At 42.5% G+C, this 127,341-nt stretch overlaps 1 protein-coding gene and 1 long non-coding RNA gene across 4 annotated transcripts in view; one reads left to right on the forward strand and one right to left on the reverse strand.

Annotated features, from left to right (window-relative positions):
* Positions 1-1,310: 1,310 nt before the first annotated feature.
* CPVL (carboxypeptidase vitellogenic like) lies at positions 1,311-100,281 on the reverse strand. The gene is made up of 13 exons (XM_030549382.1): positions 100,204-100,281; positions 96,825-96,909; positions 95,373-95,491; positions 89,873-89,987; positions 85,563-85,621; positions 84,514-84,590; positions 82,147-82,213; positions 70,694-70,816; positions 70,262-70,393; positions 66,189-66,284; positions 60,763-60,936; positions 18,181-18,363; positions 1,311-1,561 (listed from the first exon to the last, which is right to left on the reverse strand). The coding sequence occupies exons 1-13, from the start codon at positions 100,279-100,281 to the stop codon at positions 1,451-1,453; spliced, it is 1,419 nt and encodes a 472-aa protein (XP_030405242.1). The 3' UTR covers positions 1,311-1,450.
* Positions 100,282-114,041: 13,760 nt separating this feature from the next.
* LOC115645774 overlaps positions 114,042-127,341 on the forward strand; it is a 17,484-nt gene continuing 4,184 nt past the window's right edge. The window contains exons 1-5 of one of the 3 annotated variants that reach the window (XR_003998818.1): positions 114,042-114,129; positions 119,045-119,124; positions 120,172-120,284; positions 120,366-120,434; positions 122,621-122,839. This is a non-coding gene — a long non-coding RNA (uncharacterized LOC115645774). Of the gene's footprint in view, positions 114,130-118,410; positions 118,451-119,044; positions 119,125-120,171; positions 120,285-120,365; positions 120,435-122,620; positions 122,840-127,341 lie in introns of those variants that run through there. The other 2 variants (XR_003998819.1, XR_003998820.1) reach the window with 2 other exon arrangements.

Here is a 127,341-nt window from a genome sequence, read left to right on the forward strand (position 1 = left end):
CTACCAGGTTGGAGAGGTAGAAAATACACACAGGAGGAGAGAAACAAACTGCAAAATGACCAGCAGAGATTGCCTGCATCCTATATCCAGCAAGTAGTAGTAAACCGATACAAAAGAGACAGAGAGAAACATAACCAGCCATATCCTTTATATAAAAGCTAGGATATTTTCACCTTGTCTGCTTCTTACTTGTCCTGATATTGCTTTTCATGTAACTTGTACATGATTTGCTGCAGGAAAGGTTTTGGACTGGGAGGAGATGTCTTAGATTGGCCATAATCTTAAAAAAATATTGAGACCACGGCTCTGTGAGCCTGCCTTGTTAATGCTGTTCAATCAAATGAATTTTTGTTAGAAAAGGAAAACTTATTTACTTTGGCCCTGGGGCCTCTGGATCATATGAGCGGAGATAACCAAGAGCCAGGGAATTTAAACTGGACAAAGAACATCTGCAAATGATGTTTTGTTAAAAGATGTTATCCCAAGAAGCTTCAGTGATGGTCTAAACTTCAGTCTGCTGCATCCTCGGGGCTCATTCAGAAATCCACTGTTTTTGTTTTCACAAGCAGCAAGGTATGGAGTTTGCTTCTTCTTGTTCTGAGGTGAGGACTTAAGCTGTTCAGCAGTACATATCAGAGTGGTTGTATGAAAACCTTTACTGTATTAATTTCAAATGGCTGATTTAGAAGCTTAGCCAGGTCTTATCTGGCTACATGTTGTCTCAATTTCTGTATGTTCATGGGAGGTTCATGACTTCTGCACTTGGTGAGACTGGGCGTAAGCGCTGGAAGCTCCCTAGAAGTGTAGGGGGGCACCGGCACCGGGACCGTGGCCCTACCCTCATTTCTGTGTCAAGGTCTTCCCCCGCTCAGCCTCCTCCCCTTGAGGTCTCGCCCATGCTCCACCCCCACTCTGTCCCAGGCCCTGCTACTGCTCAGCCCCCTCTCCCACCTGCACCTCTCTGCCACTTCCCCCAAGGCCTGCCCCATCCGCGCCTTTTCCCCTCTTCCCCGTGGCCTCCTCCACCTGCTGCTCATGCCTCTTTGCCCCCTCTCCAAGCCCCTCCCTCATGCCTCTTCTCTCCATCCCCCGAGGCCCTCCACCTCTAATAGAATACATTAAAAATCTGGTAATTTCACTAGTCGAGGGATTAAGTTACTAACATTTCCCCAAATTCTAAGGATTTTCTGGGTGAGGAGGAAGGGGAAAGGGATAGGGAAGCTTAAGTGACTTCAGAAAGTTAGATCCATGTTGTTCTCTCAGAGTATTTTACCAATGGAAAATTTTCAACACAGCAGACCAAGAACAAGGAACATTTATATCCATTTTATTACTCTTATCCTCAATTTCATGATTTTTCCATAAGGCAATATTTTCAATACAGTACCTTCAAATTATTTCTGAAGCATTTGGCAAGGTAGTACATATACACTGCATTTTAAGTTTTATTTTAGAATCCATTTGTCTTCCATCCTTCTCCAGAGATAAATCTGTCCATCATGTCCAATGATCTTTCAGGTTGGTCATAAGGTAAAATATGTCCTCCACCTCGAACAATTACCTTCAGGGTGCAAAGAAAGAATAGATTAATAGTATATCCTGAGCAACAAAAGTCAATTTTGCCAGCAATAATTAATTAAAACTGGGTTCTCTCATATATGGAGATCTTAGTGTGCATGTTGAGTCAGAAGGATGACTCTTTCACTCTAGTCAGTAAAATATAAACACACATATCCAAAGTCAAAGTCATGTCATCTTAGACCAGTTAATAATAGGATCAAATAACTAAGTCTAATTGGTAATCTTTGATATTTAGACAGGCCTATCATGAATACCATTATATCATGCTTTGATTTGGATGCTTTGAGTCTCCACAGGCAAACTAGCAGCAGCATCACCACCACATTGTCTGTGATTTAAATTGACTAGTCAAATATTCATTTGACCAGCAAATGTTTAAAATAACAGCACAAATCTACATTGTATGATCTAATTTTGGAATCTGAATTTATTAGGAAACTTCGGATCTTGAAATAATAGGTGCAATATTAGAATAATTCATTTCAACCAAACAGATGATGATAGATTATTTTCACGTTAGTTTATAGTCCTCTACTTTTTGACTTCTCATTAGACATCTTTCCCCTCTTGTGTATTCCAGTTTTTGCTGAAATTCAGAAGGGAACGCATGTGTTACTTTACTCTGAATTGAATTATTCTCATATAATTGAAGTGTGAAACTGTTTATATGATTCTGTTTTTCAAAAGCATCTTATGTTATAATGCATTCCCAATTTTCCTGTGTTCAAATTTTAAGACATTCCTTTTTCAGTGTATGAAGCTTGTTCTAGTTCATGGAGTATTTCTTCTCTCCCTCAGCCCCTCCCTTACGAAATGCTAAAAGTAAACAACCCTTTGATAACATCTTGAAGTTATTCCAAAGAAGATCTTTTACTGGTGCCCACAATCCCAGTCTATAGTAGTCAAACAGAAAGTAGTAATCAGGGTTAAGTCTTGGCCATTATCTGACAAAATGACTTCTGTGCAGACATATAGCTGGACCAAGGACACCTAAACGAGTTATTTGCATGAGAAAATACAGCTGCTGAATTTAAAACGTTTGGCAACCAGCAGCTGTTATCTAGACTACATCTCAACAGAATATTTAACAGCTAAAAATCACAGTCTCATATACGTTCCATTGTGCCCTCAACACCTCCACTGCACCACTAGTCTGTCTAGAGTTAAAAGATCTGTCAGTATATCTATTAAGCCCTTCCCTTTCAAGATCATCATCCATTTAGGTATAGAAATTTGCAGTATGGCTTCATAGAACCAGGACATATGGTTTGAATAAATATGCATATTAAATGTTCATTAACAATTACATTCATATTCCCTTTATCCCCAAAGGACCCTAGTGCACTTTAGAAGCCAGTTTGCTACCCTAAAGATCAACTCAACAAGAAGTGAAGAATAACACCCTCCCCATTTGACAAAAATCCCTTTGTAGTTTCAGACATAGGCAGAAGGTAATGATCCAAATACAATTTTGGCCCATACAGTCCCCCCCCTCCACCCTTTCAGGATAAGAAGCATGTGTCCCTGCTTCATTTGAAAGCTCTTACTGGAGTAAAGCACAAGGTGGCTTGGCCTGAAGCTTCTGAATTTCAGTGATTTGCCCATAGTGGTTTTTGAAGCAGCCACTGTGGGTAAGATATTCAAAAAACTGTCTAGTGACTTAGGCTGCTAAGTATCTAAATTACTTTTGAAAACCAGAGTAAGGGGCTTTTGAAAGTTTTACATTTACCTCAAACATGTACCAACCATTCATTTTTTTTCAATTTTTACAAATTAAACCATGACAGCCCCACTACAATTTCGTAATATACATTAAACACAACAGCTAGTAAAGGCACAGCAACAATTATGAAGCATTAAGTAAGATTAGCTCAGTGCAAGACTGCACACAGTTGCAACATAATTAAATGCATCACTAAATACCAAATGTGGACTGAAAGATTCTGCAGTTTTCTACAAAGCAGTGAGAAAAGTTGTCTTTATGATCAGTCACTTTTATTGTTGCACTCTACAAGGAAAGCAGAACCCACTAAGTTAAAAACATATCAAATGTCTCACTTTTAAAGTCTGGAATGATAGCTCATCTTTAAACCACCCTATTGTGCTGCAGTCTCAGAACTCTGACACTTCATTCGATACCATATGTGCTGCAATTCTTCAGTGCACAAGGGGAAGTAAAGCCTCTATCAACCTAGAGTTTCAGCTTTAACTCTTAATAGTTCAGCTTTTTAAAAAACAAAAAGGGGATGTTAATCTGTTTGGCCTATGCAGTTAAACTAGTACAATTATTTCCTTGTATCTGATTTTTTTAGGCAAGGATTCTACTTTATATAGGAACAGATTTAGTTTTGCATTTATTTATTTTTATGAGAAGATGTGATATAAGTACTGGAAAACTTCCAGTTTCTAGGAATTCTGAATTCACACCGGACAGGAAGAAAAGGCAGAAATACACATTTAAGCATATTATTCTGTCACTGCTCCTCAACCCTGACCAGGAAAGACCAGACTTCCACAGGGTCATGAGAGAGAGTTCAGTCTTCATGCTAAACCAGTCCTGGGTCTTACCCAAGTAGGGACCACCAGCTATGCCAAATTCTTTAGGATATACATTATAAGACAATGTTAACGGAACTAAACCACAGCCAGTCAACCACCACATTCATTATACTTTGGCTTTGGGATAGTTTAAATCCCAAGAGCTGCCAATGCTGTATTCCAGATAGCCCTCCATTCCCTAATCCAATCACGACCATGACCAGAAGCTGCTAGCAGTGTCATGGAGGCCTGCAATGTTGTTCCAGATTTCTGTCTTAAACGAAGAACTGCAAAATCTTAAATCTCAAAACAAGAGCTGGTTCAGTAAAAAGAGTAAACAGCTGCATCTCCCCTCCCCCCTACTCTGCTTCTAAGAGATAAACACTGTTGGGGAAAGTAAACCAGCAGAGTTCACAGGCTTCAACTCTGACACTCTTGCAAGGAACAAAAGTAACAGTAGGATGCAGGATCTCTGCTTACATTTACTGTGACCCAAACTTCCTTTTTGACCTCGGTGTTATTAGAAAGGAGGACAGTGGCTGCAGGATGTCACTACACTGTCTGTATGCGGACGTTCAGGAATTCCAGTGAGGCTGACCTCTCAAGCATGAAGGAAGTTACTCTTCAAGTGAGGCTAGACTCAAGTTTGTTTAACCATATTACTAGTACACATGCAATTTGTTCTGTTTACGTTTGTTAGAAGTAGTGATTTAAAAAAAAATCCTCATTCAGTTGTAGTTTTATTCCTCTACTGTACATGGGTGACTCAATTAACAGATAACCTGAATCATGACATTTTACATCTATACTGCTATCATAGAGTATAACTACAGCTTGAGTAGACATACCCGAGCTAGCTTGAATCAATCTAGCTTGGATATTGGAGCAGCAAAGCTGGAGCTAGCCCATGCTGAATTACCCCGGGCTCTGGGTGGGTTTGTATAGTCCATGTTGATGTGTGCACTGCTTTGGCTTCATTACTCACTGCTAGATTAAAACTAGCCTCAGGTACATCTAGTCGAGCTGCAATCACACTATGAGATTGTGTATAGCAGGGGTCGGCAACCTTTCAGAAGTGATGTGCCAAATCTTCATTTATTCACTCCGATTTAAGATTTTGCGTGCCATTAATACATTTGAACGTTTTAAGAAGGTCTCTATCTATGTCTATAATATATAACTAAACTATTGTTGTATATAAAGTAAATAAGGTTTTTTAAATGGTTAAGAAGCTTCATTTAAAATTAAATTAAAATGCAGAAGCCCCTGGACCTGAGTGCCACTGAAAATCAGCTCGCGTGCCGCCTTCGGCATGCGTGCCATAGCTTGCCTACCCCTGGTGTATAGGGATATCTTAAGATACTTGAGTGGAGAGGCAATATAGACGCAAACAGTTGTACCTGCAGTACACATACACCCAGCTTAGCACATATAAGTACAAGCATTGGTCATCAAATTGTTCAGATTCTCTTTAAATCCAGCTACAACATTTGACCTGCCACAGTGAATTCCAAAGGCTGACTTTCTGCTGAGTGAACTGGTGTTCCTTCTTCCTTTATATTTACTTTCCATTAAAAGTGACTCTTTGTTTTTTTATAAATGGGACAATATAAAATGAGAGACTGATCTTCTTCCTATCTACTCTTGTCTCCAATACTTTGGTGAAGTCCCCTCTGATGAAGATTTCAGTCGCTCCATATCAGCACCCCACCAGATCTAACAATCTTAGTTACCCTTCTCTGGCTGGACCTTTTCAGTACCTACAGCAAAACCTTGTTCTAGTAAAGGTTGGTGCATTTGATTTGTTGGGAGTTACAGAGCAGACCTCATAGGAGGGACATGAGGGTGGGGATTGGGGGTACAAGGAAGGAGCCAACTAGTGTACTTTGCTCAGCTAAGGAATGGGTACCGCATCACAGTCCCTTGGGTTAGTGGCTTCCAGAAGTCAAGGAATCACTGGCTGAACCTTGTAACTTTTTTGGGGACAGGGGAGAGAGACATTTCCACAGTCGTCCTTAGTCACCACTGGAAGTAATTTCAGGGCTCAGGGAGAGTGAAGAAGGCAGAATTGTTTTGAAAGAAGTTAAAAGGAAATGAGTTACCCTTTGATTTGTTTCCCAGAGTTTACCAACATCTGTAGTGACAAAATTAGTATCCTGGTTATCGCCGTGATACAGAAATAAAAACTCTGTCCTCCAGAGACTCCTGTGTTAAAATGCCCCAATTGTTTTTGCTCCATTTTATTCCTTGCTACTTTCTTTGTTGGCTAGTAGCTAGTTAAATTTAGACAAGTGGTTCTTTGTGGCTTAGTCTAGGATATCAATAAGCATGTACAATTAAGCCAGTGAGGGAAGTACTACAAAACAGATGTGAACAGCCCTAGACATAATTGGGTGGGTAATCTGCAGGAAGCACCAAGCACAGAAAGCCAAATCTTTTCTTGCTTTTAGATCTCTAGCAAGTCAGCACAATTGGCTAATAGTTGGTTTTTCAAGAAGCCCTGTGGCTTTTTGGTAATGCTCTGCAGTGTCACACAGGAGACCAGCTGGATTCCTTATATGGATTTATTTTTCCCTGGCTGGATTGTACCACAGAAGCAGCATGTGTTATCAGTATCTAAGACAGAACCTATATTGCAGGTGTGGCCAAACTGCAGCTCTTTTATAGTTTAAAAGTCACAGAGCCACCCCCCTCCCATGCCTTCCCATTCTCTGACTACCAGATGGGGGTGAGGCATGGGGGTAGAGCTTGGGGCTCCTGCCCTACAGTGGGGTGATGGGTCTAGGGGCTTCTCCCCTGCAGGAAAGGAATCTTGGGGCTTTAGACCCAGTGCTCCCTTCCCACAGGGCAGAAGCCCCGAGACCCTCTCCCCATACGGCAGAAGCTCCTAGCCCCACCACTCCACTGCAGGGCAGAAGCTGCAAGCTTCTCCTACACCCGCCGGTCTGGTAGGCAGAGAATGGGGAAGGATTTGGGGAGCTCCAGAAAATATTTCAAGAGAATTTAAGCCCTGGTGAACCTGACAGTGTGAGAATAAGACTAATAAAAAGAAGCTTGCACATGCACATTATATCAGGAAATTGCATCATTCTATATTCAGCCATTGTGCTGTGCAGACCTCATGAGTTTGCGATCTCCCTGCATTCCGCAGAATACAGGCTGTGATTACTGTTCGCAAATCACATTCGAATAGTTTTAGATTTAAGTGGTGACCCTACGTTAATTTTGTGGATGACAATAACATCTTCAAATGCAAGAAACACAAAGTACGAAGAAGAAAATCAAAGTTTTAAGCCAGAACAGGAGGAAGATTTTGCATTCACGGCTAAAGGTGGCAAACCCCTGTGCCTTATCCGCAATGCACTGCTCACTCACTACAAAACGAGCAACTCGAAATGTCAATACGAAATGAATCACAATAACTTTTTGTGTAATTACTCTCCTGAATCTGAATTAAGGAAAAACAAGTTAACTATATTAAAATTACACCTAAACAGTAAATAGACACTATTTTCGGCATTCAGTAGGAAGCTGACACAACAACTGAAGCTAGTTATGTTGTGTCATGGAATATTGCTTGTGCTAAACATTCATACCATGATGGAGAATTTGTTAAAAAGAATATTGCAGGAGTGGTTGCAATTTTAGAGCCAAGTAACACAAAACTTCAATGACTATTAAAGAAAATTTGCTATTCACGCCACACTACCCAGAGGTTCATCTCCCATATCAGAGCTGATGTTGCAAGCAAGATGCAAAATGATCTAAATAATTCTCTAGCATTTAGCCTAGCTGTCAACAAATCCACAGATATACAAGATAAAACACAGCTAGCAATATTTGTTTGCTGTGTTTCCGCAAGTGTAATTGTGAAAGAAGAAATGCTCTCTCTGTTAGTAACTTGCTCACGCTCTCTCTCTCTCTCTCTCTCTCTCAAAAAAAGAGCAGATTTACATCAACTAAGTAAAGGCAATAAGGGCTGACAGATAACCAAAGTCACCATACCTCAAGATCAATGGTATCAAAAGCAGTGTCTATTCTATGGCAGCACTAATGGACAGTAGCTATTGATATAAATACCATTTATATTTGAATCTTGCTGCTATCTTCAACTGTGAAAAAAGCACACACACACACACACGCACGCACACACACACACACACACACACACAGAGTCTTCTTAGCTAGTTTGATCCTTCCTCCCAGCGGGGGTCACTGCAGCAGTTCTACTCTACAAGTGCTAAGCACAGCGCATACTATACATGTTATTACAAAAGCTATTTGTTGTAGCTACACTTGTATTTTATAGATTGGACATCAGCTGCATTGCTTGCTTTTCCGTAAAACCAACGTTCCAGGAGCAGAAGATTTCCTAATTATTGAGCTTATGATCATGGGAATCTGGAGTTTCTAAGGCTATGTCTACACTAGCACTTTTGTCAGTAAAATATGTCACTCACACACCCTGACAGACGGAGAGAAGTGCTGGTGTGGACAGTGCTGTGTCAGTGGGAGATGCTCTCCCACCAACATAGCTACTGCCACTCGTTGGGAGTAGTTTAATTATGCCAAGGGAAGAGCGTTCTTCCATTGCCGTAAAGGAGCTATACTGGAGACCTTACAGCGGAGCAGCTGCAGCAGTACAACTGTGCTGCTGTAAGTCTATAGTGTAGACATGGACTAAATAAATTGAGGGTTACCAAGAACTGTATTTGTGATTTAAATCCATTAATATTAAATGGCTAACAAAAATCCTGCGCAGGCTTAATCTATTGATAGGACAGTCTATCAATGAATTATAGTTGGGTAAATAATATGTTTTACACAAATACTGGTTGATTTCTAAAATTAATTCATTTCACCCACAATCATACCCACTTTATCATCAAAAATATTTTTGAGACAACTGTGCCCAGCAGCTCCAATCAAGATTCAGGCCTCATTGTGCTAGGAGCTCTACAAACATAAAATGACGTTCTTCTTGCTTGCAGTCTAAGGTAGACAGTAGGTTGAGAGGGGGATACTTTGAAATATATGTAAAAATTTGCACACTTTTTTGCATTAAATCCATGAACATTCCAGTGATCCTGCCAACCAGCACAGTTATTTGTGAATGCAAACTTTGAAGTTAATTTTAGTTGCTTGCTTCCATGCTCACCAACACAGAAACTGCAAAATCCTGTGACCCAACTGACCAACTGCAGCTAGGAAACAGCTAAAATAGAATATTCAGAATCAGTGAAAACTGAAATGAAGGAAAAATTTGGAAAATAAAAGAGAAAAAGACATTGCGACTTGCTTATAGATTCCACAAATAGAAAAAGACTAAATTAATTAGTAAAACACGTTCACTGCAAGTTATTCACTCAGCACTAATAGTGTTGCACTTCACAGGGTGTTAAGAACAATGCACAATGTTGTGACACTCAATTTTAGGATAGACCAAGAAGCCTCGACTATTATTGTCTTTAGTGACAGCACAATACACAACAAAAAGGCAATTTTCTATCCAGCAATATCTGGGGTTGCAGGTGGATAAGCAGAATCTGACCCAATGGAAGTGTACTGGATGTTTGATTGGATTTATTTGCATTTGTCATAAACAGATAGCTAAGGGTTAATGTTCTTTTATCTGTAAAGGGTTAACATAGGGAACCAAACACCTGACCAGAGGACCAATCAGGAAACTAGACTTTTTCAAATCTGGGTGGAGGGAAGTTTTGGGTGTGAGTTCTTTGTTCTTTGTCTTGGGTCTGACCCTCTCGGCTCTGAGAGTGATTTTTCTATCTCCTGCCTTTCTAATCTTCTGTTTCCAAGTTGTAAGTACAAGGATAGTAAGACAATAGGTTTATATTGTTTTCTTTTGTATTTACATGTGTGTAGTTGCTGGAATGTTTTAAATTGTATTCTTTTTGGATAAGGCTGTTTATTCATTTTTTTCCTTTAAGCAATTGATCCTGTATATTGTCACCTTAATACAGAGATCCTGTTATGTCCTTTTTTCATTCTTTTTATATAAAGCTTTCTTTTTAAGACCTGTTGGAGTTTTTCTTTAGTGGGGACTCCAGGGAATTGAGTCTGCAGCTCACCAGGGAATTGGTGGGAGGAAGAAGTCAGGGGGGAAATCTCTGGGTAAGGGGGAAGAGAGATTAGCTCTCTCGGTACTTGTGTTTCCAGGACTTCAAACAGGGAGGGTAGAATCCCTTTGTTTAGATTCACGGAGCTTGCTTCTGTATATCTCTCCAGGAACCCAGGGAGGGAACACCTGGAGGGGAGGAGGGGGAAGGGAAATGGTTTATTCCCCTTTGTTGTGAGACTCAAGGAATCTGAGTCTTGGGGTCCCCCAGGGAAGGTTTTGGGGAGACCACAGTGAGCTAGGCACTGTATAATTCCTGGCTGGTGGCAGCAAGTACCAGGTCCAAGCTGGTAACTAAGCTTGGAGGTTTTCATGCTAACACCCATATTTTGGATGCTAAGGTCCAGATCTGGGAAAAAATGTTATGACAGCATTGATTAGATGTTTTCCTAAAAATATGGTCTAGTTCAAACAGAAATTAATTCAGGGAAGGTCTATGGTAGAAAGTCAAACTAGAAGATCACAGTACTCTATTCTAGTCTTAAAATCTGTGAATCTACAGATAGAGCTACAAATCATTCATCACATTTGATTTTTACATTAAGAGGACAAAATACTATTGTTTTGATCATATGGGAGTCACTTCTGCTGTGAAATAGATTTCACAGACTGGAACAGGCCACTAGTGATATTTTAAAATTTGGTTAAAAGGAGGAGATGGGTAGGATTAAGGTGCTCCATTTTTTATTATATCTCACTGGTTTCTTAATTTAGGAATGATTTTTCTAGGACTGCTGATTCAATGTATATCGTATTACCTGAACAAAGAATTACATTGCTCAGTTAGAGCCAGTCTAATCTCACTCTGTAATATAGATAACAGAGTTTCTCAGTAGTGGATACGTAAAATAAATGTATGCTATACATTCGAGTTGAAAGAAAAAGTTACTGAAAACTAGAGTCTAATCAGTACCAAACATGTATACATCAATGTATCACATATGTGCATGGGCACAGATTTAAGAAGAATCAACATCAAATGTTCAAAGGGATTGCACAACACAGATATTAAATCCAGCCTCTCTGCAGTTTTTTTCCCCATGACGAGTTGTCCCTGTGTCTGACAGCAGGAACACAGATATGCTAGTAACAGATTTTTTTGGTTAACTGGCAATTAAAAAAAATCAAAAAAAAAAATCAATACATCCATTTTGGGTTGAACAAAATAGTTTGTTTCAATTTCAAGCTTAACATTTTTTAACATTTAAAAAATAAAACTGAAGGAAATTTCTAAATGAAAAGTCATTTAGAACAGTATATTGATATATTTCATTAAAAAAAGTTGTAAGAAAAAACATTTTGACTTTTTAGAATTTTGCTTTCTTCCACTGCTCCCAACATGAACAATTAGGCAAAGCAGACATGAATTTGCAACACCTTTCAGTATTGCTGAACCTACATTTTTTTCCTCAAAAAGAGTTTTGTCCCCCAAAATTTGACCTAGCTCTAATCAGGAACCTAGTTCAGTTGCTCTTCATGGCAGGAATCAAGTGTTGTTTGCAGTTTAACAATTACCATAACAAAACCAAATTTTTCTTCCTGAGAACTAGCTGTTCTTGGGAATAATTATCCCAAATCTATTTAGCAGTTTCTTTCTTCCATCAAAAACAACCTCTCTTTCTTTGCATGTTTACTGATATTACTTAACCACAATACAGCTACAGCAATCTATCAAATCCTCACAAGGACCCTGGATTCAGTAACATGCTTAAGCAAGAGTTGATCGAGTACAATGGGTTGTAAGACTTAAGTACTTTGCTGAATTGAGGCCAAATACTTTAAAGTCATATCAAACAGTCTGTAGAACTCTTACATTTTTAATTATTCTGCTTAAATAATTTTTCCTGCAGGACTTGGATAAAATCAAGGGTACTGGCTTGGATTTTATCCAAGTTCTGGCCAATAGACATTTTAACCTGTGAGTAAAAATGACTGGCAAATACACTAAGGATTTGTGAAGTTTTGCCTGGACAATGGAGATACAGGGCAAGAAGCTGGGATGTAAAATTGTCCATCTGGATAATGATGTTCCCTCTGAAGTTGTTACAAATGGTTACACTAGGGCTCTTTTTAATTTTTTTTAAAATGAAGGGACAGATCCTCTGAAATCACGAGGACATGATTGCCCATGCGGAACTCATTTTTAGTTTTTGCTCTTCAGTTTAGTAGATTTAAATCTGTTCTTGCTAAGAACAGCTAAATTTAGTGAACTAGAATTTGGAAGGAAATTAGGATTACATTTTCCAGGTATAGTTGTATAATTCCCATAGACTGAAAAAGGGCCTTACCATGGATGTTGCTTCTGTGTTAAGCTATTAAAATTTAGATTTTAAAAGCATTGTAACCATTTTATTTTTACATTTATCTATATCTAGAACCACATCAGCATATGATAAAATTGTAACTATTCCCCATCTCTGCTATGTCCTTGATTGGGATTTCCATGAGATTCCTATAGTCAGTCTTTAAAATACTATAAAAAAGTAGACACTTAAGAGGTGTGCAGACTCATCAAAAGTGATCAGATCCATATTCTTACACATATCAGTGGGTTCCAGCACCCAATATGAATGTTAAGGGAAGTTATTTGTTCTGCTCCAAACACCACACCACAATGTGCTGATCTCACATCTTCATTGATTTAAAGCTTTGGTGTTTGGTGAAACCTACATAAGTTTTCTTTGAGATAACTACAAGAGTGAAGCTAATTTATAAAGTCTATTGTCTTTAGATCTTCATCCCCTCCTTTTCTTGTCCAGGACCATACTAAAAAAAAATGCACCAGTTTAACTAGATCTATTTTAAAATCTAGTTAAAATGGTGCAAACACCTAGACTTATACATATTTAAGCTAAATTAGTAAATCTTAAAAGTGGTCTCTTTAAATTAGGGGATTACATTAGTTTAAATTAGATATATTTTAATTAGTTAAACTGGTGTGTTTTCCTCCCTTCTAATTACAGAAAGACTCCAGTGTGAATCCTAACATAATGTCATGCGTCTGACGAAGTGGCGAAGTGACGAAGCTTATGCACCAATATGTCTGTTATTCTATAAAGTGCCACAGGACTCTTTGTTGCTTTTAACATGCTATAGTTTAAGTTAAGAATCAGAGAGCTTGGCAGAAAATAAGGTTTCATTTTTGGCAGAGACACAGCTTCTGTTTTATGCGACTAATACCAAAGAGAAAGTCCATCATGATTATAGTCCATTTTTTCCATTAACACACACTTGTTATATGTAAGGAGTCTACAGCTCCAAGTTCCACAGAGAATGCTTTTGTTACTGCAGAACAATTCTATTTTATAGCTGATCAGTAACAGGAGACATCTCTGCCAAAGTTTTAAAATCACCTATATAAAATGCAAAGACCTGGATGTAGAGTTAAACACCTCTTACTTATCACAAACACATGTGATTCTCATTTCTTTCACTGCATAGTATGCAATGTTAGAATATCTTTTAATCCTAGATTTATTTGATATTCATGGGAAGAGCAAATCATGTGCTGAAGTTTGCCGAAGGCTTTTGATTTTGGCATAAGCTACCTTTAACTGCCCTTTTCTCCTTTAATTATGGTCTAAATTAGGTGAGACTTTCAATACATTGGACTTTCTGAAAAAATACTTTATATCATGGAGCCTGGCAACACACAGAGGACAGAGTCAGACACATATACAAAAAAGAATACAGAAAGGAGAACAGAAGGCATTCTAAGGCCTAATCTACAGAAGTGTACTGTGCCAAATACCATTTGTTCTAGCTAAAATGCATCCACACACAAAAGCAATTCAAATAGTTTTAAAATGTGTTAGATGCCATTTGGGATAGATTAAACTTCAGCAGGGCTAAAAACTGTTTCACTTTGAAGTATTTTAGTGCTAGTGTACATACACACTGGCTGAGCAGTTCATCTAGTCCACCTACTGCTGTCCCACAGTGCATCTGTGGCCTTCAAAATCTCCCAGAATGCCACTAGTGTTACTTGTGGAACAGTGATAGCATGAATACAGGGCAAACCTGCAAGTCTCCTTAACACAATTCAACATGCATAAGAGTGTGCCTCGCTGGAGTGCCCCCTGCTGGCTATAGGTAGCTCTGCAGTGTCCTGCTTTAGCTTCCTCTTCTGCTTAGGGTCTATTAAAAAGCCCACACCATCTAGATATTCAAAAGAAACCCCATTTCTGGCAATCAATTTATTAAATCCTGCACAAAGTCTTTCAAAACCTCCAGTCTTCCCACAGTTTCAAACTGGGCCCTATCTTCCTACTCTCCAGTGTTTCTTGCTTGGAGTTTGACATTCTCTGCATTCTCCCCAGATCTCCTTCTTGCTAGTGTCTTTACCTCTATGACTCAGGGCCCTGGAGGAGCCCTCTTACTCCCTGCAATGTCTGTATGCATCTGCCGTCCCACCTGCAGCATCTTTTCTCTTCAGGCATGTCTACACTTCAATAAAACACCCACAGTTGGCTTATACCCACAGACTTGGTCTCACAAGGTCATAAAATTACAGGATAGACATCCAGGCTCAGGCTGAAGCCCAGGCATAGGATCCTCACCCCTAACGGGGTCCCAGAGCCTGAGCCTGGACATCTACACTGTAATTTTATAGTCCCACTATCTGAGCCCTGCAAGCCAGTCAGCTGACGCAGCCAGCCACAGGTGTTTTTTTACAGTGTAGACATACCCTTCCTTATCTACCACAGGCCCGAAGGGTCACCTGACCCAATAACTAATGAGGAGGTGTCAATATCAAGAGAGGGAAAATTGCTTTTGTAGTGAGCCAGCCACTCCTAGTCCCAATTCAAGCCCAAATTAATGGTGTTAAGTTTGCAAATGAATTGTAGCTCTGCAGTTTCTCTTTGAAGTCTGTTTTTGAAGTTTTTTTTATTGAAGGATGGCTACTTTTAAATCTGTTAGTGAATGTCCAGGGAGATTGAAGTGTTCTCCTACGGGCTTTTGTATGTTACCGTTCCTGATGTCTGATTTGTGTCCATTTATTCTTTTATATAGAGACTGTCTGGTTTGGCCAATGTACATGGCAGAGGGATATTGCTGGCATGAGATGCCACATTTTTTCCACCCTTTTGTAAAGGAGGCCATGGCTGACCAAGACATCGCAAGTCTTCTTCCAATTTCTTTGCAGCAGCCTCTGGTCTGATGTGTATGATCCCAGATAACTAAATTCATCTACTGCTGCTACAGCTTAACTGTTAATCGTGATGTCTGCTTGCATTCTGTTGTTACTGATTGTGTCAATGTATATGCATGTCATTTTTGCCATTCAGGAATAGTCCACATTCCTCAGTAACAGTTTTTACAGACTCCAGCATTTGTTGTATTGCATCGACGGTTGCAATAAAGAGTGTCATATCATCAGCATATGTGAGGTTGGTTAAGAAGTGTCCACTAATGGAAATCCAGGGCTTGTATCTTAATACATTTTCCATAAATGTTGAAAAGACTTGGGGACAGAATGCACACTTGTCTCAAACCTAGCGAAAAACCACTCACCATCACTCACTTCTGTTTCCACTATGGTCTGTTGTTGACAGTAGAGATTGAACTCATAAGATGCTCTGCATGTCTGACAGTATCCTCCACAGATGGTCATGTCAAACACTTGGAAGTAGTCAGTGAAACACAATCAGTGGGTGATTATACTCACTGAATTTTTCAACTATATGACAGATATTTACGATTTGATCACATGTGCCTTGTCCGTCTCCGACACCAGCTTGTGGTGGTGGTAGTTCTGCTTCATTCAATCCTGGATTATGTAGAGTGGCATTTTATTTGCATTCGAGATCAGGGAGCTGGTATGATAATTGTTGCACTCTGTTATACACACTTGTTTGGCAAGGGCAAAAACATTTCCTTTGTCCAGTGGTCTGGCCAATTTCTAGTCATCCACGTGTCACTGGAAATTTTCCAGGAGATCAATACCATGGTCACCAATCACTTTTAGCAATCCTCCTGGTACTTTATGTACCCCTAGTGCTTTCCCAGGCTTCATTTTCACAGCAGCATACCCCATTTCCTCTTACAGTATAGATGGCTCTGTACTCTCTTCTGTAATCCTGTACCATAAATGGCTCTGATGAGGCATGCAGATTATTGTGCCAATCTCTATCTGCATTTGATATCACCTTCAGTAAGAACTCTGTCTTCACGATCTTTTATTATGCTTGGTTTCAGGGGAAACTTTTTTAGTAAGAAGTCTGACCACTGTGAATGTATCTTCTGTATTATTATTCTCTCTATAATTTCAAGTTCCTTGAATTTTGCCCTGATGCATTCATTCATCTTGTCTAGTCTGCTTTTGAATCTGTTTGCTCAATGTCTTGTATTCTCTTCAACATTCTTTAGTCTCCAAGCTACTCTCTTTCACTCTGCATTGTTTTTTTGACAGCTCAAAACACCTTCCCTGTTAACCCTGGTGCAGTCCAACCCTTACTTTTCAAAATGTGTGCTTTGGTAGCTTTGAGCATTGTAGTTTTCATTTTATTCCAAAATTCATTCACATTGTTCTCCTCTTTCACTTATGAAAATGACTCAGTCTTAATCTGTACAGAAGTCATGTAGTTTTTGCTGATTTTGGACAGGTCCAGATATTGTGGACCTGCTAAACATCTTATCTTTTTAAGTTATAATTTTAGGTTTCAGGGCTTCAGGATAATAGCTGATAACCTAACCTTCAGTCTGCACTTGAGAAAGTGTTTATTCATTGAATACAATCTCCAGTATCCCTGTATCATTACACAGTCCATTTGGTTATTGGACATGCTGTCAGATGACCTCCATGTAAATATACATCTAAGATGTTGGGTAAGATTGTGTTTGTAATGACCAGATGATTAGAGCAGCAAAATTCAACTAAACACTTTTTTCTCTCATTTTGTAAATCCAGACCATTGTTTCCCATTACTAGTTTATGAGTGCTTGCAGCTCCAACTTTCAGGTTCAGGTCTCCAATTACAAGGATGATGTCTGTGTGTGGCATTTTAATGAGTCTTTCTTCAAACTGTTCATAGAACTCAACTGTGGTGGCTTGAGCTGCTTTCACTGGGGCATAAACCTGTATGATCTACTTATTAATTAGGTTTACTTGAAGTAAATCGTAATGATTCTATCTCTGATTGGATTACATCCAAGTACACACTTTGATTTCTCCTTGGATAAGATACACACAATCCTGAGCAGTACACCACATACTTGAGTAGTACACCACATATCCACCCATTTCCATGAAACGAACCCTACCATTCCATCACAGCTTTGAGATTCCATGTACATCGATCTTACTTATTTCCAATTCGTTGGTCATAAGGACAACCTTCCCTTCACACATACTCCTCACATTCCATGTTCTTACTGTGATGATTCATTTATGAAGGTTCAGATCATTCTTTTCCTTGGTGCAATTATCAGGCACTGTACTTCTCAAAGGATTTGGTGCAGCACCATTATAACCGCAACCACTACTCTTACTGGCTGGAACTTCCTCCCCCATATAATTTGTTGCACCTTCAGGTCTATAGGGCGGGGTGGTATCACCATCCGGCGCCACATGTGGATCATGTTAACTTTGTTCTTCCATGGGGAAGTTCCCACTGTAAAAAGTACAGAGGGTGGTTTCCCACTGCTTTCCCACCAGTTGTGGTTGCCATTGGTTAAATTGTGGTTTAACCCTTCTACCTTTCAGTGACATTTCCTCCACCTGGAATGCCACTACCGTCCTAAAATGCTCATTCATCCAAAGCCGTTGGTACTTCCTGAGGCTGTCAGTCACAGGTGGTATCCATTATAGTAGCAGGCTACTCTACAACCTGACCTGAAGGAACCTAAATATATAAGGTAATATCCTCAGCATAGACAACAACTGCTTATATAGAGTCCATGTCTCAAGAGCTTCCTTTCCTTACCTGATAGAATTCACCAACTTGGCGCACATAACCAGCCACCTCCTTGTCAAGGGGATGGATCCTCCATATGAGTCTTTCAGCACTTTTGTATTCTTCCACCTTGCTCCATGGCACAGTAGGCAGAAAGCGTTCCGTCAGTGGAGCTGCTACTATGATATCAAGCTGCCCATTGTATGACAGAACCTGGAAGAAGACAAAGCAGTCAATATTAAAGAAACTGTAAAGCTCATTTAAACAAAATTTAGCTCTGCAGTACTTTAGATTCAGCACATTAAACCCTGGGTGGCCACATGAACCTCTGGTGTAGAGTAGTCTAAAATTTCAAAGACACAAACATGACTTATAGCCATCTTTGCCTCTCACAACTGGCCCCTGCCTGTGCTTTCTGGGCTGTGCAGAATTTCAGCCCTGTTCTCTCTCTTTTTCCAGGAGGAGATCAACCACCACCATCAACATTGCAGTACTCATACTATGCCAAAACTGGTATCAAAAAGACCTGAGAAATCCAGATATTGCAAGATTTGTTTCAGCACAACTGTCTCAAAAGTCTTCCAAGAGTCAATCAAAACTGAAGGCTCAGCTCCTTAAGAAGGCATATTGATAGCATGTTATTTGACTATGAATATTTATATCTGCTATTTGTGAATTTTGTATTTTAAATTACTGAAAGACAATGCAAAAGCTCAATCTATGACAGAAGTTTAGAAAAGTAGACAGTCTGAGACAGCCAGGAATTAAGATCTCATTTCACATTCTCAAAACTGTAGTTGAATCAGGACTTTAATAAAAATCCTACCAGCCATTATAACTCACTTCTGTGGAAGCAACAGAGCAGTAACAGTGTAGGAATTACCACATCAGATATTTCTATGATGCACTTAACACCTCTGTTCAGGCAAAAATGTATCATTTTTCACAAGAATAGCAAAAAAAAAAATGATTTGACTTCATATAATACAAAGTAAGGTACATAAATATAGTAGTATATAAATAAAATCAGGATGAGAACTTAGTTAAAATATATGTTTAGTCTAAGATTTAGTGTTTCCTTAAAAATACTGCTTACATAAAAAGTTTGACACATTAATAAATGCCATTAACCCTTTGACACTGGGCCTGAGCATATGCTGGGAGCACTACTAAGCACAAAGCAACAGACTACACATAGGTAGGTGTTTCAAGCCAGTGGATGTCTTCTGAGACTCTCTGCTGGGGCAAAGTTATTTTGGTGTGGAGGCTGACACATGTGACAATATCCCAGGCAAACCTTATGGAATTAAATTAAACCTTATTTAATTACATTTAATACCTCTGTGGTCCATTGTATTGAAATGTAAATATTTTTGTACCATTGTGGGACTTCTTTGGGAGGAGGAAGGATTAATGCAATCTCTGGAAGATAATGTGAACTTCAAAAGACTACGCTGAACAATGGTTGATCTTTTGGGAAAATACGTAAAGTTGAATTCCTAGGAAGTACTGGGGAGAACTGGATTGCAAACCTCCAAATACAAACAACTTTCGAAGCTTTGCTCTGAGGTGGGGGACCATTTCTCTGCTGATCACGGGTTATCAGAGCACAGTTCAATGACCTAATCTGGATTCTCCGGGGACCAACAGACAAGAAAGGACTTTTGAATAAATACCCTGAGTTTAAGCTGACTCAGGGCCTTCTTCCTGACTCAGCAAATGGACAGGACCTGTGGTCCATGGAGGGAAAGGTTGGAAGGACTTGGCCTACTGACACCCCATAGGACTGTGTGCTAGTTCTATGCTGAGGCTGTTATGAATTTATGACCATAGAAGAGACCTCCTTTGTGGGGTTTGAAGGACTAACCACCTTCCAGAGCCCATGTCGGAATTGAGGTGACCTCTAGTAAGCTTTTGAGAATGCACGTAGGCTCTTTTATTGTCTAATGTTTTATCTACAGCACTTTTACCCTAAGAATAAATAAGCTTGCACAGAAAGAGCTGTGTGGTAGCTTATAACTGTTGCAATTCTTCTGTTATTACTCTCTGAAGAGAAGGCAAGAGAAGCCTGCTTAGACACCCTGTCTTTTGTTGGCAATAGTACAGTAAAGGCAGGGAACTGGTCAGCCTGGAGATACCCGGGTCAGAAGGGAAAGAGATGCGTGTCTCCATCAAAGAAAGGTGGTGGCCAAGGAAGCTGGAAGCCTGGAAATAGGTACCCTTGCTGTACCATACAGGGGAATTAAGGTACAGTGGTTCTGAACTGTCACAGAGAGGTTCCAGGCTTTTTACTTTCCCACTTGCCAGAGTAAAGAAAATTGGCTGAATCCTCAAAGTAAACGTGCACATTACTTTAGGAAAGGTGTATTATCTGCATTTAAAAAAGTTTCCTCACTCCACAGTAGGGTTTCTTTATAAATCCCATATTTAAGCAGTATTTACATTTTGTATCAAGCAGTATCTAAGAGCAGTCTGGTAGTGCTCAAACTAACAAAAACCTTTGTACGTCGAGAATATGAACACATTTCCTGTGTGCTATTTATTCCTTGTTTCCAAAAATTTTGGTGAAGTTAAAAGCTTTTTTTTTTTAATAAGGCTCATCCAAACTAGTTCAATAAAATAATTGCATTATTTATATAAAGGAGCTTTGCCTCAAAGACCTCATGGCCACTGCAAAATCTTCTGCAGCTGTTATATTCAACAGTATGGGAACAATTATATCTGTGTTGTGCTCCCAAGTATAGGCTAGAACACAGAACAGTATTATACAGCCAAGATTATGCTTTAAACATCTCTGGTAAATCTTCTATAGAAATTCCACAAAGAGTATTTTAACACAGAAGTTACACACAGTCTAAACTAGCATTAACTTGTCCCATTGCTTGTTACTGACAAATCTACTTCTAGGAGAGAAATAAAATTTATATAGCTTTATCTACATACAAAACCCAGCAAAATGAACTTTTCTAGTACAAATACCTAGTCTTTAGACTGATTACAAATCATTACTTAAAATGACTAGAAGAATCATTGAGAAATGCCAAGTTACTCTATATAAAGAAATAATCTGCGAGAAAGGGAAGACTAATTGCTACTTTTATATGTAGCCCCTAATATAGTAAGATTGCTTATGATTTTTTTCCCCAAGAGAAACACAGTCTCTTTCTAATGTTACGGTGGAAACCAGATTAAAGAGCAATCAGTACAAGTGATGCTGAGGCAAAACCACAGAGGAGAAAAACTTTTCTCTATAACTAATGACACTTAATTCATAGGAGATTATAGCTTGCTTTTTAAATGCTTGCTTTTTACCACAATTTCACTCCTCTAAAACGTTATTATAATTTCTCCTTTTGCTCTTTCCTTATGTTTCTCGGAATTGGTTACCATGATTATTAGTCCCAGTAAATTGGGCCCGATTACACAAACAAGTACTAGGCTACATAGTTAGGTGTTGAGCCACAGAAACTCCATCAGCTTCCCAAATGAGAAATTCAGAAGACATTTTAATGGTGGTAGAGATATGCCAGATCCAACACTATGGCCTTTCCTCATCTCAGCCTTACTATTTTTCCTGCATCACTAGCAGCTTAGAGCATATAGCATCTAGTGAGTTTGACTCTGTAGAGACTGTTGAGAGTCCATTAAATTCCTCCATGTGAAAGTCAGCTGTGAGGCAGTCAAGATAGTCTTCCACAGTTTACAGAAATAAAGTCTGATTGAAGACATGTTCAGATTGCACTCTGACTGATGCCAGGTACTTAATGTTAAATACATCTAGGAGTTTGGCTAGCTGAAGCAAGTGAGATTTATTCCAGACTTTTGCAGTAGAAACTTACTCTGTGGCCACAGAATCAAGGAAGAAATGTCTAATCAAAGGCCTGTGATCCTCTTTTTAGAGGAATAGAAAACTGTTTGGATCCCCTCACAAAGTTTTCCCCAAAGTTGTTCCATTGGTGGGTGCAGTAGAGAGGAAATGCAGCATTCGTCCTCACCCAAGCAGAAAAGTGAATGGTTTGGCTCCCAAACTACTGGAGGATCCAGTGTCACAATATTCAGATTTTTTTCTTAAAGCACCAGCTCCTGGAATCATGAGAATCACAGCATCCATTTTAAAAAGTTCCTAGCCTCATGTTTGCAAAGAAAAGCTTGAAAATGAATTTTAAAGGCTCAGACACAAGAGGCAAATAAAAAGAGAGATGAATTTATTTTGTTTTAGAAAGTCTCATGATTTTTAAACCAATCATGATATTTTGAATGCTTGATGTTGTACACCTTGGGGATCCACAGGAGCATGGGTGGCAGGTATAATAGGAGCCACTGCCACGGGCCAGCTAGTGCCGGGGCTGCTCAGAGCTGGTGCTCGGGCCAGGGCTCAGTCGGCCAGCCAGATGGGGCTGGCTCAGGACTGAGGCCAGCCCAGGGCTCCTCTGGCAGTGCGGGGGGGGGGGACGTGGAGAGGGGAAAGGCGTCTCAGGGTTCCAGCTGGCCGGGCTTCTCCAGCTGCAGTGGCCTCAGGGCTCTGGCTGCAGGGGATGGGGCCTTGTGCAGAAGGGCGGGGCCAGGTGCTAGCCTCCCCGAAGGGGAGGTCCACTCGCCGTTCATACACAGGAGGCTGGGATTATCAATTAAGGCTATATTAACTTTGTACAGTGCTCTCCATAAAGTGTAGGACAGAGATTAGAGGAGGGGAGAGGGCCCTTGTCAGTATACACTTTTCACTTACTTAAAAAATGAAGGTGATAGAAAAACATCACAGTGATTTTACCTTGAATAAAATGAGAGACTAAATTTTAGACTGTAAAATTGCAGAAAATGTAATCTGTACCTTCCAACAATATACAGCTTTCTCTTCTTTAAACATATGCAATGAAATTTTAAAACTTCTTAACCACTGGAATAAATAGTAGTTTAGTCATCAAAACTGAAAGGCATGATTTCGTCTCAATTCGGCAATAGAAAAACATTATATTCCCTTCTGATTTTTAGCCTTGGGGATAGGGCTGCCAACCCTCCAGGATTGTCCTGGTGTCTCCAGGAATTAAAGATTATAGTGATGAAATCTCCAGGAATTTGTCCAACCAAAGTTGGCAACCCTACTTGAGGCAGAGGCAGGTAATTGGCCAAACCATGAATACAAGTCACATCTTCCTGAATACTCTCAATTACAAAGTTATCAAAACAGCTGGAAGTTGTTTCAGGCTCACTGTTGAATGCAGAGAAAGTTGTGCTTTGCAAGTCAGTCTTATTTTCTTTATTTTTTTAAACTAGTTCCATTGCCATAGCTTGTCCTATTTACAAGACATCATAATACTTTGCAGACAAACTTGTGCTCCTTTCCCAATGATCTAGTGACCTTACTCTCTAATATTTTGTGGTTTCCTGTTTAGGGAAATGATTCAACAGCAGCCTAAGCTGTTTCAGGCTGTGGAATGATCCCAGTTGGCTGCTATCTATCTCCATTTTGAACATATTCATATTCACCAACCAAAATGGTGAAGAGATGTCAATAGATGTCAAGTTAGTGAAACATCTGCAAGGAAGTGCTGCATACTTATTCATTCGACTACTGGAGAGTCCTAACTCACAGCTATGTAACATGTAGTAGTTTCTGCTTTGTGCAATTTGGTGCATTATGGTTGTTTGCCTTCATACAATGTTGAATTTTGTCAAATTGTATAAGGAAATGTTCCAAAAATCCTTCCTTACAGAATTAAGTTAAAGCTGAAGAAGACAGCAAGGACACAAGTTACTTCTTGAAAGCTAATTTAGAGTAACAGCAAACTGCATTTAGATAAATGAGTTTTTATAGCTCAGATTTTGACTTATCATGAACAAACAAATGCTAAGACAAAGCGAGTCCCATTGATTTAGGGTGATCAGATGTCCCGATTTTATAGGGACAGTCCCGATTTTGGAGTCTTTTTCTTATATAGGCTCCTATTACACCCACAAATACCCCGTCCTGATTTTTCACATTTGCTGTCTGGTCACCCTACATTGATTGGACTTTTCATTCACCTTATACTTTTGGTAGTTGCACTGCAGAAGAAGCAGATTCTCAATATACTGGGTTGTAAAATCCAGGAACATGAGTCATCGTAGCCTACTTTTAACAAGTTGCGATGGAAAACTACTATACATAGTGAATACACTTAGTCACTTGCAATACTTTGTGGTTACTTTTAGACTACTGCTTCCTTCTGTAGAAGTAGTAGTTGGTAGGAGTTTTTTGACATTTTTTTGTTGAAACTTTTAACGAGAAAGGGTTGGTTTTGATGAATTTCTCAACTCAAAAATGCTGACAACATTTAGAAGTTTTTGAAACATCTCATTTCACATTTTTTAAATGAAAAAATTCATTTTTCTAGTTCAAAACAACTTCAAATTTTTAACTAATACTATTACAATTTAAAAAAAATTAAATGGTCAAAATCTAAATAAAATATTTTTTAATTATTGAAATGAAACCTTTTGACTGGCAAAATCAAAATTGTTGTTTTAGATTTTCATGAACTGAAAATCTGAGATTTCAACTTTTCATCCCAATTCAGGATGGGAAAATTTTTCAAGGTCTAAAATTTTTGTGGGATGGGAAAACCATTTTGCACCTTCTTCTAGTGAGATGAGCATGATGGATAAAAAGTAGCTCTGAATAATGCTTCCCCCTTCAATCAAGCCTCCAGGTGGTTTGCTTTTTTTTTTTACAACAGTGTAACACTGTTGACTCATATTTAGCTTGTGATCCACTATGACACCCAGATCCCTTTCTGCAGTATTCCTTCCTGGGCAGTCATTTCCCATTTTGTATGTGTGCAACTGATTGTTCCTTCTTAAGTGGGGTACTTTGCATTTGCCATTATTGAATTTCATCCTATTTACTTTAGACGATTTCTCCAGTTTGTCCAGATCATTTTGAATTTTAATCCTATCCTCCAAAGCACTTGCAATCTCTCCCAGCTTGGTATCATCTGCAAACAATGTAAGTGTACTCTTATGCCATTATCTAAATCATTGATGAAGATATTGAACAGAACCGGATCCAAGACCGCTCCCTGCAGGACCCCCACTTGTTATGCCCTTCCAGCATGACTGTGAATCACTGATTATTACTCTCTGGGAACGATTTTCCAACCAGTTATGCACCCACCCTATAGTAGCTCCATCTAAAGAAGACTGGATGCAGTGTCTCCTGAGAGAAGCCATGGGCTACAAGCTCTGCTTATGCTTCCTCTAGAATAGAGGTGGGAAAACTTTTTGGCCCGAGGGCCACATCTGGGTATGGAAACTGTATGGCGGGCTATGACTGCTCAAGAAATTGGGGGGTTGGGTGCGGGCTTTGGCTGGGGGTGTGGGCTCTGGGTGGGGCCAGAAATGAGGAGTTCGGGGTGCGGAAGGGGGCTCAAGGCTGGGACCGAGGGATTCAGAGGGCAGGAGGGGAATCAGGACTGGGGCAGGGGGTTGGGGCGTGGGAGAGGGTCAAGGGTGCAGGCTCTGGGCGGTGCTCACCTCAAGCAGCTCCCAGAAGCAGCAACACATTCCCCCTTCCGGCTTCTTTGTGGAGGCGCAGCCAGGCGGCTCTGCATGCTGCCCTGTCCACAGGTGCTTGGGACGGGGGCAGTGTGTGAAGCCCCCTGGCTGACCCTACATGTAGGAGCCAGAGGGTGGACATGCTGCTGCTTCCGGGAGCCACACAGAGTGGGGCAAGCCCCTGACCCTGCTCCCTGGCTGGAGCGCCAGAGCAGGGCACTCCCCGGACCCCACTCCCCAGCAGGAGCTCAAGGGTCAGATTAAATCATCTGGAGGGCCGATGTGGCCCCAAGCTGTAGTTTACCCACTCCTGCTCTAGGAAAACAAAGGTCACTTTCCCAATACTCCTGCTTTTCTCCACTGATTTGAAAGAGAGCCAAGATCAGTCTACTCTAGAGAATTTGGTATAATCATGCCCATGCTTCTTAAGCCCTAAATCCAACTGTCTCCACATTATCTGCTGCCAATGCCCCTTCATGTGAGTAACTAGGCAGAGTATACTCCTATTTCTTCTCTGGACAAGAAGAAATTCAGCTGCCTGTGAATGTAAATACTGATACAGATACACACCACACATTACCAGTTCCTCAGAGGCATTTGAAGACTAACGGAAAACAAAAATCTGTGAAGAGAGTAAAAGTCCTCTATTGTCTGAATGAACAGGCTGAGGAATCACAGGAATGGAGGGACATTTGTTATTTGTATCACGGTAGTGCTAGTAAATGTCATTCCCTGCCACAAAGAACTTACAATCTGAATAGACGAGACAGCCAAAGGGTGGGAGGGAAAACAGAGGCACAGGGAAGGGTAGGAGGGAAAACCAACACAGACCAGCTGAGCAATCTTGGGCAAGAGAGAGGAACAGAATGCAAGTGTCTTGGCACCCAGTCCAGGGCTCTATACAACAAGCCACAGGGCATCTCATGCTCCTTATGTTAACAAATAAGCTAGTTCAAGAAAAACAGAAAGAAGCAAAACAAATAATTCCCCCAACCCTTTTTCTCCTTTGAGGAAAAGAGATATTTCTACAGTTTTGACTGGACTTTCTTTGCCCTGCTGGTTGGCTTTTTGCTCCTATCCTCACAACCCACAATTCTCTCTTCATAGTCCCTCAACTGCAGCTTCATTCCATACCTACTCCTCTTCTCCCCTGCTCTGTCTCCCAGACCCCCCCTTCACTGTTCCCTCTCCCTTCCCTTTTCTTTCCATTTAACTTAGCCCCTTCTAAGTAAATGCATCAATAAAAATAAAATCATGGCATTAACATGCCATTTGCCACCATCACGTAGTTCATTCTGCTTGTGTTTTATACCTAGTTCCCCACCCTGCGGCTGTCTTGTCCATTTAGATTATCAGCTGTTTGGGGCAGGGACTACTCTGTGTTTGCGCAGTGCCTAGCACAATGGGCCCTGTTCTTGGTTGGCCCTTAGGCACTACTGTAATAAACATGATCAATCAAGCAGTGAAAATAGTCCAATCAAAGCTCACTTTCTGCTTATATTTGGATGCACAAACGGATATAGAGGCAGTGTCCTAACTATTAAAAGTAATATTGAGTAATACGTCTCATGAAAGCTATGCAAGAGTGCTGCAGTGTGATTGTTTTCTCTAATGTACATTACAAAAAAACCCATCTTTTATTTTAAACACAAGTTGATTTAAGTATTTACAGCTCCATTCACAATATCCTCTCTTGACCTGGAATAATATTTTCAAAGAGGAAGAAAGAGGTTTTCATACAAGACTCTCTTAAATGGAGGGAACTCCCACACAAAACAGAACTTCACAGTTAAGAGTTTTTAATAAAAAAATAGGCTGTGTTCTCACAGAATTTAAAACAAAACAAAAAACAAAACAAAAAAACCCACAATATTTGTATATACTTTGGAGCAGTTAAATTTGTGCCTATCCTTTTCTAAGTACGGTTTTAAGGTTTTAGCTAATGTATTGCTAGTTAAAATAAGATGCACAAGTGCACCAAATGTGTGGAGTGGAATGTCATAACGGCTTAACTAACTGGAAGAAAGAACCTGTCTCCAAATTGTTGCCCAATGACAGGAATACAAAACAGAATTCAAGAACAGAGTGACAAGTTTAAAGGGAAATGTACAGTCCCAGGAAACGTACAGGCCCAGTCTGTTGCACATCAGGGGGTTATTGTCTCTTTAAAAGTAATGAGCAAGGTTGCTGTAAAACATCTTTAACATTTTGAAGTTTATACAGAAAGAATGGCAATAAAAGAAGGAAAAAGCTTCAGTTAGTGGCTGTAAAAGTGGTTTAACTGATCTGGCATTGGGCACATCAGCTGAATTTTCCCTCAGCTTGTAAGCTGCTGTGGGACTTTGACTCTGCAGTCTAACAGAAAAGTCCACCCCATCCAAATGAAACACACACAGTACTTCTGTTATCTGGGGTTTTCAGAACCCACAGAAGGGGTAACTTAACTATTTCACTCCAGGCGGTGTCAGGAATAAATCAATAGGAACACAGCAAGTCCATCTGATAAGATTAATGCAAATAAGCGTGCTCTTATCTAACATTGCAGTTTATTAGATTTAAGCACACACAGATATAAGCAACAAGTTTAGAACATCCCAGATATTTACCTAACATCTGGAACGGTATTGAGTAATTAACAGTGGCCAGTTGCTCACTCATCGGTGAGAAAATGTGTCAGGAAAAACCTCTCTCAAGTTGGCTTCAGAGGACTGCTCCAAAGTATACCCTATTAACTAATCTTTTATAATTAACTTCTACAAAACACATAGGCCATAATGACCTCCTACTGGATCATCACTTTTCTAACTTTCAATAAACTTTTAATATCAGAGCTGTCTAGATTGAAGGTTTTCCAACCACTAAGGTTTTCAGTCTCAGTTGTTTACTTGTCTGTCCCCTCCTCCCATTCTGATAGCTGAAACAGCCAGCCAGATATGATCTTGCTTCTAAAAGCCTGTCTCCAAATTAACCCTTAACTATGTGGTGTTCTATTTCATTAATTCATGTTGGCTAAATGCACATAATATGGTTGCAATTGGCTTGATCACATTCTGGGGTACATGCATCTCTCAAATCCAGGGTAACACTTCCAGCCAGCTTCTTTTGCTGGGTCTCAGACCACTCCTGGAGGTCTGTCTTCCCCATTCTCCAGGGAGAAAAAAACCTTCCCTTTCCCGTGAGGCTCAAAATAGTTTATTAGTTACTGCACTGATGCAGGGTGCCTGTAGTACCTTTCTCTCCATAACTATCAATAGCCATGCCTGGCTTCAATTGTTCCTTGGCAGTGCCCAATGTCCCATCAGTTCCTTTGTCCTGATGATGCAGGCCACAAAGCTCGCTCTGTCCCTCCTGGCTGTTTCTCCAGCTCCCTTAATGGAGCTCCAACCCAGGCTTCCTGCTTGGCCTCTTTGCAATGTTGCCAACTCTCATGATTTCTTCAGGAATCATGGGATTTTGGCCAGCGATGGGGCCAGATGCAAGAAGCATCCGCTCTCTCACAAATTTCAGCTTTACCTCTGGGAAAGCCTCCTCTGACTGGCTGCCTTCCCCACTACCCTGCCTGCTGGGGAAGAGCAGCTAATCAAGGCTGCTGAAAGAAGCAGGCAAATCTCACTCCTTTTTTCGCAGGAGCAGACATCATTGTCACATGAGGGGAGGGGAAACAGGGAGCGGAACCTTTAAAGCAGCCCCAGGCAGTTGCTCTACTCCCTTCATTTCTCTCCCTCTCCTCCTTCATCCCTGCAACACCTGGCCAGGGAAGGCGCAAGGGGGAGGGAGAAGATGCCCTGCAGCTGCTGAAGGAATAGAGGTGAGGCTGGGTGGTCAGAACTGATGGGGGACTGGGCAGAATTAACTGCATTGATACATGTGTGAGCGTTGACAACACTAATTGTCACACACACACGGTAAGGGGAGTTCAAAAATAAAAAAGACAGGTGAAAACCACAATATAATCTTTTTTTAAAAAATAGTCATGATTTTATGGGGTCTGACTCATCATTTTTGAACCTTTGGAATTGGCAATAGTACCTGGAGCTCCTCCCAAATAAATGCTTGTCAGCTCTCCTAGACTCTCACTCTAGCCAACTGCAGAGATATGCCCAGCACTTCCTGCTCCACGCTGGCTATATTACTAACTACTGCCACAGGCTTGTCTTCTACACTGGGTCCTGTCACACAGGATTATCGCCTACCTCTCTCCCCTCTGATTTCCTACCTGGTGTTACTTCCGACTTGGTTACATGATCCTTTCAGAGATGCACAAGTCCCAGAATGTCTGTTCCTGAGGGGAGAGAACCTTGGAATAGGCCTGGCTGGACCCAGACCACAACTAACCTTGGGAGACAGAATGCCCTATTAGTGTCCAAAACTAATCAAATAGTAGAAGCAGTGTAAACAGTCTTGAGCTAGTTCTTCATTCCCACTACTGACAGGGGCAAGAGCACCTCCTTTCACTCAACCTTTCCTGCCCCTCTATAGCCAACATATTAAGAATGACCAGCTTTGGAAGGAGTGTAATAATAGATGGGGGAAGGTAGGGCATAGGAGGGAGTGAAGAAGGCAATCTTGAAAGTACGTTCTTTCTCCCTGACAGTACATAAGAAAAATTAAATGTGGGTTATCTCTGGTGAGACACCAGTCTATCGTGAGTGGACCCAGCTGTGAGATCCCACATACTTCTAAACCCCACTACGTTCAGATAGTGACTGGTCATTGTTCCTAGGTCTATATCTCTCAGGCACACACCCAGGTGCAGACTTCATGTTTGACAGGACCCTGAAGTCCAGCCACTTTAGACCTTGGAACCAGCATCTCAGCCCTCTTGAGCCCCCAGTTGCTTGGACTCTGGAGAAATGTGCCTATGTGGCCATCAAAGCTCTAGTTTATAGGTCAACACTTCAGGAACAATGTGGCAGGAAAACAAGGAACATAGGCTTAGATAGGACAGACACCATAATCATTCTTATGGCTCTTCTCTGAATCCTCTCCTATTTATCAAGATCCTTTTGGAATTAAGAATAAGAGGATTAGAAAATATGTCTTATAGAGATGGACTCAAGGAGCTCAATCTATTTAGCTTATAAAAGAGAAGATTAAGGGGTGACCAAAGTGCAGGGCCGGTGCAAGGATATTTTGCGCCCTAGGCGAAACTTCCATCTTGCGCCCCCCCACCCAAAAAAATCACATACATTATACACAATACAGGGTCACAGAGTAACATGTTATAATTTAGAATTTATGTTTCCGCGCTTTAAGTTTAGCAAATTTAGAAACAAGTTCCTCCAAGTCAATGCTGTGAGCAATGTCATGTTCTATTGACAAGGTAGATAGCCCAACAAGTCTTTGTTGCAACACTGATGTTCGCATATATGTTTTTATCAACTTGAGCTTCAAGAAGCTTCGCTCACCACTGGCCACAGAAACTGGGAGAGTCAAGAGGATGCGAAGAGCAATAACTGTGTTAGGGACACTATCTGTCAGCTTATTTTCCCATATGAAGTTCAATACATCTTGCGGTGATGAACTCCTTTGGACTCGTCTTGCAATAGCTTGCAATTCACTGCACAAGTCAAAGGCATCAATATCTTTGGATTCACCATGTTGCAAATGTAACCCTTCTGCCCCTCTGAGTTGGCAGCAACAAGGGCCGGGTTCAGTATCCAGGGGTTCCGTTTCAATAACCCAATTCCAAACCAGCTCGAGCCCCCACCCAGTGACCTGGGAAAATCTTACACACACCCCTAGGCGCCTCAAAGAGGCAATGCTTCCCCTCTCGCAAGCACAGAGTCTTGGTGTAGCAGGAAAGATTTAATACATGAGATAAACAACAAACACTAAATTGGGAAAAACACCTCTACTAGAGTTCATAGACCAAACCGTGAGCCAAGACCCACCCCAGGATTTTGAGCTGTGTCCTCTTTCCTGGGCTTGAGTCCAGCAACCCCCAAATCACCCACAGTCCCAAAAGTCTCTGTCCTGGGTCAGTGCAGCCCCAAAGTTCGAGAGCCTATCTGCAGAGGTCTCCCCCGCCCCAGCCTGGTAGACAGGGGCACCTTACGTGGTCCAGGGCCGACTGCCCTGCCTCTCCGTGGGTTCTGCTCCCGCCTTCTCCACGAACTGCTGCGCTTTACCAGCCGCTCCACTCTGCTCCTCCAGCCGTCCTCAGAAACTGCTCCGCTCCGCCAGCTGCTCTGCTCCACCAGCTACCTTGTGAGCTGCTCCAGTTGTCCCTGCAGACTGCTCAGCTCTGCTCGCTCTGTGGGCGCTCCACCCATCTCACAGCTACTCCGCTCCGCCAGCCGCTCCGCTGCCACCAGCCGTCCCCACAAACTGCTCCACAGTATAGCTTTGGGCTCCCCACTAGTTAGCACTGTACTCAGTGCTCTCAGCTCAGTGATTTTAGCTCAGTGATTTTCAGCTCTTAGTGATTTTCAGTTCTTAGTGATTCCAGCTCATAGTAGGGGAGCCCCAGTGCTAGTGCACCATTAGCCAAAAGTGATTTCAGCTCAGTAACCTGTATCTGGATTCTTAAGGAAATAAAAAATCAACTCTGACATTCCACAGTGGAGAGAGGAGGGGGTGCAACTGGTGCTTCTAGCTCCACAAGGAGACTGCACCACCAGGCACAAATACCTGTTCCCAGCCTCTCTCAATTCTCTGGGTTTTGGAACCCATGTCCCATGTCTAGCCAGTATCACCCAACTGAGGGTGACTGCTCAGCTCTGCTCGCTCTGTGGGCGCTCCACCCATCTCACAGCTACTCCGCTCCGCCAGCCGCTCCGCTGCCACCAGCCGTCCCCACAAACTGCTCCACAGTATAGCTTTGGGCTCCCCACTAGTTAGCACTGTACTCAGTGCTCTCAGCTCAGTGATTTTAGCTCAGTGATTTTCAGCTCTTAGTGATTTTCAGTTCTTAGTGATTCCAGCTCATAGTAGGGGAGCCCCAGTGCTAGTGCACCATTAGCCAAAAGTGATTTCAGCTCAGTAACCTGTATCTGGATTCTTAAGGAAATAAAAAATCAACTCTGACATTCCACAGTGGAGAGAGGAGGGGGTGCAACTGGTGCTTCTAGCTCCACAAGGAGACTGCACCACCAGGCACAAATACCTGTTCCCAGCCTCTCTCAATTCTCTGGGTTTTGGAACCCATGTCCCATGTCTAGCCAGTATCACCCAACTGAGGGTGAGCAATTTGTCACCAAGCAATCCCACAGCTTGGGAGTCTGGGATAGGGTGGGCGTGCCTATGCAAATACACTCTCTGACATTCTTTCCACCAGATGTCAGGGTAGAGCTTATCCTGACTCTGCTTACATCCTCCCCCCAGCCAAGAATTTGTCGTCCCGACAAATCACATTCCCTACTATACCAACTTATTGGTCCCCTCCAAAAGGCATTAGATAGCCCACTTTAGCTTTCACAAACCTGTGTGCTAAATGTATAGGCTCCTCACTAATCACCCCAGGTGCGTCGTAAGTTAACCGTTTCACTGGTCTTATTACTCTGTCTCGCCTATTGAGAATCTCTGTTGCTATGGTAGAGGGGACATCCTCTTGAGTGACGGATGGGGAGGTTTCTTGTGAGTTCCCCTCGGGTACTGGCATAGGCCCCTGCATTTCTAGTTCTAACAGTGGAGGGTCGCAGGTGCTCTGGACATCCTCCATCTGTATGTCACCACTGTCCAATAGTCCGTGTAAGTCATTACATGGGGGTCCCACCAGTGGCTTAGGGATGTCAGGAATGGGCCTAAATACTTCTGCCATAGGGTTTAGGGCGGAAGAGGATGTGCTCTCTTCTGATTCAGCGGATCGAGACTGGAATCTTGTCTTCATCCCAGGATACACCATGGTTGTGTCTTCCTCCTCGGACTCACTGTCAGATGTGCTGAGTAGGGGTAGGTTAGCTGCAGGAGGCCGGCTGCCCACGTTGGAAGGCGGCTTTGGTACAGCACCTTCGTTCTGCCCAGTTGCCCTGTTGTGGCCCATCTCATAAGGGCTGCCTACCAATTCTCCCACAGGAAGCAAAAGGTTTCTATGCACGGTTTTGGTCTGCCCTGGACCCTCTTCAGGTTTGATCTTGTAGACCGGCAGGTCTCCTAGCTTTTCCATCACTAAGTAAGGTATTGCCTTCCATCTGTCAGCTATCTTGTGCTTGCCAGCAATACCCAAATTTCGCAGCAGGACTCTGTCCCCTGGCTGGAGTTCTTGCAGACGCACCCTAGCATCATATCGCTGTTTGTTGCGGTCTGCGTTCTTCCGAGCTGCAGACGTAGCTAAGTGATAAGCATCCCGTAGCTTTTCTCGTAGTCGGGATACATATTGCTGATGGGTTTCATAGCTATCGCCATCCTCTGATACACCAAAGCACAAATCTATGGGTAGTCTTGGTTCTCGCCCAAACATCAAGAGATATGGGGTGACTCCTGTAGCATCGTTCTTTGTGGCGTTGTAGGCATGCACTAGAAATGCGACATGTTGGCTCCAGTTTGCCTTCTGCTCTGGCTGCAAAGTCCCTAACATATCTAACAGGGTTCGGTTGAACCTCTCTGGCTGCGGATCACCCTGTGGGTGATAAGGCGTTGTCCTTGACTTTTTAATTCCTGCTATCCTCAGCACCTCCTTCAGAAGGTGACTCTCAAAGTCTCGTCCCTGATCCGAGTGTATCCGGGCTGGGAATCCATAAACTGAGAAATATTTTTCCCACAGTACTCGAGCGACGGTAGTGGCCTTCTGATCACGTGTGGGGTATGCCTGCGCATATCGCGTATAATGGTCCGTCACTACTAGAATGTTCCCAATATTCCTCTTGTCTACTTCTAAGGACAAGAAATCAATGCAAACCAGCTCCAGAGGTTTGTTGCTGGTGATGTTCTTCAGATATGCGGCCCTTGTGGGTAGAGTTTTCCTTTGAACACATCGAGCACAGGTATCACATTTTCTGCGAACATCTTCGGCCATCCGAGGCCAATAGAACCTACTACGGATAAGTTCCAGGGTCCTCTCCATCCCTAAATGTCCAAAATCATCATGCAGGGCCCTCATGGCCAGGGCTCTGTACTCTTTTGGCAGCACTAGTTGATTCCGTTGCTTTTGTAGAGGGTCTGTGGTCACGCGGTGTAGCACTCCCTGAATCAGTTTCAGTTTGGTCCATTCTCTCAATAGTAGTTTACCCTCTGGGGTAGGTGGGACAACCTCAGCTGGGCCTCGCCCCTCTCTTTTGGCAAGTAGTGTATCACAAATGTCAATATCTTGCAGCTGGGCTTCCTGCCAGTCAGCTGTATTGAGCATGGGCAAGGGAGATTGGTCCAAAGCAATATAGTTCACTGAAGCAGAAGGCACGCATTCAGGGGGCAGGCCCAAAGCTTCAGCAACACATCCATGAAGGCTCTCAGGGGCCTCTGGCTCTCGGCGACTCACACTGCAGATAGCTCTCACGCCATCCGTGGGTATCACAGCAACGTCAGGTGCCTGTGGACGTCTGGACAAGGCATCTGCATCTACATTGCTCCTCCCTGATCGGTATTGAATGCTGAACTCATAGCTAGCCAAGGCAGCCACCCATCTCTGGCCTGTAGCATCCAATTTAGCACTTGTTAACACATAGGTCAGTGGGTTGTTGTCTGTCCACACCTGGAACTGAGCACCGTACAAGTAGTCTCGAAATTTCTCAGTGATGGCCCATTTCAAGGCCAAGAACTCCAGCTTGTGGATGGGGTAGCGAGTTTCACTGTCAGACAGTCCTCGGCTGGCAAAGGCTACCGGTTTGCGTTTGCCTTCCACTTCCTGATACAGTACTGCTCCCAGACCCTCCAAACTGGCATCAGTATGCAGGATAAACGGTTTGCTTGGGTCAGCAAAGACTAGGATGGGAGCATGAGTTAAGCGAGTAATGATTTCCCGAAAAGCTCTCTCACATCTTTCATCCCACCGCTGCCCAAATGGTTCGAAGGGGCCATAGTGTCTCTGCAAAGGAGTCTTTGGAGGCCTTCGCTTATTCTGGGTCTTAGATTTGTTCTTGTTGGACTGGTATCCCCTGGTAAGATCATTCAGAGGTTTTACAATCGTAGCATAGTTCTTCACAAATCTGCGGTAGTAGCCACTAAATCCAAGAAACGTCTTGAGTTCTCTGTAGTTAGTGGGTCGTGGCCAGGTAGTGAGTGCTTCTATTTTATCGGGGTCAGTACTCACACCCTCTTGGGACACGATGTGACCTACATACTTCACTGAGGTTTGGCAGAACTGGCATTTATCGATTGAAAGCTTCAAACCGTATGCCTCCAACCTATCGAGCACTTTAAGAAGTCTTTCTTCATGTTCCTCCAGGGTTCTTCCAAACACAATCAGGTCATCCAAGTAAACTAACACCTGCAGTAAATTCATGTCTCCCACGACTTTTTCCATAAGTCGTTGAAATGTGGCAGGGGCCCCAGAAATCCCTTGTGGCATGCGCTCGAACTGGTAGAACCCTAACGGGCAGATGAAGGCTGTCTTCTCCTTATCCTCTTCTCCCAGAGGGATCTGGTAGTATCCACTCCGAAGATCCAACACAGAGAACCACTGACTACCCAGCAAACAGTCCAAGGCATCTTGTACTCGAGGCATGGTGTATTGATCAACTGTAGTGCGCCTGTTTAGGGTGCGGTAATCAATACACATCCGGATTTTTCCACTCTTCTTACGAACGACCACAATGGGTGAGGCATAGGGGCTTCGTGACTCTGTGATGATACCATTTGCAATCAGCTCTTGAAGATGATGGCGCACGTCTTCCATCTCAGAGAGGGCAATCCTTCTAGACCTCTCCCTGAAGGGTCGGGGATCTTGTAGCCTGATATGGTGTTCCACTCCCTTTGCACATCCCACGTCCCACTCATGTAGTGAGAACACCTTGGATCTCTCGCAAAGCTTCTTCCTCAGGCGATCCTTCCACTCTTCAGACAGCGGTGAGTCCCCGAAGTCAAACTTCGCAGGATCTATCATTGGAACTTCAGCTTCACACTGGGGTCTCACAACGCTTTCAGGCTCAAAGATGTCTGCAATCTTCTGCCCTGGTTTTACAAACACATCACGGCGTGTTTCATTAGCAACCAGTATCGTCACCTCCTCCTGGGCTTCAGCAGGTAGGGTTATGACTCCACTGAGAACCAGCACTCCTTCTGGGAGCCCTCCCTGGGTTGGCTGCTCTACCACAGCTAATGTTCCCTTACTGCCTTTTAGGCAGGTACTCCTGACAATCACCTCCTTTTCTGACATGGCAGGCACCACTAAAGGGACCGGGCCTGCATACCTCAGTGCCCCTACTGGCAAATCAGGCATCACTTTTCTTGTGTCCTCAATTTTTCTGTAAGCTGCGGCACAGTGTGTGTGTATCACCAAGGTGTTCAGATATTGGTCTCCTGCTTGCTGTCTGCAGTAATCGGCCAGTATCCTAAAGAGGCTGGAGTTGGTCCCTATTAGCACAGACACATCAGAGGCTCCTTTGGGGTCTGGGCATATTAAAGCAGCAGTGTCCACCTCCTGTCTTACCCCAGCAATCTCTTCTGGGAATTCCAGGTGTACTACGACATAGCCCTGATAAGGGTATTCATCCATGCTGAGGCCACATAGGCCAAGCCCTGTCAGGGGCCGTATAGGCAGATGCCCAAGCATCTGCTGGTAGAAAGACTGGAATATGATAGTCACCTGGGATCCAGTGTCAAGCACTGCTCTACATTCTGTCCCTTCAACCTTTACAGTGACTTCCGCTCGGGGTCCTATCAATCCTGGGGGGATTCGGGCCGCATGGTTCCTTCTAGGGGAGCCTCCGCATCCTGCAGGCCTAGGCGGCTCCCTTCCCAGGCCCTGGGGCCGTTTCCCGGCTTTCCCCAGGTGGTCCTCAGCTTTTGATATACCAGCATGGGATTCTCTGCATTCTGACACCTTGCAGCAATGTGCCCACTCTGGCCACACCGATAGCAGAAGAAGGATTGTCCTTTCCCTTGCTGTCGAGGGGGTGCAGATGTTCTAAACGTAGTCCTCTGGACCATCGTAGCAGAGGGTTCCTTGCACCTGGAAGTCTTTGCTGAATCGAGGGTACTCTCTAGTTCAGTCACTTTCTGTGTTAAGGCCTGCACTCGCTGAGTAAGTTCCTCTTGAGGATTCACCATTAGTGCCTTGGGTGTCCGTGTGGATGTTGTGCCAGATGCTTGGTGTTGCTGCACCTCCCAAACCTCGCCAGCTGCCTGCCTCTCTTCTTCTTCTCGGACCTCTTTTATCAGGCGAGAGTAACTTGGTGGATTATCTTGCCGTTCCCTTAATCGAAGGTGGAGAAGGATTGGGTTCTGATATTGAATTCCTCTCACAAGCTGAGCCAATCTAGTCCGGTCCATTTGCTCAACGGCTACTGCTCCCCTCATGATGGCTCTCTGTAATAATTTCTCCAATCTTTGGACATAGGCAGAAACCTTCTCTCCCTTTTGTTGCCTGGCATTGAGGAATTTGCAATAAACATCCTCTGAACCCTCAGTTCTCCCAAAGGCATGGTCCAGGGCCTCTAGGCAGTCCCTCACCTTGACCCCAGGGTTACCGAGTTTCAGGGTGCGAATCACATCTAGAGCTGGCCCCCTGAGACACTCTACCAGTCGCCTTCTCTTTTCAGCCTCAGGCACCGCCCACTCCTGCAGCATCTCTGTGGTGTGCTCCAGCCAGGGTTCAAATGCTTCCTCCCCAGGTATTGGGGTGGGACCCCCAGAAAACAACCTCAGTTTACGATAGGGGCTTGACTCGGGGTGGGGTGGCATGACCTTCCCTAATGCTTGCCCCAAAGCCTTCACCCACTCATCAGGTGAAGGAGCAGTCTCCTGTTGTGGGGCTCTCGGCTTAAGGCCCAACAGACCCGGCATATCAGCCAAAGTTTTTCCCTCTTTCCCCAAAAAGTTTGACATTTTCTTTAAAAACTCTACATCAGCAGTAGGGGCTGGTGAGGGCTGGCTCCCAGTGGTTATTACCTTCCACTCACCATCATCCACTGCTATCGTGCCTGGAACCTGTAGAGGGTCCACAGCCGAGGGCAGCTCACACAATACAGCAAAAGCGCCCTCTTCCCTCACAAAAATGCGCCCACGCATTGTGCACTTACATAAGTACTCAGTGGATGACCTTAAGATAGGTTCTATTGAGCCCTCATCGACTGCCTCCAGCACCCCCGTTACCAGAAGACAGTTCCTGGGGTCAATATTCATCCCCTTGCACCAATCCTCTAACAAGTGTATAGCCATTATACAAACTCTAAGCTTTTCCCAATACAACAGATCAAAAACAACAAGGTAATTAGGGGTTTTCCCAATTCAATGGATCACTCAAAATGTGCTTGCGAGGGGTACTGACCTAGGACATCCCGGACGAGCCCCCAAAATGTAACCCTTCTGCCCCTCTGAGTTGGCAGCAACAAGGGCCGGGTTCAGTATCCAGGGGTTCCGTTTCAATAACCCAATTCCAAACCAGCTCGAGCCCCCACCCAGTGACCTGGGAAAATCTTACACACACCCCTAGGCGCCTCAAAGAGGCAATGCTTCCCCTCTCGCAAGCACAGAGTCTTGGTGTAGCAGGAAAGATTTAATACATGAGATAAACAACAAACACTAAATTGGGAAAAACACCTCTACTAGAGTTCATAGACCAAACCGTGAGCCAAGACCCACCCCAGGATTTTGAGCTGTGTCCTCTTTCCTGGGCTTGAGTCCAGCAACCCCCAAATCACCCACAGTCCCAAAAGTCTCTGTCCTGGGTCAGTGCAGCCCCAAAGTTCGAGAGCCTATCTGCAGAGGTCTCCCCCGCCCCAGCCTGGTAGACAGGGGCACCTTACGTGGTCCAGGGCCGACTGCCCTGCCTCTCCGTGGGTTCTGCTCCCGCCTTCTCCACGAACTGCTGCGCTTTACCAGCCGCTCCACTCTGCTCCTCCAGCCGTCCTCAGAAACTGCTCCGCTCCGCCAGCTGCTCTGCTCCACCAGCTACCTTGTGAGCTGCTCCAGTTGTCCCTGCAGACTGCTCAGCTCTGCTCGCTCTGTGGGCGCTCCACCCATCTCACAGCTACTCCGCTCCGCCAGCCGCTCCGCTGCCACCAGCCGTCCCCACAAACTGCTCCACAGTATAGCTTTGGGCTCCCCACTAGTTAGCACTGTACTCAGTGCTCTCAGCTCAGTGATTTTAGCTCAGTGATTTTCAGCTCTTAGTGATTTTCAGTTCTTAGTGATTCCAGCTCATAGTAGGGGAGCCCCAGTGCTAGTGCACCATTAGCCAAAAGTGATTTCAGCTCAGTAACCTGTATCTGGATTCTTAAGGAAATAAAAAATCAACTCTGACATTCCACAGTGGAGAGAGGAGGGGGTGCAACTGGTGCTTCTAGCTCCACAAGGAGACTGCACCACCAGGCACAAATACCTGTTCCCAGCCTCTCTCAATTCTCTGGGTTTTGGAACCCATGTCCCATGTCTAGCCAGTATCACCCAACTGAGGGTGAGCAATTTGTCACCAAGCAATCCCACAGCTTGGGAGTCTGGGATAGGGTGGGCGTGCCTATGCAAATACACTCTCTGACATTCTTTCCACCAGATGTCAGGGTAGAGCTTATCCTGACTCTGCTTACACAAAGCTTTCTCCAGATTCAAGCAATGTTCCATAATTTGCTTTGGTGTTTTATTTTGCAAACTGTAAACATCATATATGAAGCCAAATACTGAACTAATTTGCTGCATCATTGTGAATCTTTCTTCAACCGAATGTATTGCTGTGTCAATGACTGCAAAGTAAAAGTTCACTTTGAATTTTTCCTTTGGATCATAAATAGGTTCATCATCTGCTTCATATGTGAACTGCTTCCACTTCTTTCTAATATGGATTGGATCTGGTTCAAAAAGTGCCGGTACATCCAACTCCTCCGCAAGTTCACCTGCATCTACCAATGTTTTCTCAAAGGCTGCGTCACTTCTGCGGCCCACAAGAAACTTCTTAGTTTCTCTAAGTTGATTAATGGCATCACATATATCAAATTCTTTTGCCTGAAGTTGTTTGCTAGTTATGTTGATCTCAAACAATATGTCATACCACAAAACCAGAGAAACAAGAAACTTGAAACTAGAAATGGCTTTTGTAAGAGCCTTTGCATCAACTTGTGATGTATTGCCAGATGATCCTGTCAGAGTATTGTCTTCATAGATGTCTACCAGAGCATCACAGATGTCACCAATGAAAGCAGGATGGAAAAGCTCCCCCCCAAGAAGACCTAAGACAAGATGGCTGGATACATAAACAGACACCTGTCCCTCACAGGCACTACCTCATAACATGCCAATTTTGCTCAGGACAGAACATCATAGAGGAATACTATGCATTCAGTGGTCTCTACACTGGCCAAGCAACAGCATGACAACTAACCTAACCAGTCCATCCAACTTTTTTGACTGCTTCTTAGGCACTGGTGAGGGGTAGCGGTGCCAGACTGAGCCCGGTGATGGGTGCACTACAAATCTACAAACTGAGGCAAGGTGCTGGGACTAGAGTCCTGCTGAGACTGCTGTCCTGCACCAAGTGGAGCACAGCCTCCATGAGGAGAGAACTCAAACAAATATCACGCTCCTTCCGCATGATTCCCCCAAGCACTTCTTCAGGCAGCTGCTATGGGGGTCACTCACAGGCTTAGGCCTGCCTGTTGCAGGCAAAACACAGCAGCAGGGCTTAAAACTCAGACAGGGCTGCCCAGAGGACTCAGGGAGCCTTGGGCAAAGCAAAATCGGGGGTCCCTTCCATAAAACATTTGCAATACTATAGTAACATGTCTTAGGAAATGTAAAAAATAGTTAGTGAAATACACTCAAAAATTAATTTGTAATAATTTGAAAATAAACTAAATACATTATTTAAAAACATTAAAAGCTGCAATGGTATGTATACATTTGCAATTACATAATGGGCAGTTGCTGGGTGATTGTGATAGTTGGTACCAATGGGATGTCGTTGCCTGGGGGTGGCGCTGTTGTTGCCCATGGCTGGGTGGAGAGCTGGGCTCTGGATTCAGGGGTGCCCAGCTCACAGGGGCTGGGCTCAGGGATGTGGGGAGATAGGGTCAGGGGGGTGTCCAGCTCAGAGTGGCTGGGCTCATAGCTGGGGGTCAGGGCTGTTGGGGGGATGGGGTCAGGGGGTTTCCAGCTCAAAGGGACTGGGCTCGGAGCTGGGGGTGAGGGCTGTGGGGAGGATGGGGTCGAGGGGGTTTTCAGCTCAGAAGGATTAGGCTCGGAGCTGGGGGTCAGGGCTGTGGGGGGGATGGGGTCGGGGGGGGTGGGGGCACTGGGGCAGCTCAGCTCTGCAGGCTGCTGTTCTCTCCAGCCATCCAGGCACAAGGGGAGCAGGAACAGGGACCAGCTAAGGACCAAGGGGGCAGCAGCACAGGCACCTGAGGCCGACCTGTGGGGAGGCACTTGCTTACCTTGCCCAATGCATGAGCGTTGGGGTCCTCTTTCTTCCTCCGCTCCACCAGACCACTGCTGAGGCTCTTTTCTTCTCCGTGCCCCTCGCTGGGGCTGACGTGGAGGCTGAGCCAGAGGGCAGCCGTGGCTTTCCTCCAGAAACGAAGCCCTGGTGTTGTGCCCCTGTCGCAGGGCCCCTGCCACGTACCCTAAGCAGAGCTGCACAGCTCTGCCCAGCCGCTGGCGCCCCCACCGGCAACGAGAAAAATTGCAGAGGCTGGAGCCCCTGCTCTGGGAGGGAGAGGGATTCTGAGCCTCTGCCTGCAGCTCAGAGATTCCCCTGGGTCAGCGCAGCTGCCATCAGCCCGAACCTCTGGGCTGCCGCGGCGGTGTGCTGACCCCGGGGATGCCCTGGGCTGCCGCGGCGGCTCCCTGACCCAGGGGGTGCCCTGGGCTTCCGCGGCGGCTCCCTGACCCGAGGGGCGCCCCGGGCAGCCGGGCTGCCGCAGTGGTGCCCTGACCCCGGGGGCGCCTCGGGCTGCTGGGCTGCCACGGCGGCTCCCTGACCCGGGGGCGCCCCGGGCTGCTGGGCTGCTGCAGCGGCGGCGGCACGCTGACCCCGGGGGTGCCCCGGGCTGCCGTGTGGCAGCGCGCTGACCCCAAGGGCGCCCTGGGCTGCCGGGCTACCGCAGTGGTGGTGCGCTGACCCCGGGGGTGCCCCGGGCTGCTGGGCAGCTGCGCCGGCGCGCTGACACCGGGGGCGCCCTGGGCTGCCGGCGGCAGGCAGCTCAGATTACCTCTCCAGCAGCAGCGGCTGCAACCATTTAAATAAATTCTTGGGGGTGCCGCTTTTTGGCGCCCTCAAATCTTGGTGCCCTAGGCAACCGCCTAGTTCGCCTAAATGGTTGCACCGGCCCTGCCAAAGTGACTACTTGGGAACAGAAATATGGTAATAGAGCAGGGGTGGGCAAACTTTTTGGGCTGAGGGCCACATCTGGGTGAGGATATTGTATGGGGCGGGGAGTTGGGGTGTGGGAGGAGGTGCAGTGTGTGGGAAGGGGCTCAGGGCAAGGGATTGGGGCAGAGGAGGGTGCAGGGTGTATAAGGGGGCTCAGGGCAGGGGGCTGGGGTGCAGGAAGGGTGCGGGGTGCAGCAGGGAACTCAGGGCAGGGGGTTAGGGTGCACAGAGATACAGGGTGCAGGCAGGGGCTTAGGGCAGGGAGGGGGGCAAGGTGCAGGAGGGGTTCGGGCTCTGGCCCAGAGCCGCTTACCTAAAGCACCTGCCCTGTTCCCAGCCCCACGCCTCTCCAGGAAGCACTGCGGCCCCTGGGGGAGAGGGAGGGGCAGAGGGCTTCACGTGCACTGCCCTTGACTCCCCCAAAGCCCTCTGCCCCCCTGCCTGAGGGCCACAGGGACGTGGTGCTGGCTGCTTCTGAGAGCAGCACGGAGAGCAATCCCGTGGGCCAGATCCAAAGGGGCCAGATCCAGCCCGCGGGCCGTAGTTTGCCCACCCCTGTAATAGAGGGCTCTGCAATCTAGCAGGCAAAGGTATAACAAGATCCAATGGCTGGAAGTTGAAGCTAGACAAATTCAGACTCAAAATAAGGCACAAGAGTTTAACAATGAGGGTAATTTATCACTGGAATAACCTACCAAGGATTGTGGTGGATTTTGCAACCCTGGAAATTTAAAAAAAAAAATGTTTTTTAAAAAATAAAATACCCTCTAGATCAAATAGGCACTTGTTCAGGGAAGTCCTATGGCCAGACCAGATGACCCTAATGGTCCCTTATGGTCCTATAATTTATTCATCTTTAAGTACACTACAGAGTTACAAATCTTGGTAAAACAAAATCCCAAATGCAGCCTTTGCTCCACCTCCATGTTCCATCTGATCTCAACCCTACTGTTAGTCCTGGGTTTGGTCAGTGTCTTTAGGCCAGGCAGCCCTTCCTGCATTCCTTAGTTCTAGCTTCTTGCATGTGGTGGTGGTTAGCCCCCTTGCTTAGAGAACCAAACACCTTTTAAAACAGTCTCTTTCACCATTTTGCTCATGTGCTTCAGATGAGGGAGCTATGGGCTCCAGCCACACGCTCCCCCCTTCAGTTTCTGTGTAGAATCATTCAAAGCCAATGGCCCTACCATTACAAAATGCATTATTCCAATTGAGGAGAGTCATTAACATCTATATGGTGGCTCTGTCATCGGTTCTCAGACAGTCTTTCCACTTAGGTATTAAGCTGTTACAAAATGGGTGCTCTAATCCATAAAGGAGGTTACAGTACAAAGCAGAACCCCTGGGGGGGGGAGGGTTCTTCCAAACAATATGGAGTTCATAGTTTGACCCAGACATATCCCCATAGTGTCACAGGAGTTAACTGTTTTTTTGGTAAAATAATTAATGCAAGGAAGAGGCAGCATCTTCAGATTTTCTATTCACAAAGCAAGGCCTAACAATAATCAGCTGCAGAATGCTCAATAAGTAAACATGGAACCATGATGGGACCCGACCCATTACAAAATGGGTCCAAAAAGATCATTTTAGTTTTATTAAAAAATGGGTCTCCGAAAGACTATCATTCTTTTCCCTCATTATGTTAAATGGTCCCCTCTCCACTCCACGCCTCCTTTTGTTGTATAACAAGCAATGAAATAAATAGGTCTGAAAGATGATTTTTGACTTCTAGTACCTGATAAATTAATGCAAATTAAACAACTAATCTGTGATTAACTGCAAAAACAGAGCAGAACATTTGTATTCCTGTGCAAAGCTACACAGGAATACAATTCTTCACCATCAATCAACAGAGGAAGGGGAAAGGGCTTCAACAGAGCTACAGTACAAAACAGCCAAATGAGACTATCTTAGCTTTTCCTTAGGATTTTGGAACACAGCCTGATTAATTCCAGATGTAATACAGAAGTCTTATTTGTTTTGCTGATGGCTAGATAATAATGATATTTCATGTGTGTCTCAAATACTAAGTGACTAGATGTTAAATATAGAACTGTCATGCAAGTACTATTCACAATACTAAGCAGGAGATCTAGGATCAGACTTCACAAAACTGTATCTTGTTCTACATCAGAACAAGAATGCTAAGGCAGTGGTCTGATTTTGACCAGGCAGGTCTTATGTAGATCAGGAAAACATTCAGAGTTCTCCTGGGACTCTCTGTGTAACATTGCCCAAGATCATTTAACTTCTTTGAACCTTCGTTTTCCCATGCAAATGCAGATAATACCTATCTCTCTAGGGTATTATCAGTCTAATTCATTAACATTTGAGATAGAAGAATTAACAAACAGACGAATATAATACAACCACACTTTATGGCCAGTCAACAGAAGCCGAATTCATTCTTTTGAGTAATAAGATAGTCACGTGAACAAGATTTTACAAGGGAAAAAATATGGCCTTAAAAAGATGCAAGTTTGACTCAACTTACCCTCAGCCAGGACTCAGAAATATCTCCAGCTTCTGAGGCGATATACCACAGGGAACAATAATTAGACATTTTAATTTTTGAAACATTTTGTAAATTTACAAAAGTTTGCCAGATAAAACAATCCACTGAAATAAATCCCACGTGGAAAAAAAAACAAAACACCCCACTCCCGGTACACCTACAATACAAAACAGGATAACAAAACACAGGAATAATTTTAAAATGTCTTCATTTCTGCCTTGCAAGAAGCCAGTGATGCACTACAACAGATCCCATGGGAAGAATGTTCCAGGGGTCCAAGACCTCAGCAGGAAGAACTGTACCAAGATCATCTTGGGACAATCAGTAATTCCTATCCAGCCATCAACAACTGGCATCACCAACTTGCATGTGCAAATTGCCATACTCTATTAGAGATTCAATCTGTGGGTAGTTTAAGGGAAAGCTAAAATAAAAGTACTAGCCTAGTGGTCAGCCTCTCACATCTAATAGATTTTTTATAATATACCCAAACTCTACTGAGTTTTCTGTCTTCCAAATTAGCTTACTTCTTGCTCCCATAGGCTCCATCTTTTTCATTATCCAGAATATAGCCATGAAAGACTGAGTTTCGAAAACATCCCACCAGCTTAAATCTTAAGGGAATGGATGTAAACTGCTGTGGACAGATATCTCTCTCCAGTGAACTCCTCATCCTGCTTGAAATTAGATTCTCAATTTTTGTATGCTTTATCTGAACCCAACGACCATCTGAAATTATATGGCTCAACCAGAGTTCAAACTGCATCAGATTATTTGACTTCACAGGAATTATTCTAAATTACTCTAAATTCATACCAAATAAGTTCTTCGTCAGAGACTTAATTTAACAAGTCTGAATTACCTTATGCATGCTCTCTAACTGCAATTTTTAAAAATCTGTCTATTACTTATTTGGTTTGAGTTGTAATTTTATGTTAAGGTTTTTTCCCCTAGCACTGATCTAGAATACTTTATCTGAGCACAAAGAGTGGTTTAAAAGATAGCTATTTGGTAGGCAGGATATTCTGAACACAATTTATCTAATGTAACCAGTAGCAACATTTAGTAAAAAAACATGAAATAAAACACACTGAAAATGTGCACTTATTCTTTCAAAGAAAATTGCAAGATTACATTGAAAACTAGCAGATGAAGTTCAGCTAAGAAATGTACCAAATGGAAATTCATTTAAAAAGAAGTTTTGAGTCTGTAGATCAAATTTGAATAATGGTTATTGAAAAGCAGAAAGTTCTGTAACCCTTAGGGCCAAAAGACAGCAGTTCTGCAATTTAAGTGCAAATTGTAATTCCAAGTGTCCAGACTAAATTAATTCCTAAGAAAATTTGTACAGCAGATCTGTGTCTGTTTTTTCAAATCTAATGCTTTTTATATTTTAAAAAATACTGTCAATTTAAAAGGATGTCTGAGGGAGAGTAAGAAGGATACTTTTATCTGCTTCATTCTCATTCAGACATGACTAACAGATATCCATTTCCTTAAAAGGAAAGCAGATGGTAAGACTTCAAGCTAGGACAAAAGTAAGTGTGGCGTAATTCACATCTTAAAAAGCTCTCACTACAATAAATAAATAAAATAAAATGCTGGCACGTTCTGGTTCATATACTGTTGCTGTAGCAAATAAACATGTAATTATGATCAACTCAATGATTCTTTGCTTTTACTCTGCAATACTTGTGCGTAATAAAATAGTTCTAATGAAAATCCAAGTTAGATGCTATTCTTTTAAACTGAACACATTATGTGTTACACTGTGCTTTTGAGTTCAGGAGTTGGCAAAAGACCATTCTGGATTTGGAAGATTACTTTGGGGATTCTAATGAACTATATGGATGTGATGCTCAAAGTGAATTCCCATTTAGATAATTACTCATATGGTTTTACTGTAGACATCTGAAATGTCTCTTCCATTGTCACAAGAGAAACATAGCTTGACTGTTTCCAGTATATTTATATGGTGCCAAAACAATGACAGGTGATTTAGAAATAATGTTCCTGCACCAAAGAACTTACCGTCTAAGTAGACAATGTATGGACGAGAGAGTGAGAACTGCAACAAGTAGCAAAAAGGATAAAGACGCAAATGTTTAGCAAACTGAAGTAGTGCATAGTGGCCTCAAAAATTCCAATTTCAAATAAGATTCAGATTAATAATTAAGTGATAAGCACTTATCTTGTGAACTTTCAGACTACTGAACTGAATAAGATGAGGGCAGTTTTCCTTTAATCAGAACAAGTTTGACATCCAAATTTTATGGTTTAGTGTAGAATAAGCAAGTACAATAAACACAATGGTATGGATTTTAAGCTTTCAGTGTGCTAATTAGGCAGAGAAACATTAAGACTTGAATACTGGAGAAGAGTGAAGATGCAATTAGCTGTGGTTTAATGAGCTGTGTAACATAAGTGACAGGCTATGTAACTTTACAGCCACAATTTCCTGACTAGATGAACTCTTAAACACTGCAATACTAAGCCCTAACCCCAAGGCAAGTTAACCTCTCTAACGTAACTCTTCAGAGGTGATCAACAACATTCCAACGCTGGCCTACAAAGTTTTCAGGGATCAACACAATATCTTGGCAACAGGAAATGCCTATGGTTTCATAGTGATCTTAGCTCCGATTAGAGCAAGCACCATTTTCCACTCAAGCCTCAACATTTTTCAGTTCATGATAATCTAGTTTATTAGCTAGATGAGTTCATCGGCTGAAAAGAGAATCTTCTAAGTAACCACCATAAGTGGATTTCAATGTCTAGGGCATCCAACAGCCAGCAGTCACAGCAAATAAAGTTTAGGTGACAAGAAGGGTGCATCTACAAAGAACACCTATTTAAAAACATCTCATACAAACTGAAAGCATGAACCTTGAAAAAAAGCAAATCTCAGCACTGGAAAAATGATATTTGTAGCATTCACAAACATCAAGAAAAAGGTATTCTGGTTAGGGTATAAGCCTGGGAAGCAAGAGATTGGGATGGGGAGGGGAAGAGAGAGAGAGAGAGAATCTTTCAGCTGTCTTGCCACCGTCTTCCATGTCACAATCTCCCTGCCTCTCACACCCAATCTGAAAGTGGGGAAAAACCACCACTGAAATAAGGAGTAGTTAACACTTACGAGGGGCTATGAGATTCTTGGATGAGGGGCACTACTGGATTACTACGGCTCTCAGAAATAAGCTAAATTAATGTTGCCCACAGAATCTTAATTCTGCCTCCTTGGATATATGAATTACGATAGCCTATACTTGTATGGTTACATACAGTTTCCTTCTGCAGACCCCCGGCCTCATTCAGTGCACAGACTGGACAATGCACAGCAGGATAGGAGTCATGCAGGCCTGTGCTTTATTTTTGGCCATATTCTATTTGTAGTTACCACAGGATAAATATGAATTTATGCTGCTGTTCAACAGACCACATCTAAGCCCTCTGTAGAGCAGAATGTGTAATGAATGATATTGTGCAATTAAAGAACATAGTCATGCACATGAGGTAGAACTAAGACCATGTATGCAGCCTTAGTTTTGGCATTTCCTAGGCTTTCAGTGTTCCTTTCAATATAATTTTTCATATGAACACAAAGTAATGGAAGCAGCACGGTCCAGTGGATGAGACACCAAACTGGAATTCAGTAAAGCTATATTCTATTTATTACTCTACCGCTGAGTAGCCACAGGACCTTGGCCATGTCACAACATCTCTGCTTTAGTTTCCTCAACTGCAAAATGAGGGTGTCATAAACAGATAGCTAAGGGTTAATGTCTCTTTCACCTGAAACACCTGACCAGAGGACCAATCAGGAAACCGGATTTTTTCAACTTTGGGGGGAGGGAAGTTTGTGTCTGAGGTCTTTGTTTTCTGGCTGCCTGCTTTCTCTGAGCTTTGGAGAAGTAGTTCTGCTTTCTAATCTTTTGTTTCTAAGTGTAAGGACAAAGAGATCAGATAGTAAGTTATATGGTTTCTTTTCTTTGGTATTTGCATGAATATAAGTGCTGGAGTGCTTTGATTTGTATTCTTTTTGAATAAGGCTGTTATTCAAATTCTTTTAAGCAATTGACCCTGTATTCGTCATCTTAATACAGAGAGACCATTTGTAATTTTTCTTTCTTTTTTATATAAAGCTTTCTTTTAAGACCTATTGGAGTTTTTCTTTACTTCAGGGAAATTGAGTCTGTACTCACCAGGGAATTGGTGGGAGGAAGAAATCAGGGGAGATCTGTGTGTGTTGAATTGGCTAGCCTGATTTTGCATTCCCTCTGGGTGAAGAGGAAAGTACTTTTTGTTCCAGGACTGGGAACAGAGAGGGGGAGTCACTCTGTTTGGATTCACAGAGCTTGTGTCTGTGTATCTCTCCAGGAGCACCTGGAGGGGGGAAGGGAAAAAGGATTATTTCCCTTTGTTGTGAGACTCAAGGAATTTGGGTCTTGGGGTCCCCAGGGAAGGTTTTTCAGGGGGACCAGAGTGCCCCAAAACACTCTAATTTTTTGGGTGGTGGCAGCAATTACCAGGTCCAAGCTGGTAACTAAGCTTGGAGGTTTTCATGCTAACCCCCATATTTTGGACGCTAAGGTCCAGATCTGGGACTAAGGTTATAACATGGTGGCAGTGGGTGGGATCTAGACAGAATCCAGAAGCCAGTAGGAATATTATATTTTTCTTTTCTCTGCTAAGGGCTTTTTAGCACAGAGAAACAGTTTGGTTTTAAAAGGGAACCAGAGAGAATTTTTTTTTCTGCTCTCTCTGGCAGTTTGTGGCTTGCATGTTAAGCAAGAAGTCGTTAAGGTGCTCTCACAAGTCTTTTGTCACACAATAGCACTCCCATTGAGAGTCATACCAGCACTATATAAATGCAAATAAAGTGGTTTTCAGGTTTACTTAACATTGAAGATTAGCTAAAGGCACTGTTGCTAGGCAGACTTCAGGAGGCAACAGAGAGCCTGCAGTTCAGAAGATAAACACCGGAGGGCACCCCAACACAAGAAAACAGGAACCATGTCTACCAAGGCAAAAATTGAGGCCGAAGACCAATTCAAAGAAGCTGAACACCGGCGACAACTGGAGCGAAAAGAAAAGGAAGAAAGCATCAAACTGGCAGCCTACCAAAGAGAACAGGCAGCCTTAGAGGCAGCACACAAAAGAAAACTAGAAGAAGAAGAGGTGGCCTACCGAAGGAACAAGCAGAAGAAGAGTTGCCCACCGCCGAGACATGGAAAAACACCAGAAAGAAATGGAAAAACACAAAAAGAAATGGAAAAAACAACAAAAAAGAAAATGAAGAGAAGGAAAAACAGAGAAAACATGAACTGGACTTGGCAAAAGCTGGGCTGCATGTGCCAGCCAACCCTAACAACCCGGCGCCAATTATTGCTCCACAGCATAGGAAATTTCCCACCTACAAGGCAGGTGATGACACCGAGGCCTTCTTGGAAAATTTCGAAAGAGCCTGTCTTGGGTACAGCATCCCCGAAGACCAATACATGGTAGAATTAAGGCCACAACTCAGTGGACCTTTAGCAGAGGTGGCAGCTGAAATGCCTAAGCAGCAAATGAATGACTATAAACTTTTTCAAACCAAGGCCAGATACAGGATGGGGATAACCCCAGATCATGCCCGTCGGCGCTTCAGAACCCAAAAGTGGAAACCAGAGGTGTCATTTCCCAAACACGCCTACTACATTGCAAAAAACTATGAGGCCTGGATAACAGGAAACAACATTCAAACCTTGGAAGAACTGAACCTCCTCATACAAATGGAGCAGTTCTTGGATGGTGTTCCTGAAGACATCACACGGTACATACAAGATGGAAAACCCAAAGATCTCGCTGAGGCGGGGGAGATTGGAGCCAAATGGATGGAACTGGCAGAAAGCAAGAAAGCTACTGTCAAGGGGAACGATTACCCCAGGGGGCACACAGACCATAAACCCTACAACCGAGGACAGCCAAAGACCCCACATACCACCCAAGTAAAGCCACAGACACCCTACCCTTCCACCTCATCAGTCTCCAGTAACTCACCTCGGCCTAGTGACCCATCAGATGGAAGATGCTTTAAGTGTAATGAACTGGGACATATCAAGGCCAACTGTCCCAAGAACACCAGGCGAGTGAAATTCATTTCACCACCATCACACCAAAGATCCCCAGGCCCGGATGCCTCTCAAATACCCTTGGAGCGAAGGGAAAATTTGAGAGTGGGCGGAAAGAAGGTTACTGCGTGGAGAGACACGGGGGCACAAGTGTCAGCTATCCACCAATCCTTCGTTGACCCCAAATTCATCAACCCAAAGGCCAAAGTTACAATTTACCCCTTCATGTCACAAGCTGTAGACTTGCCTACAGCTCGACTGCCTGTCCAGTACAAAGGCTGGTCAGGAATGTGGACTTTTGCAGTCTATGACAATTATCCTATCCCCATGCTACTGGGGGAAGACTTGGCCAACCAGGTGAAGCGGGCCAAGAGAGTGGGAATGGTTACCCGTAGCCAAACCAGGCAAGCTTCCAGACCCATTCCTGTTCCTGAGCCGTCCACAGAGGGCCCGTCTGTGTTACCAGAGACCCAGACAGAGGTAGTGGACCCGGATTCCATGCCAACCACTGAAACAGCCACAACACCTCCAGTCCCAGGCCCGGAACTGGAACAGCAACCAGCACCAGCAAGTGCAACCCCAGCTTCAATCTCAACACCAGAGGGCGCCAGCGAGCCCAAACTGGCAGAAGCAACAGACAGCCATACCCAAAAGGCTCAGCCAGAGCCTGAAATACCCTCAGGTGCACCAGCGGAGAGCGGTTCACCAGCAACGGAAACAACCCCATCACCTACATCGCTTCCAGAGGGACCAAGCCCAAGTCCACAGTCTGAGGAAGAACTGGTGACCCCAGCCTCAAGGGAACAGTTCCAGACTGAGCAGGAAGCAGATGACAGCCTTCAGAAAGCTTGGGCGGCGGCACGGAGCACCCCACCGCCTCTCAGCTCTTCTAATCGATCCCGGTTTGTTATAGACCAAGGACTTTTATACAAGGAAATTCTTTCTGGTGGACACCGGGAAGAATGGCAGCCGCAAAAACAGTTGGTGGTTCCAACTAAGTACCGGGGGAAGCTCTTAAGCTTAGCCCATGATCATCCCAGTGGCCATGCTGGGGTGAACAGAACCAAGGACCGGTTGGGGAAGTCCTTCCACTGGGAGGGGATGGGCAAGGATGTTGCCAAGTATGTCCGGTCTTGTGAGGTATGCCAAAGAGTGGTAAGCCTCAAGACCAGGTCAAGGCCCCTCTCCAGCCACTCCCCATAATTGAGGTCCCATTTCAGCGAGTAGCTGTGGATATTCTGGGCCCTTTCCTAAAAAAGACGCCCAGAGGAAAGCAGTACGTACTGACTTTAGTGGTCTTTGCTACCCGATGGCTGGAAGCAGTAGCTCTAGGCAACACCAGGGCTAACACTGTGTGCCTGGCCCTAACAGACATCTTTGCCAGGGTAGGTTGGCCCTCTGACATCCTTACAGATTCAGGGTCTAATTTCCTGGCAGGGACCATGGAAAAACTGTGGGAAACTCATGGGGTGAATCACTTGGTTGCCACCCCATACCACCATCAAACCAATGGCCTGGTGGAAAGGTTCAATGGAACTTTGGGGGCCATGATACGAAAATTCATCAACGAATTCTCCAATAATTGGGACCTAGTGTTGCAGCAGTTGCTGTTTGCCTACAGGGCTGTACCACATCCCAGTTTAGGGTTTTCACCATTTGAACTTGTGTATGGTCACGAGGTTAAGGGGCCATTACAGTTGGTGAAGCAGCAATGGGAGGGGTTTACGCCTTCTCCAGGAACTAACATTCTGGACTTTGTAAGCAACCTACAAAGCACCCTCCAACACTCTTTAGCCCTTGCTAGAGAGAACCTAAAGGATGCTCAGAAAGAGCAAAAGGCCTGGTATGACAGACATGCCAGAGAACGTTCTTTCAGGGTAGGAGACCAGGTTATGGTCTTGAAGGCGCAACAGGCCCATAAGATGGAAGCATCATGGGAAGGGCCATTCACGGTCCAAGAGCGCCTGGGAACTGTAAACTACCTCATAGCATTTCCCAATTCCTCACTAAAGCCTAAAGTGTACCATGTTGATTCTCTCAAGCCTTTCTATTCCAGAGATTTACAGGTTTGTCAGTTTACAGTCCAGGGAGATGATGCTGAGTGGCCTGACGGTGTCTACTACGACGGGAAAAAAGACGGTGGCGTGGAAGAGGTGAACCTCTCAACCACCCTGGAACGTCTGCAGCGGCAACAAATCAAGGAACTGTGCACTAGCTTCGCCCCATTGTTCTCAGCCACCCCAGGACGGACTGAACGGGCATACCACTCCATTGATACAGGTAACGCTCACCCAATCAGAACCCCACCCTACCGAGTGTCTCCTCATGCCCAAGCTGCTATAGAACGGGAGATCCAGAACATGCTACAGATGGGTATAATCCGCTCATCTACCAGTGCATGGGCATCTCCAGTGGTTCTGGTACCCAAACCAGATGGGGAAATACGCTTTTGCGTGGACTACCGTAAGCTAAATGCTGTAACTCGTCCGGACAACTATCCAATGCCACGCACCGATGAGCTATTGGATAGTTGGGACGTGCCCAGTTCATCTCTACAATAGACTTAACCAAGGGGTACTGGCAAGTACCGCTAGATGAACCTGCCAAGGAGAGGTCAGCATTCGTCACCCATGCGGGGGTGTATGAATTCAATGTCCTTCCTTTCGGCCTTCGAAATGCACCCGCCACCTTCCAGAGGCTGGTAGATGGTCTACTAGCTGGACTGGGAGAATTTGCAGTTGCCTACCTCGATGATGTGGCCATTTTTTCAGACTCCTGGCCCGAACACCTACTACACCTGGAAAAGGTCTTTGAGCGCATCAGGCAGGCAGGACTAACTGTTAAGGCCAAAAAGTGTCAAATAGGCCAAAACAGAGTGACTTACCTGGGGCACCAGGTGGGTTGAGGAACCATAAACCCCCTACAGGCCAAGGTGGATGCTATCCAAAAGTGGCCTGTCCCAAGGTCAAAGAAACAGGTCCAATCCTTCTTAGGCTTGGCCGGATACTACAGGCGATTTGTACCACACTACAGCCAAATCGCTGCCCCACTGACCGACCTGACCAAAAAGACCCAGCCAAATGCCGTTAAGTGGACTGATGAGTGTCAAAAGGCCTTTACCCAGCTTAAGGCGATGCTCATGTCTGACCCTGTGCTCAAGGCCCCGGACTTTGACAAGCCATTCCTAGTAACCACGGATGCATCTGAGCGTGGTATAGGAGCAGTGCTCATGCAGGAAGCAACAGATCACAACTTCCATCCTGTCGTGTTTCTCAGCAAGAAACTGTCTGAGAGGGAAAGTCACTGGTCAGTCAGTGAAAAGGAATGCTATGCCATTGTGTACGCCCTGGAAAAGCTACGCCCATATGTTTGGGGACGGCGGTTCAAACTACAAACTGACCATGCTGCACTAAAGTGGCTTCATACTGCCAAGGGGAACAACAAGAAACTTCTTCGTTGGAGTTTAGCTCTCCAAGATTTTGATTTTGAAATTCAGCACATCACAGGAGCTTCTAACAAAGTTGCTCATGCACTCTCCCGTGAGAGTTTCCCAGAATCCAGTAGTTAAAAAGTGTTCTTAAAATGTAAAAGTCTGTTAGTTATATACTTAGTAGTATATGTAAAGGTGCATGTGTTGTATTAACCTGTTTATTTTCAAGTTCTAGAAGGAAATCGCCGCCATTGAGCTTCCCCACTGTCTGCAATTTGGGGGGCGTGTCATAAACAGATAGCTAAGGGTTAATGTCTCTTTCACCTGAAACACCTGACCAGAGGACCAATCAGGAAACCGGATTTTTTCAACTTTGGGGGGAGGGAAGTTTGTGTCTGAGGTCTTTGTTTTCTGGCTGCCTGCTTTCTCTGAGCTTTGGAGAAGTAGTTCTGCTTTCTAATCTTTTGTTTCTAAGCGTAAGGACAAAGAGATCAGATAGTAAGTTATATGGTTTCTTTTCTTTGGTATTTACATGAATATAAGTGCTGGAGTGCTTTGATTTGTATTCTTTTTGAATAAGGCTGTTTATTCAAAATTCTTTTAAGCAATTGACCCTGTATTCGTCATCTTAATACAGAGAGACCATTTGTAATTTTTCTTTCTTTTTTATATAAAGCTTTCTTTTAAGACCTGTTGGAGTTTTTCTTTACTTCAGGGAAATTGAGTCTGTACTCACCAGGGAATTGGTGGGAGGAAGAAATCAGGGGAGATCTGTGTGTGTTGAATTGGCTAGCCTGATTTTGCATTCCCTCTGGGTGAAGAGGAAAGTACTTTTTGTTCCAGGACTGGGAACAGAGAGGGGGAGTCACTCTGTTTGGATTCACAGAGCTTGTGTCTGTGTATCTCTCCAGGAGCACCTGGAGGGGGGAAGGGAAAAAGGATTATTTCCCTTTGTTGTGAGACTCAAGGAATTTGGGTCTTGGGGTCCCCAGGGAAGGTTTTTCAGGGGGACCAGAGTGCCCCAAAACACTCTAATTTTTTGGGTGGTGGCAGCAAGTACCAGGTCCAAGCTGGTAACTAAGCTTGGAGGTTTTCATGCTAACCCCCATATTTTGGACGCTAAGGTCCAGATCTGGGACTAAGGTTATAACAGAGGGCAATCATGCTTGCCCACCTTTGCAAGTGCTTTCAGACCAATGGATGAAACTGATACTATGTAGATGCAGTAGTCCTTTCCTGGAGAGGGGACAGAGACCTTTTACAGGGAAAGTAGCTTTTTGCAGTGCAATTCGTTATGCAAGGGGATAGGGGCATATGTAGATTCTGACATTTAAAATTACTACTACTAAACTTTGACCTTTTTCATTCATATTTTCCTCCTTGTAGTACCACAGCTTCCCAGAGCTACATATTCACCAAAATGAAAGTTAATTATTTACTTTATTCCAATTTATTTGCATATCTGTACTCAAGTGCACTTATAAGCACTGCATCCTCTGCAAAATGGCTCTATTAAAAGAATGGTGGACAACATCAAAATATGACAAATGATTTCAACAGCCACCTGATGTCCCAACTGCATAAATCAAGATGGGAAGCAAAGACCAGAGAATGAAGTGTCAGTAACCACAATATCTAATCCTTCCCAAATAACTGCTGCAACAGGCAAAAAGACAGTTTGCCAAGAGACCAGAGAGTCAAAAGTAGTCCACCATAATTCTTTGACACACAAACACCAGGTTCAGATGATTCAGAGCCACTGAGACACCATGAGACAAGCATGATTTGCCTCTTATGCCACATAGCAACTGTGCTACACTGTATCTTGATTATCCTATCCTTCTGCCAATATCAACAAGTGATATCAGTGTAATCTTCAAAATCTTGCTTAACAGGACAATTTGCTAAATGAATGTCACTCTAAGAAGCCTCCATCTCATCCAGTGATAGGGTTTTGAAAAATAGAATGTACAGTACATCTCTTATTTTAATTAAGAAAACAGCAGCCAATATCTTGAAGACCAAATATGCATGTGTTAGTTCCTGAGGTTTTTCCCTGGTTTCATACAGAACAATAGAGCCAATGTTATAGGAAAGTACTGAAAGAAGGCCAAGTTGCACATATGCCATGTTTTACTTGCTGTCTGAACCTGTTGGTATAATATTTCCTTAAAAGTGACAAGATAAAACATCTTCTGGCAAAAGCTTGATAGAAGTTTGTAAACATTTCAGCAAAGTTCTTAGGCAGCTGCAAGAGGGGGAGAAAGGTTACCCAAATTAAAGCAAGCCAGCTTGATAAAATCCCACTATTTGGAAGCAGTGTGGGGAATTAGAGCCAAAAATCCAAATGCATAGACAAGCATGTGTGCACACACACAAATCAAACGCTTGTCCAGTTTGCAAGTAGTGAAAATATTTTAGATAAGATTTTGCAGCCTTTGTCTTCGGTAAAAAATAGGAAACAGCAGTCAAAACCCTTTTTTCAGTCATCTGGAACATACTAAATATCTGAGAAGAATCTGAAAAGAGGAAACAGCAAGAGATTTATGAGGTTCTGCTTCCCATGAGGACCCATTCTACTTTACCAGTCTGAGCTGTAAGCTGTTCTAGCCAAGAGCCTTCCCAATGCATTTGAACTACCCCTCTTGTAATAGCAATCCATCAAAATAAACATGTTGACAGAAATTACTCATCTGGTGTTCCGGCAGGAATATAGTATGCAGAGAAAGCGTCCATTTAGAATCACTCACTTTGCTTTCTCTCCACTTTTTACCAGTAATTCCAGTAGTCCTTCTGAAGCAAGAATTATATCGAAGAAGGGATTTTTTCCCAGAAAACCTTTTGTACATTATTGTAATCATGTTGCATTCCTATGTAATAAAGAAATATGTACATTGCTAATACTCCAGACTTCTACAGAGATCCTCTGGCATCTCATTTTCTAAAAGAATATCACACTTCAACAACCTTAACTCTGCCCTGTTTTGATGCCATACAGTAAGCATACAATTAGTATTATCTTTTAGTGTTCTTATTCTCAGATTAAACTGATTTTTTAAAAAGAAAGATTTTTTTTTCAGTTTCTATTGGCTATTTCCCTCCCAGTGTCCCTATAGGGCAGAGTTAAGGTTGTTTGAGTACTTTTATGTTAAAAAATATGTATTTTCATATCTTAAGTTGAACTTGAACTCTGAATTTCATGTAATACTTGTTTCTTGTATAATTATATCACTATAAAATTTTAATTGAAATTACTGATATATTCACAACCTTAACTCCAATTTAATGTAATTTTTGTGGGAATTCTTTGTTTTTAGAATTACATATTTCACACTTGAAGAATCCTAAAGAAAATGCTACAATATGCTATTTAATTATTTAAAGGTATGTAGCATGAACATTATAACCTTTTTCTCCTTGAATTGTAACTTTCATGGTCTGATTCACCAGTAAGCTCTAGGTGCTGCACCCTAGTCTAGAGAAGCACAAAGCAGCCAGAACATACTGGCTAGTTTCCCTAGCTCCTGACCTCCACATTCCCCACCCACTAAAACTGCACTTTTCCCACCAGTTTTGCCTGTCCTGCTCTTCCTGTTGAGTAGCTCTTATGCAACAGATCATTTTGTTTTGCTTAAGAAATGTAAGATCAGTTATGTAACCACAAGTGCTGCTTCTGCGAAAGAGTTATAGGAGGTAGGCATACAACTAAACGAAAAAGGAAGCAAACAACTCGAGGTTTGGTTTAATGGCAAACCGTCTGAAGGGTAGTTGAGACACACAGATATCCTTCAGAATATAGAAATTCAGGCCAAGTGAAAGGAACAAGACATGGTAGGAAAAACAGAAGATGGGAATTAAGAGAGAAGGAAGGAATTTGAAGAACAAATGGCTAAGGAGCTAATGAATGTACTGTATAAAAAACTGACCGAGAGGTAGAAAACAAGAAGTAAGAATGAACAGTCTGTTTTCAGTATGAAAAAAAATCATAGTGGAGCACCCCAGAGACAGATAAAGGAAACAGTGCTGAATCCACACATTAGTGATCCAGAAGAAGGATGAAGAGTGAGGTGGAAAAATTTCCCCAAGGATACAAAATTATTACTTAGTTGAGACTGAAGAAAACTGAGGAACTTCAAAGAGAACATACACAACTAGGCAACCAGGCAGCATTAACAGGTGAAATTCAGTTTTGACAAATGGAAAATAAAGAATATTGTGCTAGGTTCTAAATTAGTTGTAACCACTAACACCTGTTGGGTATCACTGTGGACAACTCAATGAAAATATCTGCTAAATGGACAGCAACTGTCAAACAGGTAAATAAAGTATATATTATATAAAGAAGAAGATTGGAAGTATTGAAATCATTATATAATCAATTGCATACCTTGAATACTATGTTAAGTTCCCAAGAGATATATAGCAAAACACAGAGCCACAGATGAGCTAAATGAATAAGACATGACAAACTTTCAGAGGAGATATTTAAAAACTGAGATAAACTCACAAGTTTTGTAACAAGTGCTTCTTACCTCAGACGACTGAGTTGAGTAAAATGACTACTGTAATTTCATAACAAGAAATCTGCACTTTTTTCTGAGCTCACATCCCTTGGCATCACAGCTACATTTATGAATCCTGGCCCAGATCCTGGGATGCCATGAAGCTGTTTTGCTCCCAACATCGCAAATGCGGCCAGAGCTCACCTATACAACAATGATCCCTGGCTGCCATATTGCAACTTCAGAGCAGCCTTCAAATCTGATATATTAGGCCAGAGGACTGAACCCAGTACATGACTCGGCCAGGACTGAGGAACATAAAGGCCACCTTTTCACTCTGACCTCTCCCAAACTGCACTGGGCCATCTCCCTCAGCCATAATGGATGATCTAGGCTCTCAACTTTTCAATAGGCTAGAGAGAGCATTAAAAGCTTGATTTTAATGTTTTTTTTAAATCAGATTATTAGTTATTAGTGCCACATTGTCAAAAGAAAAATGATAATGGTTTAACTAAGAATAGAGTGGGTGCGACAAATAATGGTACAAAATTCTTGATACAATTCCAAGAGTCCAGTGGGAAAACACCAGGTATGTAGCTCTTAATCTTTACGTTATTATGCTCTTTTAAAGAGCAGCTGGCCCCATTCCCATCACTACAAGTACCACATGGCATTCTTTTTTCTTCACATATCCCCCACAACAAATTATGATGTGTTAACCTCCAACTGTATTTCTAAGTGCATCATTGCTCACTTTATGACAATTCAGCCATGTCAGAGCTCAGATAGTTGAACAACTACCAAGACACAATCTTGTTTACCAAAAATTGACTGCTACAACTTTCATCTATTCATTCCTGATACCAAGCTATTTTTGATTCTTCCAACAGGCTACCAGCACTAGATAGTCTACACCCTGCCTGCAAAGTGGGTGGGTTACAGTCTGAAGTGATAATAGCACCTGAGCTTTAGCTCAGACCCCAGGATGGACCAGTTAGCTTGGGCTGAAAGCACCAAACTCAGGTCTGAGGTTTGTGTGTACATACCAGAGCAGGTTGGGGTAAGAGCCTGGGTTAATTCTGTAGTGAAGATATACCTCCAGAGTAGGAAGTTAGAAGCTATTACCTTCTTACCCTATAGTTATCCATAATTACAGCCAACCATGGCTTTACTGTCTTCATTACATCTTCAAGCAAATGCTTCTCAACTGTAGACCCATCATGAAAGGTAAGATTTCCCACATGGATAGCTTTCCTCACTTCTGAGAGTGATAAAAATGCTCCAAAATATTCCTGGTCAGCAGGCTCCTGTTACAAGGAAAAATTTGGGTGGGGAAAGCTGCATTAAACAAACAAAACTGTATGCATACATCTCTCAGTTTACACCTCTGCGGCTCTGCATCCGAGCATGCAAAGTGCCACATAAAGGAAGACAGTGTTTACTGACACCACAATTTCAATTTTAACTTTGAACTACTGAAATAATTTGACATGGTTGATTGTATTTGTTTCAGACGAGCGAACACCTTACTTCCCTCTCTCTTGCAAAAGGCCTAGGAAAATTTCAATTTCTTACAGAACACAGAAGAGAAGCAAGAGATTTTTCAAGGCTATGAAATTGTTATGGCTGAAATAGCAGAGCCACAGTCATATCTCACTGCTTACGTACAGCAAAGAGGCCTGTCAAGTATCAGAAGGGTAGCCGTGTTAGTCTGGATCTGTAAAAGCAGCAAAAAGTCCTGTGGCACCTTATAGACTAACAGACGTTTTGGAGCATGAGTTTTCGTGGGTGAATACCCACTGAGTCAGATGCATGTAGTGGAAATTTCCAGGGGCAGGTATATATATGCAGGCAAGCTAGAAATAATGAGGTCGTTCAATCAGGGAGGATGAGGCCCTGTTCTAGCAGTTGAGGTGTGAAAACCAAGGGAGGAGAAACTGGTTCTGTAATTGGCAAGCCATTCACAGTCTTTGTTTAATCCTGAGCTGATGGTGCCAAATTTGCAGATGAACTGAAGCTCAGCAGTTTCTCTTTGAAGTCTGGTCCTGAAGTTTTTTTGCTGCAGGATGGCCACCTTAAGGTCTGCTATAGTGTGGCCAGGGAGGTTGAAGTGTTCTCCTACAGGTTTTTGTATATTGCCATTCCTAATATCTGATTTGTGTCCGTTTATCCTTTTCTGTAGCGACTGTCCAGTTTGGCCGACGTACATAGCAGAGGGGCATTGCTGGCATATGATGGCGTATATTACATTGGTGGACGTGCAGGTGAATGAACCGGTGATGGTGTGGCTGATCTGGTTAGGTCCTGTGATGGTGTCGCTGGTGTAGATATGTGGGCAGAGTTGGCATCGAGGTTTGTTGCATGGATTGGTTCCTGAGCTAGAGTTACTATGGTGCGGTGTGCAGTTACTGGTGAGAATATGTTTCAGGTTGGCAGGTTGCCTGTGGGTGAGAACTGGCCTGCCACCCAAGGCCTTTGAAAGTGTGGGATCATTGTCCAGGATGGGTTGTAGGTCCCTGATGATGCGTTGGAGAGGTTTTAGCTGGGGACTGTATGTGATGGCCAGTGGAGTCCTGTTGGTTTCTTTCTTGGGTTTGTCTTGCAGTAGGAGGCTTCTGGATACACATCTGGCTCTGTTGATCTGTTTCCTTATTTCCTCATGCTGGTATTGTAGTTTTGAGAACGCTTGATGGAGATTTTGTAGGTGTTGGTCTCTGTCTGAGGGGTTAGAACAGATGCAGTTGTACCGCAGTGCTTGGCTGTAGACAATGGATCGTGTGATGTGCCCGGGATGGAAGCTGGAGGCATGAAGGTAGGCATAGCGGTCGGTAGGTTTTCGGTATAGGGTGGTGGTAATGTGACCATCACTTATTTGAACCGTGGTGTTTAGGAAATGGTCCTCCCATGTAGATTGGTCCAGGCTGAGGTTGATGGTGGGGTGGAAGCTGTTGAAATCGTGGTGGAATTTTTCCAGAGACTCCTTCCCATGGGTCCAGATGATGAAGATGTCATCAATGTAGCGTAGGTAGAGAAGGGGCGTGAGTGGACGAGAGCTGAGGAAGCGTTGTTCCAGGTCAGCTATAAAAGTATTGGCATATTGTGGGGCCATGCGTGTGCCCATAGCTGTGCCACTGATCTGGAGATATATATTGTCATTAAATTTGAAATAGTTTTGTGTGAGGATAAAGGCACAGAGCTCAGCAGCCAATTGTGCTGTAGCATCATCAGGGATACTGTTCCTGACAGCTTGTATTCCATCTGTGTGTGGGATGTTCGTGTAGAGAGCCTTTACATCCATGGTGGCTAGGATGGTGTTTTCTGGAGGGTCACCAATACATTGTAGTTTCCTCAGGAAATCAGTAGTGTCACGAAGATAGCTGGGAGTGCTGGTGGCATAGGGTCTGAGTAGAGAGTCCACATATCCAGACAGTCCTTCAGTGAGAGTGCCAATGCCTGAGATGATGGGGCGTCCAGGATTTCCGGGTTTGTGGATCTTGGGTAGTAAATAAAATAACCCTGGTCGGGGCTCTAAGGGTATGTTGATTTGTTTCGGTGCTAGTGTAGGGAGTGTCCTGAGTAGGTGCTGCAGTTTCTTAGTGTATTCCTCAGTGGGACCTGAGGGAAGTGGCCTGTAAAATTTGGTGTTGGAGAGTTGTCTGGCAGCCTCCTTTTGGTAGTCAGACCTGCTCATGATGACAACAGCACCTCCTTTATCAGCCTCTTTGATGATAATGTCTGGGTGGTTTCTGAGGCTGTGGATGGCATTTCATTCTGCACGACTTAGGTTATGAGACAAGCGATGTTGTTTTTCCACAATTTCTGCCTGTGCATGTCGGCGGAAGCATTCAATGTAGAGGTCCAGACTGTCATTTCGACCCTCAGGAGGAGTCCATGTGGAGTTCTTCTTCTTGTGCTGTTGGTGGGAGGGTACCTGTGTATCAGTGCGCTGTTCAGTGTTGTCCTGAAAGTATTCTTTGAGTCGGAGACGACGGAAGTAGGCTTCCAGATCGCCGCAGAACTGTATCATGTTGGTGGGGGTGGCAGGGCAGAAAGAGAGTCCCAGAGATAGCCCAGAAGAAAAGTCTGTCCTGAGTGTGAAGTTGGATAGATTGATGATATTGCTGGGTGGGTGTAGTTGGATAGATTGACGATATTGCTGGGACCATGGTGCAAATAAGTGATGGTCACATTACCACCACCCTATACCGAAAACCTACTGACCACTTATGCCTACCTTCATGCCTCCAGCTTCCATCCCGGGCACATCACACGATCCATTGTCTACAGCCAAGCACTGAGGTACAACAGCATCTGCTCTAACCCCTCAGACAGAGACCAACACCTACAAAATCTCCACCAAGCATTCTCAAAACTACAATACCCGTATGCGGAAATAAGGAAACAGAACAGAGCCAGACGTGTACGCAGAAGCCTCCTACTGCAAGACAAACCCAAGAAAGAAACCAACAGGACTCCACTGGCCATCACATACAGTCCCCAGCTAAAACCTCTCCAATGCATCATCAGGGACCTACAACCCATCCTGGACAGTGATCCCACACTTTCAAAGGCCTTGGGTTGCAGGCCAGTTCTCGCTCACAGGCAACCTGCCAACCTGAAACATATTCTCACCAGTAACTGCACACCGCAGCTAATAACTCTAGCTCAGGAACCAATCCATGCAACAAACCTCGATGCCAACTCTGCCCACATATCTACACCAGCGACACCATCACAGGACCTAACCAGATCAGCCACACCATCACCGGTTCATTCACCTGCACGTCCACCAATGTAATATATGCCATCATATGCCAGCAATGCCCCTCTGCTATGTACGTCGGCCAAACTGGACAGTCGCTACGGAAAAGGATAAACGGACACAAATCAGATATTAGGAATGGCAATATACAAAAACCTGTAGGAGAACACTTCAACCTCCCTGGCCACACTATAGCAGACCTTAAGGTGGCCATCCTGCAGCAAAAAAACTTCAGGACCAGACTTCAAAGAGAAACTGCTGAGCTTCAGTTCATCTGCAAATTTGACACCATCAGCTCAGGATTAAACAAAGACTATGAATGGCTTGCCAATTACAGAACCAGTTTCTCCTCCCTTGGTTTTCACACCTCAACTGCTAGAACAGGGCCTCATCCTCCCTGATTGAACGACCTCATTATCTCTAGCTTGCCTGCATATATATATACCTGCCCCTGGAAATTTCCACTACATGCATCTGACGCAGTGGGTATTCACCCACGAAAGCTCATGCTCCAAAACGTCTGTTAGTCTATAAGGTGCCACAGGACTCTTTGCTGCTTTTAAAGAGGCCTGTGGCACCTTATAGACTAACAGACTTATTGGAGCATAAGCTTTCGTGGGTGAATACCAACTTCATCAGACACATGTAGTGGAAATTTCCAGAGGCAGGTATAAATATGCAAGCAAGAATCAGGCTAGAGATAATGAGGTTAGTTCAATCAGGGAGGATGAGGCCCTCTTCTAGCAGTTGAGGTGTGAACACCCAGGAAGGAGAAGCTGCTTTTGTAGTTGGCTAGCCAATCACAGTCTTTGTTTAATCCTGAGCTGATCCCCTCTGATACTTGCTTTACTACAGTAAGATACATGGAATGTTCAGAAATCACATGTCTTCAAAAAAAAAGTAGTTACCAGGCTTTTGGGGGACTGAATGGATTATGCCCTGAATTGGCCATTTCCATAAAATATTTTTGTATGCAAGCATCTCACATTGTACCAAAACCAGCATGCACAAGAGAGAATGATAGTTTTCTCCTTTCTTGGATAGTTCCACTCAGAGTATCAGCTTCTTCCCACAATCTTGAAACTAATCATCTTCATAGGTATATCAGTTCAAGTACAGTATCAAGTCTGAATATCCGAAATGCCGAGAAACCGACTAGCAATTTTCAGCAGTGTGACCACATACATCAAGATCAAAACCCATGACCCCTGCCAACTCTTGTTTATTCAAGACATTAGCCAGGTAGTTCACTGCTACTGTAAAATAAGCTACAATAAAGGGGAAGTTCCCTGCCCCCCCCCTTCTTGAGCATAAGGAGAAAACGGAGGGGGAGGTCTAAACTGACTTATTACCAGATATTTTAGATGCCACATTGTTCTATTTCTGCTGTATATGGAAAGGAATTCAACTCCCATCAGAGATCATGTTCTATTACCAAACATGATCAGGCTTGAAATGGTGAAATACATGGCAGCTCTCTAATATTGCAAAGTGCATTCTACAAAAGATGACTTACAGACCAAGTGTTTAGCTGATCAAGGCCTTACTCAGTTAAAGTATTAAGGGCTTAACTTTAAGCATGTGAATATTTTCTTTGAAGTCAGTGGGACAACTCATACTTTGAGCTAAGCATGTGCTTAGGTATGTAGGTAGTCTGGCACTAAATTACATTTAAACACACCTTTACTACATTCAGGCAATTTCCTAAAACTGACATACGGAATAAGACATTTGCTTATGTTAGACAGTAAATTTCTTTTGTTTTGGGGCTTCTGGTTATTGCAATAGTAATTTTACCTGGCACTGCAAAAAGTTAATGTAGTTGCTACATCCTGTAACATTCTGAGTGTAGGAAGAACTTGTTTCATCACCATTCAATAGAGTATCAAATATCTGGAGGGAGACACCAAGATAAACATATGTATTTAAAGTACAAAACACAAAATCAAAACTGCTTCTCAATTAAATTTACTCTTTATGTCATGTTCTTAATGAAGTTTAAATATGAATTTAATTCCATGTATTAATATTAGAAAGCGATTTAAGTTTCCAATGCTAAAGCCACAATTATAAGAGAACAGAATATTTTTCAGTCAATTTCAGAAATATACTTTCATGGTTCATAAATCTAAATTTGTCCCTAAATAATCTAAATATCTTTACAGTCTACACTTTTGTCTATGTATATTGCAAAGAGACGTCCAAAGGTTTTTTATCATCAAATGGATAAGAATATACTGCTATCGTGGGGAAGGGGTAGCTCCTCCTAAACCCAGGGTTATAATCCTTGAAGAGGCCATTTAGTGATCTGTCTGAGTTGGTCCTGCTTTGAGCAGGGACTGGACTAGATGACCGCCAGAGGTCCCTTCCAACCCTGATATTCTATGTTATGCAGTGTATCTGTCTCTATTTACGATTACCTGTACATTTATTTATGGCTTCTAAATATCAATTTTACTTTGATATCTGATTATTTCACATTGGAATATGGCTTACATCTGAAAACCACTCAAATCTCATGCTGGGACAGATGCATTCTACCTTCTCACTTAGTGTGTCATACATTTATCCTCCACAGACTGCACTGGCTTCCAGTTGGTTTCTGGGTACAATTCAAGGTGTTTCTTTGAAACATTAAGCTCTTTATGGCTTCATCACTTTAGGCGGCTGGAATCTTCAGACCAGCCCAATCTTCAGACTGCCCCTGATTTATGTGCCCACGATCAGAGCATTCTCAGAGAGGCCTTCTGATTTGGAATTTGCCCCTTACCTTGATTCAACAATTTGAGTCTGTTGTCCATCTAGTCACTCAATGGTGGGTGGGATGGTGGGTTGATTGGAAAGGGTCTTTAGGTTTTTAAGCTTAATGAGCTTTATTATTAACTCTGTGATATTATCAACAATTAAAAAGATATGACAAGAACTTTGAATAAAATAAGATCTTTTCCCTAAAAAACATTTTAGTCCCATTAGCTATAAAAAAGAAATTAGAACCCTGGAAATTTTGCAATCCATATCCTTATCAGATTATTCTTGAGGCTTGTTCTAACTCCCATTAAAGATCCATAGAAAGACTTTAATACTTAGCTTGAACCTTTTAATGAAAAGGTTTAGCCACTTCAACATCCATTCTTAGGCAAAGTAAAGCTATTTTCTGTCTTAGAAGAATATACTGAAGAGTTAAATAGCTCAACATGTAATAAAGGTAACTACATATGCTTGAGAGAGAGAGAATTATTGAAGCTAGATGACAGTTCTGCCCAACCCTCAGCCACCACCACTGACTCCCTGAAGTGGAAACATTAATGTACACAAATGTAAAGAAACTAAGCAAGATTCACATGTGCAGAATAAGAACTCCTGCTGCACTCCAACAGAAAAGAATTTGAACTATTATTTTATAAATCATGTTGGAATCCCTCTGCTGTGTTATAAAAATAATTGTCATGTCATACTGACTGTCATAAGATTTGAATTAAAATTAATTTTAATATTTTATCAAACAAGAGTTAACCATAAGTGCTGAATTACTGTTTGCATGAAGGATACACTACAGAAGCAAAATTATTCTTGACTTTGGAAGGTTTTTTAAAAAAAAATCAGGTTTGAAATCTGTACCAGCTGAAAGTTATCCTTAAGAAATGCATTTCTTTGAAATGTGCCACTGAGTCATTTAACTTCTGTATTTTTCCTTCTCAGAAATTCAAGCTGGGTGGAAGTGTAATTTATTCTAGTAATATACTGTAAATACATTTATCATTACATCTATTACAAAATGTTCAGTCCTTCACTTTTGCTCCCACATCCAGTCCTTCATGCTAACTCATTTTTAAAAGATCAAAGTTAAAGCTTGTTTCATCAATCAAAGACAGGCTCAAAACTAGTTTACAACATCTCGCATTTCTCCCAAATTACTAGTGTCACAAATAAGGTCACTTTAGATGGCAGCCAACAGCAACAGGCTCAAATATATATTCATGAGATGTGTTTATAACAAACATTTGCCCTGAACAAACAGGTACTGGTACTCTTAAAGCGATTGTAGTAAGGTTTTAGTAACTTGTATTCCTTGTATAGAAACAATATGAAAGTGGAATATGCAGAAATGTTTCAAACATAGTGAAGTGGATTGGTTAAATCTCTTCTTTCACTTTGGGAGTTGACATGTTTCTTCATTTTCACTAAGACGAAAATTAATGGACCAGATACTCAGCTGGTGTAAATCAGCTTCATGGCCTAATAACTTTGTACTGCAAGGTTACAAAAGCGACCTTCAAAGTTTATTTTCCCTATGACAAATACACATGCTTATGTGACACCCTGTTATTCAACATATTTAGTTCATCTGTATTATGGCATGAATACAAAATACACATGCCCCTTTATCCCACAATGGAAATGGATGTTATGGAGAACCTTATAGGACCAGGTCTTATCCTGGCCCTACTGACATCAGCCCTAGAAATCCAGAATTCAGTGGGGCCAGGGCTTCAGATTAGAACTGTTTGGGTAGCTTACTTGTTGGGTTGAAGAGTAAATACTTGGCCTCTGATGTGTTGAAGAAACCTTATCCTCTAGACTAAGATAAAGGACCTTATAAATATTATAATTCAACCATTTTATTTTTGCAAGGTTGAGAAAAAGGTTCACATTTTTATATTTGGTACATTTTCTGGCATGATGGACACTGTTAGTAGACACTGTGCCAGTTTCCCCACACTGGAGTTCTTCATTCATGGGCCAGGTATACCGAGCAAAGCTAGCTGATTCTGAATGGTGATATGGCAAATTTCCACTAGTCACAAGTTTGAAATTGGAAACTCAAATAACTACGCAGTGCAAGACTATCACAGCTGGGTACCTACTCTAGGCTCCTAAATCCATATTTAGCCACCAAAATAGAAGGGTTGTTTACTTTCAGAAGTGCTTAACAATCCCTCCTACTGAAATCAAGGGAGATGCGGATGTTCATCTTCAAGTGTCAGGCCACTTCTATTTACATGCCTAAATATTGATCATAGTGCTTAATTATCAATCTTAGGTACTTATATGGCCCTTAGTATTGTAGTGTCTGAGTATCCCAGGAATAATGGACTGCCAACCTACTTACCCAACCTCTGGAGAGATCTTTTCCCTAAAAATGTAACAATTTTCTTACTTTAATTTTGCAAACATTGTGAGACGTGTTATCTGTATATTAAAAGTGTCTAACCAGAAAATATCTACATCACAAATATGATGCATATTCTCCCACTATAATGATTAAATTATAAAAAAAGAAAAGTTACTTATTTAAAAAACACAACAGATTATAAACTCAGACGAGTTACTATAATGCACTTCCAATGAGTTACTTCGCGTAGAGAAAATGTCTGTGTGCCGTAATCTTGGATACCACCACATTTTGCAACATGGGACTCCATGAGCCACTAAGCAACATTCCTTGCAGATACCAGTTAACTGCATCTATGAAATGCAGCCACTATTCTTGAATATAAAAGATTGAACAGCATGTTCAAATATATGCAGCAGCTCTCTAGACAGCATTTCTTCTAAGTTCCATGGATAAGTTAAACCTTCAGGGCATACAAGCATTTAGTTAAAGAAACAAAAACAAACAGTTAATGAAAGACAGGACTGTATAAACATATTCTAAAGCCCCTCTGTTTTAAATGAGGCCAAAACAAATTCTATGGACAGCCCTTTTCTCTCCTTTAATTCCCTCCTCCCTCTCCCGCATTCTGCCATGTTATAATGGGCACCTTCTCCAGCATCAAACTTCTGATCTTCATTATGCTTCTTTCTGACCCCTTACTCAGTTCAGATGGTTTTAATTGCTAAAGGCTAACATGGGGGCCTCTGATACGTACTTCAAAGGCTTTCATCCACTTCTTCTGCTGGATATAAATTACTCCCAGGTCAGTCTGCTGCTGGACATACTCCCTCTGCTTCTCATCCACCAAGCCAATTTGGTACAAGAATTGTGCATAGCCACCCAGCATCTACCAGACAGGCACACACGAAAGGAAGCTGATAGGTTAGGAAAGCATGTTTACTTTTCCAAGATTGCCTTTTTAAAATTCTAAATCAGTCACTGAATTCAACTGAGTAAAATTTTAATTTTTTTTTAAAAGTGATCTAGTAACTTGATGTTTGGAAACATTTGGCAAATATTAAAGGTTTAAAGCCATTAGGAAGTCACTTGAGAAACAACTACCTTTTATCTAGACAGGACTGTAATATGAGAAAACTACTCCATTTAATTAAGTACAAAAAGAATAGAAAAAATATGTAAAGTTTACCATTTCAGGGTCACAGAAACCATCACCAATAGCAACTCCTTTGAAGTTGATCTTAACTTTGGCTTTGGAACTATGGGTATGGATGTAGTAGCCAATAGCAGGCACATTCTTTCCTGCATAAGACTGGAGAGAATGGAATGGTAGGTGATTCAGTTTGAAATAATATTGCTTTATTGTGTATTGCAACTTGAGTATATCTACATTAGACAGACAAATAGTATTTTATTTTGCTTTCACAAAGTTACTGCAGGTTTCCATTTTTTATTTTCTACCCCTCACTGATATGCAGCTAATTTATTCCTGATGAACGCACAGTTTAAATAAATTCATTATCAAGAGTGATTGAAGACATTAAGGTTGAAACAGTCAGACACCTAAGGCGTTGGAATCACCTGTTTCCATTATTTATAATGGAAAATGAACATCCAAATCCCATAGAAATCCCACCCTAAAATAGTTTGCCTAATGATCTCATACTTGCCACGGATCAGGTTTATCCTTGGGTTGGACTGGGCTGGTAGAGGGTGGTAGGTAGCATGCTAACATAGACGTTAACTCAGAGGGCCATTTAAAATTGTTAATACTGTTGTTTAAAGTTTTAAGGCCTGATATACACTTAAATTTTATAGGCATAGCTATATCAATCAGGGGTGTGATTGTTTTTTAAAACCAACATAGCTCTGCCAGTAAAAGCTTTAGGGTAGAGGTAGTTATAGTGGTGTATCACAGTACATATGCCAGTTCAATGAAATGGCATAACCTATACTGGTGTAAGCATTTTCATATCAATATAATTACAACCACACCTCAGGATTTTCCTGGTATAATTTTACCAGTGTAGTGTAGTCAAGGTCACAGATTTACACTATTTACTGAGAGTGACATCTCATTTGGTGCCACAAGCAGGCGGTGTTTGGGAGACCTACTTTCTCTTTCAAGAAGAAACCAAGGACAAGTATTCCAGCAGAACCATTGGTCATACTCAAGCCCCATCAAGGGAGAGTCGAGCTGCTAGCCCAGTAGAGTTCATAGCATGCACAATCATACTTTGAAACTCTGCACAATCTACTGTGAGGGACATCTCATTTTGGAGAGTCACAAATGGCTTGTCTTGTAGGTGGAGCATGGAAAAATTCCACAGTTCTTTTCCTCCCAGTCTGACCCCTGGATTCATCTGACAGGGAAGCACTGCCAATAGGCTCAATCATAATTAGATTAAAATAGACACCAATCATAGAGCAATTACGAAATCTGTCTCGATCATAAACTCTGATTCCAAGTAGGGACTCAGTGACAATACCTTTAGGAAAGGTATACATGTTTAATAATAATTCTTGGTACTCTAACCACTCTTTCCCCTGCCCTCTCCCAGACCTTCCATCAAAAGCATCTAGATGTCCAGAATAGTATGAGGACTCTAAATCATGTTAGACTCATCTCTAGGTTTAAACAATAATTAGCATCATCAGCTGCCAAAAAAAAACCAAAACCTTTTGCTTTCAGCTTGCTAATAACCTCTTCCCTTCCTCTCAGACAAGAACCTGATCACAAATTGGGACTGACACTGGAAGCAATGCAAAAGCAGTAGCCTTCCCCTTCAGGCAAACATATCCCCCATTGGCTTCAATCTATTCTGTCTCTCAAAGCCTGATCACCAAAGCCCATCACCAAGTATTGCACATCAGCTATTTTATCTTCAACCATGACCTGGCAAGGCTCCTCCATGATAACACAACAGACAAAGCAATGGACTAAGAAGATACTTTCTCTGTTGAAGGAGTTTGGTTGTGGAACAAGCATTTAGAGGCAAGGCTAAACTGGAATCTGGCCACCGTTAAGGCATGCTTTATGGCCTTCTTTTGAAGAAGCTTTTCAACTATAGCAAGATTGTATGGGTATATTTAATGTCATAATGCCAGGGAAGAAGAACAGAAGAGCCCATGAAGTACAAGCAAAAATTTAAATTCTGTCCTACCTTCAGAGGAAGGAAGAGACAGAATGTCTCTCAAATCTAGGAATGCATTAGTCGGAAGTTTACTTATTCATATAAACCTAACTCTACAAGTTCCTATAGCGCAGTTTCAGGTAGATTATAAAATATGGACTATTTTGTACCACTATAAGTTACAGCGGTAACCTATTTTTATAGTGCCAGAAGGGTGTACAATGGTCTGCAGGCAAATGAGACAAGGTCCCTGATCCAGCAAGTCTGAAATCTAATTTATGCTAACCCAATTTAACTGACAGCACACAGTAAGTAATGAGGTAGGCAAGCGGACTGACAGTATCTTCGTTTTTCCACAGAAAGCAGACTGCATGTTTTACTTCATGAAAAACACTTAAGTGCCCTCGGTGTCTTAGGCTGTATTTATTTACCTATTCTCATGAAAACTGGAAAACAGACCATCCTGAAGCGCAAAGGATAATAAAACTAGCCTTCCTGAGGATAGTGTCAGGCACAGTCTCACCCACACTATCCTGTAATTTTTTTTTAACATAAACTTCTGCACATTTATTATGCCCCTGCCAATTGTTATTAGCAAAGAAATGGCTTTTCCAGCTAAGAAGTCAAGCTGGAATCTGCCCCTTCAGAGACAAAGTATTTGCAGAGAACAAAACTATAATGAAAACTATGTCCTCTGAGCAGAATTACACATGAATTAGCAGTTACTATTGCTAGAGGATTTACTCTGCCACGGTTCTTAGATATAGTTAGTTACCATGCTGTCTATTTATATTTTACTAGACAAAAGAGCAGTCTCTAAATATTACCTACCTACATAATGGAATTCTTAAAAAAAAAAAAAAAGACAGCCCGTGGGTCATAACTTGAATTCCACCAATGCAAATCCTTGCATGGACACAAATCTGCTTAAATCTGGTTACATCACTTTAATTTGTCCCCATAACAATGGCAAGCTTAACTAAATTGGCTTAAATATTATACTTGTAGTAAAAGAGATTCAACTTTATGTGTAGGCCAAGGGTGAAATCTGGCTCTATTCAACTAAATGGTAGTTTTGCCATTGACTTCAGACAAGCCAGGATTTCACCTCAGACCTTTAAGACCAAACAGACAGTGAGGAAAATGCAGGGGTGGGGGGAACGCAGGGAGAGAGAGATGTAATTAAAAATAGAGATACGTTAGACAGAGAAATGTATAACTTTACAACTTTATAATCTGAAAAGCCACATTGTCAACAAAGTTTGGGCCCAGACTATTTGGCATGAAATGTCATTCAAATTCTTCAATTAAAAGTTAAATGAAGCAGACATAATAGCTACCACATTGCTTCTTCCAGAAGGACCATTCAAACACATTGTGCTTGTTTATTGAAAAGCCAGATGGACTGTGCTCCTCCTGCTGGCTAAATAGTGAATGGTTCCCAGAGCTATATACAGGGCAGTTCCAGGCATCAGCCCAGCAAGCAGCTGCTTGGGGCAGCCAACGGTGAGGGTTGGCACGTCCAGGTCTTCGGCAGCAGGTCCCTCACTCCTTCTTGGAGCGAAGGACCTGCTGCCGAATTGCCACCGAATACTGAAGAGGTGGTAGTAGAGCTGCAGATCATGATTGCGGCTTTTTTTCCACCCCCCACCCCTGCTTGGGGAGGCAAAAACCCTAGAGCCAGCCCTGTCTATATACCATGGGTTCTCAACTTTTTTCTTTCTGATATCCCTTCCCTCCCCCAACATGCTACAACAACTGTTTTTCTATATATAAAACCCAGGGCTGGTGTTAGAGGGTAGCAAGCTGGGCAATTGCCTGGAGCCCCATTGTCAGGCTTCAGCTGCAGCTTCAGGGGTTTCAACCCCACACGTTGGGGCTTTGGCTTTCTGCTCTGGGCCCCAGCGAGTCTAACACTGGCCCTGCTTGGGGCTCTCCCTGAAACCTGCTCATGGCCCCCCAGGGAGCCCCGGACCGCTGGTTGATAACCACTGCTATAGACCATATATCCTGCCAACACACTTGTATGTGTAAACAGATTTGCGCCCCTAAAAAGAACCTTGAGAAAAAAATACAGTTCAGAGAAGAGTAAACAACAAAAACAAGTCAATGTACTGTCTGGTTTAGGCCCCCACATATTATTTACTACTGTAGTACAGGAGCATTTACAGGGCACAACTGAGATCAAGACCACTACCCTATTTACATACAGTCCCTCCCCTGAAGAGCATGCGATCTAAACAAACAAGAAAATATTGTTTAAGTGTTTTCCCCATAGAGAATCTCTCTAAACTTATGTTGCCAACAGATTTGTTTGAAATATCCCCTTTTCAATGTGGCGTGTGTGTGAATGACTGCATGATCACAAGCACATGGCTTGCAAAAGCCCTAAAAGCACTCTCTGCTCTGTGCATGCCTAAACAGACAAGAAAACGAACCAGCAGAGAGCTCCTCACCCATCTGATTGTGGTTCATTTGAAGGTTGATTTGTTATAGCACAATGTTTCTCAAACTGGGGTTGCTGCTTGTGCAGGGAAAGCCCCTGGCAGGCTGGGCCGGTTTGTTTACCTGCCCCATCAGCAGGTCCGGCCGACTGTGGCTCCCACTGGCCGTGGTTTGCCGCTGCAGGCCAATGGGAGCTGATAGAAGCGGCAGCCAGTATGTGCGTAGGCCCGCGCTGCTTCCAGCAGCCTCCATTGGCCCAGAGCAATGAACCACGGCCAGTGGGAGCCGTTATCGGCCGGACCTGCGGACAAGGCAGGTAAACAAACCGGCTCAGCCCACCAGGGGCTTTCCCTACACAAGCAGCGACCCCAGTTTGAGAAACATTGTTATAGCACAAGACTAAGTTTAGTTTTCTGTATTCCTTTTCCCCCACTAATGAAAACAGCTTCCCATGACCCTTTTTAACTTTTATCCCATTATTCCTATACCTCTTAAGCCCATGCCTTTCTTTTACATTTTTTTTTAAGCAAGACTAATTGAAGCGTGATGTTTATTTTCTCTTATGAAGTTTCTGTAAAAAGGGCAACGCCAGCACTTTCAGTGAAAATAAACTGTAAAGGTTCTGCGCCCTGCAATGCACAGGAGATTAAACTATATGATCACGATGGTCCCTTCTGACCTTAAAGTCTATGAGAATATGGGAATTTTAGAAGGTATTGGCAATTTTTACAAGTAGATTCATGTATTATATTTTAAAAATAAAACTGCAAGTTTCCCTTAAATGCCAAAAAATATTACAGTAACCAGCAACTAACTTATCCTAAGGCATGACTGTTCCAAGCAAAATTGGTCTCCAGAGATCAGCACTTAGCTTTTTTCTATAATGCCAATGACTATAAAGTAGTCCAGTAACTCCACTATTCATTTAGTACCATTTTCAAAAGGGCTATAACTTCAAAATTATATGAGCAAAAACTGAAGTATTCATGTAAGTTGCACTTCCGTGAAGTTTTCGGCATCCAGATACTCAATTTGCATGTGCAAAAATGTAAGTATGAAAAACTGCTCATAGAAGAATTTGATACCTCAGACTATCTCATTTTGAAAATCTGACCCAGAGATGACACTTCTTTTTATGTCCCACCACACACTTTGCCCTTTGTTTTACCTATTTCATATCTAATGCACAGAGACAATAATCAACAAGAAAAACAGAATTTTGTCCTTTTGAATTTAAAGTGGACTTCAGTACAGAATTTTAAAATCAGATCCTAGCAATAGTTAACAAAACTTGGCAAGCACAACCAAATTTAAGACAACACAGCAATCTCATAGGCTCATGTGTACAGACAGCTTTCTGATTCTATTTAATTTAAAAGTCAAGTCCTTAAGTGGCTGAATAAAGACTTACACAGCTTTCAGAAATTATTCAGCGTCTGTAAGTAGTTTGAAACACTATTCTCCTTACACGATGCCTCAAGCTTTATGATTAAAGAAAATCAAAGCCAAGGCCAGTCAGAAGGAACTGAGGAACAGTACAGTATTAAAGTTCACTGAGTGCTTGTTGATAAAGGTGCCAGAGTAACAGCACTGAAGACAGTCTACATATATAATACAGGCAGCGGTGGTACTGAATCTCTCATTCCTCACCTTGGAACCTCAAAAGGTAATAGACGATTGCTTGTATTAGATGTACACTCAGCTTTTGGAATATGGATCAAGGCGGTCAACAAGAATGCAAAATACGGTAGTTCATTTTGCAATGTCAGACTAATAGGAACTGGAATTCAGCCACTTACTCATTTCACAAAAGCCAGTCAAGAGCCATTAAGTGTGTAACCAGATTTCTTGCTGAAAGAAATAGCCACTGTTAGGGACCAGGGTCAAAATTTTTATCTTTAGCCACCCAAGTTCAGATACCTAGAGCCATATTTGAACACAATGTAAAACTACAATCAAACATAGCCCACACAGAGCCTCCTTAGTCAGGGAAGGGAGAGGAGCAGAAGACCCTACAGAATTTCCCCATGCAGACCTAATTTACCAGGGAAGTGCTGAAATGGCATGGAGTGTTGGTTCTGTCCAAGCAAAGAAAATGAAAATACCTAGCAGATGGTCTCAAACCATGATACCACAACACTATCTTGGTACATCATCATTAGTACTAGTGATTTTATTTAAACATGCAATGCCCAACAGTGTCTGTACCAGAAGAAAGAGCAATAGAAAAATAATAGGCATTACAAACTCAGAAAAGGTCACCAGATATAGGGATATCTGATCTCCCTTCCCAGCCAGAGTGCCAGTTAGTTCACGGATGATTACCTGCAAGAGGGGGGGGATCTACGCTCCACTTCTTTCTGTATTTTGGAAAATGTCTTGTGCCAATAGGCCTCTGAGGTTTAATTGTGATCGCCAGAAGCATAAGCAGCTTGGACAGAAGATGATGAGGCTGCACTTGGAATCTCAATCATCTGTAAGACTACATATGGTCCTTGCACAAAATATCTACAACCAAGCCAAGAGATTTTACCTGCCTTCAGTCACAGACATTATGAAGAACCATGCACATGAATTCTTTAGGATATAAGACATTCAAGACCATCTCTTTGCTCCTGTAATGAGACAGCGTGGCTCCCAGCCGCCCCAGAGAGGGATGAGCCCCTCTGGATGCCAAAGTGGGAGGAGCCACTGGAGCCTGCGCCCGCCCTGCAGAGGTCAAAGCGCAGGACAGGAAGTATAAAAGTCCAACCTCAGGGCTCAGAAGCTGCCTGGCTGCCGGAGAAGCCAGACACTGGTGGCCTAGCTCCTTCCGGGGAGACTCCTGCAGCCTGTGACCGACCCGAGGACTGGCCATACCAGTAAAGGCCTGATGCTGACCAGACCCCGGAGAAGCTGGTAAGCCTGCCTGTGAGAAGCGACCAAGAGAAGCTGCCAAGCTTACCGCTCGCTAAGTACCCTGAGGAGCCCATGGTGCTGGATCCCATGGAGGACACCGACCAGATGCAGGTACTGCTAGAGGGGGAGGTAGGAAGTAGCCCACAGGCAGCCGACTCTAGTCTGGCTGTGGCACGCTCAGAGCCAATGTCAGTATGTTGCAGCCAGGATCCTCACTGGCACAGCAGCAGGCCGCTTGCCAGTGCTAGGGCCCTGGGCTGGGATGCAGTGGAGTGGGCGGGCCTGCGACACCCCTGCCACCCCACTCATGGGTGGCAGTCTTCTCCTTGCCCCCGACACTCAGAATCAGGAGCCTGGGTTTTGTTCTTGCACTATTTGCTCAGCCCCTGCCTGAGGACCTGAGCCCTTGATGGTTTCCTGCCCCACCAGGCTAACTCTCCGACTCCCCGGACCTCAGAAGCAAGATGGCCTGGGTCGCAGTCGCCCCACAGAGGGGCGACCCCCAACCGAAACCGTCTACAGCTCCTCATCCCGATTAGTATCTACATTCATATACCGTCCTTCTGTCACACCAGATCTCTCTGCCTGAGAACCTAATAGTGGAGGACTATAGGAATTCCAGCCTGGGAGAGTCCCACTTTACTAGTAGTCTATACTCTTCCTACTTTTAAGTGACAACTCAATGTTTCCTAAGGTATTTATTAACTTGACCTCACATGGCCCATCATGGGGGTGTCTAACTCCCATCCAGAGAAAAGACCAGGTGCTTGCTATGAGCGTAGGGATTTGCAGAGTAAGGAGGCTAAGCCAGTTTGTGTTCCTATCAACATACCACACAAAGAAGTGCTAAAAAGAGTTGGGCCTAGATTCTGGCAGCAAGAATTGAGAAGGCTCTGTTGGGAAACAGCTGGAGCTAAACTCACTAAAGTAAGGAGGAAAGGGTGATAGTTGGTTCTCTTCCATTCTGCAACTGAGATAAGATGAGCTAGGCTTCTGCCTTTCTTATGCTTTTCTCTCTATTTTGGCTAAGAGACTCCTGCTTTATTTGTGTTTGAGCCTTGGGGCAGGACATACGCAATCTTTTCGTTTTTACAAGTAAAAATATATAAAGAGTTTAGACCCTTTCCAGCTACATGTCACAGCCCCAAGCACTCCTGCCCTTTTTCTTAGCGCAAACCACTCCCCTCCAATTTCAGTCATGTTGAATCGTATGCAGGTGATTTTTTGATATGCAGCAGGCTTTCATGTATTTCACATTTTCAACTACACTGTACAGTGCTTCTGAGAATCTTCACCATGGAGAGGAAGTGATTCACATGCACATTTAAAAATAATGATTCCTGCAGATTAATTAAATGCAGATTGAACTCTTTTTAAGTAGGTTTTGTTTCTGAGCCCTGTGTTATCAGACACTTCTCTCTTCACTGACATTAAAGCCAGCTGATGCTCTCGAAAAGTCAGCGTGGAGGAAAAGACTAGGAAGACAGACACATTTATTCATTCCTAGTCATACAACTTAGAGACATGCACCAAATAAAGTTGTGGTACATGTATCTTCATGGGTCATATCAAACGTACAAAGGTTTTTGAAAAAAAAGCCTACAAACTTTTTAGTTTAATAGATAAAAACAGTTAACCGCAAAGAAAAAAAAATGTTCTACACACACACACTCTTTCTTAGAAGCTGAACTAGCCATAGACATATTTTATTTTCTTGACCTATTTCTTAAGTTTTAGGCTGTTATAAAAATTAGTAATAATAGATGAGCTATGTTAAACAAACCTTAAGGGCAAATAAACTTTGACACAGCGAGTGCTGCATTGGCAACTCATCAGGTGTCATGCCTGATCTGTAGAGTTCATGCCATCAAATAAAACACAATATTGGTTTGTACTTACATCTTTGTTAACAGACTGATAGAAATGCTTATTTGAGTTCCACTATCATAACCTTAGTCCCAGATCTGGACCTTAGCGTCCAAAATATGGGGGTTAGCATGAAAACCTCCAAGCTTAGTCACCAGCTTGGACCTGGTGCCTGCTGCCACCACCCAAAAAATTAGAGTGTTTTGGGGCACTCTGGTCCCACTGAAAAACCTTCCCTGGGGACCCCAAGACCCAAATCCCTTGAGTCTCACAACAAAGGGAAATAATCCTTTTTCCCTCCCCCCCCCAGGTGCTCCTGGAGAGATACACAGACACAAGCTCTGTGAATCCAAACAGAGTGACTCCCCCTCTCCGTTCCCGGTCCTGGAACAAAAAGGACTTTCCTATTCCCCCAGAGGGAATGCAAAATCAGGCTAGCCAATTCAACACACACCGATCTCCCCTGATTTCTTCCTCCCACCAATTCCCTGGTGAGTACAGACTCAATTTCCCTGAAGTAAAGAAAAACTCCAACAGGTCTTAAAAGAAAGCTTTATATAAAAAAGAAAGAAAAAATACAAATGGTCTCTCTGTATTAAGATGATACAATACAGGGTCAATTGCTTAAAAGAATATTGAATAAACAGCCTTATTCAAAAAGAATACAAATCAAAGCACTCCAGCACTTATATTCATGCAAATACCAAAGAAAAGAAACCATATAACTTACTATCTGATCTCTTTGTCCTTACACTTAGAAACAGAAGATTAGAAAACAGAACTACTTCTCCAAAGCTCAGAGAAAGCAGGCAGCCAGAAAACAAAGACCCCAGACACACAATTCCCTCCACCCAAAGTTGAAAAAATCCGGTTTCCTGATTGGTCCTCTGGTCAGGTGCTCCAGGTGAAAGAGACATTAACCCTTAGCTATCTGTTTATGACACACTGCAACAAAACCTGCAGTTGATCAGTTCTACCTGATTTTGAAGTTACAGGACAAAGAAAGCCAGAGGCCATATTTGGTCTTCTGACTGCACTTTGGACAACTCAGCTGGCACATAATGGTGCCAGATTGAAGTGCATAGGGACACACGGTAGGACTGCATTCTACAACCTCTCTGATTAAGTAAGTTTTTACTATTTACTTCTATTGGGCACTGCAGAGCCCAGACATGGAGGGGAGAGTGAGCTCATGCTCAAGCTTCCTGGCTAATACATCTGAATTGTTAGATACATACCAATTACTCTTTCTGTTGGTTATGCACAAACCAAAGAAAGCAAGCAGGGCTTTTAGCTCCCCTGTGGAGTATGCAGGGCTGAAAGTTATGGAAGCCATATTTTTATTTACGGACTGAGTAAGTCTATTACGAAGTCCTTTAGGGAAATTAAACATGGACCCCTCCCATGTCATTTTCAAAGTTGTTTTTTCCTGCATTTTAAAATTGTACATTAGATTGTTAAAAAGCATCATCTGAAAATAAAGTTCACCAGATGCTCCCATTCAAGACTGAAACTTGTCTCAATGGAGCAATTAAAAGTTCCTGCTGCAAAAATGGGAAACTACTGTAACGAAACTGAAGGTGTTGCAAAAGTTTGCCATTAATTTTTCACTGAGTTAACGCAAAAGTATGTCCTAGGAAAGCGCTGCTGTCAGAAAGATCAGATCCTTGCAGGACCCTAATCTTACTAGCATATATCCAGTGTGTATGGAAATAATAAACCAAAGCTTTTCCATCCAAAAGTCATCTGCAGTATGTTTTGGGAAATTGCCTGATGACCTGTTTCAATTTACTTCCAAGAAAAAGATCACATTAACAGACTGCTTTTCGGAACAGTGTCTGGAAAGGGATATATAAAATTAAGAAAAGGATATACGTGACTACTATTTCCTGGATATACGTAAAGGAGAGCTATACATCTTTTTAAAGTTACTAGTTGATCATCCTGAATCAGTAAGGACAGAAAGTGAAGAGTGTACATTTAAGAGTGAAATATGCCAGTATAAAAGTTAAGAAACAGATACTGGTATACCTAAAGAATTACAGTATATTTCAAATAGCTTATAGTCTGCTAAGAAAGACTACAAGTTTTACATGAGAAAGAGTGATTGCTCCACTTCACTCCTCTCCTGAGAACAGTCAACGTTTTTGTTTTTCTTCCCCCTGCAACATTCTGCTCACTGGCTTCTTAGTACTCTGCTGTCAGAGTAAGGGCAATGAAGATTTATTCTTTATGCTCACGATTAATTATAAAGACAGACAGTTTTCTTGAAAGTAAAATAAAAGTTATCCGAACTCACTTCTCCTGTAATATAGAAGTCATTTTTCTGATAGTCTGGAAATAGCTGGAAAAACTGGATGAGTGCACTGAAATAGAAATATAAGTATAAATCAGGATTACATGGAAATTAATCTCACCCCAATTAGTAACATATTTTAAAGTAAATTTACTCCAAATACACAGCAGAATCCCATATGGAGTTTTATAGGACATGTCTGTTAGGATTAATACTCTCTCCATTAGAAAACTCGTATCGCTGGGGTCTATGGTTTTTTTTTTGTTTTTAAACCTACTCTTCCTTTAATGAGCATGTCAAATATATAGTTCTGGACTCAGTAATCTTCTGCCCCAGTGTTCACAGATTTTCTGGAAAATGTAGCAGATTTAGAGATCACAAGTCATAGCATTTTTAAATTGACCCTTAGAGAGTAAAAGTCTTTGAAACACCATGATATTTAGAAATTCCTGAATCATTTGAGAGAAGTATGCATAATGTCCACCCATGCATTAAAATTTAACTAACTTTTGTTTTCTTACTTCAATCTCAGTGGAATTGCATTTTGACCAGTATAAACCATACTGTCAAAGGAAACAAAACTGTCCTTTCAAAGAAGGCAGAAAGAGGAAACTGCAACTGCCTTTGACTTATGCCCAAGTTAAGAAGGGTGCTGCTTCTCTCTGAAGCAGTGCCACAGAATAACGTACAGACACCACTGTGATCATAACTGGGCACTCAATACTTTGAAGATATAAGAGTGCATTACTAAGAGTGAGTCAAGTTGCTAACATAGTAGGCAACCACCAGCAAACAACAAATAAATAAAAAAAAATGAGAGGGTTGAGGTTTCACAGGCCACTAAAAAACTGACCACTACTGCTCAATCTCCTGTAACTAGACCCACATTTCTGATGAAGATTTTAGACTTTTCTTCCTTTCCCTTGCCTCTGAATTGCAGGAAAGGGGGTGGGATGCATGAAAAATGTGAAACCTATAAAAGGACAGCTGAAATCAGTTTTCTGCACTACCCTTTGATTAGCTGTTCTTCAGCTTGGAAAGCCTGAAGCTAAAAGAACTAAAAAATAGCTATAAACAATGGACGCTTTGAATTAGCTTCTCTTTATACATGTCATGCAAAAGGAGATGGGTCTCATGCCTGCAGTAAATAGCCACATAGAAGGTCAGCTGGAATTTGTAACAAAGTCCTAGAGAAAAAGCTAACAATAAAAAGCAGTTCTAAAACTTATGAAATTACTTCTTGAATTCCATATTAAGGCCAAGATGCCTGCCAGTTAAACTAGTAAAATATTTACTATGGGAGTAACACAAACAAAAAGGTAAGTCTGTTTGAAGATTTAGTGCTTCAGAGGAAAAGATCAGCGGCTCCATCATGCCAGCTGCTAAGCACTCTGGCCCAACTCAGCAGAACACTTCAGCCTGGAACAGCAAAGCATGTGCTTAAGTGCTTAGCATCCAATAGGATCACATTCTAACGCTTAGGAATACCGACAGACATGCATCCCACAACAGATTTTGTGGTAAAGCAAATATTCCTAATACAAGGTATTCAGTGTAGCCTTCTGCCCTTCTAAAGATTCTGTTCTGCAAAAGGACCACTGGAAGGGGAGCATTAAATTTTTAGTCTACAAAAACAAACAACAAACTTCTCAGCAATAGGTCCTTCTCAAACAGGGGCAGGACACCTATTTTCAAAAAATTATTAAGATTGTCAAGCCCTGTTCCAGCACTGACATTTGGAAACCAGCAATTTGAAGGGAGGCCACTTTAAAGAGCGTGAGCAGAAATCAAGGAAACATTTAACCAAAAGTGGCTACAGAAAGTATAGGGAGCAAAGGAATGGAGCAAGACATGAAGAACTAATAAAGCTCAAGAAACTTTGTTATGGCCCCTATTTCCTACATCCAGGCATTACAAGGATCAGGACAACATACAGAAGCATACTCAGGCTGGCAATTTTTCATCTTCTTTTTGAGTCCCCATCCGTTCTCCACTGCTAATTTCTCCTTAACTGCTTGTTTTTCATTTTATTTTGTTAAATATACTGGTTACTGAAACAAATAAATGAGTGAACTTAAAGTTCATTCCTGCCCTAGAGAGGTTACTGAATGCAGCAATATTCCCAGTATGTGCTCAAACTGGGAATCTCTTTAGAACTAGAATGAACTGTAAGTGTATCCATTACATATGAGCCTAATATCATGCAAAAATTCCTTGAAATAAAAAGGAAGAGAACAATTCTTTCCTGTAAATGCTAATCAAAATAGTTTTAGAAGCTGTCCAGAAGGGTCAGCAGTGCTAGCTTTGGGGAAATAAAGATGAACAGAAATGAACACAAAGAAACAAATGGAGTAAGGTGGCATAATTTACCTGTATAAATCTCTTCCTACATCATCTTGGTTTACTGCATATCCCGTATCATCGGTAAAACTAAAGCCAGTCCCAACCTGATAATGAAATGAAAAATCATGGGATTTGAGAACAAAATTGCTTCTAGCTCCTTAACACTTTTTTTTGCCATGTGGCAAAATAAGGTTCTGTCAAGTATATGGTTTCTCTCAATTAAAAAACTGTAAATTAGGTTAAAACTTATTAGGGCATTTAAAAGGTAAGAAACTTTATTTTTGCACTCAAGATAGACTACATTCTATGCTCTGTTTTCTGAGGTGATGATCTCACCAAAGGGTGCAAAATAAAACCAAACTTTCATCTTGGCAAGTAAGAGAAGAGTGGAATATATCCTTGATACTTTTATAAAAAACAAAATTGCTTTTAAGTACCCATTGTTACTAATTTGTAAATCACAGTCTATACTACACCCCGTCACACCGTAGAACAGTGGTCCCCAACCTTTTCTGGCTGGCGGGCGCCAGCCGAAGGACCACTGCAGCGGTGGAGCACCTGCCGAAATGCCGCCGAATTTCGGCGGTGACGCCTCTCGATAACGTCGCTTGCCGTTGACAAGCAACGTCATCGAGAGGCATCGCTGCTGAAATTCGGAAGCGACGCCTCTCAATGACATCACTTGTCAGCGACAAGCGTCGTCATCAAGAGGCATCCCCGCCAAAATGCCGCTGCAGCATTTTGGCGGGTGCTCTCCCGGGGGCCAGGACGCAGGTGCATTAAGATGCCCCTGTGGGCACCATGGCACCCGCGGGCACCATGTTGGCGACCCCTGCTGTAGAATGAAGGAGTCTTCCAGTCGCACACAAAGTGATGTGATTAGCATTTGTCATATGGAGTTCTGTCTCTCTTCTTCTACATGTCTAAATAATTGATTACCACAAAAAAGGTTTAAGAATGGACCTTGAAAGCAGAATTATCAAGGCAATGTTTTAGAACTACTGTATACATAGATAAATTTACAATATAAACTAGCCAATACACCTACCACGCACACTTTCATATTTTGTACTTACTGGGTTGTCAATGTAAAGCATGGAAAATTTAGATGTCCAAGAAAACTTCCGTTTATATACTATTAATAGAAAAGGAATCGCTGTCAGTCATAAAAACTTAAATTATATAATCAAGGAATTATGCTATGAAAAAGACTAGTAAATATCAATACAAAGTTCTCACCATTCATCTCCATCCCAGATAAAGATAAACATGTTCCTATAACTCATTTAAATGGCACAGGTTGGAAACAGCCATAATACTTGATATTAATATGTCTGTGAAAAAACTAAACAAGTTACTGTATTTTGCCAGTATATTCTATATTATAGATGGGGCTGGTAGCACCACCTATTATTAAGGTTGCCTGACATGTCCTGATTATAAGTCCATGTTTTCTGTTGCTTATAACTTTGCCAGAATAACCATTCTGGCTGAAATTTTCATGCTCTGTGTCTGCCTGGGGCCGATGACAGAAAAAAATCGATTAAAAAAAACAACAACTTGGTCTAAAGTTTCAGATAAAACTGATTCAGTTGTTTCTGATAATGAGGGTAGGAAAAATATATAGTTTTGTTAATACATGTTAAAAAGAATAAGTTGTCCGAATTTTGTGACTAGCTCCAGCACCCGTGTGCTTTGGAATGGGAACTTGAAATATGGCAGGAAGTGGCGAGTGTGTCAGGGATGTGCCTTTTGTCATCTCTGTGAAAATTTGCCTTTTAAAAAAAAAAAAAAAAAAAGAACACACACACCACAGCTCACACATGCTCAGTAGATTTTAGCAGACATGCTCAAAGCTCTCACAGCTCCTAGAGCTGACCAGATTGCACATGTACCATCCCCACAGAGCAACTGAGCATGCTTCAGCACAGGAATACAGGGGTGAAGCTGGACTTTCACTTTAGCGGCTGCTCTGGACCAGGTACTGGAACTGAGAGCATGGAGCCTGTCTCTCCTGTGTTCTTGGTGACCTCCCAGCTGGTACCCCAGCAGCGAGGAGGAGGCTCATGTGGAGGGGGCAAAAAAACAAAACAAAACAGGAGAAGGGAAAGACAGAGACTGGGAAAAGGAGTCTGGTAAAACTGGGACTGGAGTGGGAGAGAGAAACTGAGGGCCAAGTAGTCTGGGACTGGAAGATGCAGGGGGCAAAGGAGGAGGAAGCTGGGAGCCAGTTGGCTTAAGGGGAAGAGACAGATCTTACAAGGAGCTGGAGCATGGCAGAGAGAACTAGGATGGGCTTGGTAAAGAGACTGAGAAGAAGAAACTAGGAAGAGGGACAGGGGGAAGACCTGGCCAAGGAGCTGGAAAAGGGGAGATGGACACTGGATCAGGATCCCGGGGAAGGAGACTACGGTCATGTCTACGGTTCTAGGGTACGTCAGATTACAGTCAATGCAGTAACTACTGTAGCAGCTGATCTACACACTACCCTCCTTCTGTTGATGGTGTGAGTCCACACCAGGAGCACTTCCACCAACTGAAGAAGGGCAGTGTGGGGGGCTGAGAGCAAGGGCTTCTCAGCTCTGCACTGCTCCCTGCCAGGAGCCCAGATGCCCCCCTGCGCTCCCCGCTCCCAGCCGGCAGCCACCTGGGCTTCTAAGCTCCCTGAGCAGGGAGCATATAGGCAGCAGCCTGGCTGGGAGTGGGGAACCAAGGGGCAGCTGGGCTCCAGCTGCCCAGCCTTCTTGTCAATTGGAGCCATGAAACTAACAAGATAGCCAACAGCTGATGTAAGTAACGCAGTGTCTACACAGACAAGCTCTGGCCCTAATAACACTGACATAAGCGCTATACCTCTCATGGAGGTGGAGTTATTATGTCAGTGTAGTATGGCGGGACAAGGCTGTAATGTGTACACTGACATAATTAGGCTGATGTAAGTTGTCTTACATTGACCTAACCATGTAGCATAGACCAGGCCTACAATGCGGATAATATCACCCCCTCACATAGGTGCTGGAACTACAGCACCATCTGGCTCAAAGTGGTTTCCATCATACATAGTGTTTACAGTTTGGTTCAATGGCTCTCAGTAGCACCACTGTACAAATTGTTCCAGCACCCCTGCCCCCTCATTTCACAGGAGTGTTGCAAAGATAGATTAATCTATGTCTGGAAAGCACTTAGTTACTATACTGATAAGCATTATAGAAAAGCCCATGAAGAAATTAATAATTCTGTTTTCAGAGCAAGGTTTAATAGGGTGCTATATATCTGGCACAGGGCCACACATGGACCGATGAGAATAAAACAAAAATTTTAATAACTGCTCATTAAGTGAACACTCTTCATCATGTGCACTGAATAAAGCAGGGGTCCTGGGGCGAGGAACACATGATCATGTAATTAAAGACAGCACCACAGTGCATAAGCACAAAGGAACCTAAATAAGGTTGCAGAGGCCTCCTTAGTTCTAGCATTTCCTAACTTCTGAGTGTTTGACTTTTCAACCTTAATAATGTTATTTTAATGTACTTTTTGTAGATAATTTCACATTGAGTATAAGTATTCTGTGGGTTTCAGGATAATGTAGGAACAAGAAGCTGTAGAACTTTCATAAGGTGGTTGTTCATTATGAGCTACACTGATTCACAGAACAGATTGTGGGACTGCTGACTTGAGAAGCACTCAAGCCATACGACTGATGTGAGCCTTTGCATAAATACACTAGTTTAACCTAGCCAAATTTGGCTAGCCTTTTTCACCTATAAACTATTATTGTTTAATGCCAACTGGAAATCCAGCTTTATAGCACAGCAGTAGCCAAATATGACCAGTAATTCCCATTGGGGGTCAGCTACAAGGAAGTCTACCTACTAAGTGGGTTAAATTTGGATTAAAGTGACAAATACCATGAATCCTTTTACAGGTTTTAAAACACCAAAGTTCATACTATATACATTAACTTTACATAAATGTGAAAATAAGTATTTTTCTTAAAACAAATTTTTTTTTGCTCAGAATACAAGTTACTTTTCCAATTTCATATTCCTAATACGAAGTTCTTACACATTCCATACACGATATAGCATTAAAATTGACTGGGGAACAATAAGTAGTATTAATGTTCCATTAATGATGGGGGTGAAAGAGAGTTATTCAAACATCAGAAAAGGCCAAATATTAACGTTGTGGGGTAAAAACCCATCACTGCCATGCTGCAAATCTCCTGTATTTCAAAGCCTATAATAGTAGGACATTCCAATTTTTAAGTAATTAAAGTAACCCACTTTTTTTTTTTTAAACAGTTTCATATGCTTCTGCCCATCTGGGAGAATCAAGGAAGTACTGCAAGAAAGGATGTTCTTAATCCAATCAAATCCTGTTACAAGTCTGAATCTCACTAGATCAATCAGATTTCCAAAGCATACAGGTCTTCTGCATTTTCTGTCCCTGATCCAGCAAAATACACACTTAGCTCCGTTGGTTTCAACAGGACCATGCAAGTGTGTTGCTTGATAAGGGCCTATGTGAACCAGCATTTTTGAAATGTAACCATTTTCTACCCTCATCCTTCCAAAGAAAGACAATTGCATATATTCCCATTACTTTTATATGTTCAGGAGTTAAGCTCAATGCAACTCTTCGCGTATCATGCTGAAATCTATGCCATTTCCTTTAAAAAAAAAAAAAGAGTTCAGTTCTACTTCCCTCTCTTTTCACAAAATTATGGTTATTTTCATGCTGAATGAAAAGAGAAGGCTTATTTTGGTAACAAGATGACCAGAAAGTCACACATTTAAAAATATATATATTCTTAATGTTTCTTAAATCTTTAGTTAGCTTCCTGTGTTGAAATAAAATACATTCCAAAATAGGTACAAAACAAATAGTATCGGAAGATAAACCAAACAGTTTTCAAATTGCTTCAAAAGGACAAATTAAAAATTGCTCCAGGTCAAACATGCACAGCAATCAGAATACAGAAAAAATAAAATAATTCCATGCCTATAAATATGTTAAAACTCTTCACTGCAAGGCATAAAGCGAAGGCTATGTCTACACTATAGAGCCTATGCTGGCGTAGGTATGCTGGCAAAGCCCCCTAGCGTAGACACAGTATACACCAACAGAAGTAATTTGTTCTACCAGTTTTGGAACACCACCACCCCAAATGATGTTAATTACGCTGACAGAAGCATTCTTCTGTTAGCACAGCTGCATCTACACTGTGGGTTTTGTTAGCATATCTTTGTCAGTCAGGGTTGTAGTTTTTTCACACCCTTGACCAGATAGCCATACCGATTTAAGTTTTAAGCATAGATCAAGCCTAAGTAATAGAAAGAAAAGACTCTTCAAGAATTCACAGAACACAAACAATGCTTACATCTGAGATTCCTGTCGACAACATATGGGCCATGTTCAACAAAAAGCCCAAACATTGATGATCCTCCTGGTCCACCTTGGAGCCAAAGAAGGACCGGGGCATCCTCTGGCTGCACCTGTTTAAAGAAGAGACAAACGAAATAGACGCCATTATACTATGGGCTGATCTACACTACCGCTTAAGTCAATGTAACTTAGTGCTCTCCCATCAGCATAATTCATCTTCACCAGACACACCACATTGGTACAGCTGCATCTATGCAGTGCAGTAATATAGACTTGTCCTATGTGAAATGAAATACACATTATTTGTTACCTTCATTGACAAGAATCATATTTAGCCTTTTAGAATCTTTAAGGGTCTGTCTACGCTGCAGCTGGGAAGATTTGATTCCCCATGCATGTATACAGACTCACACTAGCTCAGCTCATGCTAGCAAAGGGAGAATAGAGTAGTGTGGATGTAACAGCACTGGTGGCATCTTGGGCTAGCCACCCAAGCTCAAATCCAAGGTGTTGGGCAAGCATGACTCAGGTGGCTAGTGCAAGCCACCATCAATGTCACAGTGTTCACACTGCTATTTTTAGCAGGCTAGCTACAGCTAAGCTAGCACGAGTCTGTCTACCCGGGCTGGGAATCACACCTCTCAGGTGCAATATTGACATGCCCTGAGGGTCTTACAAATCTCTCTGACGTTTCATTATTGTATGTACGATTTGTCTATGGGGGATGCTTGCTCCAAAAATAGCTACTGCTACAGAAAGCCAGACAGGGCAAGCTTCAGAAATAGAGAAGAGGTAGAAGCAAGTTTCAAAGTCTCCCATTCCAGAAGTAAAGAATGATTGGGACTTATGTTGGGAGCAGATGGAAGAAACATAGACTTGATAAGTAGCCAGGATATAGTGGGTTGCAGAAAAACATGGAGTTGTGGGAGAGAGAATTGAGAGTCGTTACGATTATTTACGATTTGCACTGCAATCCTACCTACGGCTCTATTCATGGATCACGGCCCCAGTGTACAAACACAACAAAAAGTCAGTCCCTGCCTCAAAGGGCTTAAAATTCAAGTATAAGACAACAGATCAAGACAAAGAGAGTACAAGATAACAATAAGAAAACAGTAGTCAGTGGTATGCACAGAGCAGCAGGTGATGGGAACTGAAAAATGCTCATTGTTAATTTCACTTAACTGTTCCTAGCTGATTTCGTTTTATTCACAATAGCAGAATATTTGGGCTCAGAGTACTGCAAGAAAATGTTTAAGCTTTTTTCACTGGGGTTTTAATTTTTTTTTCCTTTTATGCAAAATCTTTCAAAACAGAAGGCATCATAAGGTCCCACTCCCCCTTCTGTGTTTTTGAATGGTTTACAGTAGCCCATCTCAATTTAATAGGAATAGGATTTCTGAAAAAGTTTTCTTGATTTCACTAGAACTCCAGAATTAAGAACAAATTTTTCAAAAGTGCCTAAATCCCATTTTCAAAAGTGACTTAAACCTAGGAGCCTAAGTCCTGCTGACTTCAAAAGTGCCTCTTTGGAAAATGGGACCTAGGGCAAAAAATATTCAAAGGTGCGTAAGTCTACCATTTCTTTATCAAGAAGGACAGTAGAACCTAGAAACACACTGTGAAATGCCAAATACATTAATAAAGTGTCTTTTACCAACAGAAAAAACATAAATTTAAGGACAGCTACTGATAATATTAATAAGTGTATATTCAATTGGACTTCTGTGGTAGCTGTTCACTGAATTCTTCTGGTGCCCCCTACAGGCTATTTTTTAAATTTGCTGAAATCAAAAAAAAAAAAAAAAAAAATTTAACTATAGACAGTTTTAAAAAAACTACTGAGTACATTCTTTTTTCACCCTGCAGCACTAATTTGCTTCTTTTGTGTAACAGATACAAAGAACTGTTAACTGGTTTCTCCAGTCTTAAGTAGCAACCCTCTGTTACAGAGTCCTTCTTGAGTCAGTTCTGTATAAATAATGCTATCCAAGTAGGAAGATCAGGAATATGGCAGGTTATTTAACAAGAGTATTGAATACAGAACAGTGGGGCTGTCACAACTGCACCCAGGATTAGTAGATTTAAAGCCATTTTACAAGTTAATATTGTTAGAGCCCATTCTTCTTAGAAGTTGTCTATTGTTATTCACAGAGCAAAGTTCTTTTTCCCTAAAATATTCCGAAGTTAACGCATACCAATAAAGGCTTAAAAAACATGATGCAATGGGACTTGTTGGCCTGATGGCCTCAACTTTATCTCCATTTAAGTTCACTGATCTGAGATTTCATTATTTGTACTATTTTCTGAAATTCCTCCTCACAGGGGCTTAGACTCATAGACTCATAGACTCTAGGACTGGAAGGGACCTCGAGAGGTCATAGAGTCCAGTCCCCTGCCCTCATGGCAGGACCAAATACTGTCAAGACCATCCCTGATAGACATTTATCTAACCTACTCTTAAATATCTCCAGCGATGGAGATTCCACAATTTCCCTAGGCAATCTATTCCAATGACTCACAAGCCATTTTTCTTGTATTATACAGAACTGTCTTTCTGTCAAATATTTTGAGTACTCATTGATAATTATTTTCAGAGCTTTTTAATGCCCCATTTTATAGACATCCAGGCCCAGTCCTCAGCTGCTGTAAACTGTCTTCATGCCATTGCAGTCAATGGAGCATTTCATATGTACATCATCTGAGGATTTGGCCCCTGGTTTGCATAACTGGACAATGCCTCTAAAATCAGAGTATGGGGAAAGCTGGTTTCCCTGACGACTTTGGGCGAAATCTTGGCCCCACTAAAGACCATATCAAAAATCCTATTATCTCCAACTGGGTCAGGATTTCACCCAGTGGGTGAGTGTTGATCGTGCAATAATATATGTTGGAACTTTCTTTTGCAGAGGTGCAGCCCATTCTATTCCAGAGTCTCTTTGCACCTCCCCCCACATCCTTTTGAAGAATCATATGTCAAAAAAAAAAAAAAAAGCAAAATTTGCCAATTTAAGATTAACTAACTTGCATTAGACCAAATACCCCTTATGTTATCAGCTGCTGATCCAAGAATGAACTTTTTTGCTTTTTTCAGCCACATTCTGTGCTACCTCTTTAGGAAAGAGATTTCTCTTGTCAGTGATGAGAAGCCTTACAAGACTTGAATGACTGTTTAGTAATTTTGAGAGATAATGTTATTTCCACACTTCATATACTATTACTCCTTCACAGCGGAATATTAGGCATTTTAGAGGTGTTGGCATAACTGGCCCATTTAACTGCTCACTAAATACCTAAGAGGTGAATAAAAGTGGCAGGTGCTTAAGTCTTAGTGAGGTTCAACAACAGAACAGGGACTATTGGTTGGCACAGCAAGAAATTAAATTAAGTACAGGGTGGGGAAAGATAAGAGCAAGGGAAATTCCAAAGGAAGAATAGTTTCCTGAAGATTTTGAATTTGGGGATGGGAAGAGAACAGGTTACATCCTGAAAAGCGAAGTTGATAAAATATGTAAGGCAAAGCATTTAGATACCACTTTTCCTAACTTTAGTAAAGTCAGCTATTCTATGAATCCTTTCCTCAGTTCCTCTACATCCCCTGTAGCAGAATGTTTTCCTTGTTTCAACAGGACAATCCTCTGATACCTCACCCTTTTAACAATGCTTTCTGGAGGACAGAAAAGATCTTAACATACACTACTTGGCACCCCTGTACCTAAGGAGTATAGCTCTAAGGAAGTTTTATTTACATAAATTCTTGAGACAGAGACCAGATGTCTGATCAGCCACCTGAAAAAGTCAAAACAGCTAGATATTATTTTGTGAAGACCCAGCTATATAACACCCGGGCAGCTAGAGCAAAACAGCCAAAGTGCACAAGGGCAAACATAGTATGCAAGAGTCAGACTAGTTAGTTACATCAACACATGGAGCCTAGTAATTAGACAAATAAATAGCTATCTAAAATGGAAAGTTCTAAGTAGTTGTTGACACTAACTTCTTTTCAACAGTTACAAAAAAGTGTGAATAAGCAAACTTTTTGAAATCAGTCAGTCAAATTCCTACAACCACCACTAATAATAATAATATTTGGAGATATACTATCTCCTAGAACTGGAAGGGACCTTGGAAGGTCATTGAGTCCAGCCCCCCGCTTTCACTAGCAGGACCAAGTACTGATTTTTGCCCCAGATCCCTAAGTGGGCCCCTCAAGGATTGAACTCCCAACTGTGGGTGTAGTAGGCCAATGCTCAAACCACTGAGCTATCCCTCCCCCTACTAACTATCACAGATCCATGCTCTGAGACACTGAAATAATCTTGGGGCTATCACCTTGCCATATGTCTCAAAGCCACTTCCCCCTTTAGATAGGGGCATAATTTAAAATACCATTATACAAGCTGCTACAGCACATCAGTTGGGCTAGTTGATTTTAGGGCTTTGGGGTTTTTTTTAATTAAATAAACCATATACACCTGTTGGAGATTGCACACATCATACCTCCTCACAACACATTCATTTTGCTAACAGTCTGGAAAATATCAGCTCTCTAAGGTTCAATACTATATTTCAATACAGCTTCCCCTACATTCTCTAGTAATTTCAGAATATTAAATGAATTCCCCTGCAATCTAATAGTTAGAACAATACTGAACACCAAGATTAGAAACTGAACACTGATTTTCCCCGTTTTTTTTTTTTAAGTCATCCAAGATTTATTTTTAAGAGAACACAGTTACAATGACAAGCTTTCTATCCTATACATGATGAAATGGACATAATTAGAGCTTGGGATAATTCTCAGCTAAGGAACAGATTGACAAAAGTTCAATCTATACAGGAAACATAAGAAGGAAGAGGCAGAAGGTTACAAATAAGAAGGCTAGTGAGATCCAGGACAAGGAAGAGAGTGTGAGTAAAGATACAGGAAATGAATTTGCAATAATGAAAATGATAACCATTTAATTCTCACTGTTGCCTGTTTCTATAAAAAGTTGCTTAAGAAAACCCCTCTAGACGCAGCTTCCCTACATTACAGCAAGTTTGCACAAGTTTGTCTCTCTCTCTCACACACACACACACACACACACACACACACACACACACACACACACACACACACACACACACACACACACACACACACACACACACAAACTGATCTGAGATCAATGTTAGACTTCTCAAATCACCCTACAGCCATTTCAAGCCAAGCTGCAGTCACCTAGAATGTTGTGGCTAGGGAAAAGAAGGAAGTAAAGTACAGGCAATCCTTTCAAGAGGAATGTATTGTGTTGTCTGGCTACCATTAAATAGATGTTCACCCTTATTAAATAGATGCTTGTGTTTGGTTTGTGTTATGCTTAGCTTTCAAGGTAAAGTACTGCTATTCTGTAGTCAGCTTTCTGTTGTAAATACACTAAGCAATGCCATCGGGGGGGGGGGGAGGGGGGATTAAATGGCACAGGAGTATTTCATCTCAATAATACATTTACCTCAGCAGGGAAGAACCAGAAGAAGAGATTGCTGTTGTGAGTCTTGTTCACTGTGAGATAGCCAGAGTAACTCTTCACATTTACTCCTTGGAGAGGCCCAACCAAACTTAACTGCCTTCCTAGAGAGAGACAAAAAAGATTGAAACAAAGAAAGAGAGGAGTATTCAGGTTAACATTTCTGTCATTACAAGGAATAAACCTAGGGACATGCAGATCCCTTACTGACCAGAGAAGAGAACAGGGAGGGCCCACTACCCTCTTGCCACTCATAGTAAATACTATCCCTCAAGCAGTCATGCTTCCTGGAGCCTATCCTTTCTCCATGGGATCTGGAATGGGAATTCATCACGCTGAAGACCTCAGTTGTGAATGAGAGGCAACTTGTGGTTCTCGGAATTTTCACAGTCTGAATACAGAAATGCCTGCCTCTCCCTCAGCATTAAGTATATTAGTGGGATTCTAAGATGCAAAGCTCCAAACTGAAATTTCCCAAAGGCTGGGATGGTTCAGATTCTGTGTGCCATGTCTAGAGATGGGCCTAACTTAGAATTTACATATATATATTTCAATTCTACAATTACTACAAACACACATGTATGGCAGTCAGGGCTCTATCTGAAAGGGAAGAACACTGATCCCCTTACAAAAAGCAACAAGTAAAACAAATACAAGAAGAGCAATGGAGTTTCTCTCAATCAGACCCTCTCTAGGATGCAACTTCTCTTGTATGAGACGCAACATCTGAACCATCTTAGTCAGCTCCTATATCCATGTCATTTGCCACATGTTTGCACCAATTTAAGTGAACAATTGTAGAGGTGTTAAAATGAGATCGCACTTTAACAGTGAGATTTTACTCATCAAAATTCTTATTCTTCTGTCTCTGTACTTCTCAAGGCACGTCCACAGCAGAGGGCTATAGGTAGGCCTCAAGTTTCTAACACCTCAATTCTTTTAAAAGATTATTTTACATTATGTTTAGTAGTGCTTTATGTAGCATCACAGCTAACTAAATCTGCACTTGCCAAGTGAACAGTTCATTATGCTGCACAATCTCCTTGTTGTTCAATGTCTACATGGGGATAAAAGCTCCGCAGCACAGCTCCAGCTGACTCAGGTCAGCTGACTTGGGCTCAGGCTGCTGGACTAAAATTTGCTGTATAGAAATTCAGGCTGAGGCTGTATCTCGAGCTCTGGGACCCTCCATCCTCACAGAGCTCAGGCGCCAGCCCAAGCTCAAACATCTACACAGCCATTTTTCATCCCCGGAGCCCGAATCAGCTGACCTGGGCCAGCCACAGGTTTATTTGACTTTGTGTAGACATACCCTATAGCTTCCAAGCTTCTGTAATGAACAGCTGTTCCCAGTCATTAGTGCAAGTTAGTAAGGTCCTACGAAAATTTAGAAAGAGGTCGTTTTTCTAGGCAGGTAACTTGTAAATATCTTCTTACCTTCCTCAAGTCTCCCACTTTCAATATAAGGGGTAAGGAAGAGTGGCTCCCCGGGTCTCCTCTTGATGGTGTGGAACAGCGGATCCTTTTAAACATGTTGCGAAAGACACTCCATTGTTTACGAGCATGACCTAGCTCGAAGGTCACACTCAGGCTCACCAAAGTCAGCAGAATAGTCACATTCCACATTTTGTCATTTAATCCCCCTAGAAAAGACAGCGTACCACAAGTCAGACACAAAAAGGAATTTGCTGCTGCAATCACTTTGTTTTGCTTAATGGTTTGTCATGTCATATAGTTTTATCCCCATCTTAACACATATTAGGAATCCTCTAGGCACCCATTATCTAATATCTACTGCAGAACAAAGCACTTTCACTTCTTTAAGTTGTCCTCACTTCCACAGCAATAAAGCACAAATATAGAGAGTTGCTGCTGTTTTACAAGCACAAAGCAGACAACTTGCACTACTGAGGGGAAACTATAAAGCTGTCACAAATATTCTTAAGAGGCGAGATCTGACATCAGTAATATTATTCTTAAACCAAAGAGCGGCCCACACTACAGAGTACAAGTTTTGCTCTTCAGTATTTTGAACTTTGGAGATGTTTCCCTCTGGAACATTGGCTCAGACCCACACCCACATCCACTCAGAGTTAAAAAAGTGATTTTTTTGCATTTTAAAAACAACCTATTTACAAGTCTTAAATGCAGCGTTCAATATTGTTTCTCCTTCAATGGTTGCAAGTACAAAAACCACAAAAACACGAAACAAAACACCAACACAGAAAGCAGAATATTTAAATACTTAAGCTCTTTGGTGTATAGACCATCTTTTTCTTATGTGTGCAAGGTGCCAAGCACAATCCCTGATCTGGACCTCCAGGCGCCGCAGTGACATAAATTATTCATTCTAATACTTCCTTGTGGTGGTTCTGACATCAGTCATTGGAGGGGAAGGGAGCAAGTCATAGGTAAGAGAAAGAGTTTTCAACTGTTATTTTTATAGTGTATTTGTAGTTGTCAAGCCTACACACTGAGGATTTGGAGATTTTATTTGTACAGCACTGTACCAGGGCACTAGGTCCTGGAAGTGCAGGTATGACCCAGCACAGCTGGGAATTCTGAGGGATGTAGTCCACCAGGACTAACTGGAGTGTCCTGGGATCACATAAGCAAGGCAGACAATAAAAGTCAAGCCCAGTCACCCAATCTGGGAGAAGGCCTGTGTGAGAAGCAGGGGCTGCTTGAAAGCCTCTCTCTGGGGAAGCTTGGAGACGAGCTGTTACTTCCCTCATGGCAGAGCCCAGGAAATAGCTGAAGAGAGGCTGGGCCAAGGACTAAATCCCTGTGACAAAAAGAGGAAAAAGAGCTGCATGAGCTCACTGAGGATCCAGTAAACAAAGTGCACACAAACAGGGCTGGGGCAAGAAGCTGGTAAGCAAGCCAGGGACAGCCTGAAGACAGTGTGAACCCTTGTAGCTGAGCAGTGAATCAGCTGCCTGGAACTCTCGCATTAAGGGATGGGCCCCAGGACTTAGGAGAAAGACTTGAGAAAACCTGCTGTGTAAAGGGTGGGGGCCATTTTGAATGGCATTTGAAGACCCAGAAGGAAGATCTTATATGTTACTAAGATTTGTGGCATGCTGTTATATACAAAGGGGAAACCGAGGCAGTGGTACAGCTAAAAAGATTAAGCAGAGGCAGCAACCCTCTTACAAGCATGTAGTGTACCTCAGGAGCCCCATTACAATAGGTTACCCCTCCTTTAGCCTCCAATATCCCTTGGAATTAAAAGCAGTGTTCCTTCACAGAGACATCACAGAAGAAACAAACCATAAGGAAGTGCAAACATTTCAGACCTCTGTCGCTGTTTTACTGAAAAGTTAATATACATGTAAAGATATAAACATTCACACAAGCTGTTACACTTAGGGCCCCTTCCCCATGGGGGCTGGAGCCATGTTAGAAGCAGCAGATTAAAATAGCAAGAGATACTGCTTCCTTGCACAGGCCCTCTGTAAATATAGACAAGGCTTAAGAGACCAAAGTAAATCAATGGTCATTCCAGTTGTGTTCAGAGATCACGCAGCAACAGCACAGTTCTCTAATGTAAAAGAAGTTGGAGCATTTATGTGCCCTAGCTCTAAACTGATTTTCTCTGTCAGAGAAAAACTCAGTTCTCATTTTTTGTTTGGGTGCAGCAGAGTCAGATAGATACTTTATTCTGTTTAGCAGCTACAGCAGGGAGAGAGTGCACTACGACACAGAGTCGCCCCAGTCCCGGACAGGTCTCTCAACAGGTAAACAATTACAGCAAGCATTTATACTTTTGTTACAGACAATAATAAGCAACAGCTGCATTTTGTTTATACATAGGTCATCCTGATATCTTGTTTTTCTTCTAAAGAGACGCCAGTCTACATATCGTATTATCTACATATTATCTACACAAGGTCAAAACAACTTCTCACACAGTTCATTTCCACTTGCCTCACACAATCCTCGCTTCTACAAATCTCGCGTTATTAGGATTACAGTTAGCCTAACTCTTGCTAACAGAGACTGTCATGCATTAAGATCCCCTACAAATTCCTGTCAGTTCTTTCTACTTCCACATCTTGTACTGGAGATTTATGACAAGTGAATCTTTACTGTCACACACATCTCTGCTAAGAACAGAATGACCTGAGAATGTTTCCTCTTACCCTTCTTTCCAGTTTTAGCCCTGGAGAAAATCATTGCAGAAGAAAACAGGCATTTGCTTGGATCTTTATAGCTGCTTCAATTCAAATTTTTCTTCACTATTTTAAGTCATTCATTTAAAGACTGTAATATATTTGTTTTAAGTACATGTACTTCAATGTTCTTGTGACCTTCCTGCAAGGCAGATACCAATAAAAAAGCCCCACTAATCATAACACAAAGAAAGTCCTCAGAATTTAAGAACATTTAAGCACACTTCAAATTTTCCCAATGTGAAATAAATTCATAGATCAGGGCGGGCAGACTTTTTGGCCTGAGGGCCACATCGGGTTTTGTAAATTGTATGGAGGGCTGGTTAGGGGAGGAGGTCATGGCCCAGCCCCCACTTTCTATCTGCCTCTCCCTCCGGACTCCTGCCCCATCCAACCCCTGTTCCCTGACTGCCTCTCTTAGACCTCTGCCCGATCCACACACCCCTTCTCCTTATCCCCTCACTGCCCCTGGACCCCTGCCACCCCATCCAACCCCTCCTCTCATTCCTGACTGCCCCCCAGGACCCCTGCCCCATCCAACTACCCCTTCTCTCTGTCCCCTGAATGCCCCCAGAACCCCTACCCCTGACTGCCCCCTGCTGCCCCATCCTTGTAGGCCATCACAAATCTCTCTAGCTTACCCTGGGAGTTCTCTGCACTCTCTCTAGCAGGGGTCCACAACGCAGTGCCCACGGATGCCATGGTGCCCGCAGGGGCATCTGAATGCGCCCGTGTCCTGGCCCCCGGGAGAGCACCCGCCGAAATGCCGCATCGGCATTTTGGCGGGGACACCTCCCGATGACGACATTTGTCGACACCTCTCGATGACGCCGCTTGCCGTCGACAAGGATGTCATCGAGAGGCATTGCCACCGAAATGCCGCCAAAATTTGGCAGCATTTCGGCGGGTGCTCCACCACTGCAGTGGTCCTTCAGCTGGCACCCGCCAGCCAAAAAGGTTGGGGACCACTGCTCTGTAGGGTGTGGGTGAAGGGCTCCCAACTCTGGGCTCCAGGAGTCTCCCCAGGAAGGCACTCCTGCCCCTTTCCCCCCAGCTGACTGGACTTTCCTCCCTTTTAAAGGACTTGTCCCACATGACTGACAGGTCTGGAGGGGTGGGACTAGCTCTGCTAGTCCCCACGCATCTTGGCATCCACTTCACCAGTGTGGGGTCTATACACCCTATCAGTCCCATTTAGCAAGCCACTGCTAGTCTATTGTAGGGTTGCCACCTGTCCAGGTTTTACCCAGACAGGTCTGGTTTTTGGCATCTGTGTTTGGGTGCTTTTTAGGGTTGCCAGGTGTCCGGTTTTGGGGACCTAGCAACCCTAAATAGTACCTGAACAAAAAGCTCAGTTACCACAGGGCATGGGGAGATGCCAGGTCATTAACCCGCACCAGCCCCTGCTCAGCCAGGGCTACCTCCTACATGCAAGATGACGGGGGGCAGGAGAGGAGGGGAGGAGCAAGGCCTTGGGGGGAAGAGGCGGAGCAGAGGCGGGGCCTGAGGAAGAGGCAGGACAGGGTGTAGGGCTTCAGGAATCCCAGTTACCAGCAATTAGAAAGCTGGTAACCCTAGCCTATTGCAACACTATAAAAAGCAATATACCAGGACCTTGCCATCTCCACACGAGACCTTTGTCGTTATCTTTTAACTATTTGCATGCATGTGATGTGGATTTATATCAACAACCGGCAAGCTGTTTTAGACAGATGAGTCTCAGTAAGTGCTACCTTGGGACAATAGAATACATGAGACAAGTAGTTTCCGGGATTCAATTCAGCTACTTTAATATCATTGTAGAAAGCTCGTAATGTCAAAAATAAAGATGAGGTAACAGTTCACACTGATGTTTAAGTAACTAGCCTAATTCCAACTCTTTATAAACTGATGTTCTTTTCAAATGTGTTTAAGAAAATTAAAAAGTGTTCAGTAAAAAGATTAGCTTTTCAGTGACAAATTCATCTAGAAGTATGTTGAACTACTTTGATAGAACAAATTTATTTTAGGCCAAATTCTTCAAAGCAGAGCAGTCACTTTGCAATTCACTGCAAGTATAATCCAGTCTCAAAGCTATCTTAACCAGACAAAGGAAGATCACCCCAATGTAATGATGATCCTTTTGTGGCATACAATAGATGGAGGGGCTCTTGGGGCCTCTTATCCCTGAACACAGACACACACGCACACACCAAGGTGTCCTTCCATCATCATCCTCTGCTGCATCTTCAGCCCCTTAAGACTGTTGCTGCCAAAGTACAGTAAGTCAGAGCGGCCCTGTACAGAACAGCAGAAGGATTCAGAAGGGTGCAAAACTGAGCTTTAAACCAGATTTGCATGAGCACACACACACCACTCTCCATTACCAGTGCCTTGTGCAGCTGAGTTACGCCCCAGGGTCTGCCCATTTCTGTTGAAATTAAGTGTCTCTTTAGAAAGGACGCAACAGTAATACATGGTTTTAATGCATCCAAGTATCTTACTGGTAATGCCCAGTTCCTGTTTCACTTTGTATTTGTAGTTGTTGTTCCTCTATAGCTGCTAAAATACAGCCATTCTTCCTCATAATTATTAAGTGGCTTATTATGGATTGATTGTGATCACAGTGCTTAATAGAAACAAAACTAAGTGCTTTTTGAGCCACTCACAGTTCAGCAATGTAGCACATGATGCAAGTGGTACAAGAAACAGGTCGGTAGATGGTTCCTTAAACTTTTTCACTTCTTAGCAATGTGCAAGAACAGCCCAGTTATGTAGTTCAGTAGCAACAAGACTATATTGTAAAGCTTAGAATGTGAGGCAAATTGAAAAGATGGAACTGAAAGTAAGGTGTTAAACTTTACACTTTCACAATAATGTGAAAAACACACCACTTACACCTACATGAAGTCAGTCAACCATTTAGTGAATACACCTCCTAGCATTATGAGTTATTTCCTTTTATGGATTTAACGATGAAGACAATGTTATTCGGCAAGACCAGTCTTGGGGAATGGAAAGGAGTGAAAAGGCAAGCGGGGTGACCATGCAGGATGCAATTTCACTCTTCAAACCCTACTGATTCAACTTTGTATGGTGCAATACAGCCAAGCCAGTGTATTCCATGGATAGCTAGTCCTAAATTCTGCAGTACCTTTGGAGCAGCAAACTGGAAAGTGTGGTAGCGTTATTTAATTAAAAAAAAAAAATCAGTACAGTAGCCCATGCTACTCCTTTGGTGGTTTGAGGGGCTGGGGAAAAGAGAGATGGGACTTTCAAGGCATCTGTGGAGGGAGTTCTGTACTTGTACAGTGCTAAGCACAAGGGCCAAGACTGGAGTTCCAAGGCATATTTCATTCATTTTCAAAAAAAACGAAACAAAAAAAAACCTTAAATTTAAATGAAACTGCCACACATTTTCTAGTCTATTGCAAAAGGGTGCTGAAGAACTCAAGAAGCTTATTACATTTTTTCCACTGAGGGGTGCAGCAGTGAAGTAATTAACAATGTTGGCATCTTTAGGGGAACTAGGATAGCATATGTTAATATTATAGCTCAGAGGTGGGCAAACTACAGCCCATGGGCTGCTTCCAGCCCTCGAGCTCCTGCCGTTCAATTCATTAACTACAGATCATACTTTCCTTATTTTAATACATCAGTTTTTAAAAAACATTTTGATAAGAAAAAAAAGTATATGTATGCAGCATATTTAAGGTACATTTATTAATAAATATTTGAATTCTGTTTGTGCATTTTTGATTGAATTTGAATTTCCATCCAAATAAAGTTTACACAAATTACAACTTAATCAAAGAAATTCATCATGTACCATTTTCTAACATAATAAATGTAAAAAGAATCTGAAAAAATGTATATTAAGCTACATAATTGCTTAAAATAATTGTGTATAATAGTGTATCCTCCTGGTTTGCAACAAGAAGCCACACATTTAGAAGAATGAAGTCATGTCATTGCAATGTGAAATACAGTGAATGAAGATGGAGGAGGAGGAGAAAACAGGGTTTAGGAAAAACAGGAGAAAAAGAGTAAGCATCCTCCATCTGTCAGGATGGACGAGCTGCTTCCAGAGAAGCCACATCAGAAAGTGGCAAGAAAGTCAGTTTTCCCATGATCAATGTCAGTTTTCTCACCTTAGGATAAAAAAGTGACAAGTAAATTTTGTACTTTTAATTTAATTGAACTATAAAGGTTTTCCTTTTGGCTCTAAATATACTTCCCAACTAAGGACCAAGATTTTGCCACCTTTACAATGCATAGTACCGCTGCTGCATTACTAGACGTGCAGTCCTGCTGACTGACTGCAAGGAGCTGTTTGCAGAGCGAGGTGCTACTCACTATGACCGAGTGGCAGAATCTTACCCTAGGAATTTTAACACTTTTTTCCCCCAGCAGTGGATCTATGGAATCAACCTCCCCACCTACCATTCCAATCCCACAAACTACATCTAGGATTTTAAAGCAGTGCAGAAAAGTCAATTCTACAGTTATTTTCTGCCTCTTCGGCCCCCTCTTTCTCCTTATTCTTTATTTCTACTGAGGGAGGCAGGCAGGTTTATGAGGAAAGGAAAGCTAATCCATTATTCTTCCCTTCACTCTGATTTGACATCACCCTCAGCTCAATAAGGCTTTTTTGAAAAATTGTCCCCAATATTTTCAACTTAAGTGCTCCTTCTCAACCACAGAAGTGGTCTCTGTAAAACAGGGTTGAGATGCTTGCTTTGCTGCTATTCACGTTCTCGGAATAAAGAGGACTTCAGTTTTTAAATCTCAGCAATGGTGGCACTAGGTCAGCATTTTAGGAGGATCAATTAATTGACTTTCAGGAGTGCCTTTCAGTTCCTTTGCTGTGGCTATTCAATGAAGTGCAGGTGCCTTCCTTGAAACGCTATTGCTGCTTTGGAGTCCTTGCTGGAAAGTAAACCACAATGTAGGAAACTGATGCAGTTGCCCTACATAGGTCTTTCTTCTTGATGACAGAAGTTCTACACCGTTATGTCTGAAGCTAAGAATAACATACATTAAGTGCTAAAAGGGTGCATGGTGCTCTGTAATGTATAGGAGAGCTATGTCAAACAAGTAACAGCGTCCCTATTCCACTTCTTAAAACCACAAGGCGGTTCTACTTATTATTGTATATATAGAGAGAATGGCAATTTCATTATTGACAGAGTGGAATAGGTGTATCTTTAGAAATTCTGTAAGGAAGCAGAAAATGAGAATTTGGCACACAAGGGTGTTCCAGTTGTACAGCATAAATGTCAAAGGAGTCTCACAAAGTCAGGCATGGGCAAAGAAAAAAAATAAGGGAGAGGTCAGGAGAGAAATCTGGGTAAGGTGTCGTGATTTGAACTGGATACAGTAGAGCAGTGGTTCCTAAACTTGTTCCACCGCTGGTGCAGGGAAAGCTCCTAGAAGTGGGGGCCAGTACATCCCTCGGCCCACGCCGCTTCCAGCAGCTCCCATTGGCCTGGAGCAGCGAACCACAGCCAGTGGGAGCCGTGATCAGCCAAACCTTCGGACGCGGCAGGTAAACAAACCGGCCTGGACTGCCAGGGGCTTTCCCTGCATAAGCGGCAGAACAAGTTTGGGAACCACTGCAGTAGAGGAATGTAGATACTGGTATATAGCACTTGGAATTAAAGAGGGGTTTCTTGAAGGCAAGTGGCATAGAACTGGGATGAATGTAAATATATTTTACTTTGATTCACTTCTCATTTTTCTGAGCTGGACAATGTCTCAAATTAGAGCTACCACTATGTCAGTCTAGCACTTTTCATCATCCGACTAAGTGGGTATTCACCCATGAAAGCTCATGCTCCAAAACGTCTGTTAGTCTATAAGGTGCCACAGGACTCTTTGCTGCTTTCATTAACACTAAAATCACTCTTCAGTGAATAACTGAAAGCAACCACAGAATTCTTGCAAGAAACTGATTTACAAATCTTCAGATTTATACTACCTTCCCAGCCACAATAGCTAGATACAAAAGCCTTCGGTTTATCATGTAAATAAATATTCATTATTTAACCTTCTACTGAAAAATCTGCTCAGAATGGATACTGCACAATGAAAAATGGAGAAACATGTTCCACTGGAATCAATTTATGACCACCGCTTTAATGCTGTTCTATTCATTTACAAGCAGAGTTCTAAATTATACAGTTCAGTTTATAATTCAACCCACAACTTTGGAGTTTTATAATACTTTAAAGCAATCTCCAAGTTACTTCTCAGAGGCGAAAAAGGATTCAAACTCCCATCAGGCACATCACTAGGAGAAGGCAGCAGTATGGGCTCTATTCAAAGCTGTATCACATACTTTCTGGATGACAAAAGGTAATTCATTTACCTCTAGCTCTCTTTCCCAATCTGTAAAGATAAATTACCTACCTCATGTTAAAGCTGAATGTTTAGTTCACCAATGACACCCATTGCAAATAATCCAGATGTTAACTGAAATCACAAACCAGTGATCTTCGAAGACGGGAGACCCATGGAATATACACAGTTGTCCAGCTATTCAGTAAAGAAACTTTTCTAACTTATTTAGAGATCAAAAATAATTTTAACTGGCCCACTCTACCCTAGTACCAATACTTTCAAATCAGGCACTGTGTATCTCAATTTTCTAGAAAACCTGTTTTATACAGAAAGCTATCATTATATAAATTAGTTATTTTTTTTGTTTCCTAATCTGGTCAATTAGGAAACAAAAAAAAGTAACTAATTTATATCAATCTTTGCTGACAGCTTTCCTAACCCCCCACCCCAAAAAAAGAAAGAAAGAAAGGCCATATATCACACACTGGGGAAAGGATGCAGAGCGAAAAATTACACTAGAAGAATGGGGATTGATCTGGAAAAGAGGACCAGCAACCTCAGCCTCTAGTACAATAAAAGAAAAATTCCTTAAGATACTGTTTCAATGGTACCTCACATCAGACAGGTTAAAAAAATATAGAGCGATTGAATGCAGAAAAATGTTTAAGAAATTGTGGTGAAAGAGGAGATTTTATGCATACATGGTGGACACGTCCAAGGCCGGTGCAAGGAAGTTTCACGCCCTAGGCGAAACTTCCACCTTGCGCCCCCCTAGCCCTGCAGCAGCTCCCCACCTCCAGGCCCGGGGAGCCTTGCAGTTATCTCCCCACCCTAGCTCACCTCTGCTCCATGTCCTCTCTGAACACGCTGTCCTGCTCTAATTCTCCTCCCAGGCTTGCAGCGCCAAACAGCTGATTGGTGTCGCAAGCCTGGGAGGCGGGAGAAGCGAAGCAGCAACTGCGCGGTGGAACCCCCAGGCTGCCGGCAGCGCACTGACGCGGTGGAACCCCCAGGCTGCCGGTGGTGCACTGACCCAGGGGAATCCCTGGGCTGCCGGTGGCAGCTCAGACTCCCTCTCCCTCCCAGGGCAGCGACCGCTCAAACACTTAAAAAAAAAAATGGAGGGTGCCACTTTTTGAAGCCCCCAAATCCTGGTGCCCTAGGCAACCGCCTAGTCTGCCTAAATGGTAGCACCGGCCCTAGACACGTCCAGCCATGAGAAAATATCGGGATGCAATCTGGAAGCAAAAGCATAAATTGTTGGATTTTTATTACCAAATGATCCTTTGGTAATCCTCCTGGGGCTTCCTAGTGAAAATGGTTACACAAAAGGAAATGAAGTATTAATCTCTCATCTGCTAGTAGCTGCTTGGCTATTGGTTCAAAAAAATATGGGCGGCTGTAGTTATGGAAAAATTAAGACATCAGTTACGTACCACAAAACAGCGGACAGATACTTAGATATTTGGTTACCTTTTATTCTGTACTCAGAAAAAGTACATTCATCTGCCAAAAAAATAAAAATAATAATTAAAAAAGGCAACATGCCTGACTTTTTTTTTTTTAATATTAGCATCTGATAGTCATATCTGGCCTTTTAAGTATGTGTGTATAGAGATTTCACTTAACTTAATAAAATCACTGGAAACAACAAAGGTGTTGTAATGATACTCATTCTGTAACATCGTAACACCCTGTTAAATAGAGGGATACGATTACTGTATTTCTGTGTAATGTCTCTAAATAAAAGAGAACTGTTGTAATAATTGTTTTGTTTCTGATATTTACATGACAAGAATTTGTAAACTTGTTAAAACTTCCTACATAAATAGTTAAAGAAAAGCTGAATGTTTGGAGTGCATTGAGACTATCTGATGGAAGTCCTTTGTATTTGCCCCAGAATTATGTAATACACTAAAGCGGTTATAGTAAGAAACCAAATATGAACAGTGCATGTTTTCAATAAATACTAAAAGCAAACAAAGTTTAAAGAATTGGAGTTGTCATTTAATTTGAAAGCCTTTCACTCTGAGATTGAGGGTACTAAATATACACATTATGTTGCTTTTTACTTCTAGGCAGGCTAGGAAAGTGTTACTATACTACCACTAATACAAGCGGGCAGCCAAACTGTCATGTTTCAATGTATGCCTGATAACTAGATTATGCTTGATGCTCAATCTAATTCTTAAACAAGTCTCAAACGGTTTCTCTATTGTACATCATTGACCTTTGGAGCCCAGGGTTTAAAAAAAACCTGGATTTGGTTATAAATTAAGTAAATGTGATGGACACAAATGTTACTGTAGATTAATTGCAATGGAAAAGGGAGAATATATTATAAAGTCCTCTGTTGCAAAACATTCCTAGCATATAGTCCTTTGCTTTGTCAAACAGCTTTAAATGCATCTCAATTGTAGTGAAGCTAAATTTGCAAAGTAGAATTATTTTAAACCATTACAAGTTAAGAAAGGAATCTGTTTCTGTACAATACTTCAGAATGGTACAGCATTCCCATTTTGTTTGACAAAGACTCATGACTCCTTTGGCAAGTAGTGAAATCAATCCCTCTTAGTAGCAACTATCAAAACACACATGGAGCCAAAAAATTTTGTTGAGTAAGTTACTCAGTCACAGCAGCCAAAAATTCATTAATAGACAGAACCACACCGCAGAGATTCTTATCTTCAGCTGCATTATTCATAAAAAGCATTAAAAAGAATCAGTGATATATTTCACCATTTCCTGGTTAGTCTTGGCTTAAGTGCACAGCATATAAACAGCTCACCCAAAACAACAATAAAGGCTATTAAAAATGAGTTCTTACCTGTTAAACTGATTACCCCAATTCTTGCTTTACAAGCACCAACAAGTAGGAATTTTATTCACAGTTCCCACAACAACCGGGTGGAGCTACTTGTTAATCACAGCCTTCAAAACTTTTCTTCATAGTACAGCAATAATTTCAAGGAAACCGGTTAAGCAATAACCAGATAAGCTGCTGACACAGCTCCACAGAGAATGCTAGCCGCTTATGCTTACAGAATGGCAATAACTCTGACAGAATGGGCTTCAGCTGCTGGCAGGCCTGCAATCCAATAGGTTCATAAGCTTCTCAGATGATCTCTGTCTCCAGGAGGAAGTCCTTCTAGATCAGATGCTTCTCTAAACTCATAAACAAGAAAAAGTTTATCAACCACCCATTTGTTTTATTTATTTTTAAACAGATAAATAGATTCTTCTTCAGATAGTTTTAAATGACCTTTTTACATCGAATTCTGGAGTCTTCTTTTTAAGAAACATTTGGGTGCAACATTGGTAGTAAAATATCATGACTGAGAGGAATGGCAGTGCCACATCAGCCGGGAATGTTGGCACAGTGCTTCATGTCACCATACCTTTGTGGAAAACTAGGTGACTAGCCACTTGTCTAAGCAGATATAGGACTTCATAATGATGCTTTGATCACAATTAGCTACATACACAACATTTAGAGATGAATGTGAATTTGACAATTACTCTTAGTGGAGTATGTAATACTGAGGCAAAATAGCGAATCTGTACATAAGTTTGCAATAAGGTTCCATCATAAGTTTTATATTTAGATACACATCCCTGTAACTATGGCTAGATACAATTGGTTTAGCCTCAATCTTACACTTACTCTGAAGGCTAAATATGCAGGAAGTTTTCTTTTCTTTTTCAAATAGAAAAATGTTAAGAATTTCATATACTTTTTCAAATTAAGATCATTAATAAAATGTTTATCACAATTTCTTTCTGTCCCTCTAGCACCAAAATGGCTTGTTACTACCCATTCAAGCTTTCCACACAGTTAAATTTCTTTGAACTCATGCAAAGGTCATATATGAAGGAGAGAGGTTATGACTATTGCTGGACAAGATTTTTCAGTCCTAATTTTTTTTTTTAAATGAAAAAATGCATTCAGGTTGATTGAAATTTCACAAATTCATGTCAATTTTGATGAATTATTTCAAAGAAAAGGAAAAAATGTATGAAATATCAAATTGGAGGTTCATTTTAACTGAACCATTTTTTTTCGGGCTAGATTCACAACACCAAGGAGGAGGTGAAAGTAGTGGTGCCACCTCCACCCCACTGTAGTTAGGGCATTCAGTCACGTGGGATGTGGGAGACCCAGATTTGAATTCCGCTCTGGAGTGAGGACTGAAATCCAGGTTTTCCCCCTTCCCATCCCAGGTGAGTGTTCTTATCATGGGGCTATAGGGTGTTCTGGGGGTGGGTCTCTCTCAGTCTTTTCTGTTGAAATTCATTGGGGGGGGGAGAGAGAGAATATCTTTACTGCCTGGTGGTTAGGGGACCCACTGGGTGGGACACCCAGGTTCCAGTCCCTGGTCTGATACATATTTACACAAGTGGAACAGCTTCAACAGGAAAGACTGAGAGCCATGGCCAATGGTTTGTTGGTTAGGGCACTCACCAGAAAAAGGAGAAACCTGGGTACAAACCCCTGCTCCTGGGCAGGGATTCACACCTGATTCTCCCACATCCCAGATGCCATTCCTACCTTGGTTTTGTACATGCCAGAGGTGCCTAAGCCTCTTGTGAATAGAGCACTGTGCTTTTATCTTAAAAAACAGTTTTAAATGGCCAAAATTAAAAAAAAAATCATTTCTTAAGCAAAATGTTTTGTTCAACATGAAAACATTTTTTTTCCCAATTTTTCAATCAGCTGACAAATATAAAAAAAAAACCCAAAACATTCAGTTCAGGTCAGCCTGAAACAGAAACTTTTTGGAAATGCTAGCAAATCAGTCAATTATTTGCACAGGTCTAGTTATGACTACGGCAGTGGTTCCCAAACTTGTTCCGCCACTTGTGCGGGGAAAGCCCCTGGCGGGCCGGGACAGTTTGTTTACCTGCCATGTCCGCAGGTTCAGCTGATCGCTGCTTCCAGTGTCCGCGGTTCGCTGCTCCAGGCCAATGGGAGCAGCTCCCATTGGCCTGGAGCAGTGAACCGCGTGGGAGCTGCGATCAGCCAAACCTGTGGACGTGGCAGGTAAACAAACCAGCCTGGCCTAGCCCACCAGAGGCATTTCCTGCACAAGTGGCGGAACAAGTTTGGGAACCACTGGACTATGGTATTAGGCATTCTGATGCATCTAACACTAATGTTAGAGAACATAGGAGTGGTTTGCCCTCTAGTGGATGATCAGTAGTCCTTACTCACTGTTTAAAATTACTTCTCCATGGCTGTGAAATAACCTTTTTTCTTCCTGTAACATCTCTCTCCTGCCCCCCCAACATCATTTCACTTGTTTCAAAATTAGTTGCTTCATTTAAGTCACTCAGAGTTTTGGGGGAGTGTATTAAACTTCGGCTCCCTCTACACACAAATTGCATTGATTTAATTACATTGATTTGTAAATGGATTTAAGTAAAAACGGTGGGGCTTGTAGAGCCCCGATTGGAGCACCCAGCAGCCCAGTAGATGGGGAAGGTTTCCTCTGGTGGGCACAGACAAGGCTCTCATGCTGTAAGCAGGGGGTAGTGATTCTTTCCAGACCCATCAGGTAAACTCAAAAAGTGTCACAGTGGAGACTCAGAAAAAAATCTGACTGTTTGGAAGATTCTTCACATTTTGAGGCTGCCTCCGCATAGTGCTCTCTTCTAATCTGTGAGCTTCTAGTATAATTGCTCCTTCCCTCAGCCACATCTCGCCTACTGCAGCCTTCTGTAATAGCTGAAGTCCAAATATCATCACAGGACTCAGAAAAGTCTATCAACTTCTCTACCGGACCCGCAGTGTTGGTCAAGTCACCCTGGACTAACAGGGGCTGCTGGAATCCTTAACAAGATCTTTTAAAAGCTATCAAGAAGACTATTTAATAAAAAGCACATCATTATCTCCACATGTTCAAGGCATTGCTGCATACTGATCCTTACAACATCCTTTTGATGTGGAAAGTAGAGTTCCTCCCTTATCCTGAACAGTGTATATAGTCCATACTAAAACCAATCTCCAGGAGGGTCACTGTAGGTAACAGGCATCAGAATATAAACCTCAACCTAAATTTTCCTCCCCACTTTTACTGTTTGGAGTGCTTCCTGAACAGCTATTCTCTCTGCCCTATAAAGACACACCAATCCTTTTCTAGCCTGGTCAGAGCTAACAAGAACCACCTATCAGCATGTGTAGTAACTTATTCTGCAGCTTCATGCAGGGTTTAAGCTCAATCTTGGAGCAGCTGAACAGAGGAGCCCTGCATTCCTTCGCAGAATTTTAGGAACTCCCAGCCTATATATGGTGACCTGTATGTCCCTCAACACAAAGGATGCCTATTTCAGGGTCTGTCCTGGTGCCCCAGACAGCTCTGTAAGAAGTAGCATTTCCTCCCCAATTGAGCTGCTGAAATTAACAGGAGACTGCCAAAAGCCTGTGTACCTCAGCAACCACCTAACATCAGGCCAGCCATAGAAGGCCACCCTTCCTCTCCTACTCAAAGAATAATGGATCCAGCTGCCCTGGAGAAACCCTCCCCCCAAAAATCTGTGTGTTTAGGTAAGGATTATTGATTCTATCTCACTCTGTAAAAGCTAAAGTGACTTGCCCAAGGTCATACAGGGTGGCTGTGGCAGAGTCAGGAACAGATCTCCATAGCCTGGCTACATGAGTTAGTCACAAGGTCATCCTTTCACCTATGGTACCATAAAACTATGTCTACACTACACACAACTTTCAACAGTGTGTAGGGTACGCGTAGCCACTCACCGCAGTGAAAAAAGCAGGCTGCATCCACAGTGCCATGGGTCACTACACATCAGTGAAAGGCTCTAGAAGGAGGGAAGCAGTGGGAAAAGCTGCAGAAGCAACCTCTCTCCTGCAAGAACTCTTCCCCATGGCCAGAGCCTTTCCCTGCAGCAGGGAAGAGCTCCAGAGGCAGGGAGCTGGCAGAGTCTTTGCCAGCTGCTTCCCCACCACTGAGGCCTTTCCTCACTGATGGAGTCTTTTCCTTCCACAGGGCATGGCTCCAGCACCAGGGAGGCAGTTGGACACAAAACAGCTAAAGACAGCAGTGTAGACAGGAAAGGCTGAGTAGAGAGCCCTATAGGGCAGTGGTCCCCAACATGGTCCCAGCGGGCACCACGGCATCCACCAGGGCATTTATGTGTGCCTGCCTAGTGCCCAGCAGGTGAGAGAACCCATGGCCCTGCACCCGAACATCTGCGGGCGCAGTGTTCTCTGTTCCTGGTAGGTGCAGGGCCCGCCTAGTGCCCAGCAGGGGAGGGAAGCTGTGGCTCTGTGCCTGCTGGGGACAGAGAACTCCGGGGCTGCAGGCTGCGGACGCTGGTATTCTCGGTCCCAGGCAGGCGTGGGGCCACGTCTTGAGCCGGAGAGAAGCTGCAGCCCCGCGCCTACCAGGAACAGAATACTCCAGGGTTGCAGGCTGAGGACGCCAGTGTTCTCTGTCCCCAGCAGGCACAGAGCCCACCTAGTGCCCAGCAGGGGAGTACCTCGATTTTAGAAATTCAACTTCAGCTATGTTATTCCTGTAGCTGAAGTTGCATATCTAAAATCGATTTTAATACCTAGTCTGGACGTGGCCTAAGGCTCACACGACTGTACACAAACTCATTTCCTTCCTCAAGTTCTCCTGGTCACTAGAAATCCCTCTGGTGGGCAGAGCTACCTGCCGCCTTCTCATTGCTTCCTTCCTTCCTTCCCCAGCCTGTCCCCTACCCTAGACCCGCCCCACATCTCTCCCTGCAAACTCCCCCTTTTCTGCACCCCCCAGTATTGCAACGCCACCAGCCCTGCTACTGCATTCTCCCCAATATGCCCTCCGCCACTCCTGTTCCAGCCTCGCCAGCTCAATAACCCAACCCCCTCCAGCAGCCCCCAGCTCGGCTGTGGCGGGCTGCGAGCTCCTGCAATGCCCACGGGAGCCGCAAAAAAGGGGGCGAACCCCGCTGCTCCCTTCCCGGTTCCCGGCGTGCAGAGCCGCCTCCGCGAGGCCAGGAGCCAGCAGGCAGCGGCCTGCCCTCCTACAAAGCGCAGCACTCACCATCTCCCGGGGGTGGGGGAGGAGAACCCCCGTCACACGCACCCTGCTAACAGTCTCCACCAATCACAGCCGGAATAACACCCTGAGGGCGGGGAAGCACAAGGGCAGCAGTCACTTTAAACAGCTGACCCCAACCGAGGCTCTTGCAGTTCGTATCCAGCAGGGAGCAGCAGGGCTGTAGCATCCTATAGCAAACAGGTGGGCTCACAAACTTTGTAAACGACTTTGTGTATTTGCACCCCATTTTATTTGTGGCTGTAATTCTGCTGGATGCCTTGGGAGCGGGACGGGGGGGGGGAATGCGCGCTGTAGTGCAGGCCGTTTTGTACTGCACAACTTGTTTGTGTTTTGCTACTCCATGGGAAAATGGAGGCCCCTATGTTTTCATTCTGGTCCTCGAAGAGTTATTACCCCAGTCTCTTCATGGACTGCTTTGCCAGCAGTCACTTCCCCTTTTTACTTCTTAAAGGAACCGCATTGGAAAGAACTGAATAGCTGATATGTCCAGAAATATGTGAATTTTAAAAGATCAGTTAAAAATCATGTAGCTATTTTTTTTTTACCAAAACTTTGTATTCTCAATAAGGCCAATATTATTGCAGATGGGAAAAAATTTAAATTCGAGCTTCCTTTACCACTTAATCTGTTTACCTTTCTGTTTCCCCCAGCTTGAAATATAAAAACTGCTTCATTAGTTTCACTCTAATTTACAGTCACTTTTTTGCTTAGTATCAGAGGGGTAGCCGTGTTAGTCTGGATCTGTAAAAGCAGCAAAGAATCCTGTGGCACCTTATAGACTAACATCTTCCTCATCTGAGGAAGTGGGTATTCACCCACGAAAGCTCATGCTCCAAAACGTCTGTAAGTCTATAAGGTGCCACAGGATTCTTTGCTGCTTTTTTTGCTTACAGTGACATACATACAATAGCTCTCGGGCACCTCTTAGCAAATAATCCACCCACCTATCACCCAGAAACCTCAGAAAACTAAACACTCCCTTTGTGGGTGCTCTTAACTGGCAGAATTTACCTCACTCGCAAAGGCTCCAAGACTTGTGTCTGAGGCTCACACAAGGAAATCTTTATTAGGGGAAAGGAACACAATGATAAACTTCAGAAAACACAGCAACAGAATACATTTGAAAATAAAAGTCCCCTCCCTCAGTAACTTTGGCAGTAGTCCATCTAACTCCCTTCCCTCCTTCCAGAGAGAATACCCCACAGGTAATACTCTCTTGACAACACCACTTCACCCATCCAAGAAATTGGGATCAGTGAACAGCAGTAGAGCAAGTGTCTTTTTAAAGGTCTGTCTCTACCCAAGAAACTGCTTGTCTGGCACGAACACCTAACCCAGTTTAGTGATTCAGCTTTATTAAGGTGCTGGGTGGGTGATGCCTCAGGAAAGTTCTGTTGCTGTCCTGTGTGTTATCTCTCACTATGAACTCCTCTGCAATGGCTCTTGCAGCAAAGTCCTCAGTCTGCATTGTCTCTAGCAGCAAGATCCTCATGGAATGGGAGCAAAGAGTACATATCACCTTGGCATCGAGGTCCTGCTGCTTGGAAATGATCTTTTTGCCCCAAAAAATACAAGTCCAAATGTAGTTATGGTGATTCATTTTCCTTTGGAGTTTCTGGCCATAGGGCTTGCACAAGAAAATACCAGGCAAAAATAGAAACTTAAAGGAAATCTAACAACTTGTCAAGTCAGTTTGCAGTTTAGGAGTTCTTCTGGACTTCTCACTGATGCTGAGTTCTCACACAGCAGCATTCATTGGAAATGGATTTACTGTCTCTGACTAGCTAAGAGACTGGAGCCCATCCTTGCTGCTGCTGCTGACCTATCCTTGGTAATACAAGGCTGGTTTAGCAATAGTATTTCAACGTCCCTGGGCTTGAAAGTATTAGCCCTTAGACACCTACAGAATACAGTAGCTTGCATTCACAACCACATCACCCTTTCTTGTGCTCATTCCACTGGCTTCCCATAGCTCAAGTTTAATGTCTCAGTCCTTTATTTTAAGGTGCTCGGATATTATGGCCTGGGCCCAGGATAGGTAAAAGATCACTTTACACTCTGGGTCCTTGGCTGCTCCCAATAACTAACACAATAGAATTGTCTAGTGCAAAGATGAATCTCATCCCTGCTGCAAATAGAGCCTTTTAAGGGCAGGTCTGAGACTGTGGAACTCATTCCATGGGAACTAAGCACTACCTCAGAACTCACCACTTTTTGGTACAGATCTTTTTTTTCCATGGCTTCACAAAAACAGAACAGAATATCGCCTTAAAACACACAAATTTCCTCAGGAGGAGGAGGGTTATGGAGAACAAAGCCCACATGACAAATGTTAGGCACTTTGTTTAACTCATTCTTGAAAGATGCTTAGATATTATAGTGATGGATATATGATGAGAGCCTGAATTGAACAGAATGTAGAAGATCATTTTGGAAAGAAGAGGGAGGAAAGTGTACAGCTAATTTGAGGATCAGGTCAGAGCTGTCCTGATCATCTCTGTGTTATTATTTCTTATTTACTCACTCTGTAAACAACAGCTCCACCGACAATTACAAAACACATACAATGCCTGTTATTTAGAAGGGAGCGGAAAGTTATCCCACCATATTTACTAACTTCCCACCTCAGTACTGCAGCCACATTTGTTTAAATACAAACTATAGTTTACAGCATCCATTGTATTTTAATACATGTTATCACAGGGTCACAGAGAAAAACTAGATGGGAAAGGAGAAAGTGCATGTGTGTTTAACAGATACAGACTAACACGGCTGCTACTCTGAAGACTGTTATTGTGGCTAAGATTTGTTTAGCTCTTGCTTAAAGGGTAAGTTTGGCTATAATTGAAAGCTAAAAGCCACTGACCGATGGACGTAAGAACCACACTTCTCTAAAATGTTACCCTATCCCAATGAATTTCTTGGATTTTGCACTGCAGCTTCTTGAAAGTGTTGTTACACATCAACAATGGGGCCTGTTTCACTGTATGAGGAACACTGCTCTAAGGCATACTGAAAATAAAACACCTAAAAATTGCTACAATCTAGAGTGTATTACAATTGTGGGGTAAATGTTTTGGTGAAAAATATGGTCAGTATTTTATGTCTCATTGAAAAACTGTACTAGTATGCTACTCAAAACAAAAAACGGCAGCAGCAACAACAACTTATATTCACCTCTGATTGGGAGTTTTGGTTGATTTAACCTTCCCATGACTGGATTGGCTGGTTCTTAAGCATCCTGGACAACAACTGGGTTAAATTTCTTATTACCACATTGATCCTTTCCTGATAATCCTCCTGGGTCTTGCCTAATTCTTTCTCAAAGACCAAAATGAGGTGGATAATTTGTGACCAAATTCATCCCTGTATTTACACACTATTCTCTTTGTACAAAATATTCCTTGTGAGATATCATTTGAAAAATAATGGTCAGTAATATCATGGGGAAATATGTATAGCAACATTGTATGTAAAGATAGGAACAGAAACTGAAATTATGACTGAAATGTGGTTACCAGTCAAGTTTGGGGAAGGGGTAAACCTGCTTCTCCAAGACAAAGGACAGGATGATGCATCCTGCCAGATGTCATCAAAGTTGATTGGCAATCACCAGTCAAGTGACCATCCTTTGGCAACGGAGGGAAGAAGGAACAGATCAATCTGTGTAAGCAGAGTCTGGATGAGCTCTCCCCTGATATCTAGTGGTAAGCTTGGGGGGGGAATTCAGAAGCTGATCTTGTTTGCATAGACACACTCTCACCCTGCCTAGATGCTCAACATGATGGGACTGCTTACCCAAATGATCATTTGTGGCTGGTGTTGGATCCCCAGCCTCCTTATTATTGGGGCAGGAGTACTCAAGGTTGCTATACTTGTTATGTGAACAGAGGGCAGCAGAACTGTACCTGGCATACCCCAATGGAGGGACTCACATTCAACTGAATAGCACTCACTAGGCAGGAGATATGGGTTCCTAAGCTCAATGAGCTGAGGAGGGGTGGGGGTGATTGATTGTTTGACTCTTTTCATGGTATAATAAAAGAGCTAATTTAGACTCAATTGAGAGTCGTCTTTTATATGCTCTAGAGCTGAAATCACTGATATCTAGGTCTAACTATTAGATCTATTTTGGGATAGTGTCTATATTGTAAGAAACTGCCCAGTGTGCACCAGCAGTGAGGCTCTCACACTAACGACTGAAACCACTGAGAGCTGTGTTAAGTGGGGGTGGGGAGGGCTAGTGGAGAGTGAGGGAAGTGGCTAGGTGGTTGGTGGAGAGGCATGGTAAGCAGCCAGCAGAGAAGCTGGTGGAGAGGGCCAGAGCAGAGCCCCACAGACGTGTGGCAATCGGCTGTTGGGGCGACGAGCAAGTGCCTGAGCAGTGCAGCGTGTAAGATGCCTCCTTACTCCCCGTCCCCTGCCTTCTACACAGGGTGAGAGGTGAACTCTGCAGATGAACCTCTGAACTCTGAGGCTGCACTGGCCAAGGACAGCAACGGTGAGTGGGATACAAAGAAGGGACAGGCACGCTAAAGGTACTCTTGGGTTGCTGGACTTAAGACCCTGAGGGGAAAAGGACACTGCCCAACTTACTTGGGGGTTGGTCTTTTGCTCATGGTTTGTGTTTGAGTCCTAGTTGCAGTGTTTTCCCAAATGAATGCTGAGTTAATTCCTGCTTTTTATTAAAAGTTTATGTTACACTCAATCTCTGTGCTTGTGAAAGGGGAAGTATTACCTCTTGGAAGCGCCCAAGGGGTGGTGTGTAATTGTCCCCGGTCACTGGGTTGGAGCTCGAGCTGGTTTTGTGTTGTATTGTTGAAAAGGAACCCCTGGATACTGAACCTGGCCCTTGTTGCTGCTTACTTCACCTGGCAGAAGGGTCACATCTGCATTTTAGCAAACAGCATAGAACTTCTTTCACTACGAGACTCCATGTCTCCATCCTCACAGCTGGAAGGAACTTTATCTAGGGATAACCCTCAGGAAAATGCATTTCTAAGGGTGAGTGGACTATAAAAGTGAGGGGCAAAAACAGCCCACTGTTATCATTTTTCTCATCCAGTTTTTTTTCTCTCTCTCTCTTTCACCTAAGATGACAAAGGAACCATCCGTTTGACTTTGGGAGGGATCCCAACATGAAAATTTGGTTAGCAGTGTTGCTGGGAACATGTGGTAAGGATTTTACCTTGAACCAAGTCTCGTTTGTTATGTTTTAGCTACTAGAAAGTGTTTTATATTTATTTCTCTTGTAACCATATCTCACCTTAATGCCTATGCTTGTATTTAAAATCTCTCTCTTTGTAGTTAAACTTGTTTTATTCTTTAATCTAAACTAATCCAGTGTTTGTGTTTTAAACTGAATTGTTTGGTAACTGCAGTTAAAGTAGCAAAAAGGACCAGATGACCTCTAATACCTGAACTGTCCAGGAGAGGGTTGGACAGATCAAAACACACCTTTTTGGGGGAAAATCTGGGAGTGTGTTGGGATCACCCTGCAAGTGGTAACCAAGGCTGATGGAAGCCAGAGTGTGACTGGAATGTTGCTGGTATGCTGCAGCTATACATAGACACTCGGGATGTCACCTGGATGCTCTTTGGCCCAGGTTGAGAGCTACAGCAGCAAAGCATTGTGAAGCAAACAAGATTGCAGAGCAGGTGGTGACACAACCCCTCACTAATCTAGATTGCACCACACAAAGTGATGCCCTCCTTATGTCTAGTCCACATTCATCCCTTTGTGTGTTCAAACATCACATATTGTCATGGCCTCTCTATTTCCAATTACAGCTAAAAGCTTGACTCTCATAGTACATAGCCAGAGGTTACCCAGCTTCACTAAAACTTTTTATTGGCCCTGGGCTTGGCTTGGTTCAGTCTCGGATAGTATTGCTGAGTTGGGCCCAACAGGTGCCTTGCTTAGGTAATCCATGAGCAAGGTGAGGTTTCTTCTCCTACATTGCTGGGGTAGAAGAAAACTTCTTTTCTGCTCTAGTGGATCTTCCTCATCTATGGTTTCCTATCCTCCATCATTTGGGCTTGCCTGGATTGTTTCTTCCTTTATTCCAGCCCAGAAAGCTATAACCAGCTCTTATGCAAGAACACTTTATTGACATGATGTGATATATCCAAAACCAATAAAACCATTTTCCCCCAAGTGCTTTGGTACAGGGCATGGAACCTCCTAGACATGTCTGTCCATTTTACTGTTTTTTCCTTTAGATTTTATGGGGCAACACATCCAGATCAAGTCCCTGGACCAAAATGAGTTACATGACCCTGTATTGATGCTTCTTCTGGAGAAGGAATTCTTCTCTTATGTGCTTACAGGCAAAGTATGCATTTTATTCAATGGGGTTCCATCAAATTATCCTCTAATAGCCATCTGTCTGACAACCGCTTTCTATTGCCCATAGTTCTCTCCAAAAAGCTGAACAGCAGGCATGTATCTTTTTCCATTGTCTGATATACCATCACCAAGATAGGTAAGTGCACCTCCCGGACTCATGATTCTCCTGCTTTAACAGATACAGCTGCATCTCCATTGTGTCCTGTTAAGTTATAATGCTTCACTATCACTGTAATAATCCATAGGAGATGCCATTTACAAGGAAATACAGTAGTCCAATTAATTGGATATCATCGTCCCTTAGGGAATCATGTTTACAACTGAGTGGAATGTTAATGTTCAGCATTCCATATTCTAAAAATGTCAAAAGAGCCATCAAATCTTAGTAGCTACTCCTCTGATACCATGTCGGAGATAAATATTAATTTGTGGGATATAAATACAAGCAGTTGCCCTACAGAAACCACTTCAAATAATGTAAAATCTATCTCAGCATCCCATGTTCAATAAATCCATGCACAGATCATGATATAATGATAATGTGAAATACCAAGTCAAATATCCAGTTAAAATTCATCAAATTTTGTGCTTACAGGCACCTAAGGACCAATTGGTTAAGACAGTTTTGATAATGGCTGCTTGTGACAGAAACATTTGTCTTTAGATGCCTATAAGTATAAATTAAATAAGCATTTACTGATATTAATTTGCCTGCATATGGGTTTGACTGTTCATTAGCATATGAGGTGACTGTTGCTCATAAATGCAGGGTGCACGAGGTGGTATACTAGATGAGAAGGTTTTCTATCCAGCCTGACTACAGATGTAATTGGTCATACATTAGCAAGATTGACAACTAAATATCCGCTCCTGCTCCAATTGAAGTCTATGGGAGTTAGCCACTGATATCAGTTGGAGCAGGATTTGGCCCTGTATCACAAAGGGAAAAAAAACAATTCAGGACTCGTTTAGTCACTAATCTCTGCTTTCCCCATATTACAGACCAACAGTATAAAAGATAATTTTAACATGGAGAAAGAACATTTCATTTTATCAGAACAAAAACAATAAGGACTCTCTAATTTCTTTTCCTCATGCAAACATAGCCACCATTGATATTCATAAGAGTTAAGAAGCCTAGGGATAAGAAAATGGACACCTGATTGTGGTAAAATGTTTTAAGAAAATTCTTTGGCGCTTTATAATAACCACAGAAAATAGTATTCTTTTCCAATGGGAGAGGAGTTTGTTCTGCATCCACAAAGAGTCCTATAATATTATTCTTGATATACTATATATGGTAAAGCTAGAGTTTGTAGGACAGAATCACGTCACAACCATATTTATAATCCCCCTCCTTCCAGCTCGTAAAGTGTCAATGTTATTTACACACAGCCTTTTTATGTATTTTAAGTTTAATTCAATGTGCAATTTCAGGATCATGTCATTTGAGGCACTCATCTCTAACAAATTTTACTGGAATTTGCATTTTACTAAATGCTTTCGCATGTTTCAGAATGTCAGCATGATAGTGAGTGTTGGGGTATGCTCATTCTCTAACAGCACTGAGTTGGTGTATATTATTTTTGCTTACCCACCGAGAAGTATTTTTATTTGAAAAACCAACACTGAGTATTTCGACTTTTGAGAACCAGGAACATTTGTTCCTCCTAATTTATTTTATCTTCCCACTAGTAAATAAAACTATATTGATGTTGTCTTGTGGCATCACAATTTTTATTGTGTTACATTGAGAGAGAAACCATGGGTAAAATCTTGGCCTCATTGAAGTCAATGGCAAAACTCCCATTGACTTCTGTGGAGCCAGGATTTCACTCTAAATAAGTAGGGACAAATCTAGCAAACTCCTGTTGAGACAGCTCTTTTGAGGAGCTGAGCATGCACAACTGGAATTTAGAATGTTCAACTGGTACTTGGTATATTGCAGAATGTTGTACAAATGAAGTTTTTCCTGAGTAAAAATCCTGGATCTCAGGATTTGATATATGGTCAGTGTTTTAACAAAACAACAACTCAAAAACCTTTATAGCCTATAGGATTTCTATATAAGTATGTTCAAATTCAGATACTCTATTGTACATATCTTATTTAAGATGCTGAAGTTAAGCCAATGCATAAATTTAAGTTCAAGTTGGTCCCATTATAAACAAATCAATTGCATACATCAATATGCAAAATTATTTTAAAGACAGCCTTTCACAATGGGGCAGATCTACAAGAGAACATTTATTTTAAAATAAAAACATGAACAGCAGCTTTCTTCTGTAGTAATTTTCTGTATCTTCCTTGCTATTGTTGCAGGTATTTGTGTCTTGTTAAGAAAATTCTACCCCACAACCAGAGCTGGGAGAATAGAGAGAGAAAATTATTCTTGAGTATCTGCTTCTAAATAGACACTTTGTCTGTGCACATTTAATTGCCAAAAGCAAATTAAAAGTGCCGTAAAGTTTTGTTTTTGCAAACATTTGCAGAAAGTAAATTTCAAGACTACTGCTGAAATAAAATGTCTTTTGGGTAGAAGCAGAATTAATTTATAAAGGTTTATTCCATGTGACTTAGGTACCCAATCATACTATTTGACTGTTGAATTGTGCATACTGAATATTTTAAAGAATATTTGCAGTGAACAGTTGGCAAACAAATCCATAGACTAAAACTTCTTTGGAAAAAGAATACAGTGAGAAAATTGGAATAGCAAATAAATTAATAAAAATCTTAGTATGTTTGCAGACAATTCACAAACAGGAAGAAGGCTATAATGACTGAACAGTTCACCCAATTCTGCTGTCAAACAAGTGCCTTCTCCTGTTATAATGAGAGCATAAAGCGGAGGCTTTGATATCACTGTGTTGTCATGGTAATTGTGATGCCATGAATTCTGCATGATGACTTCACCGTTGGTTCAAGTAGGAGGAAATTATGGATTGTGGGAGAAAGGCTTAATTTAAATGTCAGTATAGATAATAGGCCAAAGGTCAAGAAATATTATGCATAACACATGACATGTAAATGTATTGCATTATTTAAGTGTGATCTATCTGAAAATTTTCCCACATAAAAATCCCTCTTCAGTATCCCTATGCAACATATTTCATGATTAGTGTGCTTAGCGCTATCAAGAGAATTAAAACCTTACAGAAATGGAGATTGAATGGCATGAAGTACTGCACCTCCCATCCCCACACAGACCATAATGTGCAGTGATGGTATTGTTTTTGACAATTTTAGCAGAAAGGCTAGGACTAATTGAATATACAAACTCCTCTCTCACACCAGAAACAAGGTACATTGGAAGGGTGGTATGGGGAAAACTTTCCCTGTTCACAGTGTACTGGTCTGATTCCTGTTTTGCGGAAAAACAGAAGACTTCACTACTCAAAATTATTAATGTTCATAAACACTATGGGTGAAATCCTGTCTCCACTTAAGTCAGTGGCAAAACTCCCCTCAATGCAGTCAGGATTTCACTCTAAGTGCCCGATCTAACCCTCATTAAAATAATTGATTCTTTATAAAGTATTGTTTATTAATCACTTAGTCACTTTATAAAATTACATAAAATATTTTTGAATCAGTCACCTTTGTATGATATTTTTCACTTAGGCCCGGATTCAGCAAGAACCATAAGCAGGTGGCCCATTGTAAGCACACAAGTAGTCCCATTGAGGCATGTACTCAAGTATCTTGTTGAACAGGAATCAGAGGCCCAGATCCTCAGAAGATTTTTAGGTGCCTGATTTCCACTGATCCCTCTTAAGATCTAGCCTCAGTTCGCTTTAAGGGCTTCATCTCTGGAACTAGAGAGTTTCTGGTCTAACTTCTTGCAGAGAAAGCTCTATCTTTTGAGATAAATGAGCCACCCTCAAATCAATTTGAATTTTAAAAATTATGTTTACTTGAATGGGACTTTTGCAGCTGAAATCACAGTAGGATAGAGCCAATCTGAAAGCTGTTACAGTACTTGTAATTAGAGCCTTCTTTGGGAAGAAGTAAAAAATAGCATGAAAAATTAACTTTTTTCCTGCTTGTCATCAAAAAAAAGTCAATTGTTTTGACTTCTTCTGCTTATAACGTATTTGGTGCCAGTATATCAAAATGCATTAAATATTAATATTGGTTTTGTTCTACTACCTAAGAACCCTAATCCAGGATCAGAGAGCCCCATTATACTAACTGCCCTACAAACAAACAAAACAAGGACAGTCAGTGCCCCAAAGAGCTCACAATCTAAGGTTTAGTCAAAACATGATGTGTACATAAAGACAAAAAAAAGAAGAAAGATGGGAGAACATGATTATACGAAAGACAGGAGTGCATGGGGTATATAAACCCCATACTGGGGAAGATGGAGTTAAAGACAGTGCTAGGTCCAGGAAGGCCCACAGAACATACTCAAATTGCACAAACTCAGAAGGAGGGTGGTTTGGGAGGACAGACCTACTCTGAAGGCTCGTGACAGGGGTGCTGAAGACACCCCCCCGGAGGGAGTAAGACTATAAACTGAGCCCAGTTGGGGCTGCTGGTTTGGTTACCTTTTCTCTTTCTCCTCACCTTATCTGGTACTGGGAGCAGGAAGAGAAAAGCAGCAGTAGGAAATGATGTAGGGAGAGTAACTCAGAAACAGAGGTGAAAGTAAGCTGGTACGGTCAGGTACGGCGTACCGGCAAGAGCCAGTATGTCTTGCCGGACTAGACCGGCTTCTCTGGTGGTGATTTAAAGGACCCAGGGCTCCAGCCACTGTGGGGAGCCCCGGGCCCTTTAAATCATTGCCAGAGCTCCGGCAGCCAGGCTTAGGTGGAGATTTAAAGGTCCCGGAGCTCCGGCCCCTGAGGGGAGCCCGGGCCCTTTAAAACGCTTTAAAGGGCCCAGGGCTCCCTGCAGTGACAGGAGAACTGGGCCTTTTAAATCCCCACCCGAGCCGGGCTCCCCACAGTGGCTGGAGCCCCGGGCCCTTTAAATCACCACCAGAGCCCTGCAGCCGCTACCCCAGCCCTAGTCTGAGCCCTGCCACCCCAGGGTAGTGGTGGCAAGGCTTCCGCAGTGATTTAAAAGGCCCGGAGCTCCGTGGTGGCTGGAGCCCCAGGCTGTTTAATTCACCCCTGAGCCTCTGGGCTCCCAGCCACCTCTGTAGCTGGTAGCTCTGGGGTGATATAAAGGTCCTGGGGCTCCCAGCCACAGCCAGAGTCCCAGGGCCTCTAAATCTTGAAAGGCCTCACCTCTTCTGGCTGAGGCCACGCCCCTGCTCAGGACTCCGGTGTACTGGTAAGTCCTTTAAATTACTTTCATCCCTGACTGCACCTCTGATTAAAGGAGAATCAGGCCTGTTTGACCAATCCATCAGGAGGGGATACTAGGTGTGCTAACCACTAAGTTACCTCACCCCCAAGGTCTCTATTACAAGTAGAAGAATGATGTGGGTATATTAGTTGATCACTGGATGACTATGAGCCACCAATGTGATGTGTCTGTAAAAAAGGCTAATGCAGTCCTAGGATGCATCAGGCAAGGTATTTCCACTAGAGAAATGGAACTGTTAGTACCTTTATACAAGGAACTGGTGAGACCTCATCTGTAATACTATGTGCAGTTCTGGTCTCCCATGTTTAAGAAAGATGAATTCAAACCGGAACAGGTGCAGAGAAGGGTTACTAGAATGATCCAAGGAATGGAAAACCTGCCTTATGGGATGAGACCTAAAAAAGCCAAGCTCTTTGATCTAACCAAAAGTAGACTGAGGGGAGATATGATTGCTCTTTATAAACCCATCAGAGGGGTACCAGGGAGGGAGAGGAGTTAAGTGCCAATGTAGATGAAGGTTTCTAACCATCAGAGGAGTAAAGTTCTGGAACAGCCTTCGAAGGGGAGCAGTGGGGTTCACGATTAAGCTTGATAAGTGTTCAGAGGGGATGGTATGATGAGACTACCTACCAGAGCCATCCCTATGGGGCCCTGCGCTTTGGGGGACCCCATGGTGGCCATCCCAAATTGTCATACCCTAGGGATGGCTCTGTGTGTGTTGTGCGGGGGGTGCTAGGCTGGCCCAGTGGGGGTGGGTTAGGATGTGGGGCGGGAGGGAGGGGCAGGCTGGCCCAGAGGGTTACCAGGGGCCCTGGCACCAGCAGTGGGGGTCGGGCCCTCACTCACCGGCTGGAAGTGGCAGCAGCCACCCCAGGTTGCTCCACTTCGCCCCGCCCACTCCCAGCATCGCTTGAAGTCTGTAAGTCTATGAGTCTACAAGTGGTCTCTATAGTCACAAATGGTAGCTAGATCAATAACATCAAACATTACTGGCAAAGTTAGTAGTTATCTGATATCTCTAGGCTTGCCTTCAATTAAAGGAGGAGGGACAAAAATAGAAGTTCACCTTTTCTTTATTTTTGGAGAGGAGACAGGGAGAGACTGTTTCATCGCACATAATCTTGAACTGCATCTATATGTGCTGCTGTAAGCTACTGTGACTCACATAATTTATTCATACCTGAATACAGTATGCATCTGCTATTTACTGATGTTTTGGTGCATTTTACTCATTAAAGCTTGCTCTCTTAACGAGTAAAACTTCCAATTTCTGCAGAATATACAAATGTTGGTTATACATTACTTATGAAGATCTCTTCCTCATTTCCCGCACATAACATCAAAGGTTGAATAATGTGTTTCCTGCCTTTCATGTTAAGCAATATCAACATCAAAAGATGGATTAGTGTTTTATGTCTTTGACTAAACTTAATCATTGTGTCAAATGTCACAATCTTCTTATGCAGAGTGTTTATATTTTTATTCCTATAAGCAAAGCAGTTGGCCAAACTTTTTATTATTATTATTTGTATAATAAGACCCAAACATTTTCAAGTTAGGCAAAATATTTACTCTCAGCCTGAGATTGTGGGTCAAGTTTCATTCTGGGAGAAACTTGTTTAGCTAGGTTATGAAAACTCCAGTTATTAATGTATATTATGTCACTGCTACTTTGCTATAATAACTTCAGTTTATTAGATTCAGCCTAGAGTAAATCTGTGTTG

The sequence above is a fragment of the Gopherus evgoodei genome, chromosome 2 (genome assembly GCF_007399415.2).
Source record: "Gopherus evgoodei ecotype Sinaloan lineage chromosome 2, rGopEvg1_v1.p, whole genome shotgun sequence".
NCBI lineage: Eukaryota > Metazoa > Chordata > Testudines > Testudinidae > Gopherus > Gopherus evgoodei.

Bases quoted from the DNA above. Each gene is read 5' to 3' on its own strand.
- CPVL (XM_030549382.1), bottom strand. From the start codon at position 100,281: ATGCCCCTGCGGGCACCATGGCATCCGTGGGCACTGCGTTGTGGACCC. The intron at 70,394-70,693 runs GTAAACTTTACA...CCTGTCTGGTAG, and splicing joins GTTTCTGTGACCCTGAAATG to ATGCTGGGTGGCTATGCACA. The intron at 18,364-60,762 runs GTAAGAAGGTAA...GTCTTCTTCCAG, and splicing joins TAATTATGGATAACTATAGG to GTTCTGTCATACAATGGGCA.